This window comes from Ptychodera flava, chromosome 14 (genome assembly GCF_041260155.1).
Source record: "Ptychodera flava strain L36383 chromosome 14, AS_Pfla_20210202, whole genome shotgun sequence".
NCBI lineage: Eukaryota > Metazoa > Hemichordata > Enteropneusta > Ptychoderidae > Ptychodera > Ptychodera flava.
Window position 1 is genome coordinate 11,360,864 of NC_091941.1, and position 144,179 is coordinate 11,505,042.

The 144,179-nt window shown below is 38.8% G+C and overlaps 1 protein-coding gene and 1 long non-coding RNA gene across 2 annotated transcripts; one reads left to right on the top strand and one right to left on the bottom strand.

Moving 5' to 3' along the window:
• Window positions 1–27,318: 27,318 nt before the first annotated feature.
• On the bottom strand, window positions 27,319–38,948 carry LOC139149350 (uncharacterized). Its single transcript, XR_011556105.1, has 2 exons — window positions 38,846–38,948; window positions 27,319–32,063 (listed from the first exon to the last, which is right to left on the bottom strand). It is a non-coding gene; the product is annotated as an uncharacterized lncRNA (long non-coding RNA).
• Window positions 38,949–49,765: 10,817 nt separating this feature from the next.
• LOC139149351 (uncharacterized) lies at window positions 49,766–107,823 on the top strand. The gene is made up of 12 exons (XM_070721069.1): window positions 49,766–49,776; window positions 51,915–51,997; window positions 70,284–70,462; window positions 81,591–81,735; window positions 82,631–82,734; window positions 84,196–84,364; window positions 85,503–85,607; window positions 88,949–90,978; window positions 94,312–94,414; window positions 96,401–96,655; window positions 99,631–99,711; window positions 101,178–107,823. Exons 2-12 carry the CDS (start codon window positions 51,937–51,939, stop codon window positions 101,327–101,329), a joined length of 3,384 nt encoding a protein of 1,127 aa, XP_070577170.1. The 5' UTR covers window positions 49,766–49,776; window positions 51,915–51,936; the 3' UTR covers window positions 101,330–107,823.
• Window positions 107,824–144,179: the final 36,356 nt, after the last annotated feature.

The window sequence follows — 144,179 nt, forward strand, 5'->3', positions numbered from 1 at the left end:
TGAACGCGTTTTGAGTTTGTTAGGGGAGGCATTTGAAAAAAAATCAGAGAACATTTTTGGATTCTCCCAACCCCCCTCCCCTTCCAGAGGTGTTTGTGAATGCAGCGTTATCGCCAACTTGTTGACATCGCACTATGTTGTTGAGATTATGTATCCTGACTAAGAATGAATTTCATTCTTTTCTATAATACATATTTGCAATCAAACGAGTTTCATCTCAATCATAAATACGACATTTCTCGATTAATCAAAATTAAAAAAGTTTAACCACACTCAGGGTGAACCGTTGTGTAAGTTGCTCAATTCTCTTCTTCCCTTCATCCGCTGTGTAAAACTAATAATTATCACAAACATTTTGTACTTTCCTGAGATACTTAGCTACTTCGTCTAATTTTGACTAAATTGGTGTCTTACCTTATTTCAATTTCCATAATGGTGTGTAGTTTTGGCAAAAGTTTTTCTGAATATGAAGTTTTTTCTTCATGATACTAATTGTATCACGTTCATTTCCAACAGCGCCGCCTACGATGGCTACAGTACCCTGTCCCCATATGTAGGCGAACGTCTGACCGACTGCCCGACTTTTCAAAAATATAAGTCACTACAGGTTTACAGATTGACAGATTTACTGGTTTCTCATATCAAAAATATATCAGGTTTGAATAAAAAAAACCAACTTTAAACGCCATGGCTAGTTTTCCATGCAATGAAGCTTCTACAAGATGGAATCTCTTAACCATCAACAATGTGACACCGGTGGTGCTCGTACGAAGAAAAACACGGAATCAGTATATCTTGATATTGCAATTAGCAATGTGTTTCTGAAATCGGCCATATGACATCTATCGCTAATCTATCTCATTTACGCCGTTCAAAAGTTCAAACTGCATAGTTAATTTTTTCACTAGGGATCAACTCTAGTCGTCGCCTAGCAAGTCAATAAAGAGGGACGTGGCGGTCATGCAGTCCAAACGAGGTAAGTCTCTGTGGCGCAATTAATAACGGTAATATAAACGTCACTCTGAAATATTCTCGTGTCTAAAGTATTGTACATGATCTTGAAACATACGATGGAGAATGCCTCGGGTGAGACAATTTCGAACTGAGAAAATCCATATTTGCGCACGCTATCAAACACTTCAGCGTGTCGTAATTCATGTTACTGATAAGCAGAGAATAGGGCTAGGGGTGCAGATTTTCGCCGGGTTCCATACATCTTGTTCAAAAAGGTTCCTATACACAGAAAAAAGGAACATTGTATCTTTGTACCAACCACCATGGGCTTAAACCTCTCTGCGGTGAGAGGGACCGGCTGAACATGATTCTAAATGACGTGTACGTAACCACAACCTAATTTGTCTTGTTCGCAAAAGCCACGACATCTGTATGATGAAGCATAACTCTGGTTTATTCCTCGAGCGAAAATAATCATAAGAAATAAAGTCTTATGATCTTCTTTTTTCCAAACACTCAACAACATGGCAACAGTAAATCCCCATACAAGGGGGTCTCCCCTTTCGAGATGTATATCTATGAGTGTCCCAGAAAAATTAAACACAGATGTGCACATAGCTTCTTTAATCTGTGTTTGTTTTGCCATGGCTGTTGTTACAAGACATCTAATCCTGCTTGTCTTCAATAAGTACGACCCCCTTTTTTGAACCATTAAAAAAAACATGTCATTTAATCATGATATGCGTCAGCATCTAAATAAGATACTACTCATGTATTTATTTATTTATGTATTTATTTATTTATGTTTATTTATTTATTCACATATTTACTCATGATCATTGTGTATATTTAGAAAAATTTAAGAAATTTATGTTGCAATCATGCGGTCTCGCCTAGCCCCTACCCAAACTCATTTTCCTAGATAGGTCTTGCACTGCTGTTGCAATTGGGTGAAGCAACCTTTGATGCCACGAAGGGCAAGGTTGTATGCCCAACGCCCATGCCCCGTAATGGGTTGAGTTGACTGTTGAATCATCGATGGCCCTATGCCTATCTCATCCCGTGAATATAGATTTGATAGAACCCGATCATTAAAGTCTCTTAGCAACGACAACAACAAAATCTACATACATACCATGATCTCGAGTCGAAAGATCTCCCCAAACAATTCTCGATGTGCTTCCCGGGAATCTTAACAGCTATATTTACTTGTTTTTTATTCAAACCGACATATACCACTACGTATACTCGCAAAGCAGATCAGTGCACGATATTAAACTTTCTGTTAGAAATAGAAGCATGCAGTTGCGCGTAATCATATGAAGCGAATGTAGTAACGCCGCCATTTTCTTTTAGATTTTGTTCAAGGGTATACCGAGCATCGGCGGAATCGACCTACCATATGATCAATACATGTCTTACTGGACAGTTTATTCACCAAGGACAGCACTGTATAGAGATGGCAGTCGTTCAGTAATTGATGATAATTTTACACTAGGTAAAAAAGAGACGAGCATATTCATGAGTCAACCAGTCGGTTGAAACTTAATTAACTTTTTTCCCCTGGTAGTCCCATATTGGGCTACCATTTTCTGAAGTTGGTAGTCCAGTGACAAGGTCTGGTAGCCCATGCATGAGTGAAGAGGGGTTTTTGGTAAAGGATATCTTTATTTTTATCTAGACATTGAACGATTTATTTTGCATGATTCTATCCAGTAAGTGAATTTTCTAGTCATTTGACATCAATACCTGCAGATCATAACCTTAGGAGAACGGTATAGCATGTGCAGTGGACAACGGTGACGCCTCAAAGATCGACGACCTATTCACATACGCAGAGCTTACATGCAAATTTTGATGTTCGCAATGACAACGACTTTTTACTCAGCATGTGTAAACATAACATAGCTAAAATGATTGGCTATGAATTTCAGGATGACAACTTGGTACAGTATTGTTCCTAATACTTTCGTGGCAATTTTGTTTCCCTACCATATCATACGATGATCTCGTACACTTCGGAAAGCGTAATGTGTGGATGGCCCGACAGCTTTTTCTTTGCAGTTTGAATAATTTTGTGTTTAATTGTGATTGATAAATTGTGATTAAATAACTATGAAAATGAAATTCATAGGCCATCATTTCCCAAGCCTGTTATCCAAGTACATAAGTTCAGATAATGATATTTTATTGAAAGTTTGTCGCAACAAAGTCGACATGTCCTTTCTGTGTCCAGCTTGGTTGACTGTATGAGCGTCGGTCATCTCACAGCGATCAACATCATGTCGTCCACTAAGTAATTTCATGTCCCAGGCTTTGGTAGTCCGTGTGGGCTACCATTTCATTCGTTTTGGTAGCCCCAGGGAAAAGTTGGTAGTCCGTGGACGCGGGACTACCGCTAAATTCGAGCCATGCTTAATAAAACCAAGATTTTTGTGAGAATCTGCGTATTAATTTATGCAGACAGGATCGACCTGATTGCTGGATTGCTGGAGTTAAGAAGTGGCGTGACGTTGTTTTTATCAATAAATTAGATTGCCTCGTTCAACAGATGAGAGTTTTTTGTTGTGATGTTGAATCACCCAGCCTCGAAGCCATATTGGATCTCTAGGCAAAGAAGTCTTGCAACAGTTCATACAGCTTTCACTTGAAGCACAGCGTGCAGCAGTGTGTACACTAACAAAAAACCCAGAGTGACACGAAAGGGGTGACAAATAAATTCTGGTGAACCTTTCAAGACAATTTGTGGAGAAACTGATTCACCATTGTATTAGCTTTGTCAGATGAGGGTTGGGCGTTTTAAATTGACCAATTATGCGGTAAATATTGTATCATGTCAGTCGGGCTTTCATTGAATCATTTGAATGGTGCCAAGTCTTGAAGTCGCCGTGGGCGTTCCTCTTTTGATTATGGCCTTTCTTTGCCGTCCAAAATTTAGTGCGACAGATGATCGTGAAACAGAGATTGCTTTATTTTAGTTTACTGCTCAATTGATCAGTTGCGACACGGTGTAACAGCGCCGTCCTCACCAGTGGCTACGTTTCCCAGAGAGTTGTTGCCACGTCATTTTCTCCCGCTGTGTATACATCTTTGGATGCCTGAAGTGCAGTAAATATGTCCTGCTCTGATCGGTTTCGTTTCATCTGAAGGATAATGTAAGACGTTTTGCAGTTTTATATCCGTTCGGCAAGAACACCGTTCGACAAGCACCTGGTGTAGGAACCATAAATACATCTGACCCTCAGCTTTCATCTTGGAAGTCTAATGTCTATCGTCCAATATAACGAAGGGCGTTTCTTTAAAAATAAAAGAGGCGGTTCTTTCTACACCTAAAATCATTTGCTTGCACTTCAATTTTCGCTATTTTGCTGTTTTATGCACGTTTTCGTTCAATCTGTGCAATGTCTGTTGGACCATATGAAATATCATATCTGTCTGTGTGTCTGTTTGTGTCTGTCTGTCTGTCTGTCTGTCTGTCTGTCTGTCTGTCTGTCTGTCTGTCTGTCTGTATGTATGTATGTATGTATGAATGTATGTATGTATGTATGTGTACGCATGTGTTTTTATGTTTTGTATGGCGAATGCATGTGAATATTGAAAAAGACAAATAGAAAATACACAACACAACAAGTTACAAATGACATATATTTACAATACACTTAATGAGAGAACGACAAACGGATAACAACTGAAGATATGGCAAGCATGACGTGAGAACTTGTTGGAAGTGGCTTTGGGGTGAGTGCTTTGGTTCGAGGTAGTCTTAGGCCGTGGAGATTCGGTACGAAGTGGTGTGGGACGAGGAAATGTGGGGCGAAGTTGTTTCGGTGCGAAGAGACCGTATATCCAAGGGAGCAAACTTGTTCCCTTTTCGCATTGTTCGTCCGACATGGGAAATCATTGATGTTATTATTTCAGCTGAAACATGACGTGTGGCCAGTTACAGAGATGAACCTGACTTTGATTATATTACCCCATGTACCTGGAGATGAGTACAAACATGGAGTCTGTGTGCTACCTCCATGGTGCAATCAATTTCGTCATTAAAATACTGACATTTCACGTTAAGAAATATCACCTCAAACATGAAAGTTTATATACACTGTTGATCGTATTTTACTCGAAGAAACTTTAAACTCTTTCCTTTCATGAATAACATGAATAAAAATCAGGGAGGTTATCGTGCTAAATTTTGGATAAGAGAAGAGAGAAGAAAAAACTGTCAAATTTAATCATACCTGAAATAAAAAAACGATCGCGATTTTCTTTGTTAACTCTGGTCTATATTAAATGTTTCATTCGTTAACAAGCAAACAAGACCATTTTCCTTGAGGTAAAAATCTGAAAACCAGAGAAGAATTGTCATTGCACCATAAGAACACTTGACCCCTCATGAAAACAACCGCGTTTTCTTGGGTGCCATCGGATGCTTCTATGAAGCAATATAGAGTCCATAGGATCACAAGTACGGCATTCTACAGTCTTGCCGAGTTGTAAGATCTGTAGTCGTATAGTTTGTTGTACAGTTGTATACATAGCGATACGTCGATGCGCCTCGGGGACTGATGTTTAGGCTCTTAAACTTTTACAAGTCTTTTCTGATCAACCAGTTGTGGTGGGGGACTCATTTTAAAGCAATTGGTGTAGAAAAAATTTCAGTCTTACTTTTTTGAAAATCTAAAATTTCATTTTTCTCTATAGAGTTAACACAGGGATGGCGGCCATTTTGAATTTGAAAGTATCGGTATAAAATCTAGGGTAATTTGTTTTCTCCAGTACCAAAATTTGCACGATGACCCCGATTTTTATTCTTGATTTTGAAAGAATGGTTGAAAGATTCCTTGAGGAAAGTTTGAGCAAAAGTTGAAGTCTTTCACTTGTCAACTCTGTATTCTGTCTATAGGTCTACTATTAGGGTGGCCAAAGTTAAGCTAAAATGTTGCGACATTATACGCAACTCACGCACACTGAAAGTGAAATTTGATTTTCGTGAAATTTTAAACGCCATTTTTTCTGAAAATAAGTAGCTCAGTTACTGAAAAAATAGATATTTCTAATTAAAATCGATGTATGAGGCAGGTTTCATTAAAAAACTGAAGAAAAAACGATAGAAAAATAGTGTTTTTCCTCTCCAAAAATGCCACTTTGTACTGACCGGCCACAGCGCTCGAGCGGTCGCCGCTCATGGCACGCACTTCTGAATCCAGTCAATACCTATTTCGCAACGGAACTGCTTTCGGGCCCTGTGCGCGCTGTCATAGAACTGTGAAACTTGGCCAGGAAGTGGCAGACCATCCCATTTACATGTAGTGGTGAGTTTTTGTTATATTCTGGGAATTTTAGCCAGCAAACACGAGGTAAAGTGAGTACGGTGAATTCGGTGTAGATTTTTCCCATTTAGATACATATTTTTGCCATAAAACTTGTAGCATGCTCTTTTTAAACATCATTCCAACATTTCTGTGAAATATGACGAAAATCTGTCCACGAGCACAAGTACGAATCATAAAAACAAAATCATGTTCATTCATAGACCTCAGTACAGTGTAACTCAAGATGGCGGCGGAAGGCAGTCACACTGACACACCATTGACAGCCTGCCTGAGGCTGAAGTTAGGGACAGCTATTTCTTACAATTTCATGGCTGAAAATGAACTGCATTAAAAGACAATTGGCAGTTTAAATTGATTTGTTAGAATTGAGTGTTATTAAATAACATTGTGACAAAATCTCATTGTATTGTGAGCTCTAGTTTTTAAGTTATGTGAATTCAAAATTCATAAAAACATAAAAATCCATCCATTTTTCGATGGTACGGTGCCGCCGCAATTTTGACTAAGTCAAACAAAATATTTTCATTTTCAACACTCACAGTTTCATAATCCAAGACTGTGCATCAGTTAAATCTTGATTTTTCCGTAATATTTGGTAAATCTGTGCACAAGACACATAGTTTAATGATTCCATGTGAAGTAAATAAAAAATTATGGGTTGCCAAACTTGAAGGAATCGGCATTCATTGAAATAATTTTAAAATTTGCCGAAAATTGTCCGCGAAAAAATGGCATTTTTTTTGCTTTAAAACTTCATAACTTTTGATTGGATACAGCTATTTGCATAATTTTTTTTTATTTTTCTTCTTTTACCCCATTCTTGCTAAAAATCCATTTAAACTGTGTGTATAAACAAGAGAAAAAAATGGCTTGGCCACCCTACTACTATAACAAAATCCTGCCGATGTCTCGTCTGAAAGTTGAAGGCTCGCATGACTGCTGTTAACAATAACAGTAATAACAAACAGCGAGCATGGCAATCAATATAAATGAGTTGTACTTCACGTGGCGGATCATAACCATACCGTTTCGATGACTGCGACCAGGTAACTCAGGCTGCGGGCGAAAGACCACTCAACGCGGTTGCCACGGGAAACTTTCCCGTCGACAGATTTCGGGTGACAGTTTGCCTCTGATGGGATTACAAAACAAATGAATTAATCGAATTTGCATAATGACTGAGGAATGGCTGGCACGCCGTAAGGGGAAACGCAGCTGTAGCTCGAATTCAGTGAGGTATGCAAGAGAGGACAGCACCGATGCATATGCCCTGCTCGAAATTACTTGTGAGAAAACTAGTGTTGTATGACTTTATTAATAACTCTGAGATATGCACACTACTCCGGTAAAAATATATCAGTGACATATGAACCTGAAATCCAGAAATCTTGAAAGTACGATCGACGAACGTGTATTAGACCCGGTCGCATAAATTTACAAGTTGGTAAACCCAAGGCAGACAAGGGGAGATATCACTACGTATCTGGTATTGTACATGAAAGGCCCGTTAGAAGAGTAGAGATCGACCAGAGGATGGATGGAGACCGTTATTCTTCAGGAACGCTGTGTTGATTCCCCTATCTTCGCCTGTGCCTAATCAAGGAAGGCAGCAATATCTCTTGAAAACACGATTGGAACTAATTTGGGAAAATGGGATGAGAGTAATTGTTAGAAAAATGTAACGAAATCGAAATTTTTACGGCTCAAATTTTACAAAATGATAGAATAGTGTAAAATTTGAAATATTGTTCTCATCGAACAAAACAACGAAAACACAACGATTATTGCATACCTCTTTCATCGGATTCATTTTCATGGAAAAAAGTTCATTTTTGTGGAAATGTACTGAAGAAATGAGACAAAATGGTTAAAATTTCTCCACTTAACGACTTTTGAGTCAGGGCACTTTTGAAATGCCCCTGACTTTTTCGTGCATTTAAGTCTTCATAAACATTAAATTCAGTCAGGGCACATTTTAAATGACCCTGACTGACTTAACTGTAAATCAATCGAAAGTCTTCATTTTGGTCGATAAAAAGTGACAAACTGAGATTATTACTACTGTTTCAGTAATGAAGATACTACAGACAAACTCTCATATTTTCATTCAAATATGAATATTGTTCAAATGTTTTGAACAATATTGCATTAGATAATATCATGCACTGATTCTTACTCATAACAATTCAACAGCATCGTAAATTTTGAATAAAATTTTAAAGATGCTAAGAAAATGTAGTGTAATATTAGACAAATTTCTAAACTTCTTGAGAAATGTTGCCAATCCAATTATCCCAAATTAGTTCCAATCGTGTTTGAATAAAACTGTCAATCCGGGGAAAAAATTTACATTATTTTGCTCAGTGCGCTATTCGCGATGGAACTAGTCAAAGGGACACCCAGTTTAAGACATTGTCAAATTGAAGAGACGTTTGGCAATTGGCCGTTTAGAGGGCGCGGTAGCCCAAGTAGCGGTGCATGATATTCGAGCGGAGTGAGCACATCCTGCCCAACATGCGACAAACAATCAGACATCCAATCACGGTCCCTCCACAAATTATGGAGGACCGTGATATAATGATAAGATTGCGTTTTAAAGGTAAACCATTTTCGTAGTGTCGTTCACTAAACGTCGCAGTTGACAAGACAATGTGACCTAAAACTGCAACAAATGTTGACAATACTTGAAGGCATAGGCAATATCCTGACTCAGTCTTGTGAAAATAAGATGTTATTCCTTAACATTTTCGTCGTTCAGCGAAGAAAATACGAGTGACATAAAAGACCGAGACACAGTCATTGCGTCACGAGTATTTTACGAGTTGAATGAAGAAAAATATGAGGGAACAATATACTTATCACATGAACAAGCCAAGAATTCGTTATTTTTGTAGAAATAAGGTCTTTTCCTGAACTATTCTATTCTAAACTTACGAATTACGTTTGTTTGTTGTTGTCAATCATTTCTAGTCACAGGAATTAATGCCAGACGATCGTTCAATCTACACGTAAGCTTACCTTCCGCTAAGTTATACACGATTTCAAATATTGCAGAGGCATAGAAATATGCGTCGGAGAAAGTTAGGCTATTTTCGAGAACAAAAATTGACTGAATCTGAAAGGCGCGGACATTTAAGTCTGTCAAGCCGACCGAGCCTGACCCAAAACAGTTGCAATGCTCACGGAGCCCACGGTAATGAGACCAGCTTCGAGTTCGTTGTTTCCAAAAATTATTTATGTAATCCCCTTCGAATATACAGGCCTTATGTTGTTCGGATTATTGTTGTCATACTCTACGAAAAGATTGATTACACGGCAGGACTTTTGAAAGCCGAGCTAGGGCCTGGACCTGGAAGCACTCGACCCTCGCTGTTGTAATTGAAACTGTATACGTCAGCGACACGAAAGTACTCTGGTTCGTCGAAAGTTTAGGAGACTGTCGCTTCCAGATATACAAATACGAACCTACATATTGGCGACAAAACTAAAGACTAAACTCAGAATTTTCCAAGTGGATTTTTTTTCAAATTGTAATAATTATGATAAAATTTTCACATAAGACACAAATTTCGATTGCGGGAGAAAATACTGGCAACCATGTTGTTTGTTTACGTTGACGAGCACATCGAAGATCTACGCAAAAAGTTCCGACGCACAAAAATTGATGACATAGAAGCAAGTCGTCGTGACGTAAACGATCTCTGCAAAGCAAATGGTCTATGGATTCAAAGCGCTGATGGCGCATGTAGACTTGTTATGAAATTTAGCCTTACATGTATGACACCACTGGTCAGTGCCAGTAGAAATCAGGACATATTTTGTCCTTCTACGTCATGTTTTCTTGAGGCAGCTTGAGATTTTTTATACTTCCACACAGTTCCTTGCAACAAAGTAAAACCATATAGCCATTCATGTACGGGTAAAATCTTGCCAAATATTTCGGACAAATATTGTTTTGGATAAAAATGACGGAAATGTTACGTCATCGGGAATGAACTGTCTGTGATTGGTCCTATACGACAGGCTCTAACAGTTTAGTTACTAGCCTTCTACATGATCACATATTACAAAAGTACGACGGATTTTTCATCTAACCAAAAAAAAAACAGCTTAAAAGGAACGATGAAAAAGAGAGTTTACGCATCAAATAGATTTGTTGACCTTCAGAGCAAACCGCTCACTCGCAATGACGGAAGTGCAAGTAGTTGATTTTTCGTGTAAAATAATCAGATCGATGCAGTGATTACGGGTTTAAGAGTCTGGTCAGCTTGGTCACGTACACGGCATAGCAGTTTACAAAACTGCAGCATTTACATGGACCAGTGTAACACCCATCATACCCCAGCAACTCACATAGAGATGAAAGTCATGAGTCGAGTTCGCAGGCGTGCCCTCGCACCGCCTTGATTCAAGACTGTTTACGTTCACAAAATGGGACTGCTTATTTTGCACATGACCGTCGACACGGGCCCCATCTCAGAGCACGCAGGCTTCAAACTTTTCTATCTCAAATCAAAATTAATACTTGCTAAGTCATTTTAATTGAATTGAATTGAATTGAATTGAATTTACTCGCCTTACTTATATAGAAAGCAATGTTCCACAAGAATGGACTTGTCTCTGCCTTCCTGTGATGAAATGATACAGACCGACGGTAGACACTAACACATGCACGTATACTTGACTTTGCGGTCGACCTATTAATTGAGTCTTATAAAGAATAACAATAATGCACGTCACTCTGTAGGTTTAATTTTTGTCACCTGCTACTACACTTTCGGCATAACCATAAAGTGGAGGTTTTCGAAAGTCCGTGGTTTCGTCTAGCAAGCTTTAGTTCATTAAATTTATTTTTCAAAGTTGAAAGTTTTAATGTTATAAGTTTAGGTAAAATAGTCTTAGTCGCAAGCGTTACTCATGGTATGAGTACCTAACCTATTAAAGCTATCTCTTGATTGGCCGAAAAACGGTCACGTGACACGTGAAATATGACATTGTATGTCTGTCTTTGAAGTTTCTCTCGAGTGTATGGATTCAATAGAAATGGGCGGTCGTCTAAACTATCTAGTTATAGTACGTGCTGGGCGCAACAGGAACTCTCATTCTCCTTGAGATTAAATTCAATCAACGTGATGATCCTCGAAAACACACACTATATAAGCTAGAAGTTGCTCATCATGATTTTTATAATTATTCAACTATTCAATCCTTTAATACAGAGTTCGCGATTGACAAGAAAAATTATACACGGAGGTGCAGTTTGACGTAACTTTGTGGGCTACAGTTGTTGCACATACAATGCTAAACATTTCAATGGCATTCTGGGAACTTTGCTCGGGGTTATTGAACTGTTGGATTGTAATCAAAAGTACTACATCGCATAATGTCTGCATTGCTCCAGCATTCTACAGGCATCTCAATTTCTCTTGTATTCATAAGATAAAAATATTCTGTTGTCGTCAAATCTGATAGTAGTTCATGGTGCTTACTGAACCTTGATTCCCGTTTTGGCTGAACCAGCGCAGTGAGGATAATCATCTAATATTTAGGGCATAGATGTAAAATTACCCTCCCAACTATAGTATGGCTAGTGCTGTTACTTAATTACCAAAATGGAGGAGATGCATCATACCAATAATGACAAATGGCGGTTACAGCATACAAACATACATCTATTTAACCCAGCTGTTGTTACTGCTTATACTCTTAACATAACTGTATTCTTGTATAAAACATCGGATCTAAGGACACAAAAGTGATGTAACTAATAGGTTAAAAATATATATATATATTTAAAAAATAAATAAAAATATTTAAAAAATAGATTGAAACGCGAAAAATGAAACCGGATTTGATACTATGTTCTGGAATGTTGAATTTAAATTAAATTTAAATCTAAATTAAATTTGTGTAAAAATAAGGTCGACATCGATAATCATATGCTCCGTTTTGATTTGTCTTCAAACTTCTTTCATTTTTCCGTCCTTTGTAATGGCGACATGGTGAACGACAATGTAGGCCAGGATGTATGAATGATATGTGCCATTTTTCAGGGTTCTTGTGAGTCAGAACAAGAAACTGCATTTCACAGGCAGAAAACACCTCTAAGGTTACACTTATTGGAGTCTCAAGCATAAACGAACCAAACGTTACATATCGACACACAAGTATTTATCAAGTCAAACGGTAATCCATGCCTGTCATGAGAGTCAAGAAAGGGTAGCATCCTATTGCTGATGTATTTGTGAATACTACATAAAATGCAGAAAAATTATATAAATTTATGCTTTCAAAAAAATATTTAGAACTATTTCAAAAACAGCAGCACAGTGTACCCTATTACCTGGTCATGAGGGATGTAGCATCCGTTAATTACCTCAAGGAGCTGTGTATTAGCCTACCAGAAGTACACCGCTAGATATCCGAATGGCACACGCCGAGGGAAATAGACAGGTGTCACTTGGAATGCACGGCCACGAGGGGTTATAAACCGCCGCTCTCGTCCGAATAAAGACCAGGTACGTGTTCTATAACACTTCTCGTGCAATTGCTGTTCCGTTTTATGATTTAAAGTGCTTCAATGTAGGTCTATATACTGTAACAATACATGAAGACAAGTTTACCTGGCCTGGTGCACGGTTACTCTATTTGGAGTAGAGTGACCATGTCTGGTGAGTTCTCCACTGCAGTCATAGTTGTGGCAGTTTCTTCACAAAAAGAAACCAAAATATCTATAGTACGCCAAATGACGTCATTGGTTGCACTTTAGTCTCGGTTGTCAATGAACTCTTCAGGTTGCTGCGCTGTTGGAATAGAAAATCTTGCTTTCCTTTGTCAGAGACTCGTCGTTCGCGCGCTGAACCGCCCGCCATTGTTTCAAAGCTGCAGACGACACTTTGAGCGTGGTCACGTGACCGGGCAATTTTTCCAGAAAATAATTTTTGAAAAATGTCCTCTGACGTCACCTTTTTGAGCCAATGGGCACCAGACCTATAATTCGTTTTCTCGGTACGTGACTTGCTCTGACGAATAGCGACACAGAATGACCATGACGTGTGTTATGTTTTTTCATTCATTCATTTATTTATTTTATATACTAGTATTTACTTGTTGCAACCCTTTTAATACAGGGTTTACCAAAGGTATTAGGAGCGAAATAAATACATAAAGCACTGAAAATGAAATTAAAATCACAACTGTTGAATTAACAAGTAAACTTACTATTACTAATGCATCTAATAGTACTACAGCGTAAGTGAATGCTAAAAAAGTAAACAATTTGTTCAAAAATTCTTTTCTAATTTCTACCTCGTCAATTAGAAACTGTTTGAAGAATTTGTCAATTTCTTTCCAAAGTTCATTCCTATAATTCGCAGTAGAGTCATATAGGATGACTTATCGCTGCTGTTCTATCACTGAAATTCTTGTGCAAGTTCAGTTTATTATTTTGCGGCAGAGCCAAAGTCTCTGTCATTATATGGCGTGTAGCTGTAAATGTTGATGATTTTTCACTATTTTTGTTTTATATGTCAACTACAGTTTCTTATTCTATTCTCCGAAGCGTGTTGATGTACACAGTATTGAGCTTGTCAACTCAGCCTGTACTCTTGTAGACTGCATTGTTATCATTGACAGGTGAATTCTGGTCCGGACTACAATAATGTAAACAATAACAGTGCGTTTTACATGTATAGACTTTGGGGCGACAAGCTATAGCTGATGTTTACACATGCATTAGGGAGTTGAAAAAGAACCCGCGATCGACAAAACAAAACAAAAATAGTGAAAAAATAATATCCAAAATTAAAGCTACTGGCCCTTCAATTTTTGTCTTTGAGAATTTTTCAAATACAAAAAAGAAAACATTAGGCCTAATATCCCAATGTCTCTTCTGCATTACCACAGCATGGGCAGATACAACCACTTTCATCATTTTTGCGCACCCTTCATATCCTTAACCCGAGAGTATATGATCTTGCTTTGAACTTTAATTGAGCAATGTTGAAATCACTGGTGGATTTAGCACAACACAATTTTCACATAGTTTTTTGTTTTAAATATTGATGATTAACTATGGCGGATTTTTCGCAAACATTATCTCTCAGTATGTCTCTCATTATTTTCTCTTATCATTATCCGAAACGATTTGTTGAACATTTCTTTCAGAAAGCTGCTGAAATGTTCATCATATTTAAATTTGGCCTTATATCATTGGCAGATTTTGTTCAATTCTCAGACGCCATTTTGAATTTTGATCTTTCCCATCCTAATAGTACCCAACCGATTTAAAATTTGTTCTGTCTTTGTTTGTGTTATTGTAACTACATCGTCACAACGAGACCAAAGAACTGCGACTGCGCAGTTCGCGTGTACCATACTGCCTAGCAACAGCATTTACAGGGTAGTTATGGTGTATATTAAAATGACAGTGTGTTAATTTGAGATGACACGGTGTCGCTAATGTATAAGGTCCTATTTCATATAATGTAACAGTGGCTTTTATTCCGTCACTCATGGATGCTGAGAACACACTTTGCAGACATGAGTCCATCGGGTGAGAGTGTCGATGCCTCTGTCATATGTCAGTGCTGATGGAAACCGTGATCAGAGCGTGATAAACGGACGCCATCCCCAGTAACATAAACACGACCTCACTTGAATTTGAAACATGTATCTGAAGCCAAGAATACGATTCCGGTTCGGGACAAATCATGGATAAACATCGGAATAATAACCGCCAATTAGTCAAATTACATATTGATATTACTTGTTCCCCTCTGGGGCATGGGGCTCAAATTCTTCTTCATGTTGGTGATTATTATACTAATTATTTAATTAATTAGGGAAATTTCCACATGAAAGGAATCTTTCATCAAGAAAACGCCGTGAAAAAGACTAACAATGTACAATGTAGGTAACACTTCAAAAGACCAAATTCACGCGTAGTTCATAAGTGGTGAGGTTTTGTTTGGGGTAAAATATTTCATACTAACAGGGAAAATCGATTCTAGCTATCTTTCCGCTGAATCACTTTTCATTCCTTACAGCCTGGACTTTTTTCTTGATGCCAAAGGTCAAATATAGCATCCAGCCCTTTTCTAATGGTGAAATATAAACTTTGCGACCAGCGTTTCTTATGTGGAAATTCTCTATCGCGATGAAATTGATCGTCTCAGGAAACCATTTCAAGGGCGTGTCCGTTTTAGAAGTTAATACTACTTAAACTTATTTATACATTCAAAAAGTATAACAGCGGCTGTAGGCCTACTTGGAGTTATAAACATATTTTCAACAGCCATAAATTTTGGCGTGTTTAAATATTTTTGTATATATGTATATATATATATATATATATATATATATATATATATATATATATATATATATATATATATAGGCCCTATATATATATGTGTGTGTGTGTGTGTGTGTGTGTCTGTGTGTGTCTGTGTGTATGTGTGTCTGAGTGTCTGTGTGTGTGTCTGTGTGTGTCTGTGTGTGTGTTTGTGTATGTCTGTGTCTGTGTCTGTGTGTTATATATGTGTGTGTACACATATCTAGACATACATGTATATATATGTGTGTGTGTTTATATACATACATATGTGTATATATATATATGTGTGTGTGTGTGTGTGTGTGTGTTTGTGTGTGTGTGTGTATGTATGTATGTATGTATGTATGTATGTATGTATGTATGTATGTATGTATGTATGTATGTATGTATGTATGTATGTATGTATGTATGTATACCGCAGTGCAATGCAAGGCAACTGCACTGATGCAATGCAATGTGTATGTCATTATGCGCATATCATTTTACCGTCGCTGCACAGTTTAACGCATGCTAGTCATCTTTTATCCCAAAATATTATATGCATACGAAATTGTTTCGCTTTTCAAGAAAGTTGCTAGTTTTCTCAGTTTAGAAATTCAACAAACCGTATGCATACCAAGGGGTTTGTAACTCTCTACCAGTATGGCTATGTCGCAACACAGTCCCTCCACTGTGGTCGCAAGCAGTACTTCTCTTCATATAGACCGTGACACACTGTTACACATCTTGTCAGCCGATTCATGGGAATCTTGAACATAGTAATTATGAATATTATTTACAAATTATCTTTATTCATTGCATCTTCTTTGTGATTTAATCCACGTCTCGAGAAAAGTTGAGTACGAATAAATGTCGATTTGAATTGAAACAAACATTGGTCGAATCGTCGATTGGTAATGACACGCTGCCACTGACGGTAGTCAGACAGAATAGCAAAATTAGGGTTAAACCTTTCGTAGAAAACCTATTTGAAGAGTTAAGAAATTAGAAACCCGGATGTGCAGACTGAAAAGATTGTAAATTGTTGTTGGCGACGGAAAAAGCGTGACGTCATAAGTTAATTTTCTGACGTAGTGGAGTAAACAAACAGACAAACAAACAGTCACAGAATGCAGGTTTTTGTACTTACTGGCAATATAGTATGGATTGTGATTTTACGACCGTTAAAATTTACAACTATTGACATGGCTAATGACATGAGGTAGGAATTAAGTGACGACGAAGGCTACGGTCGATCGTAAACATGATTGCTGTAGGTTAGCTCTTCTCAATTTGAATCATGGAAAGATTAGATTTAAAATAAAATCAAGGCGGGTGTGTAAAATGGTTCGTTACACGCATTTTATTTCCGATTGAAGCAGAAATTTGCTCCTTGGAATGGCTCATCAGTGGTGAGCCCGGTGTAGAGCCAATCGCCGCGCGGCTATTGCTATTCGTGTTGATAATGTGTCGGCCATCTTTGTTTTTGCCCAATCCGTAGAGCTCGATATGGCAGTATTTAATATTTAATGGAGAACTGTCTATTTGTATTCAATCCGACGATAAATTGGCATTATTCGTCGCGTCTCGTCGATAAGTATTCCCAAAAGTCGGGTCGCTAAAAGTTCAATGCCGCAATGTCAATATATCGTCTGAGGCATAGCCTTGGATGTACCAGCTTGGCCATGCTCAGAATACCTGAGTCACAGTATTTGTATCTTGCAATCATCACTTTCAAATATTAGATATTTTGAAAGCTCCAGATTATCAATTTACGAAGCCAGTGACATGTTCACCTCAAACAATATTTTATCTGCGGTCATGTTTCGCGGGTTATGGTCTATCTCTGAATGAAATCATATCGGAAGGAGAAAAATAAGCATACTTATCTACTGCTAGTACTGGCAGGGCAGGTGATAACTGACCTACTACTTTGCACTTAAAAACAACAAGAGCAAGTACGTCTTTGTCGAAATGGGCGCACTAAACATGTCTCTCGTACTATGACCTGGCCAGTGTCGGTACACGACAGACGTAAAAATCCGTCAGAAGTCCACATCATAGTGACTAGTTCCTCTCCTGTCAACCTGGTGGTAGGGAACATTTCGGCTACCCAAACCCTTCCTTTATTTTTGACCGAGTCTTTCCCCATTCTCCTTTGTGAAACGAGCCTTCGGCCGACAGCCTGAGAATTTCATTTTCACTTAAATGATACTCGTCTACTACAGATGATACCCGGATACTGCTCTGAGGTGTTTGAGAATATGCCGTATTGCTCGAGTCGCTTCTGCGTCGTAAACAGAGTGTGTTATCCGGAGACAGAAAACGAGAAGTTGCCGCATATTACTTGACAGGAGCCCCTCGTTTCGCGAGCGCCGCCTTCGTTAGAACGTCTCACTGGATTTTCACATGTGACTGAAACCTGCAGGCTAAATTTTAGGCAAGTCGGAGTGGGAAAGAGAGTGTTGGAGAGAAATGGCGGGTAAGTGATTTTCTGGTGATCGTTACCACGTTCCCATGGCAGGGCCCATCTATTTCTTTGTTGTGGTTGTTTGCTGACGGGGTCGCTTCCGCGCTCAAAATATCTAATTTTGCCAAATACAACACATATCTTGCGTGTGTACGGGATTACCAAATGGATTCACTTGGCGATATGACGTATACAGTTTAAAGGCCACTGTGCAATGGTTTAGAGGTCAACGGTCGAACCATCTGTGCAGCCTTTGCACTCAACCGACATCTGAGATCTCTTCACATTGCGCTACACCGAGCCTACAGATAGCGTTGTTGTGGTGTATCGGAGTTTGAAGAAACTACACAGGAGAATATCGGATAGGGTGTAGGTAATTTTGTCTCATATGTAAAATATTGTCAAACATTTGTGTTGCCCGCCCTTTTGAGATAATGCTGGCCAACCATTGGGTGGCATAGATGACTGCAGAAACGGAAAGACTACAGCTATTGTCAACAATTTGCTTGGAGTGTCTTGGGGTATGACTTTTTTTTTTTTATTTGCACAAGTATTAAGTACTCGACCGATCCAAAAATTGCACGAGTGTTTTTGGTATTGGTAATGTGCGTGTGTTATGTTTGTTTGTTTGTGTCATCTTCGTGCGCGTGCGTGCACGGTGGTGTGGTACAAAAGACATGCACAGTCCAAGAAGCCATTTGTAGTGCCATTACATGGTTTCTATTTTGAAAAAAAAAAGCGTACGCACTGATAACATGATTGAACATTTAGCTGTCAGATACTATCAGCAAACAACGAAACAGGTCGATAATGAATCCGGGTAAACAAAAATAAAACAAACTTGTGTATTTTGATGTTAACCCAACAAAGCAGCAAGTCGCATTCGAAGCTGTGGTACTAGAAAGTGATCATGCAGGGTGAAAACGTTTACAAATTAAGAGTAGCCCAATCGTAAATTGCAACTGGGACTCAAAACCCGATGAGGTTAATTTTTTAATTGATGTTGAAACTGTACTTGGTGTTTGAATGCGCGTCGTCTTCAGTACCGATAATTCATCACGTTAATAATTCATTGGTTGCAATCTATGCAGTAGCTTCATAAACACTGCGGCGATGTTGTGTGGACGCTCTCCGCTGAACTTCTCCCTCATCCTGAAAAATATAGTGTATTTTTTATCGGTATCACCAATGTCAGATGCCGAGCGACAGTGCAAATCCTGGACGTGGATGCGCATTGCCCTTCATTGGTCCGATTTCCGATAACGGGCTTGCATGTATCACACACCATTCACATCGCGATGAAAAACCATCGCAAACAACGCCTGCGCGACGTACAATGGTATTCGAGAGGGGACGAAGAGGGCCTGCCCTTTGGGGAAGGCCAAAAAGGCAAACACGTTTTTTGCGCTTCCAACTGAATAAACGACCTGCGATTGGTCCCTACAAAGGGATGCTGAATGTTTCTCGCTCCAAAACAGTGCCATGTATAATTTGGTTTGCCGACAACAGGCTTAGAATCTACGGCACTATCTCCATGATGAATATTCATAACACATTTGTCATCTTCCGCACAACATCATCATCATCATCATCATCATTTTGTCGAAATCGGGCTAAGATCTGTCTGGACTCATCCTCACAAATAATACAGCGTGAATAAAACCGACATCGGGGGCTTTGTTTCTGGCGTTTGAAGACCTGAAATTGCGCAGTATTTATGGGTTGACCGATGAGACTTCCAAGGCGAAAAGCGCGGCATCAAAACACACAGTCAACGCTTAGTACCATGCGCTTGTACCGACGACAATGCCGTTATCCCCGTGTTTCTCGTTAACGGAGCACTCTAGAAGGCTTCTTTTACCGTGGTCACTTTTGTCAGAAGTTCCTGTGTTACATAATATCGGTCAATGCAAGCCGATAGTTACCGGTAGTTTCAACACAGGGAAAGGGTATTAGTGCTGCGGAAGGGTACAGAACTCGTTTTTAGGGCACGGTTTTAGCGCCGTTTTCCGTTGCATCTGTTGATGAACGGTAGATTCAACTGCGTCAGTCAGAGAACATTTTCAGCCGCTGATAAGCGGCGGGAAATTGCGAGCTGTAACGCACCATCATTGATTGGCCATCTTTTTGGATAGTAGAGTTTTAAGAGGACCCAAAACCTCCGTAAAGTTATCTATTCGATGTCATAAAGGGCTTAGTCCCTTGAATTTCAACTAATGTGAAACCTCGAAGCTGCTATTTCCAAAGGGAGCCGAATTAACAAGATTTTCCCTTTGCGCTTTGAACGCATTTTGAAACCTACATTTTTCATGTTGATATTTTTAGTTTGATTTATATCGTCTTTCAACGCGGACAAAAATCGAATTTTCCCGCAAAAATTCACCACAATGGGGACGATTTGTCACACATGAAGACTGGATCAATCGCGATCAAAACGCCGGGTCGTAAAATTTAACGACCGGGCCAGGACGTTACACGTGTAAATGGAAATAAAGAAACGCTGAACACGCCGGGTCAAAGCAAGGCGTGTTAGGCTCGCATCAGCAACAACTTACGTCGAAATGTGCTGTCGCGCCGAATCAGAATAAGTTGTGACCAGGGAATTTCTTATGTTAAGAAAGTTTTGTGCAAGGTAAATATCCCGGTGTCTGAGAGCTAACTAAATGTAAGTATGAAATATCAACGAATGAAAATACCGTATGACTCTGTTTAACGCTGAGATATTGTCGCGATTGTGTTAAGTCGGTAACAGACCAAATAGGTGTACAATCGTTGTAGCAGATACTTAATGGCTGTCTTGTCGCTCATTAAAGATTTTTTTGGAAAGAATGAAGTTGTGTCAGAGATTCAGTCTGTGATTCGGCAAAATAGCAAATCAGATGGCCAAGTGTGTTTTTCGAGTAATGCTTCTCAGTGGCTTGAACAAGTTCTGGGCCAATTTCCTCCCTCCCCCGAACTGTATTTGTCGATACCAAACTTTAGCATCGCCAGGCAAAAAAAAAAGTCTTCATGTGTACAGTGGTATTAATCAAACTGCCTTGCAACTGTTGCATTTAATCGGAAATTCTGTCTACTGTGAGAGTTATGACTGGCATTGACATTAGTTAATGTGCTTGGGATATACCACAATATGTTAAATGTATACCACTTTTTTAACAGCCAATATTTAAACCATGGAATCGTATCATAGTCATGACATCATTACAGGCGTAAATGGTATCACAACATATGAAGTGTCGTACATTATTTTTCTGGATTGCACGTGTACGAGATGCGAACGAGATGTGCCAATCTGCAGATGTCTTTTTCAAGCTTTCAGTGGCAGCATAGCCGTATCTTTCCATGGGGGACATGCGGTAGCGGAGTGATAATTCCAGACTTGTGGAAGGCTTTTCTCGCCCCGTCAAGTCGCAAAAGCACCCATCTCGAAGTTACTGTAAATCGCAATGATATTTTCGAGTGAAATAATGCGGACAGGGCGAAAAAAATACTCCGATATCTTCATTTTTATGAGTGATATACATTTTCCTTGTCTGATATTCCGAGCGTATCTGCGATGAAGCGACGCTTTGATTTGAAATGAATAACCAGATGCTGTGAATATGTAACTTATATTGTCAAACATCTCCTCCCGATGAAAACATAGATCTGTACATTCAGAAAACATTAATACGTACACAGAAAATCGTTACACATATTTTACTTAGACTCATAAATTTCGACGAGAAATAATCGAATTTTTGGGTCATGTACAATCCAATTCGGAGAGACATTTCTATATTTCATTGTGAATGGAGGTTCCAGCACATGGCCATCATCAACAGTACATAGTACAAAGGAGTACAAAATTATCACTAAATTGCCGATGTCACAGGTGAACCACAAACAAAGTTAGTTGTCTAAGTCACCGAATGTCAACAAATAAGATCAGAGTCTAACCCTGTGTTTGATTTCATGTTTTATGGGTAACTTCATCCGAAACCTATCCCTACTAATTAAATCGTGTTCGCTTACAGTCGAGTTTCCTACTTCTACATTCGGGGATCTCACTGCATAAGTTCCTTGTATATACAAATATACAACAGCAAACGAAGACACTTAATGTACCTTACATTTGATATTCCCAATTTAAACAAAGGCGAGAGGTTTAAGTAAATCTGATGTGTGGCTGCTGTACTTCACAAAGCGGGTCCAAAGAAATTTCCTACCGAGCAGGCCGCAAATTATTTTTAGGATTCGTGCCAGTATGATGTCGCAGAAGTCAACCCATATCTCTCTGTTGTGTGTGTTTGTCTTTATTATGATGTTTTATTGAAAGCCACTTGCTTTAGAAACTACAGAAATGTCCAATCGAGTTAATATTTGTCGAAGATACACTGGGGATAACTCTGGCCAATACTAGAACAGTTTGAAATGCAGGCGAAACGAGGCGGCATCGTGCTCGTAAAATGTACAATGCACGGAGACGTACCGGCTTATCATGCGGTGGAAATTTCCGACGTCCGTAGCAGTGCTCGGGGTGTGTTGCGAGAACAGACCGAGCGTAAGTTTATGAGAAAAAAAGCGTACAATATTCTCCGGACTCTGATTTGTGACCGTGTAGGTAATTTTGGGCAGAAAATCCTTGTACCTTAGCACAGTAATTGTAGGGGAAAACACGTTATTGTCGGAACCACTTTCTCTGGAGGTCTTGGGTAAAATAAATTTTAAATCGCAACACTGGTTTGTTCCTCAGTTCAGGTACAATGGCTAAACCAAACCCTAGAGCTAAACGACTGTTGGTAAGCTGCATGGGAAAACAGTGTACACTCGCATTGTGTGTTGTCCATGTCTTCCCTAAAGACCAAAATTTTATAAATCTTTTCGTCTTTTGGTTTTTTCCATTTTTTCTCTTGATTTTCACCTTTTTTACTTGCGGCAATACACTTAAAATGCTGTGTCATAGATATTGGTTTTTGAAGGTCACAATTCTGACTTGTCCGTTGGCTGTACTCCTCTATTATTCTACTTTTGACGGTTGAAGCAATAAAATGTACTCGATGTCGCAACTATGAAATTCTAAATATAAGACAAAAACGAAAGAAAGAGGTGTAGATGAAGAGTTGACTGAGAAAAACAAGGTAGAGGTTCAAAATAGGCGAACTGAACAGCGCTTATCAAAACCCAAATCCTTACATATCGTTTACAAAACTATTGCCATCGATTTTTCAAGGAGATTCGACAAATTTACGACAATAAGTGTTAAAATGAAGTATATTTTTGAACTGTTATCTGTTAGATATTGCCTGATAGTCTCATGCTACGCATTTCTCCAAAAGGGGGAATCTATTTACGTCGGAAAATGGATTTGGCGATCAGCAAAACCCCGTTGCTGTTAGCGTTTTCTCACTACACTTCTCTCAGGATTTGAAAATTCGAATTTTCAGTGCTAATTCTGTGAAACATGAGATGCAGCATCGACGCTCTTTTCGATCGCAGTGCTTTTTTTTTTGTGAGCCTGTGTGTTTTTGTTCTCTGACTCGACGTTGCCCTTGACATGTACTTTTCAGCAGTCGGATAGCCCTTCTGTCTTTTCGATTGTAATGCAGGAAACAGTCATTAAACCCCTAATAATACCATGAACTCAAATATGCACAATTAACAACGACAATTGAACATTGGGACGGCTTTCTATACCCTAAACGCGACCCTCTTCTCCTCGCAGTTCTGTAATTTGTTCAACTACACCCCTTGACTAGCTCATCACAGTCTAACATATTCATTTTTTTCTATCTTTTTGATTACCTTCAAGTGTTTTCCTGACGGAAAAAGGACAACATATCCTTTCTTAAAAAAATATCAATTCACTTAGGGTTCATGCCTCAGAATGTAACTTACAGTATTGTCCAAGGACTGCAGTTACATGCGAGTCCTCTTGTGTAATCTACTTTACAATGTCCAGATTTGTATTACAATTTTTTACCTCGCCTTTTTCACATCTTTCGTATTGGCATGAGCATAATTTTATCTCTGTATTGTCTTGTGATGAGCTTTAGTAAAAACGGTAAGTTAGTTGACAGCATCGACACCAAGTTCAACAGTAAGAAAATAATAATATCGACAGCAAACTAAGGCATTGGGCCAGAGTAAATATGACTTAGTGGGAATACAGTGATCAAATCAGGGACGTGTTTGAGCCTACTGCCGCAGTGGCTCATCCTTCGAAAGGATTCAAGTAGTTTTTGACAAATTTACGATTCCAGGGCACCCTTCTACGCAACACCTTTTCAATGCGGGACGCGTGCGGTGTGATTTGTTTTATGTCCAATAGTTAAAAATGTAAAGAAATAAAAAAGAAGATTACAGTCGACGCCACGTAAACTATTTCATTGACAGTTTTATTTGCCTTGTTCTGTTGAAAGGAGGACGACATTTTGCTCACGAGACTTTGCTATTACACACAATATAAGACAGATTAAATGGATATAATCTTCTTCCTCATAAAATCACGGAGCCGTTCCACGGGATAGCAACGCCTCAAGGGTCAAATTTGAAGGAAATTACCAATAGATATCTACGCATCAATCACGCAATATCGCATGCTTGCAGTGTGTAACCTCCACAAATGTAATAATCTCCACAAATGTAATATCAACCACAATTGTAATAAAATGCACCCATAAATGTAATATCGCCCATAAATGTAACAAAAATCAACCATAAATGTAATAAAAACACCAACCACAAATGTAATAAATGGTAACCATAAATGTAATAAAAAAAATCACCCATAAATGTAATACTTGTCAACCATAAATGTAATAAATCTATTTTGTCGTCGCAATTGAGGAATTAGCCCTTAAATATTGATCTATGTAATAAGGAAAGCAACTCCACACATTATTCGTTTCTTAATTGTTTGCGTTTAGTGTGTTTTGCATATTTGAAAGTGTGTTTTACGTTTCCCTGTTTTGTGTACAGAACTGATTGGCCATGGCTAGACACAGCTGTAATCTGAACGTCAGTGCAGTCTCTACTCCAGAGTGGGGAAGACTGTATAACACTACGATCCTTTAACGCCGTTTTTTCGAAAATTGCCATACTTCCTTAATCAATCGCCTCAAATTCGTCTTCAGTGGATAAATTGTGTGGAATAATCGATAGATTTTCTGTATTCCTATTTTGTCCCACTTGAACTTTGTTCCTTCACTAGGGATGCCAGGATGTCTAATTTTGTTCTACTGTGTTCAAGGTAGTGTTCGTATTGTTTTTTTACTAGATTGAAATATATGTTCTCGTCAACATGTTTTGTGTCGTAAGTTTCTGTTATAAGGTTTTATATTTCTCTGTTATTTGTTCTGAGTCATCTGTCATAAACTTTGTGTGGTATCACTGGTTGATGAGTTATTTTGATGCTTCCTTTTTATGTAATTATCAGTGTCTAGAGCTGCTGTTCCACTTCCATTATCTAACGATTTGATCAGTACCTCCGTTTTCTATTCCGTGTTTCGAAAAGGAAACCTAGTTTCAGGAAAGTATGCAATAACATTACACTAGTCTTATTTATTATTTACTCAGGGCATTGATAAACAAATAAACAAATGATCACATATGCAAGTTCAAGTTTATTACATTTATGGTTGAGTTTTATTACATTTATGGTTAATTTGTTTATTACATTTGTGGTTGCGGGTTGTTACATTAATGGTTGACTATTTTATTACATTTGTGGTTGATTTTATTACAATTGTGGTTGATATTACATTTGTGGAGATTATTACATTTGTGGAGGTTACAGCAGTGTTTCAAGGCATATTTGAGATAGCGTATGCGACAAAATCTTTGAGTGCAGAAAACAAAACACACAGAATGTCTTGGCAAATAACGGGCGCCATTTTGGAACAACCCGAAGAAGAAAACTATATAAACTTATCAGCAGCTCAACACTCAATGTCTTCACTGAGAAAATAGCTTTCCGCGGTTCTTGTGGAAAAAACTGCCACGTTATGTCGTCGTCACGCATACTTTTACACTCCTCTATCGTCGTTTTGTCAAATCTTACATTTTAATTGTGCTCCTAAGAACTGCAAAACAACGCGTTGGAATCTGGAATATCTATGAGCGCAAAAAAGTTGAAGAAAATATTTAAAAAGTTGATATCAGAGTTGAGAGAAAAATGATGAAATATTTTAGTTTTCGACAAATATTTTTGGTAATGTTCTTCCCTTTCATAAATTTTACATCTCATAAAAAAACGCGGAATATGGCAACAAAACAAGTCATGTGCATATCCGTTCATTTCTTTACTTTCGAAAGATTAACATTTTTCCCCTCGTCATAAAATGTCGAAGAAATTGAACAAACAGAAACTTAACATACCCCTTTTCTTATCTTATAAACTCATCTTTCAAAAATAGTTGTAAAGTTTGCCTGCTCGTGCCGATATAAACATAATTTTGAGTGATCAATATAGCGTAGATGACAGAATTTACGTCACCGTTCGATGGAATAATTGCAGTCCTTGTATTTGTCTTCAGTGTTTGCCATCTTCATTACTCTTTACATTTGAATTCCACGTTTCAAAAGTGTCCTGTCATTATTTTCTCTAGCGTGTCCCTTTTGTCAACAAGAGCGCGGAAAATTACGACCCACGTGAATGCTGCGTGTTCGGGAATAATCCTTTTCACCATGGGATGCGCGTGATCGACACATCACGGGTTGTAACAGACCTGGAAAGCGCCACCAATATGACTGTGGAATGTGGCTCTCCACTTGTCTCTCATCTAGACTTGCGGTTGCCATAAAAATATTAGATTCGTAAAAGCACCATACTAAGACTGAAATAAACAAAAACAAGAGACCAATATGTGGGAAAAATAACTGCTTTGTATGATCCTAAACTAAACTTTGCATTCGTTCAGTTTTTCAATGATAATTTCCAACTACAAATTTGGCGGGAAGAATGACGGCGTTTCATGTCGAGTCAAATGCAATATCGAACGCCCCTGCCCTTTTTACATGTGCCAATGAAATGAGTTGGTATTTTTCGAATAACTGTACACAAGGGTATCACTGTATCGTATAATTATATGCACCTACCATGCGTACATTTGAAACCACTTTATGTTTGCTGTTCTGTCTCTGATAAGTTAGCTGACGAATAAAACACTACATTTTATTTTCTGTTGAATACTTGGGAATTTTGTATGCCTACAAGTAAACTAACAAGACGAAAAGATCGAGCGAATGTGTTTCACTGTGAGGGATATTTATTTATTTATTTATTTATTTACTTATTTATTTATTTATTTATTTATTTATTTACATTTTAGAGTAACACACTTACGGACACCCATTTGGTAAAGGCTAACCAAAAGGGCCGTATAGAAGGTTCATGAAAATACTGTACAAATCACATTAAAACTAAAACTGACTTGAACAATACACAAGCCGAAAATAACAGCACTCTCTTAAAAACTAATTGCCATTTGTTTTGGCTGCGATGAAGTAACTTTTCGTTTGACTTACTTGAACAATAGCGAGGTGACCTTCCTGTTTTCGGGCAGTCAACCTCGAAGAAAAGACTCAAATTGCAGGCACCTTTACAATTTACACACTGCTTCCAGGTGCCACAAATTCAATCGTCGGCTAATCATCGATATGACAACCGTAGAGGTATACAAGTAATATGGACGCCCTTTTCGTTTGGAAAACCATATTGAGCTCGTACAGCTGTGGGTACTTCCTTATAACTCTTGGAGCTGTCCTTCTAAATGACTTTGATGACTTTGTGGTATTGATTTTGCGCCATGTTCAATCTATCCGTCACTTCTGACGAGCAGTATCAGTATTAATCGGGACTTGTCCTTCCTCACTTGAGGCCTCTTTTACAGGTTTCTGTGGAATAGGAGATGCTATCCTATTTGCTTTGCTACCACGGGCCACGATATGTATGGTCATGCGCAATAGCGTGGAAGGGGGCTACTTCATAGCTAGAAGTGAGCTGGGACCACACCAGAACACCGGTACGACGCCGGTAATATCTAACAAGGGTGTTTGTCATATATCAATGACACCAGCGCACAATACTTATCATATCAAAGCAAGCGTTAAAGTCATATCGCAATCCACATACGACGCTGAAATACAGGACAAAACTTGGCACTAGAACACAGTAGGATAAATAAAAAAATGATGATGGTGGTGGTGATAGTGTTGGTGATGAAAACGACAAAAACACCATCGTCATCAGATTACAAAAGGTGTAAGTTCGTGAACCGAAATCATGGAATGTTCAATTCGACTACGAAAATGCAGCAAGTATGCTGATAATAAGAATCACTGACAACAACAATCACATCTGCCTCAGTTCCTCACGTAGTTTGGCTTAACATTGTCTGTACTGGGATGGTTGTCACCCATCCAGTGGGTGTGATACCGAACGTTGTTTTGATATCTAGGTATATGTCCTATGGAAACGGTGCCCTTTGGGTTGCGTCAATTATCAATCAATCTATTTTTGGGCACAGATATAGGTACATAATAGTAAATATGGGTACACTGTACAAGATATGGGGACATTTTGTTCTGGATACGTGTACACGTTACCAGATATAGGTTAGATCACTCCAGATAACCTTTAAACTGATCCATTGATGTAAGTGCATCGGTCACTCATGGCTTTCACACTTTGCATACAATATGTTTTACGTCTTCTATGTGAACTAATCTCATTAAGTATCAATGGCGGGTTTCCCTTTTTCTTCCATCATACCCGATACTTTTCCGAAACTAAGCCACAAAACATACAAGACCCCACGGCGCGGCCATGAGGTATCACTTTGGCCCGAAAACAAACAGTAAAGAACACGCTATACCTGGAGTACATGGAACTTCTGTTAATGCGGCTTTCACTGCAATATAACTTAATAAGTCAGGCGAAATGCATACGCATGTCCATACAGACGAGACCCAAGTTTTGAGGACATGACATTGCGCGGCAGTCACTGAGCTGATGTTGATTAAATGTTATACGAGAGCACATTTGTAGAGGATCGCAAGTCGTCGATTAAATGCTCGTTATTACAAAATTCCAAGTTTGTACCGGTCGCGATGCCATCTTGTAAGATAAAACCCACATATCAATTCTCATCATACTGCAATCATCTACCATAATCCTTTACTTCATCCACCAACAATCCTACCCACGTGACAGGTCGCGACACCAATGATAAACCAATTCGACAAAGAGCAAAAAAACACGCCAATGCGGATACACCCTAAATATTTCTAGACATTTCTTTCGCAGGTCATGCATCATAAATGCATCTGAAAATTGTGTCCTTTTTTATTTAAAGTTCCATCCCTCATTGATTAGAACACAGAATCGAGTATGGACGCATGATTGCATCATGCAGAACTCACAGTCTGTGAGATGATGTACAGTTCACAGATGTCCTCGTTATGAGAAACAGGCTTGCATTCAACAAGGGTTTAGACATGAAGAACTCGCCAGCAACATCTGAACTATTGCGTCGACCAACTGATGTAAATCAGTGTGAAATATCTCCAGGTCTACGTACTACTTGTAGATATCGATTTCCCAAGTGCCAGCCAGGTCGCTTCGACGGGCCAGAGCGGCTACTCCTAACCACAAAGGGAAACTTGTTTTATTGTACAAACTTTAAAAAATGTGATTCTTGTCATTGTGAAAGCATCGCATCCCGTTTTCTGAAATGCATGACGAATGGTTAAAGCCTTTGCCTTAATTGCTGTTGGGAAATAACGTATATGCGTTTATCGTGATATTGTTGAACCCCATCGCGTGACTGGTGACATTTTCAGAAACGTATGCTTGACACTATGTTCTTTTCAAAAGGTGCCATGCCCAAAGATTTCTCATCCGGGGCAAACGGCATTCCGAATCTAAAAGGCCCATTATCAGCCTTCCCCTGAGCCCACAATTCTGTGCTCAGCTTTCTGGGCAGCAATGTTCACATTACGCGCCTTGTCATGACGAAACGCCCGGCAACGGGTGAGGAACCGGGGTAGCCCGTTGAATCCATCACGGTCAGAACCAGTTATTAAAAGGCACTGAGTAAACCGTCTGAAGGTAGCATTACCGAGATAAATCCATATTTCGTCCCCTGAATACACAGCTGGTATGCAATCTATCTTTTCTATGCCAATTAATAAAGCAAATTTATAGTATTTGGAAGCTAGCGTACATTGTCAGATAAACAAACCAAAAGAGGAGACCCAGGCGTCTGATTGTTGTCGATTCACGTTTAGTGAGCGCTTTCGATACAAATCGCGATAGCCAAATCTGTGACGTATGACGAAAACGCGTATTTTCGCGCTCATATTGTATTTAACGAGACTTTTTCGCTTCAGGGGCAAATCATCGCCCAATAATGGGGGCTCCGAAGCCTTCGTGGCCGTAGTTAACCCAGACGCGTATGTCATTCCATGTGATATACGATACAGTACTTGTTGTTGTCATCCATTGAATTACAACCTTTGAGCAGATGTAAAGAGAGCGCCTTTTGTAGTCGTCTCCAACAATGCCCGGCAAAATGGCGGAGAAATCTCGTATATTTTCACGTCTGCGAAAATTTACGCGCTAACCCGACATGGCCCGACACTCGTAGAACAGAAGAAATCAAAACCAAATGCACGAAATGTATAGCCCGACAATCAATTACGGAGTTGGTTTACTTAAGGACTACAACGGACTAGACGAACTAAATCGAACGTTTTACGATCTGTTGAATCGAATACAGACCACAGTGACAGTTAGCATTCTAACATCTCCGTATTATTTATGTGGAGGGCGATCGCCTTAATTTGCGGGGAAAGAAAGTGTTACGAGTAGAAAGTGACTGCCCGTGTGTCCAGTCCAGCTCCATGGAGAATTCAACACGCCTGAGGTAAAAAGCCCAGCAGGGCGTCAAGCAACCAAGAACCATTCATACGTCCCGTCATTTCTAAAACACAATATCTTATTGTTGTTGTCCACGAGATTCTCCTCATAATATACATTTTCGCCAGGAAGATCCTCAAGGATTCTACAATATTATTTCATGATGACTGCAACCTACACATGTAAATGTGTGCGTTTCTTATTTGAGTTTTGGGATGGTCGGGATTTGGAAGTTGTTTGATAACTAAGGCATATCCCTTCATCACGATTTCGCGCTCATATGTCTAGAAATGCGAGTTTGGGAAATGGGCGCCAATTTGTCCGTCTTAGCTGAAGGAGTAAGTCGGTACACTTTTGAGCACTGAAGTGAACGCATCGATGCTCAAACCCAACAAGCTTTAGTCTCTTGTATGGAGGCAATGAAGGAAGACAAATTCACCGGTTTCCTTCAGATCACTGTCGAAATGATCCGACAAACCATAAAATACCAAGAGGAATCACGGGAACATAATTGTTTATAGCTTCAGCTATGGCCGATAGTTTATGAATTACAAAATATTCCTGAGCTGATCAAGGGAAGAAACTATTTTGTTATTTTCCGAATTTGTTTCTTGATTTTGGAACTCTGCTGAAAACAACAATGCACATTCGTGTATTACTAGTTCAATAGTTTAGTCGAAGTTCTTGTCTTCTGGCAGCTTTGTGTGAGGTGCAATTTTCAACAAAAATGTCGTACGCTTTGAACAGATTGTTTCTCGATGAGAGTGATTTCAATCAATTCGAAAAAATAATTTTCTCCTTATAAGGTATTGTGAACTTGTAACTGCATCGCTGACATGTCCGTGCCGGGGCTTCTTCTTTCCATGAAAGGCCAATATATTTGCCATACTGGTGCGATTGCAAAGTACTTCACAGCATGGTCAAAAGTAACGCCGATATTGTACCACGATAAGCAGCAAAATAGTGCATTTAAAACTTCAAATTTCTCTCGTCCAAGGAAATGTGTCCCAAGGAAGGGAGGTTGCTTCATAAAAACACGATGAACGTCACCACGGTTACCGATTCTTTCATCCAAACCTTGAATGAAGCCTGTAGAAAAGAGACGAAACAAGATCTTTATCACATCTCAAAGTGGAGAATTAATCACTCTTATCAATAGCAATAATTTGACAGGATACTTAGGTCATTTGGATTTACAAATAAAAGTAAATTTCTCCCACGTTGATTCCTTGTTAAAGTGCTTGATATGGTTTTCTCTCATTTCCGACGTATGTCTTATGTACAAATAATAATTCTTTGGCATTTGCTATCTCTGTGTATTTGTTTTTTGCGTAATTTGCCGGTCACACAGTGGCATGATGATTAAAAACAACTTGAAGTCGTGCCCCCGCTAAGAGAACAGGTGTTGGGTGCACAGGTACGGCGAAAAAAAAACAACTTAAAGAAGTCTGCCTTCCAGGAAAATATTGCCAGGTTAAAGTGAGCAGGGTCACATGATCACATTTTGTTCTCTTATCGTCTTTATCAGTAGATAAGCCCACATTCTCTATTTTATTAACATGGGATGCCGTATATGCGAGAACTATGAGCAAACTGTCACCTGGAGTCCTGTGATGAATAATCTTTTATAATCTGACATAATCTAGTCTGAAAGAGTCAATAAAACCCTTCTTGGTTTACCAACGCTGGCTTCTACATCTCTCCGCTCAGTTGGCCGTCAGCTCAGTTGCGCGCGACATTCTAACCGAGGCTTTCTATTGGCTGTGGCTGTTTGTACCCGGATTCTACCCCACAAAATCTCTCTCGATGAAATAGACCTTCAGTTCAAATAAAAATAAAATAAAGCATAACGGATAATGCCCGTACACACATACACTTGCAAACTTCTGTAGCAGTTTACGGTCCTACACATTCACGGTCCTACAATTTTGGCGATGATTTTCGTGGTATCTCGCACGGGCGATTTTCAAATTCGTCATTTAAAAGAAACATGATTCTCAGAAAATAAAATTATGACTTTTTTTACTGTTGCCGGGACGAATTTGGAGTAAGTACCTTTGGTTATAGGTGAACAAAGCCACTCCATAGAAACACCTGCAAATAATCAACATTGACGTCACTTCCTAGTATATCCTCGTCCGTTTGAGGCAAGACATGAATATGCATATAGGCAGCTTAGACCATATTTTACCACAAAGAAACCCGTCTCGGTTGGTCTAGAACAAATGTTTCTCGCTTGAGAAAATAGATTACATGAACACGCAGATTTATAGGTATAAATTGTAACTCTGTTCAAACAAACTACTTCGACAGCCGGTCGTAGATCTATGGTTACCGAGCTAAAATTCATAATTGTGAAGAGTTTTGGTTCCAAGAGTGACTGAAAGGGCAGGGGGCCTCAACCTGGTCATAACTGATTTCGTTGTAAGCTTGTGCAGCTCATTTAATCAATCATTGGTTATCATTTTCGTCAAGGTGTGCCTTCCTTACTAAACGTGAAGTAAAAAAAGAAGTATCACGCCGACTTCTTCGTTTTAGGAGAATGGGGACAGGGTAGCACAAAGACCATCACTAAGTGAATAGCCAGTCCCGCCCATGTCCCAAGACGAACAAAAGGGTTTGCAGAACGCGACACAGAGCAAATTAACGTCACCAAAAGTCTCATAACTCGATAAATGTAAAAATACTGATCTTTATTTTGCCAGCACTGAAACAATTAAAGTTAGACTTCGGATAATGAGTGGTGTGAAATCTCGACGCGGCACATACCAGAGATTGGATGCGCAGACTCTTCTGCGCTAACGATCAAGGAATTCTTGATTTACAGCGTCCCTACGTAGGCTCATTTGATGGATAGTTGCACAGTGGCATTGTTGACTTAAGCGGCTAAAGCTCATATTTTGTGGGTCATAAAATTTTCAGGAATCCTATGAAAGAACTTGTTGAAAGTTCTCTCGTTGAGCGTGAAATTATGTAGCAGTGCACGGGTTACCGGTGTTTCTTCTGGTTCACAGGAGCGGCTATCCTGACTGTACGGTTTACAATTGCGATACACAATTTACGAGGTGTATAATTTTATCTCAAACCGAAATTGTAAAATGTTATTAGTAGAAAACAAAACGCAAATGAATGGGGTGATTTTCTCCGTGTCAAAGAAAGCTCAATTTGCTAAATAGATGCTTACGTATTATGAACGTCACATGTCCTGACTCAATTCCGTAGGTCAAGTGACCTTCTTGCGCAATGATCAGAGGACGGACTTTCAACCTTGGCGTTCAAACATTTCGCGTCAGAGGTCGAATTTCTGGTTTCTCTTTCTTCAATATTTTAAGACCAGGAAAAGTCATATGATGCCAATGACGTCACACTTGATTTGTCGGCGGCAGTGCTACCCAGGTTATAGTTGCCAAGGAAACGTGACTTGACGCAAACAAGTTGAGGCTTCAATTTCCAATCCCTTGCCGCATAACTTATAAGTAGATGTGAGCAGAGTTGGTGCACACCCTTACAATGCTCATAGCCCTCCGCCGATATTTCAGGGGCAATCTGTCCTTTGAAAATAAAATCTGATCAAAAACCAAGCCTGTCAAAATCTAAATGGTAAAATTTGTACAGACAAAAGAGAAATAAGAGGAGAAAGACTGACAGAAAGTAAGACATAGATTGTGTACCTTAGTGAAAAAGGAACACGACGAGAGTGACAGACAGGCAGGCTTGAATTGGCCAATGGGCGAACACCCTCATTGGCTCGGTAGTAGTTGCTCATGACAAGATTTTTCAAGATGAAAAATGCATTTTACCTGGACCAAATTAATATTTAAAAGCTTAAATCCATCTCTCCTTGTGCAGGACGCCAAAGTAGGCGATAAAACATCACTGACGATAATGTTGTGTCAAATTAATTCTGGAACCCGGCATAAGGGTGAAATGAAAAGAGCAGGGCAAATTACAGGTGAATAATTACCCATTTGCCGCATGTGACGAAGTGATATGTGTGTTTTGCGCCAAACATGGACCAGGCCAACTTCAAAACTGTGATCTCTTCATGCTTTAGCGGCGGTAAACCTGCGTCGTGCAGTCTCATGATTTTGGTGAGGTATATACCGGGAGACGGGGAAAGTTGAGAAGGAAATTTATTCTGTTGGCCCAGTGTTCTTTTGGACACTCATTGTACGACATTACTTGTAAACATTTGATCTCCTGTCTCTCATCCACTATCGTCATATCCTGTCACTGAATGGCGTACATTCGTATAATAAAAGTGTCTATGTCTTGTTCACCTTTCACATCTAGTTGACATTTTACAGCGAACGGAAGGTAAAAAAGTTCAATTTAATGAGTCACTTTTCTTTGCGAAGGAAGTGGCGCTGGAACATTGCCAAATGAATAGCATCGCTCTTCACATGGAACCCGAGAATCGTCTCTACAATTAAGACCGTCTTCGGCGCAACTTTGGAAAAAATATCCCCGAAACCATCCGATTAGGTGCTTCGTAAAACATTTTAAATCGGCAGACATAGTTGCAGAGACGATAACTCCTAGGATATGTTTAAACTCTCTGTGTTTCGCAGTGTCAAAATTTCCTATATTGCATAAAGACAAAAAAAAGCAGGACGGATAAATTTACATAATTGTGTGGGCTCTTGCAGGAGAATTTATTCGACCTGGCAAGTATATCTGCCGGTGTTTTTGCATCTGTAATAAATGGGAGTAATTTACCTCCCGTGTATGCGTTGAAATTACCAGCTAGTACCCGGCAGGGTGTGTTTTATCTATTTTTTCATATTAGAGATAATGACTTGTTTATCTCCCTGTCACGTGATAAGAATTGCTAACCACTTTCCATAAGGTGGTAAGCGAAAATTACATAAAAAAGTGAAGTTTGATTTGGTCGATTGGGGCCGTAGTCAAAGCTGCATGTTGACTTGTTGCCATTCCTCGGAGTACACCTGTTGGTCGCACAGACCAGAAAGAGCAGTAGAGACGTTCGTACAGTAATAAGTAATTTAATTCAACCAACATTTCCTTTTCAGTTTAAGTCACTAACAATATGGTTTGGTTGATAATAATGGCTCATTTTCTGTAGTAGATTTTTACAGCTAGCTCTTCTGTAACTTTTTATTTGCATTTCCACTGCCCACTGTAATTTGCTGCTCCTGTTGTTTTCAGTGAATCCCTGCTTTAAAAGGGCTGCAACAAATAAATAAAATAAATAAAAGTATACTGAGAATCCATCAGAAAAGCAGAGGAATACCCGACAACTTCAGACAGAGGGATATGGTCTTCTAATGCATATCGAGGTCGATGACGTGTACAGAGTTTATTGGGGAAACTGAGCCAAGGAAACACGTGAGACCAAATTCGTGCCGAGTAGACTGAAATCGATAAATAATGGGAAAGCACTATCAGCCTGTTCCCCTTGCAAATATCATGTTTTTCCTGCCCGAATGACTCCAGATAAACTGGATTTGCAGACTAACCTCTGTACAGCGTTAGTCTTCAGGAAGTGTCACAAAAAGTGTAATAATAAATGTATTTTTCGACCTTTTGGCTCTTATCGATCGAATTGCCCCTTTCGGAAATTATCTCATGATTTCGCCTCTACGTTGAATTTTGGAGCACACTGCGAATGTGTCCCGAGAAAATGAGTCCCAGAAACCATCTTCTACCGACTGTATTCCCATTTTTGGTAACGCCACTGCTGACTCTATCAAGAACCTGTCCACTTTCGACGTTTTCCAATCGTAAAACGGAGTTTGAAACGATACTCACTCCGACCTCCGTCTACTTCTTATCATTTTTCACTCAGGGAAGCTCTCTACCCGGGTAGTCTCGTTGGACAGGGTCGTTGAAGGCATTTACAGCTTGGATAACCTTATGACAAATTTATGTTTCAAGGAAACCGCGATAGTAAATTTTAAAGTAAATAGATATCCAATATAAGTTCACGAAGGAGAAAATTAGAGCCTACAAAATACAAAAAGCCACTTGTAAATTACGACCATAAAAGAGCATATTGGGTGAACTTAAGTGTGCATTGACACGCTATGTTCGCTTACGAGAATGGCCGCTGTTAATAGAAATACTAGTGCTTGACACATTACGAGGTCGTTTAAACCTAAGTAAAACTGAAGTGTTGAACCTCCAGTCTTAATTTCAACGGGAAATAATGAATTAGACATCGTAAATTAGAATACCTGAAGCAGTCACGAACGATGTGGTGGAATGGGAGAAATAAAGCTTACTTACATAGGGCAGGTGACTTGAATTCTCATAAAAAATCATTCAAAAGTCAAAAAGCGTTCATGTTGATTATTTAATGTTATGAAGATAACCACAAGCCTAGTATGAATTTTGGAACGCCACCTGTCTCTAAGGTTTGTATTTTTCTCGCGAAACGTGTGAAAAGTTTAGGGGAGGGCTGCAGTAAGCTGAACAGATTTGACCGTGCAACAAATTGCAGAAGTGTATATATCCCATCAGGTAAAGAAATCTACGAGTCCTCAAATGTAAAAATAATCCAACAGAATGGCTTTAGACTACATGCTAAGTTATCGAACGAAGGAGACAATGTAAATTACAATGTTAAATATCATTCCTGATGATGTCAGATTATACAGGGTGTGAATACACTGACAATTCATGACCGACGACCTTCCCCTTATACGTTCGCCATTTTGAGTTGTTGTGCCAAGTCATCTGGCATAATGCATTTACCATATGCCCAACGTTTCCAGTACTTCCAAATACGTCACCTACCTAGTAGCGATGTGAATATTGGTATAAAAGAGGGATATTTAGCATAAAAAAGTTAACCAAGGGGACAGACGATAACATTTGCGGGATGTTCCGTGCTATTTTTGTTTTGAAAAAAAAAACGGTCGCCGTCCAACGAAGCACTTCAATATTCCGAACTAAGGCGATCCAAAACAGTTACGATGGTACATAGGCCACTGTCTTCAGAAATTGGTCACATGTTATGAACAGAGCGTAACAGTGGATAATAAATGGGTTTTTATACCTATTCTTCGTTAAGAAATTAGATTATACACTGTGAATGAAGGGCAGGATTGGTGGATAAGCCGAGCCGCAAATCTGTTTTTGACAGGAATGAGATGCGACTGGTCAGTCAATATTTAACTGTGATCCATAATGCTCTCCATGCCACATTCTACAAAAATTAACAACGTCCAAAGCCGCCATGGATGTGGATGCACATAGCAATGATACAAAAGTGATACTTTATAAAGCTATACACCGGACTGTGATCACTAAGTTAAAAAATTCGGCCTTGATTGATAGCAAGGTAGCTCGTGTCTTGATTTGATAACGCAGTCAATTTGAGTTGTACATACCTGATTAAAATATTGGAAATTCTCTTCTCTGTTTGCTTGTTGTTTTGGTTTGTTATGTAACATTAAGCGTTTCCCTTTCTAATCAATTTTTGTCGGCGTCGCAAATAAAAAACGGTGACTAAGCTGTCAGGGAAACGGTGAAAAAGTATTATTTTGCAGGGAATAAGTGACGAACCGATGTGTCATTTTCATGTTAAAATTACTTTGGGGGATAGTGTTTCTTACGAGGAGGAATATCACCGTCAATTTTTGATTGAACCGGGGATATTGTTGTCATTTAGGGATATATATCTGAAGGTCATACAGCTGACGGTGGAGCTTGTGAAGTGAGCACAACCTTCAATGTCTATTGGTTCGAGGTTTCCAGAACATGGAGAAAATTCAATGTGTTTCGACCTTTCACAATACCACAAACACTATTTGATCAGCTAAGGTATGGCGTTGTCGTCTTTAGGATGTAGAGAAAAAATGAACACATCGTGCTCAGGCCGACATTTTACAAGTTTGAACACTTACACAAGTGATGAAGACAATTTTCTTCAGAAAACCCACGTTGGATATCCTCCTGGAAAACGACATATGGGGAGCCAGCGACTTTCATAAAACAACTACGGCATAAGCTATAGGTCGTCTGATCAATCAGGCGCTGGTTTTGGTGTAAATTTTTTACAGAAGATGTGTTAATTATTTTATCAATGATTGACAGTGAAGATCTTACTTAAAGTTTTATCATTAATCTACGACCATATGCTGGCTAAATAACTGTGAGTGGGAATCTCGGGGAAATATTGTCTGTGAGCGGCAACCGTTGCTGTTGCTTGTCTTTCATAGATTATTAAGAATTACATGAGTAGAAACTGATCGTGTCGGTGACTAATTCTAAAATGTTCTTTAATGAAAGTCACAAATATAAAGAGAAATTAGGCTAAAAACCATCCTTTAATCTGTATGAGAAGTCATGAAAATTTAACATTTTTAAGGTCTGTATTCTTCTAGTCATCTCAACATTTCGAAATTTTCTAATTTAAAGATTCTCAGTTTCTTGAGATGTAATGTTCTCTCTATTGAGATAAATACGCCTGATAGTGACCTGTTTTGTGAAAAATTGTGGATATCCCCGAAATAGAAAATGCCATAAACAACACCGCTGTGAACTTGGTCAGAAGATCGGAGATGTTTCCACGCTTAACTTCATAAAGGGATCCTCGTACCGGTCCAGTTTAATGTGTCACTTTCTACAATTATTCGAGGTACTTAGATATAACTTTCGGGGGAACTACAAAAGGCTTCCTTCAGCGAAAGTATCTCATTTTGATGTAAATATCAGAAAATGTAGCTCTTTCATGCCTGAAAACCTTGAACTGTCACAGTTTCATATCAGTCCTTTGAACGCGCCTGATGAACTCACCGCCGCTGTAGTGGCAAAGACTATGGTGTCGAAAATAATTCGTCGTTCTTCTCTCTCCGCTCCGTCGTTGTTGGCAACACGAATTTGGAAACCCGACTTCGGAAATAGAACACGAGGCTAAAAAAGTTAATTTGAAGGAGGTCACAACATGTGAAAGAACGCTAGGATACGTCCTGCCTTTGACATGAACGGCGTTAGATGTAGAGTTTCAGGTAATTGTGTTCATTCAAGAGTTGCAGTGAATTTCACAGCGTAGGGTGTTGCGCATTCATAGGCTGGACTCAGTGCTTTTCCGATGACTTAGTCGAAGATATCTGTATTCAGGCCTGTTTTCATCGATACACTCGTCGAGTTGTCGATAATTCGTTGTACAGCACTGCGACTGGAGTAGTTGCCTACACTTCTGCCGACTTGTGACAACAGATCTCATCTCTTGATTTTGTTGCCGTCATGCTGTCGACGCGTTAGCAAGACTGCAAGCACTACTTAGTGTAATATTACGCAAAAGGTGATGAAGACAGCTTGACCTTTCTGTCTGACGTCTCTGAAATCCATTTACCCGTCACCTACATAATGAAATTGAGATATTTAAGGTTGTTACTTGTCTCACAAACTACAACCTCACATCATACAGCAAGAACAGTTTCGTTACCTCGTTTGTATTTCTTGGAGAGTTGAAAAGCTCGACCGAAAAAAACGGCGTTGTTTTTGCAGCCCATCCTTCCCTTGCGATATTCATCCCCGAATTCGAATAATTGCAAAAGGTGAGAGGTGTATCGGCAAAACCGGCCCCTGTGTATAGAATTGGTATCAATAAAACCATTCCGCATGGTGATTTTGGCAACATCTGTTGTGATCGAAGGAACGGCGGGAAAAGGACTTGAGCACGATTCAATTCAAAATGTCCTTCTGTCGATATAAGGACACTGGATTCTATATTTCCATTTGTAACTGCTTTCCAACAGTGATAAACTTTTGGAACGTTTCGGATGGGTTCTTTTCGCTACAAGGCTTAATAAGGCAACAAAAGGATTAAATACATAATTAATAAATTGAGTTGTTGTCATTCTCGTCGTAGCATGAAGTCGATAATACAGTGTCACAGACTATCACTGAATTAGATAAAAGTATTTCACTTAAACTTGAATTTCTCTCCGTAGCTTACACCAAAAGAATGCTTCTTTTTCACTTGATAGTCTTGTGGGATTTCCTTGTCGGTAATTTTTAAAGGATTTTGAAATCGATTGTGACCTCGTTTGGGTGTTTGTTTTCTTCTCGGCCTGTACATCCACGATCACTGGTCTATTTTAGCTCTCTAAAACACCATTCCAAGCTTACATAGTGACCATGACTTATGGGATCAAACATGCATTTAGTTATTGTTCGGTTGCCAGAGTTTTCTTTTTGTACATTGTCAGTGAAAAGAAAACTTGAAAATATTATTCAAATTCAAAATCTCAAAGTAATTTTATACAAAGAGATGGATGCAAAATGCATGGAGTTGCTTGACGACTACAGAAGTAGAAAGGATCCGGCTTTTCTTTTTAGAAGTATGTGGTCCAGAACTGTTTCTCTTGCAAAATTCGACATACATGGAACCAAAACACAAACTGTCAGCGGAAATGGTAAAGAAATGGTAAATTTTCCTTCGTCTGAGGAATAATTTTGGCCTGACGTTTTCATGTTTTCGATTGCTCTGTCATGGGTAGATTCCTCTGTACACAATGATTTCAACTGCATAATCACTGCTATGTTTAAACCCAGTATCAACCCCTCATCTTCCAGACTAGCTGTTACTGACTGTTGTGACAAGGAGAACGAGCCACCGCAACTGCGATACTCACGAAAACCGTCATCATTTTACTGGGGCACTGTCAATTTGAAAGAGAAAGCTGAAGTTATAGGACTGATCAACATTTCGAATTAAGAAAATTGCCTGCATACTGCCCAAGTAACGCCTTTGCTTTCGTTATCCATGGAGATGGTCAAGGAATCACAAGGACGTTTTCGGCCTTTCCCAGTGCCTTACAAAATGGCGATGGTGGAAATGTCTTGTCTTTGTACGTAATCTACCAAAATTTTTCCCATTTTTATATCCACTAGTTTCCCCTTGAATTCAGTTATCTAGAACTTGGACGGGATATGAAAGGTCAACGTATGGACATGTTTCAAAATGCCGTTTCGTTTCCCTTCAAGAAGCCTTTTTTCTTAAGATAATGGCACAAACAAACCATATCAATGTTTGCATGTATACATGCACTGTTATTCACCAAACCACGCCCATCGATATACATGTCTAGGGGTAGAGTTCCTTTGCAATGATGACTCCTCTTTCACAGTTGTACAATCTATGGCGATGTCTTTGTTCGATTCCCTAATGTTCTCAAATTGCTCTGAAACGTTGATAAAGCCCGCGTTTGTTACGGTGCCATATATCAAAGGTAGATACTGCTTCAAGAACTTTATAGTCCCTTCTCTTAAAAAATTCGCTATAACCATACCATTATAGAGGAGAATCATAGACCCGGGAGTATTTGAGAAAGCAATTTAAGTCCTGTTATTGCAATGATCTGTGTAGTCGCTCTCAGCGAACAAATGTTCTTGTTTCCAATAAGACTTGTGAAAAAGCGACCAATTCTCTTCCATTTGTATCAAGATATTATATCAAATGAAGGTTTTATCGATTTCAACGTAGCAACATTTTATTCGTGTCTTACTCTCTGTGTGTAATAACATCAGGGGCCTGTTAGGGGTGTCCTCTGCCGGGACGGTTTTTTCCCCCAAACAATTTACAAAACATATTTGGAGTAAACAAACAGTGTAAGTAAAAGTGGTGAAAATTCGTCTCTTGCCAAGGCATGTGTTCGACATCAATTTGTCTGTAATACAACCACATAACGAGCACAACCCGAAGGATATAAATCATACCCCAAATAAACCTATCAGACTTTCTATTAAAAAATGTGGGCGGTTACATGGCTGGGCGGTGTCCCAATGTTTAGGACCGCTTACAATTCCGGCCAGCGATTCGGTGACGGTGGACCTTGTCTCGGCTGCTGTCTGCATTATATAGTCGTAAGTCTACTCACTCGAATTTCAAAGCATCGATCTCAGAATCGAACTTTTTGTGCAGTCTTCTGGGTTTTTTTGGATTAGTTGAAGTCCATAGTCACTAAGACAACCAGGATTGGAACCTGTTATCGATTATCTTTTAATACTCATTGAATATTGTTCTGTCATCTGAACTCTAATTTAGTTAAAATCCCTTCTCGAGATTTTGACAAGAATTTATTTTCAAGCTCCTCACACCATTAATCCTTCGTCAGTTTTTTCGCATCATTATCGTAGTATCTTATCGCTTAGTATCTGACATTTTGTCCTTTCGTCTGGCTTATTTTATGGATCGCTTTCTCTCTCTTCAGACTGTAAGAATCCGTGTCTTTATAGTTGGTAGCGCTCAAATTCATTTTTGACGCCGATAACTTGGTCGCGTATATTGTCGTACTTGCATGGCGCTCTTCCGTACAAGGTTTCGTCAAATACAAAATAGTGAATTCGGGATGAGGCCGTTGCCTGATTGCGTCATCTTATCGAAAGTTGTGCATAAACCCGTACATGTTAACGGGTCAGCCAAGCTCTTTGCTCTCCGCCATTGCACGTTGAAAAGTCCCTCAAATAGTTTCCCAGAGACTTAAATTGCAAATATGAGACAAGTACAAGTTTGTCTTTACGTTTATAACTCATCATTCTCTCATTGAGAGATTTTCTTTGGTAACTCGAGGACACAAATCAAGTTTAGCGTTGGCTGTTACGTGGCACTAGGAGACGTGTAAAAGGCGCCTGATCGAACACTATACAGACGAAGCCTATCTCCGATGTTTATCATTCCACGTTTGTCTCCATGTCTTGGATTTCGCCAGACGGAAGAATTTCATGAAATTCTGTGATGGGCACATGCAGCCAAAAGAGCACAGCCAACCAGGGCAGAAACAGATGCAACGCGAAGATGGCAAAGGGGAATAGCGCCGGAGTTGATACACCTGCGCGTATTCATCAAATGTCCTCACGTAGAAAAAAAAAACATGAATCATTCGTTTTCTCTCTTCTCTACCTCTTTCCTTGTAAAAATTCAAAACTTCAAGATTTTGTCATTCAGAAACATATCACCTGTAAATTCATACATTTTGATTTCAAGTTGTTTTTCGCAAACATATGCTGATAGGAGAGCCATCCTCTGTTTCTGAAACTTCATACTTGGAAGTATTAGCAAGTAACTTGGGAGGCATATTAGCATGAAAATGATAGCTAATCTTTGAATTTCTCGATAGGCATAATGGAATTATGAAGATGAATGTTTGACTAAGTCGACCTATATAATCATAGTATTCAACGATAAATTCACCAGGGGGTTGGGTCGTATGCCACAGTGCATTTTCTAAATATAACCTTTTGTTGGGAAATATCATAACCCTTGAGTTTGTGTGTCTGAAGAAGCGTTGGGTTAAAGGATCTCCGACGCCTTCTGTCTGTTGGGTTTGTACAGGTTTTCTTGCTCTGTCTGTGATGGGTTTCATGGGCAAAAGGCAGTCTTACGTAGTCATGCACGGTTGTGTCGGAATAGGACTCCGATCAGGCGACCATCGATTACTCGTTATTGCACGTAACCGTTAATTATTAATCAAACATCAGTCATTGTCACTTGTAACATCAGTCTTCTGGATAATTTGAAATTAATTTGGCCTTTACTTCATGTTTCGTGAGTCATGAAAGTTCACCGGCGCAAAACAATAACCCAGTCCTGCCGTAATTTTCATTGGTGGAAATATCACAAGCTAATCATAAACATTGTACCCTGCCTGTTTATTGTTTTGATGACCCCGATAGTGGGGAAGAATTGCGCGAGTGTTGGACTATCAGCAACGAAGAACGATAGACCCACAGTAATTTATTTATTTTTATCTTTATTACCCAAAATGCCACATCGCACAATCGACAAATGCCATAGTCACTGTTTTGTAATCGCAACATGCCCTACGTGTACAGTCATTTAGCACCTATCACACTGACCATCGTTGATAAATTTGATTTTGGTTGTTTTTGTTCTGATTATTTTGTCATTGTGACGGTTGAAGTATTCGGTTGCGATCTTTATCGGGCCTTCTATGGTGACGTTTCGGCTTTTATGGGTTCTGGAATGGGTGATCCAAATATCACAGGGGAATCTGCTATCGTTTGTTAAGCCATTTAGACACACGCACGTATTGTAGTTGCATAGTCAGCTTGCGTGTGTGATGCGTTTCTCACCTCAAATACTGTGCTGAGACAGTATACCTATTAGAAATTCAACCTGCTGGCTAGTAACTCAGAGCAATTTTTATGTTTGTGAACGAATCATTTTTCCCCCATCAGTGTTGCTCGTCACAATCCACTTTCGAAACCAAATGACGAAAATATCAGAATTGTTATTTGAGTCTCTGTAACTGTGATCAGAAGATGTTGAAAGTTGCACATTTTCTTAAAATGCTACGAACATTTCCCGAATATCAAAATTATTGTTTTGATTTCAAATACTCAGCCGTTAGAAAATGGAACGGAGCCGAAGACATGGCAATTTTACATATAAGCAAGTGAAATATCGTTCTTTGAAGTTAAGGTGGACGTACGTGACTTGACAATATTCATTAAAGCGACTACCATTTCAATATTCACCAATTGCTCTCAACATGATGGTGCTCATTTCGTAACACAAAGCACGGTTGTCATGTTTGAAAAGACAAATGGATTCTGGGATCATGGATGAAGACAAACCAGTTCTGTTTCTAGAAACGAAGTTCGTTGAACTTTCTTGGGCAGGCAGAAGACTCCTTTCATGCTGTGAATGAAACGCCAAAAATTCAGAGCCTGAATGTCATACATGGCCGAACAGGGTTGTGCGCATTTTAGGATAGTGTGCTTATTCGCAAATCCGGACCTCGTTCTTCCATTTTTTTTTTGGCCGTATTGTTTATCCAGAATACGAAATTGAACTAAGCCCTTTCCCTTGTCGTCATGCCCATGCCCTGCTATATTTACTGTAAGACGAAAACTCAACCTGCTTAAGGTCAGGCGGTAGCAGGAATAAATATATCATGGTGTTTGAGGTTTGTGACTTTGCGTTTAGAAACAGAGACAGTGATACGACATTTAACCCTTCGAGTGCTGCAATTTTTCCAACCAAAACTTTAGTGTAACATGTATCAATTTTTACGATTTTTCTGTAATTTTTTTAAAATTATTTTTGACCAAATGGACATCACATTTCATTGGGTACAGTTTATTATCAAAACTTTGCCAAAAATCTGAAAAAAATGACTGGGTTATATTTTACGAGCGCGGCAAAAATTGACTTTGGAGCTCAAAGGCTTTAATAATTCATTGTCAGGGTAGCTCTGCCAAGATTTTTTGTTTCACTTCAACCTTTTTGAAAAAACATTTCCATGACTAATTTCAGTACTTTTTTGTGTTGCCTGCATTTTTTGATTCCCATCGCCATTTTTCGTGCAAACGGATTGCTGATACTGCACAAGGCGGAGACGCAATACCCTACTTCCCTCACGCGCGATGACGTACATTTCGCGCCAATTGCGCGTTGTCGCCGATAGTCTAAATTAAAATAAGGTATCCTTGGAGATCTCGAGTGAATTGAATTGCTTTCCATCTGCATGACCGAGTACTTTAAATGGATAAACTACCACTTTAGCGATTCTTTATGGCTGGCTTGGAAACCTCGTCCATAAGGCCATGCAGGAAGTGGAATTATTGTCCCCAGCGATAAGTACTCATGTCGACAACTTCCCTTGGTCCGAAAAGTAGGGTACTAATCTGTGGTATTCATCAAGAGGCCCCTCGCACATATTTTGTCCAAAAATAATTCATTATCTTCCTCTAAGCTATGTTTGGTGCTTTAATTTGTATCGGCAATGCATACGGTGATGGTCAAAAAATCGAAAATTTTAGGCCTATACAACGGTACGACTTTTGCAACTTTGCTCAACAAATTGTTTCCGATTGGGTGTTCCTGTGAGAAAAAAAAAGAATAGAAAATAAAAAAAGTGACTTTTGTTGCGAGATGTATTATCAAGATGACTTAGACACTGATGTAATCAAGCAAACCACTTCACTTTGCACCAAACCATTCTACAACTATTTAATTGTTGATAACCAGGGCAGGCTATTTGTGATCATGTGACCACGCAGTCTCCCGTACGTGGCCACGCATGCTCTGCAGGCCGATTGTACCTGTCGTCATTGCAAGGCCCCGAGTCTCCGCCATGGTCACTTTCAACTCAGCGCGCAATACGCTATACACCATGCAATGGAGTTGAATTTTTTCCGGGCTGTATTCAATGGGTCCTGTTCTTCTTTAGCGTTTCTTGTCGTGTCTGTTTACTGTGTTTTCATTATCGAAACTTTTTTTCACAGTTAATATTGATGAAGTGTGTCAAAAACTACTAAAATATGAATGATATTAATCGCAGAACACAAAAGGAGAACGCAACCAAGAATATCTTGTTGGATAACGTACTGATTTCATGCAGTGCTCCGGTTAGAGACGGCAAATTAAAGCCAAAACATTACCATACGTATTACTCTTTGTCGCGTTCATCACAACGAGACCTTGTTCAAGATATCGCATCACTTTATACTCTAGATGTGTGGAGCTGTTGTCCCCTCATGGAAATAAAATGATGAAAAAGATGAGGGGAAGTAGTTTGCAGTAAGCAAAAGTTAAAAAATACGTGTTGCGTTAATGGTCAAAGCCGAAGTAGTCGGTGAAAAAAAAAAGAAAAAACCGCACCACCGCATCATTTTTTCCAATCAAATATCACAGACCAGAAAAGGTCGTTTTCCTCTCTTGTTAGTCTGTAGACTGACTCTTAATTAGGATTGCGTGCAGTTCGAATATTGACGATCAAACTGGGGGAAATGTACGTATGCAGCCAAAAAAGCGACAAAGGACACTTAAAACTTTGTCGTGCACCAAAGTGTTGAGTTGATGAAACAGACGTATCTCTTGCATGAGATTTAGAACGCCTTTCCTCCGGCATCTCTGTTTACGGATGGCAACTGCTCAAAATAATTACTAAAGTACACAAAATAAATAACTAGTCGGACGGTCCAAAGCGTTACCCTCGCGGGTGTTGGGCAGTTTCACCTCCGTTGCACACGCTTATATCAACCCTACGCCAGCTTCATAACCGACAGGCCATCTGCCTCCCTCGGCAGTCAAATTTGCACCATCTTTTCCAAATGTTAGGACTCACCGACGAAATGTGAGTGAGACGGCTACATCAAATTATCAATAACTTCTCCACATTAGAAAGAGATTCAAAAGAGGAGAGTGAAACACTGTTTTTTAATATGTCATATCACAACGGGAGGAAGGATGTTGACAAGATGGAGTAAACATGGCAGAGAAGATCAAGAGACTGGATAATATAAGCAAGTAAATGGCGAAAGTAACGTGGCGTATCGAATAACGGAAAATCCCCACCCACGGCATTTGCATACACCATCCTGATTCAGTTTACATCAACTTGCAGAACTTTGACATTTGCAAAGGATGCACGCATTAATATCAGTTTTCGATTACTTATCGATAAAAATGATATGATATACGCCTTGTATTTTGAGTTCCAATCTGATAAAGTAGTTTAGAGATCGGGTAAGAGCCAAGATATTGCCGTGCCCAAGCCACAGGTCACTCAAAACCATCGGCCAATGATAAATCGCCTACCTAAGACACTTTATGCATTTTCGAACAATTTTATTGGCCAGAATATTTTTTAAACAAGAAGAGAATTTTAAGGCTACAGGTGTGACTATGCGCTTTCAAGGGGTCAAGTGGCTTACGCAAGGGATGTAATACCCGTTTGTCGTTTATTCAATTACCCTTCACCTTCAAAAAGTCTCAATAACCTCCGTTAGTTAGGGGGAAGAGCCATGCCATTGTTTCTCGATAGAGATCGATAAGGTACAGTAACTTTTAAGAGAAAGGGGCATTGGTACCCCCTCCTTTTGTCTGAGTGACAAATTTCTCAATTAGGAACCTCCCCCTTTAAATCCCACTGGGGGAAAATACAAGGAGCTGTTCAATTTCGCTCGTGACGAAAAATATGGTTTTCACTGTGGTGTAATCTCACCTTGGAGAGCATGACAGTATTGCCATTGATTGCGCGCATCTAGCAAAATTCGTCATTCCAAGAGCAATTTCATACCAGGCGTCTTAATCTCAGTGATAGATGTACGACCAAGACTTGGTCATTTCCTCCGTCTGAGCTGTGTAAGTCCCAGGAATCAATAAGAACCTGGTGTTGTGCGTTTGTCCCAGTTGGAGGGGAGCACTCTATCCACAGTTTCTGACAATATTAAAAATAAATCAAAACTGATATATTTTTTATTAATTAGCAATAAAATATAGGAGGCAGGTTGTCTTGTCAAAGCGTTAGTTTTAGGATAGATCATGTGCGGTTTCTTTTTTGATTTATAGCAAATTTACCATATTTTCATATTTTTTTCGGTTAAGTTTGGTGTACATTGTTTTTAGGATTACCTTTACGAATATATTGATGGAACAATAAGCAACGCGATAAACATCAGCAAGTGACAGCAATGTTGAAAAAACCCAGAGAGTTAGAATTAGAACTTATTAAAATACAATTCTTAACATTGACTATGAGCTGTGATTCCGGGGGAATCGGGGAAAGTGATAAATGTGGGAGAAAAAAGAAGGAAAAGTATTTCGCAGCCTGAATGTGGCTTGTCTTTTCAGCGAATTGTGAATGCAGCGATGTGGAACTCTAATAAATCTCCGGTGATTATCAGATGGCTAAAAACATTGCAGTTCGAACTAGCAATAGTACGAAACAGATCGTACACCTCCAGGCATAATGATGTCAAAATATATCGATCATGTCATATGTTTAGAGCGACTCCGAGTCAGATTTCCCCTGTTCCTTCTGTACACGTGAGCATAGACGCCCAGTTGCTTCCAGCACAGGTAAGGAACGTAGCCAAAACGACGGCCTTGTTATATTGCTAGCGACGATTTTCCGTGCGCCCGGCCTTACGCTCATACAGACTACGGAAGATCTAGGATTCTACTCAGCGCGTTACCTTCATTCTTCACCAAGAAGTAGCGATGAGAGAAGCCGTCGAGGTTTTATACAGTACCTTTAGAGCTATGCATCGTTTTTCAAAATATAGAAATACCTTTTGAAGATTGTTTTATGCCGAGGAAACTGTTTAACTGTATGGAAGCACTTGGTAAGATTGCAATACGCTGGGTCGGTAAATCTACAGTGTTCGCTGCTTTGGAATTTTTACAATTGTCGTTTTGGGGGGAAATTTATTAAAATTCACGACGCGCTGCAAAAGCGAATGGTCCACTGTGGAAATCGTATGGTAATTTTGTTTTAGGTAATTAGGACGACAGACCGATTCCTGTCTATCAACGGTGCTGTACAACTAACAGCCAATTTACAGTATGTATACAGTCGATTCTTTGACTCAATGTAGAGGGATGAGTTGAACCCAAGTACACTGCCACTGTACCATCACCGCGAAGAATAGCGCCCATAAAAGCGGGCTCCAGCCCTTTGTAAGCCGAAGATCCGATCTTAATATCTTCGTTTCGGTTCAAGCGATGCCCGAGATCCCTCGTTCTCCGAACCGGTGGCCATCTGCCGATAAAAACAAAGAGGAAACATCTTGGGCGCTGTTTTACTAAATGAAAGCGTACGCCGGGTACGCCATTTATGATTTGTTGACAAAAAATCCATGACGCTGACACTGAACCGGTTATGATAACACAGAGATGCGCCGAAGACCTAACATATATGTACATAATCTATAAGTTGACGCCGTACCGCGTAAAAGCACTCCCACGAGTTCACACTTTAGGATAGCCGTCTGAGCAGCGAACATCAGAGGATCTCCGTCTGTAAAACATCAACTAGTCTACCATCCGTACGGCTTACGGCTTGTGTCGACGCGACGTAGCCTCGCAGTTAACTGCCTGGAAGAGTTATAGGCTCTTTCAATTGAACAGTATGTGTTTTGCTGTACGAACATAGATTTTACGACTTGCCGTAAAATTTTAATTGGATCATTTAGTCTATGAAGTCTTAATTACACCAACAGATAAAAGCCAAAGTGTTACCTAAACTGCCAACAGCGGTTGTGTGTACAAAAACAATGATTTACGAAGCCGGTACCGTGTGAGCTCGGCGTTATATGTATTTCATTGACGGTAAGTGTATTGCGCCGCTCTCAGACACAGCCGTTGTAATTCATGTACTTCTATGGAAGTGCGCCGACTGGCATACTGTAGGCACTGCTGAGGCGTCGCGGTTGTTCTTGGAAACGAATTCGGCAAAACATGAGCTCAAAGCCATGCCTTGACTGTGTTAAAAATTCACCACGGTGACGTTGAAGGAACAGTGGCGAATACAATGAGAGATGCACGTGCTTGCTGTTTTGACCATCAAAAAGTACACAGCAGGCCCTACTCTGAATAGGAAAATAGGCTTCAGCAAGTCGCCGATCGACCCTACATATCTCAGACTCGTACGACTGCCGTTGCAATGTCTTGAAAAACGAGAGAAAAAAAACCCAGCCGACCAGACAGGGTTTACATTTTGAACGCCTTTTTCGTTGAACGTTAAATTAAAATCACTGTTACGATTGGGACAACTTAAAGGTGGTAGAAATGGCGAGAGCTACTGGAAATGGGCCAGGTACACAAATCAATTGGTGTGATTCTATGTGGATACAGGCCTTTCCCCAGTAACCTTTCGTCAGATTGATGTAACACGACCAGGAGTGGGTCGTTTTGCCATCTAGTTCTTCCTGAACATTATAAAAAGTTGAACATATCATCGGTTACTCTTTCTGTCCATAGCGGCGAATCTGAGCGGCCGGTAGAACCCTGTAGCTGCGTTCATCATAGTACGCCGAGCAGCTTTGAACGTTAGAGAATGGTATCAACAGCTTGCGCGTCTGGTCCCTCTTGTGGGATCGGAGGTCACACCACCACGGCGTCACCAATATTTCCATATAAAACTATTTGTTGTTATTTCCATATCATGATTTTATATTGTTGTATGTTTGTCTGTTTTCTTTTGGTTATTGGACCAGACGCTTCGCACACTCTGGTGTGATGCCGCTGTCTACAAATGGGCGACCATTCATTCACAGGAAAAGAAAACTCATTGAACATAGTAAGTCCTCCTTATTTTTTTCAAAATCTGCTCATCTTGTGAAAAGTACGCAAGTCCAAGAGTACCTTAAAATTTGGCATGTAAGACATTCTTTGGACATTTGCACTTCATGAATTACTTACTCTAACTCTGTATGTTGCTGCAAGCCATAGATTTTGCTTATCTCCCACAGCATGGCTTCAGAATGCGTATTTTCTTCCATGTCTTTTTTATCAAAATATACAAGCAGCATTATTATAGAACATCATACATGTGTATTTATTGTCTGGACGTGGTTTCAATGTATATAGACGCTTCTTCTCAATTGTCTTTAATGTAGTACTTCGTTGATTAATTCATACACGCTGATAAGTGGTTAACTATCGTGTGGTTACGAGCACTGTAAACATGGCGTCCGTTTAATTGTCGTTATCGTCGAGTACGGCCAATTCCCTCTGTTGTCGTTATCGAGTGTAATGACTGAACTGCATGGACCAGAAAATCTTCCCTGTTTTGCATTTTTATTGCTTGACACCTAATTACCACTCTTCTGTCCGTAGCTGTTTTTGCTTGCTTTAAGTTATTTAACAATTTTTGAAGGGGGGTTTCGTCCCTCGTTATTTTCATTGCGGAGGACGGTTTAATCGGTGATCTTCACCGGCGCGATGATGTACCCAGCGCGATTTAGTTCCCAAACTCCTTGTTTCCCGCAAGCCAGAGTCTACATCACCGAGACAACGGGGTCTTTTAAAAGCCACTCGCTGCAGTTCAAGAACGCTGCGATCTGTGGTAAAATGAGAATTTTCGTTAGTCATCGTAAATTACCGAGTAACCCGTAATTGACGCTGATCGTGTCCAGCTTGCCCGAGTATGCCATGAAGCAAACCGATTCCTGGCCTCGGGCCTTTTACATAAGTTCAAGGACGTCTGTTTTGCCGGTGTGAATTCCCATTTCATATCTGCTGTATGGTAATAAAACCAACTAAAATTTTCGGTAAAAATGTGTAAAACAACCAAGACAATGTAATGTATAGACGAGAACAAGCACAAGCATATTATGATTAAACCACTTGACTGTACCCAGCCGTGTATTTTTAACCAGTAATCCGTTGGTACAAAGGTCTTTGGTTGATCAAATACTCCTAGTTTCATCCCGATCGACAAATTTCGCTAAGTGAGACATTTACCAATTATTTATACCCAGCACCTTTTGTGTGTAGTTTCTTGCAGTGCATAACATTTACGCGAATAAGATATCGAGCTGGGTACAGTACAGAAACTGCTCTCCTTAGAGTGCAAAATGATGTATTGCGTTCTCTTGATAGACGCAGAGATGTTGTTCTGATTTTACTTGATCTATCGGCTGCCTTCGACACAATTGACCATAACATTTTGCTTCACAGATTGCATTACAGATTTGGTATTTCAGGAACTGTATGGGATTGGTTCAAATCGTATTTGCGGGGTCGTACGCAATCGGTCTGTGTTGAGTCAATTGTGTCGGAGGCACAGTTCCTTGAATGCGGCGTCCCCCAGGGTTCGGTCCTTGGACCAATTCTTTTCAGCTTATACATTGCACCATTAGAGGATATCGTGACCAAGTATGGGCTTAATTGTATGATGTATGCAGATGACACCCAATCTTATATCACTTGTGAGGGCGATCGTGTCCCGATCGATGTTATCGAGTCTTGTGTGGAGAATATCCGAGGGTGGATGAGAGAAAATATGCTAGTTCTCAATGACGGGAAGACAGAGATTGTACATTTCTCATCTAAATTCAAAGGTGTCGGCCCGGTAACTCGCTGTGATGTACAGATTGGTGATGTCACCATACAGCCTTCGAACGCAGTTCGTAATCTTGGTGTTACCATGGATAGAGTCGGCAGTATGTCGGCCCATGTTGTTAATGTTTGTAGGTCAGCCTCCCATGCGTTATGGAAGATAGGGAAAATTCGTAACATCTTAGATCAGAGCACCACGGAGAAACTTGTTCACGCTTTCATCACGTCTCGCTTAGATTATTGTAACAGTTTGCTTTTTGGCCTGCCAGCTTATGAGATTCAAAAGCTGCAAACGATTCAGAACTCTGCAGCTCGTTTAATTACTAGAACAAGAAAAACAGATCATATCACACCTTGTCTTTACAGATTACATTGGCTTCCAGTTAAGCAAAGGATAGAATTCAAAATTCTTGGCATCACTTATAAGATACTCAATGGTCACGCTCCAAAGTATTTAGGTGAATTGCTTACAGTCCGTGACACTCAGCGCACACTTCGCTCTCACTCCAGTGTTGTAAATTTATATCAGCCAATAGGAAACACAGTGTATTACGGTGATAGGGCTTTCTCAATTTGTGCACCTCGCTTATGGAATTCTCTGCCATTACATATTCGAGCGGTTCAGTCATTCGATGTTTTTAAAAGTAAACTGAAAACTCACCTTTTTACGTCTTTTTATTCATAATTTTTGTAGTTTTTATGATGAATTTTTTATAACATGTTGCTAATTTTAACTTTGCTTTTTTACTGTCAGTTTATAACAATTTTTGTTTCATCCTTCTCTTAGTTGATTTTAAGTGTAAAGCGCATTGAGATTATTTTTAATGTAATGCGCTATATAAGAAATAAAGATTAAAGATTAAAGATTAAAGATTAATAAAAAGTCTCTCCAATGGTTTAATTTACGAGGACATCACTGGCGGTTGTAGAACATAAAGACATAAACTTTTACGTCGCCAGTGTAAAAGCAAGTCTCTAGATCTCTTAAAGTGCATTTTGATATTTTCTTTATTGATTGTTTTATGGTTATGTGATATCTTGAGGGATTTAATCCCATGTAAAGTCAGTTAAATGATCGGTAACGATTCAATCTTCGGGCATGTTGTGAGCTGCATTACCAGTTGACGTTACTCGAAAGAGTTTGTTGTGTTGATTATGTGTTTATCCCAATTTAAAAATATGTCAAGTTCTCCAAATTGATAGGCCTGGCGCAGGGCGCTTCAAAAACGAGCTTTTCTTTTTCAGGATATCTCCTGAGGGTAGCAGAATTCTCTAAATTGCCACAAGCGTGCAAGGTTATACTGCAAACCGTCTGCCGTCTAGTCGCCGGCTTGGTACACCATACTCCGTCGGCACTGACTGTTCTTTGTGTCCGTTCGAGGCGCAAGGCGTACCCGTCTTTGTGAAGTTAACCTAGCGAGATGAAAGGAGTTGGACATTTTCAATACGGAGAAAGGTGGCAATAACGTGATTTATGCGGTGTTTGTCATTGAATCAGCCCAATTTGCGGGCTTTTTTGTCATTTGGCTGCTGTTTCGGTAATTGTTGGCAGCTCCACCGTTTGGTTGTATGTTTTCCAAAGTGTTTACCGGCTGTACACTGTACCAGGACCCGCCACTCCTCGCCCGCCTTTGCCTTCTAACCTTCTATGTTGGAGCCAATGCATGTGGAAATGTACCCCTGTTGCCAAAAAGTGTTACTGACAGAGAGAATTTTGGCAAAATTTGACTACACGTATAAACTTGTTGCCTACACAGACTTACTCAAAGGCTGCGTGTAAGGATTTGTCAACCTTTCAAATTGATGCTGTAAATTTACCATTGAATTTACGACAGGTCGAGCTGTAATTATTGAAATCATTCCCAACCGTTTATTGCAAAGCTTACGTTTTTGTTACACAGGCTTTAAATTAAAAATCTTTCAGACAATAAATAGCCTCGAAAATCCAAAGATTTACGTAAAAGTGCCCGCGAGCCTGATGTCCATCACCCTACTAGAAATGACTGGGAACAGAGCAAACTGTCAGTTTCTGTCGTCGACGATAAATCCTTGTAAACAGCAGGTGAAAGTGCTGTAATGTTGTTGTTTTTTCCTATCGAGTACTGGCCACAGAAGCCTAGGAGCCTTGCGAGAATTGGAGAAAAAATGAGCTGTATACAAATGAGAGTGATTTGGCTCTGACTGCTAGGACGAACGGAGCTCATTTCGACAGAGAAGACATTACGGTTTCAAGTGGAAATGACATTTCTTTCCTTCGTTTTTTTTTTTCTCTTGTCATCACTGTAAGTTGGGCTCCGCATAAATGTTAACGCTCGTAATTAATCAGGATGTCCAAATACAGCGAGTTTTGTGGTTTACTCATTAATTGTTAACCAAACGATGACTTTACAGGCGACTGAAAGCTATTTTGTGCATTCAAAACTCACAGTCAAGTATTTAAGTTAGCAAGTACATAGGCTTACATGTGAATGTTACTGGCCTGGAACTGTTTTTCGGCATATCTAAGCTTACATGAAATATGGCAACCTACAGTGTCAAAAACAATTTAAAAAAAAAACACTGGAAAATGTAAGAAATACTGCACCGTCCATCTAAGGTATACCCGTAGGGTTTGATGTTGAATGGGCGTGGCACTTTATTCGTTTCCATGGTGACTGAGATGATGAAGTCTCATTTAGTTCAGGGCAATGTCATTTCAACGACATCGGCAAATGAAGACATGTGCCGTACATACCGTTTTACGGCTTCTGCGCTAGGCATGATGAACTCATTTTTAAGACGCACCGCGCAATATTCGAATACTGCATCATTTTGTTGAACAATAACTTTCTGGGTGTTTCTCGTGGATTGTGCCAAGCCAAGGGAAAGATTTTTGAAATTTTACAATTAGAATCCGGAGATCTTCGCTGTGTATCTTATTTTGTTTAACATAGACCTGAACCGACCAGGAGCATGTAGAAGAAAAGATGAACAAGAACGTTCCTAACCGTGACTGAAAATAAACAAAACGGATATACGAATAAATAAAATATCACAATGCTATGGTTTTTCAGAGATTTAGATTCTAATGTTTGTTTCTACATGGATCTAGAGTTTACTTTCGGTAAAATATCGTTTGAATATTTTTGTTGGATGAAGATGAATATTGATGGAGTCTTAAAGCACAGACAAACTGTGCTTAAAGCAAATCTAAGCTGCTATATTATTACAAATGAACCCCATTCTGATACAAGTGTTTCGACTACTTGACAACATTTACAGCAGTGTAAGTTTCCCATTGTAAAAAAAGTCAACAAAAAATTATGTTCTTTTACATTTCATTTCCGAAAAAAGAATCTAAACCTCATCCTGCCAGTCAATGAGTCCGAGATAACTCGCTTTTTTTTAGTCTTCTAGTAATTACGTTTCAGGTAGAAGCAGACGACAGCAATGGTCACTGGGCCATTCAATCAAATGACAGTCCCAGTTTTCGAAAAAAAAAAACGACCATAATTTTACTGTTTAATGGCTGTAAAATAAGGCTTTAGTTATTTGTTGGTTGAATTGATTTGCAAGACCTCAAAATATAGATTTCTTCTGGACACTGATTCATGACCCGACCTTCGCTCTTGTTGAATCGCCGTTTGTTTATAACAATTGCTCCAGCCCTGCATGCAAATGAGTAAGCGTTCCTGCTTGCTGGTGATAGAGTGACACAAGCTTCAGTCCAAGGAGAAGCCTGTAGCGCGCAGTTCACAGAATCGTCGCATGCTGCCTGGGCAAGAGTAGGAAAAAATACAGTTTCCAGCCTCGAGATAACCAAAATTACGTAAGTATAGGAGGGGGTTTTTTAATATGAAAGTCGATACGTCAGAACATCATCCTCGAATACAGGGGGCTTCAATTTCGATCGTCGACAGGCAAACACGCCGGGTATTAAGCATTTCTACTTTCATAGTGTCTGTCCTTCAGTCCAGGCCATAATACACTCCAATGTAATTCATGACTGGGTTAACCGTAATGGAGTCGATGATTGCCCCATAAAATGGCGCTCTCGTAGTAGACGAGAAAAACTAAATATTGGGGAATCTGAGATCTCAATGACGTCATTATTTTTATTTGACCAAAATCCAATGTTTTCGGGAAAAATAATTGCACAGAGTCTGGAATTCATAGAGGTTCGGCCATTGCGCTCTATAATGCTCGTCTATATGGCATAGTTCCACCATTCTTGTGCTAGACATGTGCCAGTGTTAACGCGCAGGCTGGCGGACTCGGAGGCTAGTCAGCCGAACATAATCACGATATGCACATCTAGTTTCCGTTGTAGTATCAAAACGGTAGGCCGTTATTGCCGTGGTAGATAATTGAACTTAACGGTCTACCTCATGTCCCGCTGAAATCCGTAGGCCTAGAGTTCTGCGAGGATATGGTTAAGCTTATAGGCCCCCTATTGTTATATTAAAAAAGGCGAAGGCATTGGACGAAATAATTTAATTTTACAGTTTAGTATCACGTTTATGGTGTGTAACCGTAAAACTAACACTACAAACTTAAAAATGAGCAGTAGAATCCAAGTTTCGTCGAGAAAAATCATTCTCAGCGGATGTGTATCGCCCGTGATGTTTATACTCGGGTTTACAGCGGTACGCCCACTTCTCTACGCGCCACAGTTTGGGATTGCTTTGTGCGGTGAATGTATTTTTGGACGGTATTGGAGCTTCTGCCATGCATTCCGTATGTTGTTGTCGCACTGCGATCCTTTCCATGGTGGGGATTTGATACCATTTAATTGGACATCAGAATTGTCAACGTATGATTGTGTGGAGGATGTTATCACTTGGCTAGCTTAGCATACATGTCCTACTAGAGTTGGGCCATGGGGTTATGTTGACTTTTTTGTAATGTCAAGCACGGACAATGCGAGCCTCGGACGCTGAGGTCGCTCATGAACTTTGGGGTCTCGCGATCTCGGAGTAACAAGCGCGCCCGCGCCCCTTTTTATCAGGTCATCTACACTGTCCTGCAGCTATCGTCATCGTACGACTGACCCGTACCGTCTGGTACGTGTGTACACACCATAGCCTGGTATTCTGTTGGGGAGTCAGATTTGTTCACCGTCTAACGCGACATTTACGCACATATGAATGAATCACCGGCCAAGACACAACCCCGGAAATCTGATCACTGACGACAGAATCTACGGTGGGACGTATTATTACTCGCAAGTGTTCTGATTGGGTCACTAAGGAGTGGATCGAATGTACAGGTGCTAAAGACCACAACACAAAACAACCACCGACTGAGAACGCTACGGACACTGCTGTATTGAGACGACCGGCTTGGTGTAGACCACTGCGTCGAGGAACTTCGGCGTCCAACGAAGTTTTGAGTCGAAATCTTGTGCCATTGGATATACCATGAGTAAGTTTTTTTCTGCAATCAAGGGTTGTTCACTGATTTAATTGTATTGCAAAACATCTACAGACCCAACAAAAATCGTTACAGGAAATGTGACGTCGGTGTTTTTCTTTCTCTGATTTATGCATTTTAAATGGCTTGTTGCAAGAGTTTGTAACTTAAGTTTGGACATGAGGTCGGAAGCGAGACTCGCTTCTATACCTCCATGGTTTGGAGTTTTGGCGTTTGAACCACAAATATAAAAGCAGCTTTTGGTCCAACAGTTAACCCGCTCTTTCTGTAAACCAAGGTGACAGCAGAAAGTCGAGAACAAGCCATAATCCCTGACCATGGGCAACGATCATTACTGCGATCCCGGTCGTGTCATGACCTCGCGTGAACTTCATCATGTTTATCTCTCTCTCTCTCTCTCTCTCTCCTCTCTCTCTCTCTCTCTCTCTCTCCCTTTCAAACGTTGCTGGTAAAGTGCTCTGACCATCACATTGGTTGTGTCAGTCCCTAACACTTTCATGTTTCGTGTGGTCGGAATCATTCTTGGGACAGTGGGATACCCAAACAATGCTGTTCACCTGGGAGAAAAGAGGCAAATGTTCAGGCTACACCGTGAGACTGTTTCAGGGGTATATGTAGCTGTGAAATGTGTAATGGGCTCGGGCATTCAGCTTCAATGAACCTACATAACTGGCAGCAAGAAGCAATACTAGTTATCTTGATGCATTCAGCAGAGTTATTGGACGGCCGCGGTGAGGATACAACGATTGTTGCGTACTTTACTGGCCAAATTGTAAGCCAACCTACACAGCACCCAACTCTTGACCACACAGCTCTGGGCCCTTGATGGCACCGCACTCTTTTCGGATCATTCATTGTACTCTTATCTTTCACAACAATGAACTGAACCAATGCAAAACTGACCCAGTAGCTGTGTTTCTGCATCAAAGTCATTCATAATTTGTAAATTGTTGTGTCTTGTTTACAGAAGTACAAATTCAACGAAGCGCTTTTTCTCAGATGCTTGGGCATTGTGACCTTTATTCACCGAACAACAGGACTTAAATGACTGATTAATAGGCAGTATTGACTTGTGAGGCCATCTATCAACCTGGGGGTCAAATCAAAGTCTATGTCAGTCATGGGGCTTGGCACGTAAAACACGCCCATGTGTTTCCATTTGTACTTGCATTGTAGCAAGAGTCATGATCACTGTCAAGGTTGTTAACTGTCAGTGAGGAATCTTTGATTTACAGCCCCTGCAGTATTTTAGCTGACTCCATGGGTATAGATACAGCCTTCACAGTGCTGTCTGTGTGTGCAAAGAATGACACTTTCCATAGGGTTGGTGATGCCTGGCCAAAAAAAGAAATGGAATCAGTTTGGTCTGATTGTTGAGCTAAGTTTCTGTACATCAGCCATGCTCACTGTTCATTGCTAACTTTAAATGATCATTGGATGGCTAGTTGAATTTTCAACTGCATCAGCTTTGAAATGCATCATGGCACCTTTGATTTATGACAGTTTTAAGTCAGATATTGGTCAAGGCACCCCTATGAAGTATTTGATGGAGATGCACATCTGAAGGGTTTGAAGCCCCTGCAGCTAGCTCTAAAACCACCAAATAATTGAACTAACGGTAAAGTTATACCACGATATAAATTTATCGCAAGTACACCATACTTGGGAAAGTCTTAATTAAACTTTAAACACATGGTGATAATGATACCAAATTAAGATTTCACAGAAAGTATCCTTTTTTATGGTCAACAAAACAATTATTAGCACCTTTGTTGACCAAATAGTGCAAATGATTCCAAATTTTATTCAAAATATAGCATATGATAAAATAATTTGCAGTATCACATTGGAAATCCTGTATCCAGTGCAGTGGTCAGTTAAATGTCATCTTTTGCATGCTAAATTAGCAACTTAATCCCAAAGATGGCTGAACCAAAAATGTCTGAATTCCATCGCAATGTTGTAAATGACTGTTTATGGAAACTGTTAAATACTTATTTCAATGAAAGAGAAGCGGATGCTTAGCTACTGTTGCAAAATTTGAAGTTGTGATGACTCAGCCGCCATCATTAGGATGTCGGTATAAGGTCCTTAGTATATATCGATAATGCCAAAGGGTGACCTTTGCGCACATCTTTGTAGAAGAAACTGGTTGGGACCAGCTTTTTCGCAATAGCAAACAATGATTTGGCAACATTTCTGCCATATCCGGTCACAGTGTCTGGTTGCATGTGCCTGCATGTACCTGAGTGATTTTTTTTTGTGTGCACATGAGTGTTTCCTTTTCGGTGCGGTGTGATGACGTATTTAAAGGTGAAATACGTTCATTACTAAACCCATCTTAGTTGGTAAACGGAAGTGCAAGGTTTTTACACTTTGTTGTTAAACATGTGGGTTTACACATAAACAAACACCGAATGACCAAACAATCCACCCATCTTTTTTTGTTTTTCCTCATTTTTTCCTTATCAGATTTTCTGTCCATGCGGTTCGATGTTTTATTACAATGTTGTTGAGTCATAGGTCAAAGGTCATGTGTAGTGTTTGGCATGTGAAATGCTGAGGACTATAATTGCTTATATCCCTGGTATTGTTGTAGCTGCCTAGATATGGTTGTCCCTCCATCCAATTGTAGAAGCCATTCTCTGTGGCAGAGATGTGTATCCATATTGTCACTTTGTTCAGGGAGCGCAGTCTTGTCTTGTGTGTCATATATGTGCTCACCGTCACTACAGTCGGGCAGCTTGCCCTATTAATATTTTTTTTTGTAAGCAAACAGTCTATCGGATACATAATATGTTTAATAATCGGTATCCTTGACAAGTAAGGGGTAACATAATGCATTTGATGCACTACATTTTGCCCAGCTTTGAAATATTTTTATTCAGTAATTTATAGCAGCATTTGACATATGAAATAATAAATCACAAATATGTTGTCCGGTTCACATATTTAAATTAATTTTTATTTTTAAATCCTTAGAACATATATGCTGAAGCCAGAGCAATTTGTTTGACCACCATTGTGAAGTGTTTTGGGAGGAAATTCTCTGTTTGACAAGTATTTGAATCATATTGTAGTGGATTACAGGTAAAACACAGAATTTTGCGCACTTGAATTTACCTGTATTACATCATGTAGATGTTTGGAAAAAATTTGAAATGAATAGTAGGTCATTTTCCATCAATAAAAATTTTCTTAGTGTGTGCGTGGTATGTGAAGTGACTTATGCCTGCACCTCAGAGCAATAATGAATTTCCCTAGCATGATAATTTATCCCAAAGTAATTATATCAAATATGTGATGACATTTATAAATTGACCAATTTGTGAAATTGGATGCTGAAAATATCAGTTGTGATTAATTACACTGTGTTTTCCATTTCAGCCTTTTTATGGAGGTCTGGCATTAAAACTTGGCATTTTTTAAAGTAACTTTTTTTATTTAATGGTTAATTTAGAATAACCTTTGGTACAACATTATTTCTTGTAAAGAATAAGCATATTAGAAACTATTGGGGTGTTTTTCTATCAATTGTAATTGTAAAATGTGTAAGTTCACATGCTTGGGAGGGAAAAATGGAAGAAACCCAATGTCAGAGTACACCAATCAAAGTACATGTCAGGAAACAGAGAGTTCCTCTGTCAGATCATTTTTATAATTGCCATCAGTAATTTAGGTAGAAATATCAGATGCACATGAAAATCAAAAGCACCTGAGGAACTTCTTTAATGTTCAATTTCATAAGTACACGTGTTCATTGATGCAAAGTGTATTAAATTAGCATTGTTTGCGTGTACAAATCAACAGATGTTGAACAATTGTCAATGGAAAGTATTCATAGGTCTAAAAGCTTCCTGCCAGCTACCTAAATCATCCACTTAAAGTTTTTAAGTAGATTTGGTTTGTCATCTTTTAATATTTTAATTAGCCATGTTTTTTTTTAATCATTATGTTAGGAAGTTAATATTCTGTTCATGTAGAGTGGGACCCCATGTTCAGAAAGTAGCTGCTGCAATGCAAGGTCAAAAGGTCAAATGGCATCCAATGGGATATTGGAGCTCAAGCTGGTCATAATTTGCATAGGTGTTGTACAGCATAAGGGGCCGTGGATAATTAAAACAAACACAGTAAATGCAATTTCAGCGTTTAGGGGAGGTGGTTTGGCTGCATTTCCATTACCCTGCGCAAAAATCGCACTACATGTTTTTATATCGCAATATCTCAATACATATTTTTATTAATCGCAAAATATTGCTACATTGTTTGGCGTTTACCAGACCAGTGCGGCACCGGTGCTATACCATCATTCTTTTAACCTACATGTGGTTGGGTGGGCGTGTAAAATAACGTAACAATCATTTTGGATACACTGTTTCTATTCATTTCATTATATTGGTTGTGTCATTGTCAAGTTTGTGCTGAACAAAGATTAATTTTAGACGGGGTATGTGGGGGGGGGGGGACTAGCATATGCATGATTGTGAAAGAAAGAAATATAGGAAAATAGCATTTTACCAACTGTAGGTATGCTGATACAGAATGAGGCTTGATTGGACTTTTGTACTTTAAACTTTCATTTAGGGGGAGGGGGGGGGAGGGAGGGTTTAAGGCCAAACACATCAGTTACATTTACCATGTGCATGTGTTTATTATCCATGGCCCCCTAAAAGAAGCACATAGATGATATATATTTACACCATCCCTCCCTGTGGAGGGACCATGATATTTAAAATTGCCCTAAAACTCCCTTGCAGTTGTAGGTGTGTTGATTGGATGGCGCCCTCGTTACTTGCTTAAAAACTAAACAGTGGATACTTTTCAAGATTATCAGTTTCACGAAGAATCTTCAAAGAGACAATAGCTGTTAACTTTTGATGACTTTTTCGCTTTTTTGTTTTTAATGTCAACTAACTTTCTTGTTCTACTCCCAAAACATGTTGATACATGAACTGTTTTAGTGTTTACTTTGTCAACACAGCGTCTATATGCTGAGATGCCCTGTTTATTGTTTATGTTTGAATTCTTGTCCAGACCAGAGTTCACCTGTCAACAATAATAATAAAGTTCTGTGCATGTACATGCTGTGTTGACAAGCTGTATTCTGTGTAACTTAACATGATTTGGTACATAGAGTGAGAATCTTGTTGCCTTTTAAGAACAAAAACTGAAAAAAAATCATCTAAATCTACAGCTAGTGGCCCTTTGTTTACTTGACTGTTTTCACACTTGGTTTATTCTGCTTCAACAATAGAAAGGAGTTGTGATAATCATTTTGTTTTATATGCCGAATGAACTTGAAACCGAAACTGGTCAGATTTAACTGCAAGATAATTGCTATAAATCATACCTGTAGGAAAGGAATTGAGAGGGTGGGGTGGTTAAATTACTCTTTGCTGTGATGGTTAAATGATAAAAGTTAATGAAAACTTTGCATTCATTGGTTCATATTAAATACAATATATCAAACAAGATAACTAAAACTGTCTGTTACAGGTTAATCTGTCAGGAATTCTTGAGTTGCAAGTGATATTTGCTCACTAATATGCACAGAGGAAAGACATGCTACCATATCGTTTTGTGAAAATTTTTGGAATGTTTTATGAAACTGCTGGCATTGATATCTGTAGTTTAGTTTTCCTAATTCTATAATGTCCCTAGGTTAGAATTATTCGTACATTAAATAAGACAAAAGGTCCATTTGCTGCATGTCTAAGAAAACATATACATTGTTAGCTTTGATGTATTGTCCCCCAAACTGATACACAAGCTAATTGCAGATGAATATTGTTCCCCGTCTTTATATAATAAAAGATTTGTTGCTCTCAATGTACATCACTTTCACTTTAACCAAGGTGCCATGGTGCAGCTCAAACATTTGTTGGGCCAATCATGTAGAGATTATTATAAGATTGCACGGCGTCAGACAGACCATTGTGTTAAGTCCGGGGAATATCGGTAAAATTGATTATGAAAACACTTGAGTCAAAATCACCGTTGATAGTTTATATTAATTAAGTATCCTCAAAGTGTATTTTTATTTCCAATCAAAAGAATAGATAGTGCGGTCAAAGATAGCACTCAGTTGCTCAGTTTGATTTTCCTAAGGTGTGTGTTTTGGCGGCCATTTTTAAACTACATGTAACATCAGGTACTGGGTACAGTGGTAGGCTTGCTCTGCGTCAAGGTAACCAAGACTAAATGTAGACGGTTTGCTATGTATTGTGAAATATTTGTTTCCATAATACTACCAGTGATAGTATTTCAAAAGTGTTGCACCATGACCTGCATTCCTGGGTGTCAATCTTAAGACACAAGTCTTAGTTCTCTTGCTCACTACGTATCCAGTTGAGTATTGGAGCTACATTGCCATTGGCACTATACAACTCTTCAGGTTCCGTCAGGACAGATAGGTCAAAAAATTACATACATGGGTTCTGAAGGTGCACCGAATGATACATGTAGGTCGGATTCCAAAGGTACATGATAAGTCTGTCAGATATGCATGTTTGGTGCTTTAAAACTGTCAAATTTGTTGTGAATGGCATATTTTTATTTCATTTGGATTTTGGACCTTTACTAATTGTAAAAGTTAAGTCCCCGTATAAATTATTTTTCTAGGCCATATCTCAGGATCTTGTAGGGTAGCTTTTGTATCTATAAAAAAATCACTGACAAGGTGTTTGGTAACCCTGTCATTTTACAATGGCGGATAGTAAATTAAGAAACAAAATCCTCCAATTTATCAGTGTTTCCCCAGCATTGTGGAGAGGTGAACTTTGGATGACCTGGCTGACAATCCCTAATGACCTTGTCCTTTCTTGTGACCCATCCCAAAGGACGACTGGGCCAGCTGGGCAGATTTTAGAGTTTGAAAATGTCGACGGCCAGATAATGCTGAGAAAATTCCATGATCAAGGCATTCAATATAACACTGAATTAGTTTGATCATACTAGGAAATAGCCAGTAAAAAAAGTGAAAAACTCATATGGAAGGCATTTCCTTTGTGTTGGCAACCTGACCATGACTATGACAGCAAACATTGCAGAGTGATCTGTGAAAGTCAAGATTTATTGATGTCACAGACGACTATGCATTTCTAATAATGGCAAGTTATGACAGCACTGCCAGGCTTGTTGATGGTTTTCCAGGAATTGTCATCAATTATTGTGAAATTTGCTTTTTAAAATTGATGTGATCGTGTTTATGCATGGGTCACAGACGTATGATTCACATGATAAGTGTTTTGCTCATTGAAATGAATTTAATTCATTTCAACAAGCGTGGAAAGAGCATGCTGTATTTGCGACGGAGCAAAAAGTTAGCTTTCAGAGACAAGGAAAATCCAAGACAATCAGTATTACACTGAGAATACAAAGGAAATGAAGAAATAGGGAGGGCTGATCCAAAGCACTGATTTTGATTTAGTTTGCTATCCATCTCGTTGTCCATCACGGCATTAGAAGTTTTATTTATCTATCGACTGAAACCATTTATAAACTGAGATATTGGAATCATTGTCACAATGAATATGGATTGTGCTCCCCTCGCAGCAACCGTCATCATAATTTTTCCAAGAGTAATATAGATCTATGGTAACCTGCCTTCCAACGCCACATCTAACGAGATTTCTTGCGGAATCTTTCCCCACTAGGAATTCCAGTTGCAATATAGCGGATTGTAATTTGGTGAGTTTTATGGACGTCATGTGTTACCCCCGGTGACAAGAGATCATATTTATCATTGAACTCGGTCGATGACTTATCACTGGGTTAGTCCCTCATATTGCAAGGTCAACATCTATCTCAGGAAGTGATGGATGGTCTCTTTTTCTGTGGACACTTGCAAATCCAATTTGTGGGCATGTGTCCTTGTATTTCAACCTGTGTTGACAACGGCATCCCTCAGATCAAATTTGCACTGGCCACAAACTGACTCACGTACACGCACACAGGTGAAGCTAAAGATAACTGTCATTATGTTGTAAATCAGATTATCCATCAAGTTTCTATATCCACAACAAACAGTAATTCAAGAACCATAAATTATTTTGGCCTGAATTTGCTTCTATTTCGTTGCTAATTTTTTTCACAAGCTCTATCTTAGACCAGCCCATAATGACACTTCTGAAAGCTCTGTTGCCCTGTTTTACATAACTGTATGTCTTTGTATCTGTATACTCAGCCACACTATATGAAAGTTCTGAACAAAAATAGAATCCATTGAAAGTGCAGGTATTTAGTTCTATTAGACTGAAACTTTCAGTTAAAAAGCAAAATGTCAATATTTAACATACTGCCACAGGTTAGTATGTCAAGTTTTGATGTGTCATATAGGACACTATTTTTTAGCCCATCAGTCCTCTCATCACCAAATTTCCGATTCAAAACAATGTTGCCAAACTTCTCAGTGGTATGTGTTAAGGTAAATAGTACCCGGTATGTTTGGAACAGAGATTCAAACTCTCAAACTTTTACAATATTTTTCTGGTCCACCACCAGTGGGGGCTCATTTTGGCTTAGTTTTGTGAAAATCAGGAATTTTATTTTCTCCCATAGAGATAACACAGAGATGGCGGCCATTTTGAATTTCAAATATTAGTAAAAATCAGGTAATTTTTTCCACGGTAACCCTCAATTTTTATTCTTGATTTTGAAAGAGAATGGGTGAAAGATCACTTGAGGAAAGTTTGTGCAAAAGTTGAGGTCTTTCATTTCTGAGGCTTGAACTACTTTTCAAGGAGTTAGTGTCTGCAGCAACAATGAATGAGGGAGGTTAAATTTCAAAATATTTCATACCTTGTCCTCTGCGTAGTTAAAATCTTTAATTAACATACTCCCACACTTTCTGTCTATTTTTAACTGTTAGATAAGTTGCATGTCAGTACAAACGCAACCTTTTTAAGTTAATTGTATTGTTTCGACTTTGTACCGTGGCACACATTAAACTGACCCTCAGTTAACTTTCTAAAAACTCATCTGTTATACCTGCAGTGGTCAGAATTATCACCTGAAGGAAACCACATTTCGATATTGCTGACCTTCGGCTTTATGTGGGACGGTATGCCCCACTTCCTGACCATCATCTCCAACCGACATATCATCACCATTGCCATCCTGTGAGGATTTATCAGTGTTCATCTGCCCTACATTTTGAGCAAGTCAGCATAAACAATAAGATTTGAAAACCATGACAAAAGGAAAAATTGTCTCATTTTTGACAGATCCTCTAATCATACATGTAGAATATTTGTGTTTTTCCAGTTTTAGTTTGTTCATTTGTATTTTTCTATTCGTTAATCAGCTGTTAATTGTCTCTTTATTCGCATCATTGGACTGACCTTGAGAAAAGAGCCTGACTTCAGAATTATCTAGATCATTTACCTCATAAATTCATTGCAAAAAAAAAGTGCAAATAGTATCTTCTCAAATAGCTGTGAAAAAAACACTGAATGAAATTTACCATGATGGAAAGCTTTGAGTACTTTGTCACAAATTCTGTGTGTCACGAGGTCCCAGTGATTGGGTTAAGTCATGCTTAAACGGCGTATGTCTGCGTTCCTGTGACTGGTCAATCGTTGCAATGACGCAGAAGTTGAACACACTGATTGTTTTTGGTCAGTAGTCAGTGGCCTAGATAGACCAACAAATCACTTCTACCAGTGGTGAGACACTTTTTGGTGTCATTTATTGTCATCATTTCTAACCATCTGATTTAAGTGGGACATAGTTCCAAGATGAGGTTGACAGGCCACATATATACACATCATGAGATATCTAGGGAGTATCTTTCCATCTTTACGGCACTTGTCGACAAAACTGAATATTTCAGGGGTGATACTATGAGACAACTGCAAGAACATCATTTTATCGTACTGCATCAGTGCATAGGAAGATTTCAGTCATGTGACCAGCCTCGGACATTGAGATGTCAGTGCAATAGTAAGACCTGGGGTCCTTTTTTGATTTGTTTTCCCTTTGTATGTAAATTGGCTTCTGCAACTTTTTGGCAAAAAATGAACATTTTCATCTATAGTGTGTTGTTTTTTCAGCAAAACAAGAAGTTTGATCAGATGCAATCTGAGCAGTGCCAAGTCAAGCACCAGCTCTGAGCTGTGCTATTGTAACTTTTAAACTTGGGACAGAATTACAATGACCCAATCACCAGCGAGTTAGGGGGTCTGAGAATAAACAACAGATAGGCCCTGCTCACCTTCCTGTGTCAACATTTGAAGATAGTCAGTCAGGCCAAGTGATTGTAGCAATATAGTGTTGGTATAGGGTAATCCAACTCAACATTGGGCACCCACTCTCGCATCTTGTGGTTGTATTGGGAGCTTTTTCATATATTTCAGTATTTCCCATGTGGTCAGTCTCTCCTGGAAAGTTCCAAAAGTTGAAAGTGTCTTCAAGAGTGGGCTTACAGCCTCTGTGGATGAAATTTCCCTGATTTCAGTTTATACAGGAAGGTTTGTTCAATGTGGACACTGTACCAACCCAGCCGGTATTCTTTGTGACAGTCGTACAGTTCTTACACATGTATAGCCCGAGTGTATTTGGAAGTTTATCTGCAACTCACATGATCAGCAGTATTACACATAATATTCATCGGTGGTTTTGTGAGTCTTCTACGAGGAAATCGGGTGATTTTTGAGAAAGGTAAATTGCAGTTACAGTGTACACTTACATCTGAAGTTAGAAGTTTGACCAGTGGTGGTGCATGTCACTCAGTACATATCAAGCAATTGATACACTTTTAGTGGATTTCATTTCAGTTGACACTGTGTGTTACAATTTTTTGCCTGCAGAATAAAATACGATGGGAATTTTACTTTTTGATGATTTTTTGCTGTTGTTATTAGTCAATTTCATAAGTTTCCTGCTATTTGCCAGCACTGATAGAATGCACAAATGCACAATATAGTTGTGATTTACACGACCTGTTTATCAGTTTAGCAGTAGTGTGTGTTTTTCAATTAATCACCCCTTGGTTTGTTTATATTTGCAGAATGACCGATGAATCCATGCTGATGCACTTCAAAAGGTCGTACAGTGCATGTATTTCTACACCCATTGAAAACGTTTTGCCGTATTTGTTGTTGAATTTTCAGGACAAGCCGATGATAAGGCAACTGCTCACTGCTTTGACATGGCTGCCGATCAGGAGAATGCTCCCAGTACTTGTGGTGGAGGAACTAAGAAATCTATAAGGGAGCGGGTCCTCTGTGCTGTTTGCAGCGACACAGCCAGTGGTCGATACTATGGAGCGATAATCTGTGAGGCCTGTAAGGTGAGTACAAACACGGGTTTGGAATATTTTACCAGGGTGTCCATGACAGTGGTACTGCCTGATACGGAACTGACAAGATGGTGTACAAGACAAGCCATTGGGGCAAATGTGAAAACATCTGGCCCATATTTTCCGACTCGAGTAAATGAAAGTGGCATATTTCAACTGCAATAGGTACAACAGCTGAATTGATTCACCACTGACTAGGATCATGGCTGCTCAATATTAAAACGCTGCCTTTTTTTATTGGCATTGTTTTGCAGTAATTTCCTTTTGTTTCACAAATTTGTATCGATGACATTATGGTTCTGTGCACTATCAGGAAGTGGACGTATTTTACAACAGTTCTGTGAAATCTAACGCGGTGCTCATGACCGACGAAAAACAGTGTTTATAACTGTTCATCGGCTTGGCAATTTAATTTCTAATTATTCATGCAGTGTCCAGGTTATTGATAATGTACAACAGATACTGGTAGGCAACTGGACTCTCTACTTTGTTATTGCTCCACAAAATGCATCCTGTTTTTTTTTTCACCATACTGCCATGAGTGAAAACCAGCAGTATCTGTAGAATTGTCTGCAGCCAAGACATTACAAATGATTTATTCTGTGAATTTGAAGTCATTAGTGTCAAATCATTGTACTTCTTTCAATACATGCCAAGCAGCCACAGGCTAATTAGCCAACGGAAGAACAGAAGACATTGTCTGTTTAATTGCAAAATATAAACAATGCACCATTAGACAGCATAATTTGTCATCTGTTATGGTCTCAGTAACCCATATCTTAAAATTTGACAATGGTCTGAAAAAAGTTGCAATTGTATGCCAATAAGGTAGATGTTGTTCTTGAAAACCTGTGTTTTTCCCTTTGCATGTATTTTTTTAAATTTTCCAATTGCTAATTGCAAGGATTAGACCCGACTGTGTAGCTTCAGTGCTCCAACAAGCTTTCAGAAAATGCTAATGTCTAGATGAAACAGCACTTGACACTTCTTCAGCATACCAGTATAATACGATCCCCATCTTCCACCTCCCTTCCTTTTTACTCAACTTTATGAAGACCCCATTTTTATATAGCCATTGCATCTGCCCTCTTTTTTTTCATAGCATTTTCGTGTTCTTCATTCTCCATACGCCACCACAATCAGAATATCACAGAATAAACAGTTGATGCATGAGACATTTATTGAGTTCAAATTCTACCACCGCATATATAATCAGAACCTGAAAAACGTACATAGAAGTACAGTATATCTGTACTCATCTGAAATTCCTCCCGAAAACCAAGGTGGCAAAACAACATCCCCAGAAATTTATACAGTCATTTTTATCCCCGTCATTCACTTCATGTATCTGTATCTGCTGTGAATTGCCTATTGTCTGTACTGTGCTCTGCCTCTGTTATGGTCATTAGAAATACATAGAATTGTCCTCTCTGTTTAGCAAATCACAGGACTGGTACTTTTTATATAAACAGCTCAATTTCAACATGCAACTACCTGTCTTGGTAGATATCTGAAATGATTTGGACTTTGATCATCAGACATATTGTGTACAGCCGTAGATGTCATAGGCCAACAAATACTAGCTACCTTTCACAGTCAATAGATTCAGACCACACATGCATGCATCTATACATTCTGAAATTTCACTTTCTAACCGTTTACAACAATAAAAGTGCATGTTTCTCTGATACTGCAAACACGTATAGAAATGTACATTTAACTTCTCCAAGGAAGGACAATAATCGTTACATGTTAGTAGCCTTCATTCAAATGCATGGCCGTGCATATTCAACGTTTACCAGTGCCACTCACACCCCAAACAAATTGCTGTGAAAGGGACATTTTTTTACAATGAGGGTACAACAATCTATAAATCTTAGTAGCTTTACTGTCAATGTGCTTGTTGTCGTTTACAAGAATATCATGCTGGCACTGACAATAATACAATGAAGTATTGAGTAAATTAAGGCCATAACTTCAGCAGAAGGCCCATGCATTCATGGTATTGCCAGAGAACTGTTCAGTGTATATGGGCTAGAATTTACAACAGCTCATAGGATAATGATGTGAGTGAAGTCCAGTTGGACAGAGTACATCTCGTGACAGGACGTCATTTGCTGATATTGTCGCCTGTCTTTGTGAGGATCTTTTCATGGTGATTGTCATAAATCAGACCTGTCCGATGATGAGGGGGCCGTACGGTCACGTACTTCTCATCATAAATTTGGTATGTTTGCAATGTGGCCAGCCAGGCATAAAACTCACAGACTTCCTGTAAGTGCCCTTTGTAATTTATACCAATTCACCGAGTATACCACCCCTCCAGGAATTTGAAGGCCCTGGCACAAACAGCAAACTTTTTTTTTCCTTTTCTCTTTCTTCTTTTCTTTTTTGCTTTATATGTGGATTGGGATCGTTTTTCTTTCTGCAGACATTTGTCTAGGTGTCAAGGACAAAATTTCAGTTTCATACCAATCTTTATCATAAATCAGAGTAAAACCTTAAGAGTCAAGGTGAAATGTTTGGCCGTGCACGTACGTTTCCACACAAGTCTCATGCAGCCAGTGGCTCAGAGAGTCTGTTTCATTCAGGGAGATACTTTTTATTCCGGACATATGAAAGTAACTCAACTCGGGAATGCATGTATACATCTGTACACCACTGAACACTAACTGTTACAGGATCCCGTATATAAATAAATGAATGAAACATCCGTTTCCTTCTTAAAAAGCGTCCATTAATTATAAACAACAGCCAAATGATGCATCTTATTAAATCTATATCTGTCACTCAGATGTTAATCAGGTAGATTTTTGCATCTCCTGTAAAGGAGAAAGGTTTTACTCAGGTTAGATGATACTGGTATACAATCTTGTTATCATCCTTTACAGACTTTCCACGGCACATAAATGTGACTTTCATTTCGCCAAAGATGGCCAGTTATTATGACACATTTAAACATGAAATTTAGAGAAGACATTGAAATTCTTGTTTGTAATGCTATGATTTAGCACCAACGTATAACGGTATCACGATGTATTTTGATCGTTAACCTGTTAGGGTACATATGTGCGTATTTTAACCACAGGAATTGTCCCCTTGTTATGGTGTTGAAGTTGCACAGTCATAGTGTACCGAGTTATACTTCTCAAGTTACTTACACGCTGCAGACGGGATGGGCATGAGGCCAAGCTTTCTGTCTGCTGTTGTGTAATAATCTCGTAATCGCGTGTCCCTAAAACTATGTCAGTGGGACAGAACGGGTAGAAGTTGAGTTGTTGCTGTGGAAATCAACAGTCTGACATCTGCAGCTATCTGAAATCTCTCATGGTACGTCTGTGTACAAGGTGTTGGCGCCATATTAAAACCATGTCAGTCCAAACGTTAAATATTGTTTGTATTCTGCCCGCTTTTAGAAAGTGAATTATAGAGAGAGAATGTTATCACTAACGTCGTACAACCTATTCCGTCTTATGTATCTCTTTATCTCGATATCGCAAAGTTAGATATTTGTTGTAGAAAATGAGAAGGAAAGGGAGTGGTATTCCAGCTTTTTGTTTATTTGGAAGTCAAATGTCTGCTTTCTCCATGTTGTTGTTAATTCCATTATACAGTGGCTACTAAACGCCATACGCTTTGACAAAGAACTGTACATTTTTTTTTACAAAATTTCTGCCACTTTGACTTTGTTATTAATAGGGTATTAGTAAACAATAGTTAGTTTTTCCGTATGACACTGAAAAAGTGCAAATATTTAATGAATGTCACTTACACTCAATGCCACTTCCATCAGCTTCTTGTTACTTTTTACTTTTGTCAGTATTAGATAAATGTGGTTGTTTTAAAAAACATTTGTTTTAAAAATCTTTTTAAAAGCCATTTGATGCCGTATGTTGTGGGTTCGAACCCGATTGAAAACTAGCCGTATTTCATCATTGAACTTCGTAAGGGATGATTGAAGGCAGTAAGATCTCAGATCTATATATTTTGCATTGACGACGATGACGTATTGCTGGGATGAAAACCAACAAATGACGGCCTTCATGTCGATCACCAGCTGCCTCTTGCCAATTTGCCTTGTCTATGTTTTCATTTCCTGAAAAAAATACCAGAGAAAGATTCTGTGAGATTGATAAGTTGGTTTTCATGATCATCACCCCTTTTTTTTTCATAATCATTATCACAACAGAGACAACTACCAGCAAATAACTGACTTTTGGAGAAAAATGTGTTTTTTTTGTGTTTTAAAAAATTTCAACATGTATCGATAACTTGCAAATTTTATAATTATATCTCGTGTCTAGAGCCTGTTTATAGGTGCCTATCAAAATCTACTATTACGTTTCATCAATTATCAACAAATGTTACTTGTATCTCACGTCTAACACCTGTTTTTAACTGTTGAGCAAAACTCATTTTCCCCCTTCTTTACTGGAATTATGCATATAGCATCAAGTCTGCCTGTGAGAAATTATTTATTGAAAAAACAATAAGAGAGTGGAAGCAGGGAAATTATGAATGGCTCCAAGCCCCTTGATTTGACAACTAGAGATGCTGAGAAGAACAACTTTAACCCATAGCCATAAAACATGGTTTACAAAAACAGCTGTAGGTCAATACATGACTCTGGCCATATCATTTAAAGATATCACAATTGATTAATTTCTTTTTTGAAGGAAAAGCAGTGAATATAGAAAAAAAAACGGAAATTTTTCAGATGTACAGGATGAAGCATTTTAAGAGATATGATATTACATGGCGTCTTTTGTGTATTTTGTAGTAAACGCTCTTTGCATTCAAAAGGCAACTGTGTAGACTTTCAGTCTTTACGTAATTCTCCAGTTTTTTGTAGCGTTCTTCTATTTTTTGTGATGTTTTAAAATTCTTGGCTTCAGACATTGTCAAAGTCTATTTCTTGTTGATTTTTTGCTGAGAAGCACTGGTAGCTTCAATCTAGGGTGGCGTGATGTTGTCACAAAATATGCAGGGTAGGGTAGCATGTTATTGTCGCGGATACTCTATCGTGAATTGTTTGTTACAGAAAAGATCACTTACACTTTTCAAAAGAAAATTCTGCTGGATGTTGATGACAGAATGCAACTCAGAGCACTTCATTTATGCCAATATAATCTTCTCCTTGGTTGCCACTTTGAAACAATTAGGAACAAAAGAGCAGAGGGTGTTCGGTATTTTTTTTCGAAAATTTCTCCCACTGACTGAAAGTGGAGTGAGGTGGCCATTTTGAATGTCAAATTTCATGTAGTCAATCCATGCTTGTCTGAGTGGTGTTCACACATTGTATTGATTGCAGAGGCCGCAACGGTCCCTGCACAAGGGCGTTGTAGTACTGCTCGCAGATCCAGGGAGGTGAAACTCACCTTACTCCCTGCTGTGTTTCTGACAGACTTAGTCATGTTGTTCACAAATTTGCATGGGGATCCTGACTTGCTGTTTTCTTTCAGAGAATTGTCAAGTGAACCATGAGCAAGTTTTGAGACTTTTGTTTGCAAGGTGTACATTACGGTACCTGAAAAGGCCTTTCCTGAAAAAAACATATGGCACTTTCCCTCCATTCAAGCAACAATATTTTGTGCAAGAGTTTGCTGAATTCACTGGAAGCCTCATTTTGTAGGTCATACTGAATACAACAGTAGATGAAGAAACACAAGGCTTTTTGTGGAAAAGTTCTATTCTTGAGTTGTATTTGGTCTTCATCTCAAATCTAAGTTTATATTCATCTGTTAAAAATGCCCCAGATAAGGGACACCAATACAGTATATCTAAACTTTTTTGCAGTTTTTTCCAACAGCTTTCAGATTGCCACTTTTTCACTTTGCACTATTGAAGCTTTGCTAATTTTGGACAAAAATATCACAAATCATGTAGACTCTCATACTTTCTAGAAAAATCTAATTTTCTTATAGTATGATTGAAACTAGGTGACATGGCTGTTTAATATAAGAAGTTCTTTATGAGAACTAGGCTTTATGAATACTGTTTTTAATTGGGGCTCGCTGCCCCTTTTTATGACTGCTATTAAAGTCTAAAGTACTAAGATCTTTGCCTGCTGAATTGCCTACCTGGTGGAAAACAACATGTTCAACTAAGCTTTTGTCACTATTTTTCTATGGGAAACCAACACATGGATGACCATAAGTGTACAGTGCCAAGAACATAAACAGACATCTATATTCATATATGCCGGTTGAATTATCCTCCATTCTTATTCAAGATACATATACACAAAACATTCTGGAGTGGTCCTTACTCAATAAAGCATACTCCACCGCGGAGAAGTGTTTTTGTACTAGTTTTGATTTATCCAAGCTTTATATGCATGGTGCCCGTCCATAAATTTTAAGCCAGTCTGTCAGCTGTCATTTGTTCGTAGGTCTCCCTAAGGACTCGTGGTACTTTTGCGAAGCTCAGTTGATTTACTGCTTACCCCTCGTTGGATTCGTTGACAGCTACAGCATGTTCAAATTTTCGCTACTGGCTGAAAGGGGAGGGCAGATATATTACAGAGGAGACTGCATGTGCTTCTGTGACCCTCCCTGACACCAGAGACCATTTCCCAATTTTCCCAAAGACTCACGAGGATGTTGGAATTTGGTGTAGATTGCTCTGTAGATGAGAGACATCCCATTTGAAGAGCTCCAAGTGTCAACTCTCTGATCTGAAGCAACAAATCAAATTTTTTGACAGCTTTCAGTCAGCAGCTCGACTGTATCACTTGGTACCAGCTGTCTCCAAGTACAGCAAGGGAGAGCGTCTGTTACCATCTTGGAAAGAAACATTCACTTTTTCCAGTGTAGCTTTCTAAGTGAATACTTGTTGTTTATGGAAACAGGGATATGTGACAGTCATGAAGTACACTACCTGTAGAGCTATTGGCTTCGATATGGCCATTCACTCATTCTGTTTTCCTACCGTAGTAGGGCTTGACAGTTCACAGTATGCAAATGAGGTCTTCAATGTGCACCCATTGTTTCACTATGTTGGATGAATTTCCACTGTCCTCTCTCAATAGCTGAAACAGAACGGCAAAAGATATGGAGAAAGAAAAGTTTAACTGACGAGGGAAGGATTGCCTTCTCTTGTAATGAAGGGACAAGTGAAAAAAGAACATGATTGACATCAGATACTGAGGATGATAAAGTGACTTCTGAATCCGAGGATCAAAAGTGTGTCACCCCATAGGGTAAAAGTCCCATTTATTCTTACCCCGTTGGTATTGCCTGTGCACAACAAGCTCTACCTCGGGCTATTTGGCAAAATGCATGCACACCCTTCCAGTGTCATGTCGTCAACATGACTACTTTCAGCTCTAAGAATTCAAACTATCATTGAAAGTGACAGGACAATTAGTAAGCTGTTTTATCCGTGTCAGTCATTGTTAGAATGTAACCCAAAGCCCGGACAGAGATTGATGAAGAAACAGTGAATGCCGGTCCTTTGCCACAAGTGGCTCCCTTAGTTTTCCTGTTTTTTCTCCTCATGTAATGGTAATGTCACTCCAAGTCTTGTCTCCCGGGATCAGAACAAAAGCTGGTCAGTTCTGAGATATGCAAAATTGGTGGACAAAGTGTGATGTCCAAGATGGGTCAACTTGTGATGTCCAAGATGGGTCAACTTGCTCTATCACACAGGGATCCTGCAATGATAGTATGCCAGAGCCTGCATCCCAGGCCCAAATACACTTTGCACAGTGCAATGAATACCAAATTGACAAAAACAAAGTTGTTGCATCAGTCGAAGTGCTGGTTTCACAATGCCAGATTCATGGTATGGCATGAATACAACAGTTACCCTGGAATGATGATGAGAGATCACTTATAGATAGGAAAAACTGTGATATGCAATCTACAGAGATAAAAAATCCAACTGGAAGTCCATGGGAGTGGAACTTCCACCAAGCAGTAAGTGTGATCAATTTGCATTGGATGACCTCTGTACAGACAGAAAGAGCAATGGCATTTGTGTGTGTGAAATACTGCCGGGCTGAGGCAGATAAAAATGAGAGAAGGGGTCTTTTATGTTGTGTATACTAGCTGCACACTCTCTATCCGACAAGGGACAATGTCCATACTTTTACCATTTGCTCATGAGCCTGTCAAAACTGATTGATCCTCGAGACATTCAGGTGAAACTGACAGTAATTTGTCCCCGCGGACGAAGTCCGGCGGGGACTTATAGATTGGGTCCCGTCTGTGCGTCCGTCCGTCCGTCCGTCCGTCCGTCCGTCCGTCCGTCATCAACAGTTTCTCAGACACTGCTGAACCAATTTCGTTCAAACTTGGCACAAAGGCATAGCACTATGACCTACAGATGCACGTCGATTTATTTTGTGATACGATCGAATTTGGCCGCAAGGCGGCCATTTTGTTGCGATTTTTCATGTCTTTGGACCACAACTCAGACATCCTTGAGCAGATTATGTTCAAACTTGGCACAAAGGCATAACACTATGGATGTCAAATAATTTTGCGATATAATCCAATATGGGCGCGAGGCGGCCATTTTGTTGCGATTTTTCGTGTCTTTGGACCATAACTCAGACATCCTTGAACAGATTCTGTTCAAACTTGGCACAAAGGCATAACACTATGGCCTACATGTGCATGTCAAATAAGTTTGCGATACGATCCAATATGGCCGCGAGGCGGCCATTTTGTTTGCGATTTTTCGTGTCTTTGAACCATAACTCAAACATCCTCAAACTGATTCTGTTCAAACTTGGCACTAAGGCATAACACTATGGCCTACACATGCATGTCAAATTATATTGCGATACGATCCAATATGGGCGTGAGGCGGCCATTTTGTTGCGATTTTTCATGTCTATGGACCATAACTCAGACATTCTTGAACCAATTCTGTTCAAATTTGGCACAAAAGCAAAATAGTATGCCCTTCATATGAACACCAATTGATTTTGTGAAATGATCCAATATGGCTGACAGGTGGCCATTTTGTTTGCGATTTTTTCATGTCTTTGAACCGTAACTCAAACATCCTTGAACCGATTTTGTTCAAACTTGGCACAAAGGCAAAGCACGTACTATGGCATGCATATGCATGTATCAATTAACCTTGCGATAGATCCAATATGGCTGCAGAACTGCCATTTTGTTGGAATTTTGCATGTCTTTGAAGCATAATTCAAAGGTCATTACACCCATTTTGTCCAAACTTGGCAAAAGATCAAGCACTATGGCATACATGTCAATTTACTTCGTGACATGTTCCAATATGGCTGCCAGATTGTAAATTTTTTCCAATATCTCTGCCCGATGGTCATTTTTGGATTTTTTCATGTCTTTGAGGCTTAATCATATGCAAATATTCCTTAACCAATGTTGTTGAGACTTGGTACAAAGATAAAGTACCATGGCATACATATGCATGTCTACTAATTTTGTGCTATGATCCATATGGTCAAGAGACAGCCATTTGATTTCAATTTTGGTGTGATTTTTTTATGTCTTTGAAACATAAACATAGGTCACTGTCCCTCGATGGACTGATTTTGTTCAAACGTGATACGAAGATAAAATACTATGGCTGCATTCTTGTGCACATTAAATTGTTTCATTATATGATCCGAAATGGCTGATGGCTGATTACAACAACATACCCAATCCCATAGCATTTCGAAAATTCCACCAAACCATGTGTATAGTATGTGCCGTCATGACACTAGAGGCAGTGAGGGCATCGGTATGTGTGATGTAATCAAAAGTTCCTTCAGTGGTCATTACCGGCAGAGATGAGTCATTTATTGAACGTTCCTCAGATTACTTCATTATGCAAGTCACAGGCCTGATGCACCCGTTGCATCAATGTCATTCCACAGCGACCTAGACCACAGCTACCTAGACACCAAAGATTATAACAAAATGGACAAGCGGGGACTGTGTCATCAATGATGACTTGTTTGTTGTGTGTTTTGCAAGTTTCTTCTAGAACTTTCTCCCCTTGAGTACAGAATGAAAGCAAGCGGTTCACACCTGCTATATGTTTAATACACACAAGACATTTACATGGAACCACAGCTGGTGAGGTATGCAGTGTGGTACTTAATCTCCCCAGAGACGCATTCAGTCTTTTAAGGTATCTGGCCTTCCTCCACAACTGCCCAATACATCATGACCAGTGCTCCAACAAGGATCAGGGGATAGTTGATATTTTTTTTTTAGTGGCCAACCATGCTGATCTGATGGATGCCCCCCCTCCCACAAATTTTGTATGATATATCTCGACTACTCCTCGGCATGTATGTGATCATGTCAGTCTCTGCCTGCTACTGCACTGCAGTTTCAGTAGCCAACACTGATCAACCAGTGGGCTGAAGATCACCAGGGAATTCAAATAAACTTGCACTGAACCTCATTTGGGGGAGAGGGGGCTAAACAGCACCTCTCATCATGATAAAATATGCACAAAATAAACCTGGGCAACCTTATAATGATTGCCAAGAAAACAGGACACTGTGATGGAGAATAATCACAATGGAGTCATTTATTTGCGTTGTGGGAGGAGAGAGAGATCAGAATCTTACAAAGAAAGTTGAATGTCTTGCTGACCTTGGGGCTAATTCCTCATAATTCCTGTACTAGACCTTATCACTGGACAAGTCATTGCTTTCTTCTTTAATGCTGCAGCTTTCTTTCATGTCAAGTGAGTGTAACTAATTACGGTGCTGACAGCAAAGGCTATTGCCCTCCAGCTGCAAACAGACACAAAGTCAGTTAAAGTTTCTGCAGAGAGGAAAGTTTTGAAAGTTCCATCATCGCGTTTTGCTCTGATATTTTTTATGATTATGTTCACATTAGGATCCAAGTGTAGCAACAGATAGCATCTCAACCCTTTTCAACTTTATTTACCCTCCTAGGGTCCAACTCTCCTTTAGAAAACTCAAAAATGTACCAAATGTAGGCAGAAAGTATGTTTAGGAAAGCAGTATTCCTTTGGGCTTCACAGGTGGCTGTGATCTCATTGGCTGAAAGTCAAGAACAAATTTGCATAAAGCTTGCATACATTGAGTAGCATGTACAAAGTGCATCTTATTGCAAGGAAGGTACAAGTTTGTTTGTTTGTTTGTTTTCTCTTTATTTAGATTTTCTTCATACGAAGCACAAGGAAGGGAGAACCGGAGTTTGTGTGTGCCAATGGACAAAGATGTGAAATCACGCCAACCACAAGACTCCTGTGTCAGTCTTGCAGATTCAGAAAATGCATTGCTGTGGGCATGTGCAGGAAAGGTGAGACACTTTTTGTATGCAAATGAAGACTGGACGATCCAGAAAACTTTATTTGAACTCTTGTATGCAGGTTATGTTGTAAACAATCAATATAAAAGTTAATACTGTGGAGTCAAAGGTGCAAGAGAAAAATCGTTTAGACTTGATTGAATGAGATTACTTATCAATCTTACATGCCTACTTTGGCCCTATAGCTAAGCCAGATACCAGAATTGTAGATAAGCCAACAAAAGATTGTTATCTCCTCTCTTTAGGTATCTGGTGCTTGTATTGTATGTTGTTTTTCTCATTTTCATGGTCCACCACTCTGACCACCTGTCATGCTCCATAGACTGACCTGTATTCTTGAAGTTGCTGGAATGTAAATTTTTTCTATTCAAGAATTTGCATTAGCGTTTTAGTCCTTTCACGGTGCCTGGAAACGTTGAATGTTTAGTGTACGTGACTTTTTATCGCAGTAGGCATCGTTTGGAGGCAGGGGTGATACCGTGGCGACAGTCCTTGTTTCATTTGTATCTGTAGCTTAAATTCAATGGACGTCAAAGATGCAATAAAACGTTTAAGAAAAAACAAACTTTTATTGGTGTGAAAGAGGTTAAAATCCAGAAATAACTGTGGTCTGTGAAACTGCAGAGTGATGTGTTGTATTCAGTGTGTGAGACTGTTTGTGCAACTTCTAAGTGTGACAAAGTGCAAAGCATTCAGACCACCGTAAAATCCAATATGTGGTACTCAAAGAAGTTGTTTCCCTTTGTCAGACTTGAACCGTTACAATTGAACACACATCTCTTAAAATGCTTGCTTATTTTATCAAAAACATTGATACTGCTTTCACTGAAGAGTCTTGCGAATGGGTGTGTCATTAATGGTTGAATTTCATTCTTTCCTCTGTTAGAAAAAACACCCAGACGACCGACACCTGATCAGATCCTGTGTCGAGTCTGTTGCGATGTGTCATCAGGGATACATTTTGGTGTGTACACCTGTGAAGGCTGCAAGGTAGGAACCAGGCCTTCAATGGCAGTGATTATGATTGTATCGTTACGAACATGTGACATTTAGCTACTGCCGACAGAAATTCTGACAAAGTTTGTCTTTGTGCATCCGTCTCTATTACAGTAGTCACATATCAGTCGGCATGTAATGTTAAGTTTCATTTAGATCTTCAGTGGGACGTATTAAGGTAGAATGCGCCTTTGCTACAGATATTCGGACTCTCTGATTTTTTTCAATGCTTTTCTGGTCTACCACCTATCACTGCTTATTCTTAAGGTGTCGGAGTAAGAAAGATTGTCATCATCTCAGTTTTTCAAAACCAAACATTTTATTTTTCCCCATAGAGTTAACATAGAAATGGCAGCCATTTTGAATTTCAAATATCGGGAAATGTTAGGTTGTTTGTTTCTCTGGTACCAAACTTCACATGGTGACCCCCCTAAGTTTTTATTGTCGATTTGGTAAGAGAATGATTGAAAGTTTCATTGAGGAAAGTCTGAGCAAAAGTTAAGTCTTTCATAATCAAGGTGCACACTACCTTAGAGTACAGTTTTCATGATTCTTGTAGTAAAGGTCAATTTCAAAAGTTCAGGCAAAGTCAGACAAATATTTATATTTGCATATGAATGATGAATCAGCACTGTCCAGAGATCTGAATACATTCAGCTGTGCTTGTTATCATCAGTTAGGGCAACTCGCCCTTAAGTATTATTTCAAATCCACGTTAATGATGTACCCAGGTGTGTGTAGGCAGATACAGACATTTTTGAGCATACGTGTATTTTGGAGTAGTACCAGTACCACGTTTTAAAGTGACAAGATGGGGAAACGATGTACAAATTCTCAGTGAGGGTTTTCATATGTCTCCCTGACAACTGATCAGAAAGGTGAAAAAAATCAAAATAAATGTGAGTGTACATTTGTTTTTCCCTGCCAACAAATCTGTTTATTCTGACAGCCTGTGCTGGTAGTTTGGGGATACTGCTCGTGCAAATCAGAATGTGTGAGGATCAAATAGTTGCATTTCCAGTGTAAACCGTACTGCCAGTTAGTAACCACATATACATATTTTTCACAGACAACTCTGATACATGAAAAGCCACTACCACTTGTTTGACATCATGATCAAACTCTTTTGGCAGCTTTGACAAGTTGTCCTCTAATGTTTGCAGAGAAATATGTGTTCTTTCCGCCACTGTGATTTTCAGTGGAATGTGACACCCTCACACATTTTATTGGTTTTTTGTCAAGAGGTTTTAAACCATCCCACTTGGAATCAAAATGACATGACTGAAAACATTTCATGACGTGCTTACATGCATAATACTATCAGCTAATGTTTTCACATCCGAGGGATTCTCGTTTCATTGCTTTGCTGACATAATGCTGTGCTCTTCAAATAATGACAGTTTGGTAAAAAAAATTCAGTTCGTTTGTGATCCCATCTATTTCTCTCCCCAACAGGGTTTCTTTCGCCGCAGTTCTAATTCCGGAGATCACGTGAATTATAAATGCCAGGGGAACAGAGACTGTGAAATAACGCCCACCACACGCAACCTCTGCCGCTACTGTCGATACAACAAATGCCTTAACGAAGGAATGTCTCGCGATAGTAAGACATCTAACTCTATGAGTAATTATTAATTTTTATTAGTTTGTCTTATTTCTGAACTTTCTTTCTGTATGCATGCTGATGTTATGCATTTTATTTGTAACATGTTTGCACTATAACACTGCATGTTACTAATAATTCTCGCCTGATCACAAAATGTACAAGTTTGATCTTTATCCCCCACCCTTTTTTCATCTGTAGTTCCTTCTACTTTACTGTTAGTCTGTATAGAGTTCTGCACCTATATAGTCTGTGGAAGGAGGACAAAACTCCCCATTTGGCTTACAAAACTGAAACTATAATGTATAATTGTGTAAACATTTTGAAAATAATAAACCATTATTTTCACTTTTATATTTTTCAAACGTCGAATTCATTGTGAGGTAATGTTTCTCAGGTTGTCGTGTCACTAAACTTAAATTCATTTTGTTGATTCATTGATTCAGCAATGATTAAGATCTTCAGTAAATCTTAAGTTCATCTCTGCACATGACTCCACTGAGTTGATATAATTTTGACCACAAATAAACAACTCTAGCAAGGTCAGGGGGTCATCTCATCTTATCTGAAATTGAAATACCCTAGTTTTCTCCACTCAATTTATATCATGTTTTGCAAACGAGGATATTCAAAGATGTGAATAGTTGTATGATTGAGGGCCTTTCTTAAATGAGGCAGTTGGATGTAGTGTTCTGATTTATCACCTTGTTATGCTAGTTTAAGCATTCGGAGTATCTCAGTCTTTTCATCTCATTGAATCACATATTCACCTAAAGCTTAATGACTCAGGCATAGTTGAAAAGTGCAAATATACTTGCTGTAGATTGTAATGACTGAAAAAGGTCCTGGCCGATTCTAAATATAAATTTAATATTATGATGGCGTCACTGGAAAACAATCAGAATTTGATAAATCTACCACCATTTGGTCAATTTTATCACAGAGTAAGCTGATGTTAAGCCACCTGGAAATGGAAAACAAAAAAATCCATTCCAAATTTTCTTTAACTTCCTACAAATTCAAATGGCTATTTGATGTTTTGTCCCTGCTTCCAGTGTTGTTTTGTTTATAAATATTAACTCACTAAACCAACTAACGTCTCTGAGTGTATTCCAGAAATAAGTCTTAAATTTTACTCTGTTTCATTCAATCCTTGTAGAAATTCAGCTTGGACGCCACCACAAAGATGGCAAAGATGAGAAGAATGATATAGCTGGCTACCACACTGGTGTTTCAACTTTGTCATCATCTGCAGAAAGTGACAGTAGGTTTTCACAATGTTGATCCAACAATGTTTTTTTTTCACCTCAATCATCATTCTCACAATTTACCAGGTCATCCTGTCTGTTACCTCAACATTACGTGAACAAACCCCAGTTAATGTTTGCATCACGAGTGGCTTTCTTTGCATGAGCTGTTCTGATCATTCAAAGGCTGGCATCTACAATGTACCTGGGATTACCCTTGTGCCCTCAATTCAGGTTTTAAAGAGTTTTTTTAAGACTGCAAACCCATAAATGCATTTAGACACTCATGGAACTTAACATAGATTGGACACACACATCATTAAGAGTCTGATTAAGTTTTTATAGGCCTTCAGAGCTTAAGTTTCCTGATGGTAGTCGAATTTAAACGGTGTAGTTCCAAAATGACACCAGTGGCACATAATACGTGGAATTACGAATATTCATATCACCTGACCCCTTGAAAGAATGTACAGCCATCCATGTGTGATGATAGTATGCTGGCACTGTATAGTAAACAGTCTCACTATGCGCATTCTAAACTGGAAAACAGGTGACTTATGGTAGAATGCCCCTTGGGGACAGATATTTAGACTCCTAAACTTTTCCGATTCTTTTCTGATCTACTGCTTGAGGGGATTCATTTCAAAGCTCTTGGTGTAAGAAAAATGTTTACTATCTTAGGTTTTCGAAAATCGAAAATTTTATTTTTCTCCATAGAGTTAACACAGGGATGGCAGCCATTTTGAATTTCAAATATCGGTAAATATTGGGTAATTTGTTTCTCAGTACTTAAATCTGCACGATGACCCCTGATTTTTATTTTTGATTTTGAAAGAGAATTGTTGAAAGATTCCTTGAGGAAAATTTGAGCAAAAGTTTAAGTTTTTCACTTTTAAGGCACATCTACCTTAAACAAATGTTCCATCTGAAGACCACAATTTTAGACCACACTTTTATTAATGACCTAATCTTTATAGTAACTTTATTTGAAAGGCATGTTGTATTTGTGGAGTCCGAGTTCCTCTATGTCATATAATTGGCACTACAAATGCAGTATCAGAAATGCAGAGATTTTCTTTCCAAGATATTCAACTATTAGGATCTTTTGTGACCTGGTGGACATCATATCATATTGCAGTGTCTGTTTTGCACATGAATAGACTCTTTATTCCAGTGATGATGCATATAAATGTATGTTTATCCATCTTGTTCAGGTGCCAGTCTTGTTTTAAGCAGGACACTGACTTATTAGTTGTATGTTAAATTAATCAAGTTGAGACCTGTCTGTGCCATATGTCTGTGGCTTTGTGAAGAAGACTTCGTTTTGATAACCGTGCTTTTAATTGACAATTTATCAAATGTGTAATCCGGCTCCGAAACAGAATGGCTAACTTTGCACGTCAAGGGTATTATTTGTCTAGTGGTGGTGTATAGGATGTAACACCTTACCTATGGGCTACACAGGCATGCTTTTCAATCAGGAGACGCCATTCTTCCATGAGCAAATACCGATAGTGCCATGGGGTGTATGGTATTGTGTTGATATGTCAGTTTCATTTCATTAACCATCTACTAGGTCGCCACGTCCGTACTTAAACCCTTTTACGCTATACCCACCAGAGCTTACGTTGCTTTTGTTACCCTGTAAGCCAACGTATGACGTAGTTCGTAAGAGAAGATGGCCCCATCCATATTTAAATGAGTGACCTTACCGGTAATGAGGAATGAAATGGACAGGATTAATGACATCTGGAAATCTTTCTTGAAAACTTAGTGAGTTATGTTCAGCAGAGGTATGGGCAGGAATATGTTTGAAAGTTATTTTACTGATGTTTCCAAATTTACTGAACTGTCATTCAGGGTGGTTGTCCAAAATGCAGCAAAGATATCATAGTTGTAGTGTCAAGTATATTCATTATCATGAGAGTGATCCCAAGTACCAGTGTGCCACAGAGGCATCATTAGATACCAACCTGACTTTTGTATACATGTAAACATTCGTTATAGCTGTTGTCTCTTAGTAAATAACTGTCCTAGTTCTAAATCTAGTTCTAAATTTGCTGAAAAATGATTGTTGTAAAATGTGCTGAACAGTTATCAGAATGGAAATCCCGATAGTTTACATGGTCATTATGGATAGATTCTCAACAGTGCTAAACACTTGGTATCAGATAATACACACAGGTACAGAGAAATCTGTCCCTCCACTTACCAGCCTGACAGCTCATGTTGATAACAGTGTTTGCCAAGGAAAATAATAGTTGACGCAGACAGTAAAGATGACGCGGATAGTAGCTATTTCATGAATCTATTTATTGATAGATGTATAAATCTGTCAATCGCTTGACGTCATTGGTTTGGGTGTTATCTATGTCTCTCTGTGTCTGATAACTGTATGTTCGTAAGGCGTCCGCATATAGCCAAAACTTGACCTGCCAGCCCCATCTGATACCCTGCAGCTCTGTGACCTGTCTGTCCTGTGTAAATGATGGGAGCATTGTTCTTGACTGCAGTTATATTTTTTGGTACATAGAATAAGTGGGTGAACAGTTCCGCCCATAGTAATTTATAAAATATATGTGTCCTTCTCATCGTGCAGGGTCAAACAGTATGAGATATGGTTTGCCTGCAATAGAATGACTCATCAGAAATCCAGTACCAGTGACCCAAATGCCAAACGATAACCATACATCAGGAAAAGGAGCTAGAGATTAGAGGAAGCTGTGATCATTTGTATTAGCAGCTGGTCAAACTTAAGCATTGACATTAAACACTCGCAGTCTGTATGTTTTAGACAGTCGAGGTGTAGATGAGGGCGTCTTTGTTTGAGTATCAGTCATGCTGTTATTAAAGGTGCATGTTGTAAGTGCCCAAAAATTGAAAGACTTCAACTTTCACCCAAACTTTTTGGAAAAGAAACTTTAAACCCTTCTGTTTGGAAAATAAAGAATAAAAATCAGGGTTCTCCATGCAAAATTTACTACAAGGAAAACAATTTACCGATACTTGAAGCTCAAAAGGCTGTCATCCTTGTGATAACTCTGGGGGAAAAATTGAATTTTCAATTTTCACAAACATAAGCCAATCCACCTCCAGTGGTAGACCAAAAAATGTATTGTGAAAGTTTGACAGTCAAAGTATCAGTCTTCTAGGCACAATCTCAGTAACCTTAATGTATATGAAACTTTTTGAAAAGCTGATCAAGTTGCACAAATCACACGCTTTTTTGCTAAATCCGAGCTTGCTTTCATGTCCAGCTCCATCCATCCCAATTTCTCTTGAAACAAGGAAGTATTAAATCAGTTTTAATAAGTATTACATTACTAACTCGGCTACTTCTACAATTTTATCTCCTAAGGCTCAAAGATGACCAACCTGCGCACTGGTGGGGTTTCTGTGAAAACGGAACAGTCTCCCACCAACAGATACCAATATCCAACAGCTCAGTATTGGGTGGGTCAAAAGGAAGGTTCTGCGGAGATTTCCTCTGTCTCAGCAAATTTCCAAGAGCTTGATATCAAGCAAGACAGTAGTCTGTCACCTCCACAGGAACCAAATGGTTACCCAGATTCCCACCATGATGTGGGCAGTGGTGTGGGATACAGTGATGGTGGTAAGTATTACCCAGGCGAACCCGGTGAACATCTGATCTCCCAGCAACCAGATCATCAGGATGACATGAACCAATACTATGAACAGATGCAAAATCTACCTCCTGAGATGGAAGTGAGTGGCTTCACAGGTGGCAGCAACTTGGTGGCGATCCAGAAGATTATAGACTCAGAAGACTATCCCACCGACTTAAATGTGACATCTCAACCCTTCACCAGCGGAAGCACCACAAACAAGCCACCATGCGCCCTGGATTTGCCAGGTTCCCCGTCATCAATGAACCAGGAGAATTACTACTCCGTTCACACTGGAAGCAAAACTAAAGTGCAGAAAAATGAAACTAAGTACCCAACCACTTCTGTGACTGACCAGCTGCCAAACCAATACAACACAGCTTATCTGGTGAACTTGGAGAAAGACTACCCACGAGATCAAGAAACCAAATATCAGCTGTCGCCGACCTGCATGATGCCCAGCCAACAGCAACAACATTCCACAAGTGAGTTGTATCATAACAGCAGTGCCAATAGCAATGCACAGGGTTATTCAGTACTAAAGGAAGAACTGTTTCCCGGCCAGAGGAGTGAGTGCCAGCTGCCAGGCAACCCTGCCAAAAGTCCCAGGCCCAACGTCATTAAATATGCTAATGAGCACCACCAACTGAAAGTAGAACCCAGTGGGTACCAGATGCCAGAGGTTTCCAGGCAAGATCCATACCTTCCTCCAGGTAGCAGCTGTTGCACAGTGCCAGCACATGCAAGACCCAAAAGCCAAGAGCAGTATTATCAGCCAACATCAATGGCAGCCCCAGTTACTTCTCATGTGACGCCACACAAAGCTCCAGAGCCTTATTACCACACTGCATATGAGTCCATACCAGAGATATCTCTAGGGGAAGATCTCCATCAGCATGTTCCTGAGGTATCAAAGCATGAAGGTGTTGACTGTTGGCCGTATTGCCCTACACATACTACACATGGTGAAACTAGCACTGTAAGTGTCACGTATCCAACATTCACAACAAGGCCAATCACTATCAGCAACAATCTCTTGGACTGTAAGAACAGCATTGTAGCTAACCCAAGACCATGCCAAAATGTAAAACCGGTGCACCATGTGTTTCCAGAACTTGAGCCATATGCCAAAGACGTGAAGGGTATAAACAATGTGGGCATGAGCATAAGCAAACACCCTCAAGAGAGAATAAAGAAAGACGCTATGTGTCCAAACAGGCACTCTAACTACATGGAATCTCAGGGGAATTCAAACCAAGCACCCAGGAATGTCCAGGATGAGTCAGGTCTTGAAGGATTCCAAGAGTTTTGGGAGAGGGTTGCAAAGGACCTTCTAGATGAACCTCAAAAGAGTTGTGAAAACGGCAGCAACTCCAAAGTGCAGCCGTCTAGCCACATCAGCTCCCCTATCCCTGTCAACGGCAACTTTGACGAAGTCAGACTTCCGAAACAAGATGCAATGTTGGCAGGCAAGTGCTCTGAGTCCTCTCACAAACACTTTTCAAAAAAGCAGCTTGAAAACACCGGAAGCGGGAAAGCTTTTCCACCATTCTCAGTGCCGATTATTACATACCCCAACGTCACTTCTAAATCGATGAAGAGAGAGCACCCAGATGACAACGCAAGAGCTACACAACCAGGCAAGACACTCAACGTTTCTCCGACAGAGATGAGGAGACACATCAAAGATGCTCTCAACTGTATGCATCAGGCAATGAATGCATACAGCAACTCAGAGGAACACTGCAAAGCTTCTGAAGAGGTAAGAATAAACTAATAAATTTTAAAAGTCATGTAGCATGATAATTTTTTCCATATGCATAACTGATATATCTTTTCAGCTGCACTTTATCTATCATTACCAGTCACCCTTGTCAGTCATGTATACTTCTTACAAACAACTGGACCAACTGCTTTGATATTTGGTTTTTGCATTTTAGGAATACCTTTTTTACATGCATTTTTGTATCATAAAATTTGCATGTTGATACTTTTTTTTCATCTTACAAATTGACATTTTCAAAAAGCACTTGTTCAGTAAGCTTCCAACTTGAATTTGAAGATGTTCACTTTCAGAATCATAGTTAATCATGACTGTTGATCTTATTCCATTGATGACCTCTTTTAATTCATGATGATGTTTGCATTTTTAAGTTTTTGCGCTTTTTTGCAATTTATGATCAAAAAATCTCGGATCATATGAAAGTACGAGTTTGTTGAAGTGTATGTTTAATTTGCTAAAATATGTAAATGAGCTTAAAGAAAATATTGTACAAGAGAATGCTCAGAAACTTCTGTTGAGATAACTTTGATATTTTATATGGACATTCATTGGAATGACCTTTCTGAGGTTTTTTCAAATGATCCTGAAATTTACATATTTGTATTTCTTCTTCACCAAAACTGCTTGTCCCAGTAGCTTTACAGTTTGGCTATTAGGTGCTTATGAATGACCACATTCAGCTTTGTTCAAATTGTTGTGATAAATGCATACGTGCATTTTTTTGACCAATTTTCACTTTTGATAATAGAATATTGCACTGAAACCATTTGTCCAATAGTTTGCTATTTGGTTTGTGGGTTCTCAGGGGTGAGTTCAGTCAGTTTTGTTTGAATGATCGTGAAAATGGCATAATTTTATTAGGATCTTCCTGTTGTATATTTGGTTAAAATCTGTAAAAATACTCATCTGCAGCTTAGTAGCATTCATTTTTGCTGTGTCGGCTCCTTGGAAATTGTTCAGATCCACATTTTGTACTTTTTTGTGCTACTTTTCTCATTTTTTTGTGAAAACATCTTCCCTTTAAGTGCTAGTGTGATGGCTTTCAAATTTGTACATTTCTACAGATGACTTTGCTTGACCTGGTGCAATAGCGATAATAATCAGTAACAGTTGTTTTGTTTTCTTTCTCCCTTAAAGGGCCAGTAGCTGAAACTTTTTGTGACTCTTTCACTTTTTGTTTTGTTTGTCAATTTTAAGTTCTTTTTTTACTACCCAGAGTGTGTTAAAACACCTACTATTTAGCTTGCCAGCTCTGTGTGTAGAATTGTTAGAATTATTGTTTATATTTGACTTAAGGTAGAATGCACCTCGGAGACAGATATAAGGACTCCCAAACTTTTACATTCTTTTCTGATCTACCACTTGAGAGGCTTTAAACTGTTGGAATTAGAGAAATGTTCACCATCTTAGTTTTTCAAAAAATTCAATTTTTCCCATAGAGTTAAAACAGAGACAGCAGCCATTTTGAATTTCAAATATCGGTAATTGTTAGGTAATTTGTTTCTCTACTACCAAACTGCATGTTGACCTCTGATTTGGATTTTGGATTTGATAAGAGAATGGTTGAAAGTTTTATCGAGGAAAGTTTGAGAAAAAAGTTTTAAGTCTTTCAGTTTCGAGGCGCATACTATCTTAAGTTTTGATCATGGATAACTTGTCAGCAATAACAATGTAGTTTACACATGAACAGGCTGAGTTGACAACCTAAATATTGTATATGTCAATATTATGCTTCAGAGAGAAACAAAAATGGAAATGTTCATAAAAATAATCAAAGGTTACAGCTATTGGCCCTTTAACCCATTCACCACCGTGGTTTGGCCCCATCCCATTGTTATCAATGGTGATTGTGGACCTGTTTACAGGGAATTGGGGGTGAACAGGTTAAGGCACAAGAACAACATTCTATGATAGACATTTTCATACCATTTTAATGAAATAATTCCAGTTGTGTACCATTCCTGCCAGGTTGCCATTTTTCCAAAATTTCTCTTAGTCTCTACAAATTTGCAGTTTTTATTTAACCAAGTTATTTCACCTTTTGCAACAGGACAATACATTATAGGCATGATATGATCCATAAAAGCCAGTTTGCACGTAGCATACAAATAATACATCTGACTTTAATATGTTTTTTCCATCCATATTGTACAAATATATTAATACATTACTTCAGGTCACTGATAGTATTGTTTCATATTCTGTCAAAGAAGATTGGTGCGTAATATATTAGAATTCTCCTTTGAATGTCAGTGACTTCAAATTGTCTGTTTGAAACCAAGAATTTTGCATCAAAATTACACCAAGCATATATCCTTGTAAGTCTAGATATTTTTTAAATGCTCGTGAAAAATTTTATGTCATTGTCATATGATTAAACATGGGATGACAATTTTTATGAACAAAGTGTGGTCGTGTTTCAGTTGTTTACCTTTGCGTTGGATTAATATTCCTATCATTCAGCAGTGGTTTAAGATAAGCTGGAATTAATTTCATCAAATGAGCAAGATAGAGTGATAATTCATGTGAGTGATTACTCTCATGATGTGCCCTATATCAGTGATTCAATATTTACTTGATGTTTGCCGTTAGGTAATTTATAGAGAATGACCATGCTTATTTTGATAACACCGAAAGATATAATATCTTTTATTTTTGAATATTCTGTCTGGACATGTCAGTTTGTTTAAATTCTTCAGTATATAATAGCTTTGATGCTTTGACAGTGGGTATCCTGCGAAATATTTTACGTATAGATGAAAGCTACCTATAATGTAGTCTTCTATTTATGGTTATTTTTGTGCTTCATGAAGCATCATTTAACCAAGTAAAATTTTGTGGTTACAAGCTTACCGGATACCAGCTTGTAATATGCCTGGGTCAGCACTGCCTATTTTGTTTACTTATGAAATTCACATGGCACAACCTGCCATGGTTTTCTCAGAAATTAATATGATTAATTAGTCTTCATCTGTCTTATCAAATGACCTCACCATGGATCATTACATCTTTTTGAATTAAATGTCAAAATGAGGAAAAGATAATTTGGATAATTTGACCTATATAGGTCGGTAATGCTCATATATTATCTATCTATGTGTGTGTGTGTGTGTGTGTGTGTGTGTGTGTGTGTGCTGTATACATACACGCACACATACATACATACATACATACATACATATGTAAAAAAGTGACTGTAACATAACCCTATTTAGATGTTATTGCTAAGAACTGTTGCTATTTTTGAGTTTTGAAATGTATCCGACTCTCGTATTGAAATGTTTCCTGTCTCTGCACCATTTCTGTCATCAGCTGAGCAGATCAGGTCAGCCGGTGGGACCAGCCTGGGAAAAGGTCAAAGAAAGGGTCATTTGTCAGGACTCGTCTGTTGTCAAGTTTATCAAGAAAGTACCAGGTATTGAACTTCAATTAACTCTATTAATGACCCTAGTTGTTTATCTTTCAGTAATACCAGGACACAACTGTGAGTAAACTCTTGAATATTAATAGTATTTTATCATATATGACCAACCCTTTCACCTTGGGGGGGGGGGGGGCGGTTCAAACAAATAAAATAGGGACATTAAACTTAAGAAAACTTGAAACTATTACATAGAATATTTTGTAAACTCTGGTTGAGGGTTCATGACACCCTCCCTTCATGCTGTGAAATTTAGCTAGCAAATGAGTGTTGATATTAATATGTCCCTGTAAGTCTTTTGGAAAATTTTGTTGCTTGTATTATGAAAAATGATTGTAACCCTTAAGACATTGGCTTTGTGGTTGTTAAAGGAGTCTTCCTTTGAAAACAAAAACAGTAAAATAATGTTCCCAATGTGTTTTCAAATATTACCTAAAAATGATTTTAAGTCAATATCAAATTAAATGTAGACTTTCAAATTGGCTTGGTATCAATTAAGACTTGTTTTGGGAGATATTTTGCTGATAAATTTTTCACTAATTTTTCCATTTCTACAAAAACTTTGACTTTCTTGGGAAAGTGTCCTTAGATATAAGGTCATACATGTTTAATTGGCAAATATTGATAAAAAAGGGATGGACATTACAATCTTGAAAAAAGTGAAAGGATTTGAGAGGCATCAAATTCATGTGTCCTTTACACTAAAAGTTCATATCAATTATATCATAAATAATCTGAAATCTATTTATAAAACTGAGGAAAACATCTTGTTTTTTTCATCGCTCTGGCTTTATGAAGGTCGTGTATAAAAAGAGTAAGTTTCATTTCATCTGTAGGACAGTGTGTCAGTAGGCCAGGTACTCTGTGGTGAACTGACCTTGAACTCCAGTCTGTCTACACTCTCCAACATTGATGAAATATTCATGCCAAACTGTAGAATTTATGAGAGTGAGCTATAAACTGTGCAATGATGGGATCTTGGCCATTGATCTCAGTCGTAAAATCAGTGTGATAACCATAAGTCACAACTCTTGAACAACGTAATAATTTTCACACGCAATATTTCAGCTGTAATAAACACAAAATATCAACAAAGAAGCTGTTTACTGCATTTGTAATCAATTATCTTTGCTTGAAGTTGAAGGCATATAAAATGTTTGGTATATTTTCAATAGACTTACTACTTCTGTCAGCATAATTGTTACAGTGGCGTAAAGTGCCAGAAAGGATAGTCTGCCTCACAAGTTTATTTTAACATCTTCAATCATGATTGAATCAGTTCTAATCCACTTTGATGAAGTATTATTGAGGATATGGACAAAGATGACAGTAGCGTGCATGAAAGCATTGCAGACAACTTAAATTGTTCCAGAAAATGTTGCATGCTGTCCTTGGGATTTAGCTGTTATTCCTAGCAAACATAAGCCCGAGTATTGTAGCTCTAAGAATAAAGCAGCTGTTTTGTAGAAACACAACGTGATGATGTGTGGTTCAAGGACAGTTCATTCAAGTGTACCTTGCCCGCCAAGTGTCAGAGTGCCCCACAGATTTATTTTTTTCAATGAATTACAACTTCCTATCCTAGTGAACGTCTCAAACTGCCAATGACATGCTTGGAATATTTCTAATTCCACTCTGAGGAGAACCCTATAGAAAAAGACTGGCAATGATATTCAGTAACAGGTTCTAGGAACAAGTTGTGACAATTAGACAATATTTTAAGTTGCCAAAATGCTGATTAATGAATATTGAAAATAACAGTTGATGGTTGACCAGTTCTAATATACTTTTTATCAAAAGAACTTTTAATTAGTTCTGTCATTTTTGGAAAAAAGATAAATCTGTTAATTTCATAATTGTGACTTCATTGTTATGAATCCTTGGCAAGCTTGTCCTTGACCAATATACAAAGTTATAGCTGACAAAAAATAATACATATTGATCAAACATATGTAAGAATATGTCTGTATTGTTTTGCAGGTTTTCGTGATCTTATCATGGGTGACCAGATCATGCTTGTAAAGTACAGTGCCTTTGCTGGTCAGGCTCCATATTTGTCGCATCACAACGACGTCTACGCATGGTTCGTCAAGACCGTCTTGGAGATGAAAGGGCTGAAGGCTGTGGTGGACTACTTTAAGGAAATCCTCCACAGCTTCATCATGGATTTCCAGAAGTTGTCTTTGAATCAAGAGCAGCTAGGTCTCTACACGGCATTGGTTGTAGCTAACCCAAGTGAGTCATTACACTGCATGGAAAGCGTGATTTCTTTTAATGCGCAAGCTAGCATAATACACTTCTACATATGTGGGGATACACACACACACACACACACACACACACACACACACACATATACAAAACTCTACAAAATTAAACATAGTGTCTCTGATCTTCCAATCAGTGAATTTCTCAGCAGCTGGGAGTTTCACATGTACATATCCACAAATGAAAGTGAGCAAACTGTACAGAGTTTGGCATTGCCTGGTTTCCCAACTTTGAAGCACTTGATAAATGAGGCCTTGAAAGACTCTATTAAGGCTGCACATTCACTGCACCCTGGCGGTACAAGGACGTATTTCCGTACTGGGACACAACTGTTTTCACTGAATCCAGTCAGGGTACGATATTAAAAGTAAAACGTGTATCCTTGAAATCGCCCCTCCCTGTTCCAATAATAACCACTTAGTATGCAAATCACTGGGAAATGTAAAAATTGATGTCAGTGAGCAAATACATTTTGTTTTGACAGGTCAAAATGTGTGCGGACAAACAAGCTGTTGTAACAATCTGTTGGAAAGTGAAGAAAAATACAAATACATTAGCACATTCAGCCATACAACATATTTTCAATTAGTGAACAACATTGAAAATCTTGTTAAAAACATTTATTTTTCCACATCTGCATGATTTCTGCGTTCAAATATACCAGTTCAGTATACCTTTGATCTTGAGATGTGTTCTACTTTTAGGTAGTATGTGCTTGAAAGTGAAAGACATCAACTTTTGCTCGAACTTTCCTCAAGAAAGCTCAAAACAATTTTCTTTCAAAACCAAGAATAAAAGTGAGGGGTCACCATGCAAATTTTGGTACTAGACAAAGAAATTACTGATACCTAGAATCCACTGATATTCAAAATTCAAAATGGCTGCTATCCCTATGTTAAGGTAGTATGCGCCTCGAAAGTGAAAGACTTAAACTTTCACTCAAATTTTCCTCAATGAAATTTTTAACCATTCTCTTACCAAATCAGGTATAAAAATCATGGGTCACCATGCAATGTTCAGTACTAGACAAATAAGTTACCTGACATTTACCGATATTTGAAATTCAAAATGGCTGCCATCCCTGTGTTAACTCTATGGGGAAATATAAAATTATTGATTTTCAAAAAACTAAGATGGTGAAAATATTTCTTACTCCAAGAACTTTAAAGTGAGTCCCCACAAGTGGTACATCAGAAAACAATTGTAAAAATTTGAGATTCCATGTATCTATCCTTGAGGCACATTCTTATAGAGAAAAATGAGCTTTTGGTTTTTGCAAAAAAAAGATTGTTAATACTTCATTATCTCTACAGGCTTTAAAATGAGTCCATACAAGCAGCATATCAGCAGAGTATTGTAAAAATTTGACACTCTGAATATCTGTCCCAGCATCTGAATATATGTCCTAGCATCTGAATATCTGTCACAACATCTGAATATCTGTCACAGCATCTGAATATCTGTCACAGCATCTGAATATCTGTCACAGCATCTGAATATCTGTCACAGCATCTGAATATCTGTCACAGCATCTGGATATCTGTCACAGCATTTGAATATATGTCCTAGCATCTGAATATCTGTCACAGCATCTGAATATCTGTCACAGCATTTGAATATATGTCCTAGCATCTGAATATCTCTCCCAGAGACTGAAATCTCTCCCAGAGTCTGAAATCTCTCCCAAAGTCTCATGCTACCATACTGTACAAGTACCAGTAGAGTAGTGAACACCATGTGGGTATTTCAGAACATTCTCTATCCTCACGAAGTGTCATCCAGGCTTTGTGATTTCTTTGCCAAGAAAAACCAGCCTATGATACAGGGCAAAATGGTACTGCCTGGTATCGTATTCCAAGAAAGGTCTAAGATGGAAAGTTGAACAAAAGGATTGCAGCAGGGCAGTTTGTTCTTAATTTTGTGATTCCACCCGACTATTTATTTTCACAGACAATCTGTAAACTCCAACGTCGGTTGTTACACTCCTATAAGTCTCACAGATGCTCGTCACCTGTGAGTTTCATACAAACTTTGCACGCAGAGTGAAGGGGTTTCCACAGCACTCGGCTCCATTCAACAGCGCTGTTTACAAAGACTCTATAAATAAGTCCTTTAGAAGTCATATACAACATGTGGCAGGGTTATCCAAGCACTCTTTTGTAAATTTTTAAAGCTTTGAAGTTTTTGTCAAAATGGCAAGAAATTGATTATTTCATCAACATTCTGTAATATAATGTTTATGTTGAGTAACATAAATTATGAAAGCAAGTAGTGAAGGGTCAATGGACCCAGTCTCGGTGCCGGCTAACAAATTATCAGCTGATTCTTTGTTCACTTCAAAATTTGGTAATTTTGACTCAACAATGTAGGTTAATGAAAATTGCAGTTTTGGTTTATAATCGACCTAGTAATTGTGTAGTTTAAAAGATGATGGCTGCAATTTGAATGTATTGATGTAATCAACTGACAATGACCTCTAAACGTCTTAACTTTTGAACTTCAAAGACTCACTACGTACTTCAGGAACAATTACTCAGACCTCATCTTGGCAATACTTTTCTGGTCTACCACCAGTTTGGTCGTTGGCTTATTTTATTATGAAGCTCATGGACTAAATGAAGTTATCAACATCCTCATTTTGCAAAAATCAAAAATTCAGTTTTTCCTCCATAGAATTAGCCCATAGCAACCATTTTGAATTTCAAGTGTTGGTAAATGTAAGGTAATTTGTTTCTCTAATAGCAAATTTGCAGTGGGACCCCGATTTTTATTCTTGATTTTGCAAGAGCATTGTTCAGTTTCCCTGAATAAAGTTTGAGTAAAGTTTGTCTTTGAAAAACATTGCTTGTATGCGTTCATTCACCTATCATATTCAGTTGTACCTCCACGTCAGTTTGAACGCCATGCTTTCATTTGTTTTTTTTTCCATTTCCTCAATACAGATGCACCACATTTAGTTGACAGGGAATCTGTAGCAAAGCTGAATCAGGTGATTAGTGAAGCCTTGAAATCTTCAATCAAAGGTATGTAGACTGATCTGAATGAGGACAAGGACGCTGATCATGTCTTAGTATTCAGAGTGGCATCTTAACACCATGGTAGCACCATTAACTCTAATATTGTGACAATATATTTGTTTCAAAGGCTAATGTCTTTTTTAAATTGGCATTCGTGAATGGTTTGTGCTATGTCTAGCATCTGTTTGTTTGCAGTTTCTTCCTAAAATACAACCTGTACTTGCTGAAAATATGACTGAAAAACAAATAGAGATGAAACAATTTTACTCTTTCAAGCCTAATGTGTCTTTGAGCAAGATTGTTTTAGTTTTCAGAGTCGTATCAACACTGCTATGCTTTTTCACAAATATTTTCCGTAAAGTTATTAGCTACATGCAATTCAATTTTTATGCCATGAATTACTGCTCATTTGATTCAAAAACATTTTTTCAGAGAACCTTCTTTTTATATGCTACAAATTATTAAATATTTAGAGCTGTGGTTCAGACACAAGGCTTTCATATTTCTGTTTACATCTTCAAACAGATTTTTGCCATTCTTAAAGCCTGCTCAGCATTTGTGCCAACGTATCTTACTGAATTTGATCGTCTATTTGAAAATTGTTGTGCAATCGAGATCTAGGTAATGTGAGTTGATGATAAAACGGGACACTTACCCACTCCCTTTGAGAGACTGACTGATTTATGACTATTCCATGCTGATTTCTGTCTTGAAAAAACTTCTACAATTATCTGGCGCTATAAAGATTTCAATCAGCATCGCTGTCATCAGATTCGGTACGAGTTGTGGCTATCCGGCCTCTCTAGATCCTGATGACAGAAAAATGTGAGAACAAAGCTGATATTAGCAAATTGTGATCTAAAAAGACCTCACATACCATACCAACAGAGAGACAACAAATTATAAAGCATTCTAGGTAAAATAAAACACAGCTGCAAGGATATAATTGGGGTATAATACAATAATACATATAATACATTTCAAAATAGATAGATACAGAAAAGAAAAATTAGCCTTCTCACATAACATTCAAAAGTGCCTTTCTAAAGTTTATGGATAACAGCCTAAGTCATTAAGTCAATATGGTTGCCTTTGTAGTAGTGATCCATCTTTTTACTATCCAACCAAACACCTTTCAGGGCCAATGGCAATCAGCCATTTCCGTGAAGAAAGACTGATAATGCAACTGTTTTTTGCTTTAATTCCCCCAAAAAACTGATATTTTGTGATTGGTTACTGGTACTGAAAGTTGAAAAAATCGAGGATATAACTTAGGATGGAGAATATAACCAAGTAAAAGTGAAGAAGATTTTCGATTTTTAGTTTTGTGTACTTTACTTCATTGAGTTATGTATCAAGCCTGTACTTTTACTGTTATTTACAAAATATTGTTTAATCCTTATCAAATCATGTTCATGTTTTTATTGCTAATTCATTTTTTAATCAGAATCCACGTCTTGCTTTCATTTCAGAGTCTGGAAGGAGTATGGAATTGTACAATACTCTTGTCGATTTCATGCCAGAACTTGTCCGAATGAACAAAGTCTTGAAGAATGGTTTCCGAACTGGTCAGCCCTCTGTGAACTTCGACTTACCTGCCCTGTCAGCAGAATTATATTATTAGGCTAGAATTTTGGTGGGGGGACAGAATTAAAACAAAAATAATAAATTCAGAATTTAAAAAAATCTCTACTACTTTTCAGAAATTAAATATTGCATAAAGTTATAAACGTGCTGACGAGATATATGTTTACTGTAATGACCAAGTCATGTGCTATTACTGTTTTGAATGTATCTACCCTTGAGACCTGTTGTAGATTTAGAGGTCATGGTCTGAAGTCAGGGTCAGTCAAGGTCATGGTATTTGATTTCCTCTTTGTTTTATAAAGTGAACAGTATCTATTTTTGTTATACATTTTAACTCTCAGAGACTCTCCACTTGTCATCTTTCTTGAATAGTGTTTATTGTGCTTGTTCAATAACAGTGTCACTTTTCTTATTTCGTTCAAATTTGACTTACAGGTCCTTTGTCAATTTTCAATGTAAAACACTGAAAATATGAATTTATTCTTTGAACTATCTCTGTAAATGTACATAAAGGGAGAAGGGTATACATCATGATTAATAGAATACATATTTCTTTATATTGTTATATCATTTTTATGTTTGTTTGTTTGTTTTTTTCTGTTATAACAAAACAGATACGTGGACTGTGTTTTTAAAATTGACTGATTATAGCTTACAGTAACACATAGGATCATGCTAAATTTCATATCAAAGACAGATACACCAATTTTTTTTAACACAGACAATTTAAAAGTACTCTGATATTTTTTCAATGTGGTCTGAAACGTCTTGCTTTCATATTACACCCTCTACAAATGAATCACAATGAGCTGTATGTTGACAAAATTATTTCAGAATTCCACGTTAAGTTGTTTCTCTTCAAAGAATGGCATCTTGTGATAAGATTCTGTTGCACATTGGTTCTTAGTGTTATCAGGTTGAGATAACTTAAATTATTTTTTTAACTTGTGACAAAGAAAACTTTTGAAATATGCTATAATTAACACTCTGAGCCAGCTTACATTGCTTCATTTTTCTTACAGTTTGCCCTGTTCTTCTGCAAGCCTGACACAAAAAAGTTGGAGAGGCAATTTTCAAACAGTTTTGCGCTTGGCAAACTCTGGCTAAGTGAAAATCACTATTTAAAGATTTCCCAAAATTAAATGAAAATGACCCTTTTTTTCATTTGTCAGCCTGTTTTAAAATTTTTTACCTGCAAACCTACGTTATTTTTTTTCCAGGGCATTTCAGTAGAATTAAAAAAGCCGAGTCATCATGGAGGTGGATTGTTTCCCAATTCACAGCCACGTCTTGATCTTTTCCCTCATTATCCTCAGCATTTATCCATTGGATGTCAAGATAACAAATAATTTTGATGACGGGATTGAAATCCAGCAGAGAATAATGTCAATTGAATGCTGTCCTTCCTATACATGATGGTAGGGCTACTATTTGTCAAGATAGATTTTCAAGGAAGTGTATTCAGCAATACTGAGTTGATGTTTTGCAGTCTGTCTGTCAGTCCTCATGGCCTGTGCCAGAATTATGGTGTGAGAAATCAAGGTTGCGTACAAACGCAATGTCCTGCAGCTTCTCCCTAGGGCCGGGGTGCTGTATACCCAGTTTATTTCAGTCAAAATCCAAGTTGGGCCATTGCAGAAATTTCACATTTTTACCATCAATTATTGTAAAAATGTCCTTTAGAGACTAACCCCGACACTGTTTATCTCATAATGTAGAACTTGAAACTGTCATCGTTAAAGGTCATCTTTTCCTTGACCTCATGCATATTTGAATCAGGTGACAAGACCTGTTTGCCATGTACGTTGCATATCAACTTTGAAAATATGTGGAAACTTGAGCCAGGTGATAGCTGAAGACTGTCTCATTAAGTTACACTACTTTCCTATGTTGTGGTCAGTGATTCATCGTCATGGTGTGTGGTGATAGGTGCCTATTTGTATGAAGGTCGATATTAATCCATCTCTGCAAGTTGGAGTTCACATCGTAGCATCTCAAATGAAAACCAAACCAAAATAGTGAATTTTTTTGTAAATTACACGCAGTCTGGTTTAAATTCAAAACCATCAATGAAACTTGCTATCCGGATTGTTGATTTCATGTTATCAAACACAGACCAGATCAGTGATAGCAATAGTGAATAAATGCCTGTGATTTCCACTTTTGTTTAACTCCATGACAACTTGAAGTATTTTCAGAAACTTACGCTGACTTCAAAAGGTATATATCATACACAGGGAACTTGAATCAGATAAGTATAACATACCAATGTCCGTCAGACAAGGAGCACTGATTGTCAATTATTTTGGCATTTTTCAGGAACCTGGAGATAAACTTGCATGAGAATTTATAGACTGCATGCAAATTCAAGAAAGTTTGAAGCACTGCATGCGTTTATTGCTGTGGCTGCTTGGCAGAAATATACCAGGGCAGGATTTTGATGCTACAATAGCCAATCATGATGTTGGTCAGTTCTGTAGAGCCAATACCATTTTGATGTCACAGTTCTGTCATTAATATGCAAAAGTAAATACCTGTTTATAAATATTTGATGAGACTTTTGAATTCTGCTATTGAGGGATGGTGAAACTGACACTGTGCTTAACCACCAATGTTATGATTGAAACTGTAAAATTTACATCCAGGGATCAGACTACATGCTGTAACAACAAACACAACAGCAGAAAAGATAAAATTTGTCTGAATTTCTATCAGCTGCAGCCAGTGCTACATGTAAGAGAAAACAAACAGTCATGATCAGTGCTAGTGGTCTGAGCATAGATTTGACAGGGGAGGTTGCAAATTCCCCAACATAGCTCTGACTTATACTATGGTGCAGAACTGTGGCGATCAGTGCATGTCACAGACGGATACATTGATGGAGTGTTATTGAAAGCCTTATATGCAATAGCTTTTATCTGTAGATTGTGCAATTTTAACCCACTTTCTTGCCATATCTAAAAAGTAAAATTCAAATCAAAATTTGCCAGGAAAAGATACCATCTTTTTACTATGACTAAATTCAGCAGGTTGTCGAGTTTCTGAAAGCTCTGTCAACCTCTTGAATCAAACAGAATGCAAACAAACGTAGCAGTTGTATCATAGAGTATGAATGCCCACACAGCAGTAAGGCATGGGGTAACCCCGACCCTTAACCTTTACCCTTTAACCTCAGTGTTCTGACATTTAATTTATTCTTATTCAATGAAAGTAAATGGTACTAGAGCAAAGAGCACTGGTGAAAGGGTGAAAAAACTGACTAGAAATTTTTCTTGTCTGTGTGACAGCACAGAGTTCTGAAATGTAAAGTGTTCTACATAACTTCCATGTTTTAGTGTTAGGTATGTGGTAATGAAATCCAGTATGCCCAAAGCATGTCTCTGGATCTAATATTAAAAATACGCATATGCTGCAAAATGTTTCAATGTCCGCCACACAAAGAAAACAAAACTTTAAAAGATACTTATTAACAACAAAAAAGTTTTATTTTTAAAGGAAAAAAGCAACAGCGGGGGAAGAAATCCTGAATTAACAGTAAAGGCAATGGAGAAATGCAGTACGATTTTCTCAGTCTCATTGCCAATTATTTTATATAACTTTCACTCAATTAAAGAAAATACACTTGCCAGTTTTGTGTGCCAAACTAGGTGTTCATCTCATGTAGTAATTTAAAATGTCCAGAGCTGAGAGAAGAATCATATCAAAGAATAGCCAATCTGTTCATAAACAATAACTAAGACATATAGGTTGAGAAGTTTCAATGAGGAGTATTGTGGAGGCAAAGGGAAGAAGTTGAGACATAAACTCATCTCAGACATATCATTTTAGAGTCACTTAGGGGGTCTCATAGTCATTTGTACTTCATGACCATCAGCCAATCAGATTGTGCAACCTGTAGGTCTTCAGCCAATGAGGTGATTCCTTCATTTGGTATCCCTCATGAGGGTTTGGTTAGATTTCTGTGCTATGGTAATGCATATCATAGGTGTACTTACATCAGTTAGGAAGACAAGATTGTCTCTCCCCTTCCCCAACGAGTATAGCAATGTAATATTGCAGGCAGATGTTTTTACAGTTTTGTAAACTTACTGACCCCATTGCAACTTTGTGCATTAGTTTGTCCATCTTTAAAAATTGCTGCATGAACAATGCTGAAATACACTCAACATAAATATATGCGACGGTATGTGTACCCAGTGAGAAGTGTACACAGTATATGTGTACTGTGCTCATTTATTGATTTCACTTCATTTCCATTTTAAGAAGTCAAGGTTTGCCATAGAGAATAGAGGTGCAGTACCAACAGCCAATGGTGAAATGGTTAACTTTCATTGCTTATGAAACGATAACTTTCTCAGTGAAACATCACAGGTGATGAAATTCCCTGCTTTAACACCTGCAAAAGTGTCAAATAATTATGTTTATTCTTTTTTTCTTGTGCTATTCTTTCAAATTCACAAATGCTTGGCAGGGATCTTAAGCTTTATACGATAACAGACAATCAAACCCTGCGTGACTTGTGAGATTTTGTATTCAGCTTTACGCACAAAACTCAATTGTCTTAGGTCCTTAGACTCTGTACAGCAGTGATATGTACACAGACAATAAACTTCAGTTCTGTATGTTTTTTTAAGAGAATGACTCTTGTTGATATATGTTCAAATAATCTCAGTCATGATAATCACCAGGACAATGACGCTAAGCTGTGTTCATACTGCTCTCAATTTCATTTTAAATACAACATTTACTGCAGTGCAGTTGTCTCGTTTGTCATAGGTCTGAAACAGAGAGACAAGTATGCAAGTCAGATAATTGTGTTGTGTTGCCGGTAGGACTGTCTACGGGTACCGGGTGTAGGTTGTCAGTTGAGCATTTGCAAGAGGTGTGCACAAGTATTCATCAACTGCACTGATACTAAGTCAAAAGCTAAAATCGGGTAACATGCCTTCAAAGATGTTTTCCTATACATTCATAGAACAAATGAGTTATTTCACGTTCAATCTAACAGACTACTGCAAGTAGCTCTATGTTGGATTAAATTCACGACCAAGTCGGTGCACCAGAGACAGTTGTAAACATAGCTCTTGTATGGGCACAAACTCCTGTGAAAGTTCCAACAACACGATTTTCCAACATTTTCGTCAATAGCAAGTAGAGTTCAGTTTTCATGAAGGTCAAAGGTCACCACCACTCTGACCCTGGGTAACACAGTTAAAGAGGTTATGGGTCAAATAAATGTTTGTAAACAGAAAACTTTGGACATGCACAACTGACAATGTACTCTCCTTTAAAGATCTTAGTGACCAAAATCATTGTTAAAAGAGTGGGAAAGATGTGTGTGTATGCTGTCATAGTTAAGTGTGCCAATATGTCACAGTTATCAAGTTTCAGCAGGGATGTGTCCCTATGAGCTCACTGTCATCTAAAAGGTCACTTTAAACAAGGTTATCTGTGTACACCAATTAATGAAACAACAAACAACACATAAAAGTACTGACAAAGAAATGCTTGACATTGAATCCCTTGGCTGAGACAAAATAAAAAAGCAGTTTGGACAAGATAGTTAAGAAATGAAATGAATTTCAGGTCGAGGAATCCTTTCATAGTATTATTTATTTCTCAGGACGTTTGTCAGTCAGGGTTTTTAGATCACATGATGATTTCATTTTAGTCATATAACGGTTTCTCAAAAAAGTTTAAGGTAGAATGCACCTCATGGACAGATATTGAGAATTGAATTTTTACAATACTTTTCTGATCTACCTCTCGCGTGGGCTCAATTTGAAGTTCTTGGAATAAAAAAATGTAAAAATCGATGTTTAATTATTCCCAACAGACTTAATGAATGGATGGTAGCCATTTTGAATTTCAAATATCCATAATTTTTTTTGTAATTTGTTTCTCTGGTACCAAAATTTTGAACCATGATCCCACATTTTTATTCCTGATTTTGAAAGAGAATGGTTGAAAGTTTCCTTAAGTTTAATTAAAATTTTGAGGCTTTCTCTTTGGAGGTGCTTACTATCTTAAACTTAGTAATTCAATCACAGACATTTATAAAGACAGCAAGATTAGAGAAACTTTTTTAGTCCTTCAATTTTTCTTTGTCAGATGGATCCTCTATAACATCATTTTGTTGAAAAAAATTCACCAGTGTTTGATAAATGTCAAAGAATATTATATGTCATGTAATTTCATTCAAATGATTCACTTTGGTGCTGACTTCAGAAGAAGCCATTGCTACAGAATAGGTCACTTCTCTGAAATGTCATTTTCAGAGGGGGTTAGGCAGTCAACCTTTGACCTTGACCTTCTCTCATGTTGAGATAAATTCTCTTTGTGGAGATGGCTGTGACCTTGTAGTCACAGCAAAAGAAAAGTGGCTGTTCCATGATAGTTCTTCTAAATAGATCTAAAAATGCTATCATTTGACTGTATGTACATTTTCATTGTTTCATGGATCTGCTGTCATCACTGTACTCCAGGCTAGTTATATGCCAAGTGCTAAGAGATAAAATGCCATGGAATATACTTGTTCTCCATTGAGAATCATATTTTTTCAGTCTTGCTGCTTTCTTTAATTCTTTCATTTTCCATAAATAAAAAAAAATGTCATACCCAGGTCAGCAAGCATCCTACATTTGGTCATACAAGACTGAAAATAAAACTGCTATTTTTACAAGCCTTTCTGTTAATGAGACTGGTTCAGACAGTAAGCATTGGAAACCATCCATTTTCAGAAATCCATTGTATATATATAACCATTTTTTTGTAAGTGTGTAACTTAATGATCTTGACAATAACACAGTTAATTGAAACTGGAAACAGAGTTCTGGTGAAGTGACAACCACGTACAAAAAAAAAGACAATTACATAACTTGCTTTATCAATTCGTTTTCTGCTTGAACTGAATTGAAAATTCAACTATTTGTCTACATATATAACGGCAAAAGAACTAATGAACCACCGTGTTTACGTCATGGTTTTGAACTTGCCAAACAAACAGAGTACAGGCAGCGAGGGGCTGTCAGGGTGAAATTAAGATCGCCGCCAAGCGGCCATTGGGAGAGAGGAGACGGTGTCAAAACCCTGCAGCCCTTGCATTTATTAACAGTATTCGTGATGTACATAGCTCTTAATGGTAACATGTTATAACTTTTCAAGTAGGAATAAACAGAAAGTAACAATGGATTTGCCGAGTACGTGGTATTGGCAGAATAGAGGGGAATTCGGGAGACATCTTGGAGTTTTGGAAAATTTAACGGGGTTAATTTGGATGTATATGTGTATGTACACTGATTGTAGACGTCATAATGTAATAAAAATAGTGAAAGGGAGCAACATGTGTACCTGTCATCATTCTAAACCTCAACAGATTTCCTTTAGATTTATGTTATTTGTATGATATTGCGTATGATATTATTTTCATTACGCTTGCAGTTATATTGTCCCAGTCCCTGAGACGTTTGAAGGTCATTGTCTGCCTTGAACGTCGTGATTCACTGTAAAGTATATGCCAAGTGTAGTTGAGCTTTCAGATGTCAAGCGTGTTTCACCCATTAGTTTAATTTCTATGCTGTCTGACCCAGATATCGTGACTGGAGCACCTTAATGTATCTGAGCGTCGACTGATAAAACACTTGGTTAGGTCTTCCATCGACCTGTTCCATTCACCTAGTCGATCAAGGTGGCCACTGTACCTGTACACTACAGAAAGATACAATGGGGATCAACCATTAAACGTTAGAATGGGGTGTTCAGAAATGCGTAACATACTCTTCAGAGGAAAAAAACGCTAATTTTATGTGGGTTTACTGTTTAAAAATGTTCTGATTACTGAAATATGCGAATATGAGGAATTAAAGGAAAAAGTATGCAAGCTCTAACAGCTCCTAAAATATGTCAAATCTTAGGCTGCGTTCACAAATAACGATTAGGGGGGCTGGAGGAATCTTGATTGAAATCTTACTTTTTTCAGATCCCCCTCTCAATACCCTAAAAAAATTTCAACCCCCCCTCTATATGATAATTTTTTTTCAAGTCCCTCCCAACTATCACAAGCCCGTATATCAGTAAAGGATGTGCTCGCAGAAGAAATAAACACGTATCGCGCCGTTTCGCTCGCAGATGTTAAACACTACCTGTTATTAGCAGTTTGTAAAGGCAAGTTCTTAAATTGATTAATTTTTAAACGCATCAGTGAACTTTTTGGATTTATCGGTCTAAGCCAACTTGAGTTAATCCAACTCTGGCCAGGTCAATTGCTTCTGCCGAAGGGCACACAAAATGATGATCATGAGTGAGTGGGCAAATTGTGAATTCTGGCTAATTGTCATATAGTAAAAAACTGAGCACAGTGACCTACCAAATATTTGTTTCAAAAGTACAAGACATATATGAATTAGATGCAACTCAAAATTGACAATACTGGAAGGTTAAAACATTCCATCAAATAAATGTATTCATCTCTGAAATTTGGGTGTAATAATGGCAAATTTGGTTAAAAAATAAATAATTCAATTTAGTCCCATATTTTTTCATTTAGTCTTTTCTGTTCAAAGTTTTGCTACTTGATTATTCTCATATGCCAGAATTCAAAAATCCCCATAAATTTTAAAGTCTCCTGGTCTTCCATGTGTTGCTCTCTGGCCTGATCTTGTGTACAAGTATGTTTCAATGTCATGAGCGTCATTTGACCCAAACTCTTCTTCAACTACCAAGTACGTCAGAGTCAGAGCTATCTCTGTCACTGCTCAGGTATGCAGTGACAGTGACACTGCAGTAGCAGGGCGGTACCTGATAGTGACACTGCCCGTAGGGAGTAGCTGTATTAACTTTGATAATTTTGACAATATTTTTGTTCAGTTTATACAACTGTGTTCTTGTTCTACTCCCTGCAGCATGTTGAACTGTCCAGTATTCAGCTTGCTAACACAGCCTGTGTATGTGTACCATGCATTTGTATCACTGACAACTGACTGTCAGTCTGGACTCTAATTAAATTATCACTTAATACATATTTGTATATACAGGCTTTGTCGACCAACTGAATATTGTGTTTGAGGATGTTGTAGGGAAACATCAGCAAGAAACTGTAGTTGATATATTGCACAGAAATATTGCAAAAATCATCAACAGTTGCAGCTTCTGCCCTGTTACTAGGCTCAAGTTTGTTTGTTTTTTGCGACAAATTATACATGTTCAGATTTTTTCAAGATAAAAGTCATGAAATGTGACAAAATGGTTCCAGAATTTGTTAAACTATTACAAACATTACAACAACTGGATGACATAAAAATGGTATTCATTTTTCATTGAATTACCTGTAGGACAAGAACTTAGAATCGGAAAATGCAAAACGTAAAGGGCAACCAAAAAATTTTCAAGTCAGTAGTAAAGAAAACGTGGTCAACTGGGATGAAGTAAGAATTTTACACCCCATTTTATTCATTTATCTACATGAAGCGAAGGAAAAATTAACCATCCATGTAACTAAAGTATAACCCTGACCTATATACGAACTCACGCACGCGCAGCAGTGCATTGTTCTGAACTAAGCGGGGAAATTCCCTGCTGAGCATGTTTATACACGTTCCGAAGGTGTACGGGAAATTCCGTGTGAGTCATCACCATCAAACTAGCCTATATAAAGGACCCCCGTTGTCAGTCCGGCCGGCCGGTCGCGGAGTCTAGCTGATGTTGAACACGAGAGTTCCTATCGGTGCGAACTTGTTCACCTGATAGATAAAATTTTAGTAATTTCCTCTGAACTTAAAATGTGACGGAAGACCATTACTTCAAATAATATGAGACGTTTCAGATGAATGGTACTGATATCTAAAGTGTTCACTCTTTTATCTCTACGTACAAATGTAGTTCCTAAGTCGTTCTCTATTCTATTCCCACCAACAAAACATTCAATACTCATTTCCCCTCCCCGATCTTTATCAATACTTATGATAATATCACAAGTTGTTCTGTTATCTGTTTTCATAGCATAATATCCAACCAAATCGTCAAATTCATCTCCAGTAGCTAACTTTACACATCTAATGAGAACTGTACCATGTTGAAGTATTTTCATATTATCAGTCATCTGTTGATTTACAGTCTGTAAAGTGAGAACAGCTGCCTCATCACCGACGCTTTTCAGACCCAGTTTCTTTAAAGTTGTGTCCCAAAATAATCTAACTGGAACTCCGCTAGCTGTATACGAGCAATAATTCTCCCCCTCGTTTATCCACCTTCTTAGTGTATTATCTGCCTTCATTATTGTATTAAGAGGACTAATTTTAAGATGAATCGGTATACCAAGAAGTGCAATGTATGGATTCGTAGGAGTAAGCCAACTATGAAAATCTAACAATTTATATTTGTTTACATTGCTATCAAAATAAATCACATTCGGAGTTCCTGTGGTTCAGCAACACCTCCTGCAATTTCACTATCCAATATATCTAAGATGTTACGCGGCACATTATAAGGCATGAATTTCTGACTATCCCCATCCCATGTCAGAGCAAAAGGAGTAGGATCATTCGAAGCCTTTGTGGCGTCAATTACAGTTTCATCAATGTCTTTAAGTTCGGAAAATTCTACAGCATGCTCGTGGGATTGCTCCGCGGCATTGGCTAAAACGAAATATTTTTCGCGGTCTTTATAACGAAGGACGTAATCCTTATTATGATTAGCAGCCATCTTAGTATTATTGTTAACTTTAACATCACTCAGATCTTCAAGCTCAAGATTTTGCATACGAATTGTCCTAGACCGAAGCCACTTGGATCAGACATACTCCGTAGGGACCTATATACAGTGAAAATTAAATAATACCTTGTAATATACATACACAGTCATGGCTTCAGCTATAGGAATGACAGTTCTCGGTGCTGTATTAAATGCAACGGCATTTACAGGAGGAAATATTATCGGACAAAAGCTTTCTGGTAATGGTGACGCTCTTATTGAAGAAAAGTCCGACATGATAAAGCATTAGAAAAATTTGAACATGATCGCAACGTCTGGTCAGAAAAAGATTACTACAGGCTGACTGGGAAAGAGAAATCAAGCAAAGGATGCGCATGCTGCGGCAGAATTAAGAGATACAGATGCAGAAATCCTGGAAGAAGCAGCGGCGCAAGCCAACTATGCATCAGGTCGTTCCGAAGGGCCAGTTCAATTCTCAGATTATTATCAACCCAGTCCTGAGCAAAAGAAATATGAAATGATATATATTGCTGGAGGATTGGTCGTGGGATGGTTTATCTTCCGATAGGGTTACACCGGCCCCGCTTCGGACTACAATAATTCAATACAAAAGCTAATTGGCCAGTTATTGAAATCGATCATGTTCCCATCCTGATCTGTTATCCAGATACGCATTGAATTCATGTAATCTCCCCCTTTTCTCAATGGCATAGAAATTGCTCCGTTTTTAAAATCGTAAGTAACCTTTTCACTTATTTCTCTCGTATCCCGGATGGGAAGTATTTGGTAAACAGTTCGATACTTTCCCCTGTATGTATCCTCCGGAGGCACCCGAACCAAATGAAACATAATTTCCAGTAACATCGACTACATCTGAATGAACTATATATTTAGTGACTGTTAAGAAATCCACTCTCTTCGGACTCATAGTACTTTTTATAACTGGGTTGTCCTCAGGTTTATCTGAAAAGCCGACGATGTTGGCGAAGCTACCTGTGGCATTAAAATAAACTTTAATATCTTTAGCCAAAGTTAGATAAACATGGTTTGTCGGCAGATGTTTTTCAAAATTAATTTTTTGCTTCAACCCGATTGCTTTGTTTAACGTATCGATATTGTAGTTACCTGGACGTATTGATTTAGTCTTCTTCGGTTGGTCACCTTCTTGATATTTTATTACATTATTCGTCGATGTTATGTTATGCCATGAATTATATAGTCCGCACTCTAGCAGTCTTATCTTCGTAAACTGTGTCGTGTCAATACAAGGGTAAAAATTAACAGTAACAGGTTCACCTGTTTGGCTTTCAATCCAAATGATCATTGTTGTACGTTGTATGTATATATTACTAAGTATAAATGTTCGATGAATATTATTATTACGAAGTATAAGGTTCTGCAGGAATAATATTTTTCTGTTCAAGGAGATCTTTGGTCGCAACCGCGGCAGCAGTCGCACCGCCTAATTTTGCCAAGCGAGTTAAATTTGGTCTACTTGGATCGCCAACCTCTATTTTCAGAAATTTGCTGGAGATCATAAGATATCCCATCGCAAGTCCTGCGATTACAATACCATCGTACATTGTGTTTACAACTGTTTTAATATCCATGATTGCTGACTAGTATATAAAATAAAAAATAAAAATAAAAAATATGGGGAGTTAATCCATCTCATACAATGTAGAGGAGCTGGAAACCTCTCCCTCCCCCTCTCCCTCCCCCTCCCCCTCCCCTGTCGGAACTGTTCCGGATGGAGCTGCTACGTGCTCTGTTTTTTTCGCTTTCTGTGGAGGATCTTTCCGGACGGAACAGGGGGTATGTCGAGCACGCCCCCAATATAGTCCTAATGCAGTCAATGAAACTCCCACAATTCCTAAAACAAGATAACATTTATTATACCAGCGTGAATTATTATCACACTGTTCTTTCATTGTAGGCGGTAGGTCTGCTACCGCATCATTCCCCTCCCCCCCTCTCCCCCCCTCCATTGCTTTTAGTTTCTTCTCCCTGTTTTGCCTGTTCCATTCCGCTAATTTCTTGCCCGCAGCAACTCTCCCTGGATGCTTCGGCGGTAACGTCACTTTCTCTATGTTGCGCTGTGTCGGAGTCGGCGGAGCCGTTTGCGGTGTGGGGGTCGTCGGCGGGGCTTCTGACGGAGTCCCTGGCGGAAGCGTTTGCTGAGTCGTTGAAGTTGAATCCATTTATTTCAGGTACTATATTAAACCCGATTTTTTTAAAATTTAAATGTTTACCCGTAATTAAACCGGTGGAAATTAGAGCAATCAGGGGCCCCCATGTGTACCCTATCCGTCCTGATAATCGTTTTATTTCACTGTTTAGAATAAAATCCTTTTTAAGATCAGTGGCATAGTTATCTCGATCATCGATTGGAACTACCTGACTGATTGCACGGGCTCCTAGATCTATGAAACTTTGAGTGATGGTATCACTTATAAGAGAACTGTATTTCGCTTCGTACATTTTGAAGGCTTTAACCACCGTTTCATCTTTCCATTTTTCTACGTCAGCAACTGAAATCTCCTTACCAAAAAATAACTTACTTTGACCACTTGCGATGACACAGAGTATTTTTTCACGTTTGTCTCTATTATGGATTGATTATTGTCCGAAGGAGTCGAAGGCGCCGAAGCCCCTTCGGAACCGTTCCGGTAGGGCGCTGTCATATTTGCCGCTGCCGATGACTTTATTAAATTCTCCATTGTTTGCAGTATGTTATCTATTCTTAGTAAAAAATAAAAAATTCGTTTAAACCTGAATCCGAAATAAAGTATTAACATAGTCTGGAATGTTAGTACCCCTAACAGAACCGTACCGATAGGGATTCCAACAGGGATTCCGGGAAAATTCTCCTCCATTTAAATCTATATGTATATAGAAACACGAATAATGAGTACAGACCATTCCCAGTGCTTTTCAATTGAATAAGACGAGCGTACCGACAGTACAGCATGCTGATTCCCCCCCTTCCAAACCGGACGGGGGAATAAAACCTATTCTCATGGACTTAGAAATATATGTAACGCCGACAGAAAAATTTACTTTTCATCCTCGGGATGTGTTCAAAGATAACGTAATCACTCATCGATCAGCTAAAGAAAGTAATGTCTGGCTGAGCGGTCCAAACATGAAATACTGGGACCAGCAATTAAATTTCGCCGTATGGTGCAGCACTACTGGTTGTGGTATATCATTCACCCCATCTCTTCGATAAGAAATTTCCGCCGCAAATACGATCATTCTGTCGTTTTCATGTATACTTTACAATACGTCGGATCCTTCACGAAATGGGCGTTGCACTTCCAGACGATACCCCCACCTTCAAAGCGGGCGACAATCCATACAATCTCGTCCAATATGAACTTCTATGTACAGAATTTGGAAATATAAGTCCAACGAAGTCCGACTTTCGTTATCGAAAAGGTCAAAATAAAGGTCTTGGTTATGGTTATGAATATTACACTAATCGTGGTCCCGTTCGACAGCCAAAAGCGATATACAACGGTCGGGACTTTTTCCTCTCCGCCGACGGAGGCGTTTTCTATACACATACCATTTTTGGAAAGAAAAAACATAAATTGTCCGACAAAGAACGACCGCACTACTATTTCTTCCGAAATGATGGATCGGAGGGACAATACAATAGTTTCATTCCTCTGACGGGAGACTCGGGACTAACAAAGGCCGGTCTCGCCCGCCTCAACGAAAGTCTTGAAGCCTACGTATATTGCATACTCGGCGCACAAGCAAATATTCGTAGTACCATTGTGGGCGATACTGGCAGTGCAGAGCAAGTCCGAAAAGAATTCGGCGTTCTCCTCGAAGATGAAATTCGTAATACCGACAAAGTAATCAGTTATCGGCGATATCAAGACACAATAATGAATACTGGTGTCAAACTTGATATGGCAGTCTCACCAAATTTACTTCTCTTGCCGTCTGAAATGGTCATTCTTTCGGGCCCGGCAATCTCGGGTTATAATAATGAATTACAATACGCAACAGAATCTATGGTCTTCGGAGTGAATGGTGATATAAACACGGAAGTTCGAGAAAGTGCTGTACATGAGATGGAAGGGGGGGATCCCGTGAAGTGGCAGGACGAGTCCGGAGAGTCACCTCACAATGACACGACTCGGGGGCCTCCCCTCCCCTCCCCAGAACGGGCAGCATCTACGACCAGCGTAGACCCTATTCACGAATATGGTAAAATTGGTTTGTTATCTTTAGCAATATTCATTACTATTGTAGGTACTGGAATAAAGTCACTAACTATATAGTTCATTCAGATGCTGTCGATGTGACTGGGTTTCATCTAACTCGAAACCAGTAACTTAAAAGAACTAGAAGAGATTCATTAATTTACAGTATATAGATCCAGAGGAAATGTCAATATACGTAACCCCACCATTCAACATGATTATAACTGGACCGACATATTCTGGCAAAACAGAATTTATGTTGGACCTCCTCACCGGTCCGTACTTAAGGAAATTCGAATATGTGATATTCATTTGCCCAACATTCATGAATAATAAAGCGTATAATAGAAGATTCATTTTCACCGATGATAATGTGTTTATATTTCCAGTCGGACTCGATGCAGTGGATGATACATTAACCTACGTGCATAAAGAATGGGCTGGAACGAACACTTTAATAATCCTCGATGACTGCGCCTCGTCCAAAGATATGAAGAAGCGCAGTAACGTTTTAGTCCAACTTGGTTTCAGCGCAAGACATGACGGATTATCTGTCTGGGTTCTGACTCAACAATATACTAGTATTAGTAAACCATTTAGGGAAAACATACAGATGTTAGTACTATTTTACACACCGAACAAGATAGACAACAAAACTATTATAAAAGAATATGGAATGGAGGTGTCAGAACGGGAAGCCGTGGGCCTAATCAAGCAATTGAAATCCAGGCCATTCAGTAAACTAGTATTTCGTTTACGGAATCCGTACGACATAAAATTATTCGTATAATATAACAATTATGGAAGCTGAAGCCGAAGGCACCCCCGAAGGAACTCTTAGAGAATTATATTACAACCCGAAAACTGGTTTTGGAGGTGTACAAAAATTGTATGACGCAGCACGGGCCAGCGGACTCCACGTCACTAAGAAAGAGGTGAAGGACTGGTTAAAAACTCAGCTAACTTATAATCTACATAAACCGTACCTCGTTCTCATGCTACGGGCGGCCGACGCGTTTTTGTAACATCGATAGACTCACAGTGGCAAGCACCTTGTGGAATTCCCTGCAGCATTCGCAAAAGAGAATCATAACATTCGATACATGCTAACAGTAATCGATGTACTCAGTAAATATGCCTGGGCTAGGCCAATACAGTCAAAAACGGCCGATGACACTCTGAAGGCACTACAAGATGTGATTAAGAAATCTGGGAGAAGACCCGACAAACTTCAGACAGATGAGGGGCGGGAATTACTAATCGAAAAATGCAGGGGTGGCTCCAGGAGTCAGGCATTCATTGGTTTCACACCTACAGTGACAAAAAAGCTAGCGTCGTTGAACGTTTTAATCGGACCCTCAAGACGATGATGTGGAAATACTTTACATACAGACAGACACGTGAATGGCTTTCTATTCTACCCCACCTTCTCGAGAATTACAATAACACCGTTCACGGAAGTATCAAAATGAAACCCAGGGACGTAACAGAGGAGAACGATTGGCAGGCATTTTATACACTATCGGTCCTGAGTTGGCAGCCGGGGGAGCCAACCCTGAATTCAAGCCGGGAGAACGTGTCCGAATTACAAAATACAAGACCACTTTTAAGAAAGGATATTTACCAAATTGGACAGAGGAGATTTTCGTAGTTTCAAAAGTTGTGTATGCGGCTGGACTAGGAACGCCACCAGTTTACAAAATAAAAGATCTGAATGGAGAGGAAATACTCGGCACTTTCTATTCCGATGAACTTCAGAGCGCACCTTCAGAACGTGGTGCTGACGAGCTGTACAGAGTAGAACGAATTTTGAAGACGAAAAAAATTAGAGGAAAGAAATATTATCTGATAAAATGGAAAGGTTATCCAAAAGTTTCAATAGTTGGGAGCCGGAGGAAAATGTTATTAGAACTTCGTAAGTTCCTGTCCATGGTACTACGTAAGTACTTCGTAAGTTCCTGTCCATGGTACTTGTCAAGTACTACGTAAGTACTAACGTAAGTATTTACGAAAGTTATTCAATAAGTACCATGGAAAAAGTCTTAATTTCTTGAAAGCCGAAAGTGTCAGTTTACCACCCACTTCCACCCCCCACCTGGCCAAGTATTTATCATGTACTGTCGTAAGTAATGTTCACTTACTGCATCTTTTTCGGCCGTATGTGGATGAGGTGGGGGCCCCTCAGTTCCTCCGGAGGCACATATTAAGTTTGCAAGATCTTCAAAACGACTTCTCATGTTACCACAGTCCGTTCTTTCGAGTCCCCCTTGTTCAGCTTTATCGATAAGTTCTGGTTGAAGTATAATGTACACAACTGACATAAGCCATAGACAAGTAACTTCAAAGTCCGGTGTTACAGAACCGTAGGGTTTCATAATGTCAAGTGCTCGTAGGTCAAACGAAGCATTATAAGCACACACAGATTCACAAGCGTTAAGAAGTTTGTGTAGGTTCTTTAGTGAGACTCGAGGTTGTTCTAGTTGTTCTTGACCAGGTGGGAAGTACGCTTTTTCAAGTTCCTCCTCCTTGAAACCGTCTATTAAAAATCCCTGGCTGCCGCCGCTCCATGCAATTCCAAAGTCAAAGCTCGTGGATATTCTACTGGTCCGACTGTCTCGGTATCAATTGTTGGATTAAGTATATTCTTGAGAACGAGGGGGTAAGAGCGTTTCCGAATTACCAAACATGGAAGTCTGTAGTCGTGGCAAATTTCTAAGAAAGTCTGTTTGAACTTATTGTGAATCTCTTCTAGTTCTTCTAAGGCGGCTATTTCGTACGACCTGGCTCGAGTCAACACATTCCGCCTGCAATAATCCCAAGGCATATCTTTGAATATGATAATGAAACTGCTGGTAAATGGTCAAATGCTCTAGAAACAATCTTTTTTTCTTCCGTTGCCACGGAAACGCCCCGGATTCGAGAAAAAGTCAGATGTTGAATTATGGAAGAGTCACAAATAATGTAGTGTTCTGAAGGGAGGGGGGAGGAGGAAACCTCCTCCCTCCTCCTCCCAGCCTGACATTGTAAACTAAGCGTATGTTCTATAAACTGGTTCTGAAAATCAGCAATCGAAACGTGGGTGACACGCCCATTATAAAAGTCGGCAATGTTGCTGGAAAAACTAGTGTCAAATTCTGGTACGTGATACGGATCCAATTTATTGCATCGTAACTCTTACCACTTCCAGTTGGTCCATTTATGAATATGTATGACATTTTAGGATACTATATCATAGAAAAAAATTTTTTAAAATTATTTTTTATTAAGATATATACGATAAGACAATGACAATCCTTTCTATTTCAACTGCAATAAAAATACTTGAAACCGGAGAAACATCAAAATTGATGATGGAGGCAAATTAGTATTTGGTGAATATGTAGATCCTTTCATATACGTAAGACAGTGAGCTAGAAGTAGTTTTCAACATCGGACCTAAATATGGTTCGGGAGGAGATCCAGCTACATGTGATGGGGTGTGTGTCAGTTGGCAACTGAGTCTTCAAAAGTTTACTGATTTAATAATATTCCGTACCCTAGGTGAAAGTTTCGATGCATCTACTGCTAAAAGTTATGCTCTAAGCCTGGCCGCTCACTCCAAGAATACTACTGGATTTTACAATCCATCTAAAGTGTATCAGAAGCGAGGGAGCGGGGCGCAGCCGGGCATGAGGTATTTTAAATTTCAGTTTAAAAGAGGGAGAAATCACGATTTCGCTACATGTATTGATATGGTTCAAGAAATTGACTGCGGTTTTAAAACAGTGAGTCCGTTACTACCAGTCCGAGAAAATCCTGCTATTGTACCTCGTAATATCCGAAAAGGTAGTAAGATAGAATTCTTAGCATTTAAACCGCGCTTAAGTAAGCGTGCTCTTTCTTTCACTGTTGAGAGATTAATATTTTGTGCTGCGCCTAATAAACCAGAAATTCAAGATGTGGAAGAACTAGTCGACTTAGAAAGATTAGGCGAGATATATAAACAAATAAATGCTGCCAAAAATATTATAGTGGATTTTGATGACCTATCATAGAATAATTATTTTTCATTTTAAAAATTTTTAGGATAGTATATATCATAAAGATTATTATGGCCCGTCGATTACATACAGCATTCAAGGGAGCAGTTTTACGAAAAGAATTTCCTGAAGTCAAGCGAGTCAAGGATATCGGGGAGCTGGTGGATATTGAAGGTATGGTCCATTCGGAACGAAAGATGTACTCTGTTTTTACCGAAATGGAAGTCAAATTATCGGATCCGAAAACTGGTAATACACAACCGCGTTCATTGTATGTTAAATTAAATGATACATACACAAAGATGTAAGAGGATCGGGATCGGATGTGGGGCAACAATTAATAGATCGCTACGATCGTATGCTTGATACAATTGAAAATGTTGAGGGTTCTGGTCTCGTTCTCGAGGAGATACTTAATTTTGAAGTAATTCTAGTAGAAGTTTTACTCGGGGCTGGGGCTGGCGCAGTCCAACTTCCCAGATGGTTTAAAAAATAAGCATTGTGTGAGCGATCTGGTGCTACCTTCGGGCAGCGAGAACTGTTTTCAATACGCCATCGTAGCAAGTTTAAAGTTGGCCGACCCCGAGTTTCGTGAAAAGAAATGTGGTCAGGTAAGGAGAAAATGGAATACGTACGCCCCATTTATGGCTGACTACTGTTGGGAAGGTATTCCCCGCCCACGCCCGCCGATCTGACTGTATTCAGGCGCTTCGAGCAGCAAAATCCAGGCATCAAACTTCAAGTATTTCAGATCTACGAAAATGATCCCGCTCCCCCGTCCGACATAACTGTGTTATATAGTGCCCCTGGCGGAGCCCCTGACGGAACGGAAGGTGAAGCCCGTTCCGAAGGTGATAGGAATCAAATAGCAAATATCTTACTGATAGTTGGCGAAGACGGCGGCCGTTCTCCACTTCGTACCAATTACTGCGGAAAATCGCCTTCGTAATTCTCGTACTAATCGAAAGAATGAGCGCAGACGGAAGTGTATTTGCCCGGTTTGTAAAAGAGGTTTTAAGTCAACAGAAGAATTAGAAAAACATCAGGTATACTGTGGAACAGACACTGCCCAGCCAGATTTTCCTAAGGAAGTGTGTCAATTGAAGGACATCGGAAGAAGGTTCCTTCTCCCTACGTCGTCTATGCAGATACTGAGGCAATTATTGAGAAGGGGACCGGCCGGCACATTCCAATTTGTCTTTCGTATGTTATGGTGGAACGGGGGTGGGGGGGACCTTCGGAACGAGGCTCGGGCCGACCCACTGTTTATGGTAAAAGAACATTCACAGGTCTCTCCTGTGTTACAGACTTTCTAAAGGATATGAAAGAACGGGCCGAGTATTATTCTAAATCGTATTATTGGAAAATAATACCGATGAGGGATCCTTCTAATTACCGGCGCGACGGATGTGATCCAGTCTGTATTGCATGTGGAGAGCCGGCAGGATACCGAGTAGTGAAGGAGGAGGCGACCTTCTATTGCGAAGGATGCCGGCCGTCGAGAACCATTCCTATCTACTTTCACAACCTCAAGGGATACGATGGTTCTTTTATTTTGAAAGAATTACATGAAATCGTTACCGAAGGAGATGATGGGGGTTCCGGACCAGAGCCTAAAATTATAGCTAAGACGAGCAATGGAGGAATTATGGGTCTCTCGAAAACATTTATTTTTCACGCCTCAATTGTTGTTGCCGGAGGAAGAGGGAGATAAAGAGACGTTTCTTTTCTATAAAGTTTATGGACAGTGCTCAGCTGATGATGGGGTCATTGGCGAAGTGGCAAAAACTGTGCCGGACCACGGATGGACGGCAGTACCACTTACGTACCCGGACATTCAAAGGGCGAAAGGTTTCTTCCCCTACGAATATTTAGACTCGGTTGACAGACTGGGAGGAGGAGCTCCCGGAGAGAGGGGAATTTTATAGCGAATTGACGGAAGAGGGGATTTCAGAGTCCGATTACGAACATGCTTTGCGAGTATGGGATGAAGTTGGATGTCGTACGATTAAAGATTATATGGAATTCTATTGTGAGACGGATGTTCTACTTCTTGCAAATATATTCGAAAATTTTCGCGACACATGTTTAGAAGCATATAAGTTAGATCCGGCCCATTACATGTCAGCGCCTGGCTTGACATGGGATGCTATGTTACTTTACACGGGTAATAAGTTTAAACTCATTCAAGATGCTGAGCAGATGACTTTCGTACAACGGGGAATTAGAGGTGGTATCAGCCAGTGTAATATTCATTATTTACAGACAAATCATCCTGCTTACGCTGGCCCCGCCGGCGGGAATTACGATCCGGAGAAGCCGGTGACCGAAATAAAATATCTCGATGCAAACAATCTCTACGGCTGGGCAATGAGTCAGGCAATGCCTACGGGCGGACTTCATTGGATGACGATGGAAGAGTGGGAGGAATGGGAAGAAGGGGGCGGAGCGGGGGGCGGAGCCGGCGGAGCGTGGGGACCCGGCGCCACCTTTCCACCAAGTTTTCTAGAAGTAGACTTAGAATACCCAGCCGAATTACATGAAGAACACAGCGATTTGCCATTAGCACCGCATCACTATGAATTTCCGAGGCAGGGCGGTCGACTGATTACAAGTGTGATGGATAGAGAGAGATACGTCTTACACTACAAGTTGCTGGAATTCTATCTTCGGATGGGAATGAGATTGAAAAAGATTTATCAGGTGCTTGCTTTCGATGAAGCTCCATGTCTCGCGAAATATATTGACTTTAACACTAAAATGAGGACAAAGGGGAGGACAGATTTCGAAAAGAATTTCTATAAGCTGATGAATAATGCAATGTTCGGTAAGACAATAGAAGATGTTCGAAAGTACAGAGACTTTAAATTTGTTTCGGACTGGAACGGCACGGATAGTGGACGTAAAAAGATTCAGAAGTATAATCCAAAGATGAAACATATAACTTTCATAACTTCCGAAGAGGATGGCGATTCCTGCGACAGTGCCCTACTGGAACTGAAAACGGATGAGCATAGATATGTAAAACCAGTTTTCATCGGCGCCGCAGTACTGGAACTTTCTAAGCTGCTTATGTATGAGACGCATTACAATTACTTTCGGGCCCAGTTCCCTGGAATACGATTAGCCTACATGGATACTGACAGTTTTGTTTACAGTGTGCCGATACCGAACGCCTCCCCGGACGTAACTTTCAATGATATAGTCCGAGAAGATGTTGAAAAGAATGGTGAGAAGTCTATATATGATACTAGTGGGATGAGTGGACCCAACTTTCCGAAGATTAATAAAAAAGTGATAGGTAAATTTAAAGATGAGTTGAATGGTGAACCTATTCTTGATTTTGTTGGCATACGCTCGAAAGTGTATGCTTTTCGAACTCCAACTTCGGAGAACGAAAAAAATAAAGGGGTGAAAGATGTTTGTGTTAGAAAACATTTGAACTTTGAAGATTATAAAGATCTGTTTGAAACTGGGAAGAAGCCGGAGCCGGCACAGTTTGTACAGTTTGTACGGAAAAAGGCTGGAGAAATCCGTAGTGAAAAGCGTAGTAAAATTATGATGGCGCCGAATGATATCAAACGTGTGCAGCTATATAATCCAGACACGGGCGAATGGTTGGCAGAAACATGGCCGATAGGACGGACGACGGGTTTAAAATTGTAAAGACATTAATCTACTATTTTCAACAGTGACCTGGGCATCACTGATAACATAAATGTGGGCAAATATATTATCATTGTGAGCGTCATCGCCAACCCACGCGGTATCTTTCTTCAGGATCTCAAGTTGAATTCCGTCCTTTGTGTTCATTACTTTAAACCATTTCCATGAAACTCAATATCTTAAAACTACGCAGATCGATAAACAACAGAATTTATTCTTCAAATAATCGGCCTCATCTATATCAATTTCACACCAATCTTTATCTTCAGCAAAATACCGTCGCACCTCTTGCCAAAATTGTCTTGGTATCATCTTCTGAGCGTATACTTTATTTGCAATGCCTTCGATTGATACAGACACAGATTCAATGGAGGGGTTAAAGAAAAGTTCACTGTTCAGTTCTGACTGATTCTGATTTTTAGTGAAGAGTATAGCGATACCTCTAATGCTACGTCGTGGTACATTTATATTTTCATTGATAACCGTGTCCGATTCTTTGAATGGGATTGTTCTAAAATAATGTATATGCTCGTAAAGGTAACTTTTTCCACCGTTGTAATAACCAGCAGTTGACCTCGCGAGATTGAGGTCAGAAATTGTCTCGTATTCCATTTGAATGTTTTTTAATTTATAATTGGTTGTAATAAACTGATTACTGACAAGTAATTGGGGGCGGGTGCCAACGTAATTTCCCATTCGATATGACTCCCTAACGCTGATGGATATGCAACTCCATGGCCTGTTATGAGGGGGTGAGTGAGACGAATAGCATATTTTGTTTTATATGTGTCGAAAAGTAACTTATCGCCCACGACGGCGGCATCTGCATCGGTCGAACCGCTTCTTAATTTTCTTAGATTTTCGTTCTGAATTCCATACAGTGTCATGTTCGTTCTCTCCTTTTTATGTTTGAAGAGATCGCGATAACATTCAATAAGGTTATATTTATTCAAATCGAAAAGTGTCTGGCCCTCAAATGTGAGTTTCATACGCTCCACCAAATTTTTTGCAACATTTTGTACTACACGGGTAGTTCCACCTCCCATTACTTCGAGATCAAAAACCAGGTCGAAAGTATCTGGAACTAAGAGTACTCCGCTTTCTAACTTGGACATTGTATGATAAGTGTCTGCCTGGATCTGCCTCACTTGGATTATGAGCAATCACGTGATGAGTTCTTTCTGACTTCGTTCCATTCGGTATTCGGTTGGTGAAAGTCGGTGATAATGTTCTATCGTACCCCATTTTTCGTGTAATGTATATAGTAGAAAAAAAAAGAAATTACAGTTGAAAAGAAAATTAATCACATCTTAAGTTTCACTTCGTGTATATAAATTACTTAGAAGAAAAAAATTCAAATCACATCTTTACGTAAATATTTCCGTCTGCCTGAAAGATAAATCGATTGCCTGTGTCGCGAATCAATCGAAGGACCCAATATTCTTGGAGATGATGAGCCTCTTGGTCATCCTCAGTATCCTGGAATACAGCTATGAATTCTAGTCGCTTAAAGAAGTTAGTCTTCTGACATTCCTTCACGAAAGCTAAAATGTTATGATATAGATTATCATCTTTGAGTCGGGCACCTGGATTTGCTCGAAGGATATGTCGATTTACCCGCCGGAGTTTGCACCATTCCATTCGACAGAGAAACCAAACAGGTCTTTATTTTTGGAAAGAAACTTTGCAATATTCTTTTCACCAAACATGTTGATGCCGTAGGGGTGTCATATATTAATACATAATTTTATTTATAATGACTAATGTTAAACCAGTTAAAAATATCCATAGCTGTTCTCCGACAAATCCGACAACCGATCCTGCTGTTTTTAATAGAAAACTGACGAGGAGCCGATTAAACCTGGTATTGCAGCAGCACTTTTTGCGGCCAAGGTTTTTAACCATTCGCCAAATTGCTTTACAATTTCTTTCGCTTTTGTATATACTTTGGGTGGACCTGAACCAGACCCGCCAGTTCCTCCTCCCCCTCCTCCTCTAGTCACAGCCAGGGCAATTGTTGATATTGTCATTCCAAGGGCAGTTAGTATTGCAGCGATTGTAATACCATTTCGTTTAAATAACTCTGTCAGCTTCAGTCTCAGTGACAATTCTGGATCGGAAATTACATCACGAAGAGACCTAGTCGACGCCAGTCTTTCACGTGCCCCACTGATCATATCAAGTTGTACTTCAATTCGATCATCAATTTTAGCTAGTCTTGTTCTGAGTTCGGGTGTAAGTTCTGTCTGCTCTAACAGATTTTCTCTTTCACTGTAAAGCTCATCAAGACGCATATTTGCCATCTTTAATTCATCAACAAAAGCTCTATATTCAGGGTTTAGATTGTTCCATTGGTCGATTTTATTTTCAAAAGCTTTTATTTTATCTGCATTACCAGAAGCATCTCGCCGTAACTCTGTCAGTTTATCTTTGTATATACCCATGTCTTCTGGCGTCATCTTCTCAGCCGGTATTTTATCGGTTATCACATCTTCAGAATGCAATTCACGACTCACATTTTCGGGCTCACTATAATTATATACTTTCCTTACAAATTCAGATCCTCCTTCTACTCTTTTTACTGTCTCGAGTGATCTAAATCCATGTCCTGTAGTTTTTGATAGCCTGAGGTTTTTATAATACAGCTTTCCATACCTAATCTTTGCATTCAAAAATAATTCGTTTCGTGCTGCTTCATCAGTAATATTATTCTCATTTAAGAATTTTTCAGCCATTTGTATTTCGATTGTTACTCTCTGTCTAGTCGAAGGATCTACCTGCGGGCTCTTCGCGCTTGAGCTATCCCGGTAAGATCGACTTCTGCAAGGGCATTATCATCGTCTATAAAGAATGTTTCAGCAGTAGCGTCATCATCATCATTTACATTTGCATCATCTAAACCCTGGAGTGGTATATCTTCTCCTCCTTCTGCCATATTGTATTTCTATATTACTACAATTATTTTTTATCATCCCTTACATATACAGTAAAAAAAAATGCACATCTCAGTTGTTGAAAGCGTTGAAACAGTTGGCTGATTACATAGAAAGAACAAGTGCTGCATATCGACGAAGTTATAAATTAATGGGTCGAATTGATATGGCTCTCAATATTACTAAGGGAATTCTTGTAAGTTCTGCTGTCATAGCGGCAATTCCGACAGTTCCGGTACTGTTAGCCTTAACTCCTATACCAGGTGTTGTTATTGATGTAATACAAGGGAAAACGGGTGTAGCAAAGAGACGAGAGAAATATAAACATTATTACGTTCAATATAAACAGCTGCTTACACAAATACAAGAAAAAGGTGCAACCCTTCGGAACGAGGAGGCCCCGGTGTCAGAACTTATTCAGGACATATTTCATCAGGCGCTAGAAATACAAAAACAAGAAGGATTTAGTCCACCGCTGGAGCGATATCTACGATATTATGGATTGAATGGATATGAAAGTTAGTTCGCACCGATAGGAACTTCATGTTCAACTTCAGCTAGACTCCGCGACCGGCCGGCCGGACTGACAACGGGGGTCCTTTATATAGGCTAGTTTGATGGTGATGACTCACACGGAATTTCCCGTACACCTTCGGAACGTGTATAAACATGCTCAGCAGGGAATTTCCCCGCTTAGTTCAGAACAATGCACTGCTGCGCGTGCGTGAGTTCGTATATAGGTCAGGGTTATACTTTAGTTACATGGATGGTTAATTTTTCCTTCGCTTCATGTAGATAAATGAATAAAATGGGGTGTAAAATTCTTACTTCATCCCAGTTGACCACGTTTTCTTTACTACTCAAGTCCCCCCTACAGGCAGAGCAAAATTTTCAAAACACCGTCTCTACTACCCCCAAAATTTTCGAATCCCCCTGAATTCCTCCAGCACCACTAACCATTTTTCGTGAACGCAGCCTTAGAACGTGCAAATACTGCACGTCCTCACTTATTCCAGCCTCCCTCCCAATATCTAATGATTCGTCCCTGTATCCGAATTCACGTGTACGAGTGCATAGACATACTGTTTCTATGTGCAAATACATACTGAGCGCTACAGGTATGTGTGAACATGATGTACAGTGTATTGCATGGTTGCTTGCCTTGTAATCTTCAAATAGACAAACGGCTTTGATGAGCACAATAGTAACACAGCAACTTCACTGAGCCCATATGAAAAAATCGTTTTGTTTGTTTGGTTTTGATGGGTAGTTGTTTGCTTTTGGTTTTGGTATGTTTTGGTTTGGTTTGGTCGTATTTGTGTATTATTAAGCCTATAAATGTCGTAAAATAAAGAAAAGATATTGACAAGAGGACTTGAGAAATCATAACTGAAATTCTGTCTCATGACATGAGAAATTCTTCACGTAGGACAGCCCTTGTGCTGGCGAACGTATAATAACAACTTGAAGCTGGCAACAGCTGTGTCAAACCACGGGGGAAACATAATGGCTAATTCCATTTCAGGAATATCTTGATCCTTATCTGTTATTGGATTCAGGAATAGCTCTTCGTACTTTCTAAAGATAAAATCAATAGTATTTGCCATCCTTAATTCTATTTATTACTATGATCCATACTTTTTCATCACCACTACTGTATGTCTTCAATACAGGACAGATTTTGTGGTTATCCGCCATGATGTTGAAATCATCTCCAGCGGAAATAGCCAGATCTATTTAGAGTTGTCATTTTATTCACTGTTAAACAGCAATTTGATTGATTAATCCCCGCGCCGTGACGGGTAACGAAATGATTTATGAAAATCGTTTCTTGTCGGTGGTGGCGCTATTCAGTATTCAGAGACCCGGGCGGTATTGTTTCATGGGTTATCCCCTCTTTCGGTATGCAGATACGGAAGAGTGACAGAGGAGCCGAGGAAAGGGAGAAATTCAACTCAGTAGAGAGTACAGTACGCAAACTGTAATCGGTTTATTTGTAAATGTTAACATAGTTGGTTTATTTGTAAATGTTAACATAGTTTTTATCTTTGGAGAATGTAATGCTGTCCTTGGCTCTATAAAGATCAGACCTAAATCATATATATATATATATATATATATATATATATATATATATATATATATATATATATATATATATATATATATATATATATATATATCTTCATATATTCCGTATAATCACAATTTTACTCGCTCATTCACTCTCCCTTTGTTGCCAAATTACTCATTCAATCACTCTCTCACTAATTTATTTATTTCTTTCTCAATTATTTACTTAATTACATATTAATTTACTAATATTTTTTATGTGCACATATTATAATCCTAAACCTTCTTATGTATTCATTGACAAATCCCGTACGAGATTAGGAAAAAAGTTAAGCTTTTGAACAGGTGTATGGTGAACTTTTGCTGAAGTAGTTGCTTTTAGAAAGAAAGCGGCTGTTGAAATTCCCCTGCCAAAGCTGTTTAAAATTCACTGCAGTTCAAACTCGTTAGAAAGTGTCTATGGAGTACACTGATAGTCTCCAAACGATTACTGCAACTTGCTTTACAGTTTTCAATATCAGAAAACATATCATTTTGGGAAATTGATTCATTTTGAGTAACAAAACCCTACCTACCCCACTTCTGAATGACATGCCACACACAGTGGTATTTCTGAAAACTAGCTCACAGCTTAGCTGGCCCCCAGGATTTTACACTTTGAATCTGGGAAAGAAAAATCATCGTTTTGGTTTTGTTTGACACTTTCCTGCTGTTTTCACCTCCCCTTTGAGAAACCGAGAACCTAAATATTGAATCATGGTGGCAGCCCAACGCTCCCTTACTTGGAAGACCAGACGTGAAGATAATGCAAAATGTGCATTCTATACTGATCACATGACGTCAATTCAAATCACAATGGACTGTTTATGTCTATATATTTATTGTAAATCTGATACTTTGGAATTAGTTATAAATGTATTAAGACCATTCATTGTCCCAGTAACTTTGCCTCTTTACAATTTTTTTCAAGATTTTGATTTCATATTTCCATCACAGTCGTCTACTCCCCGCAACATGCGAGAATGCCCAACGTTTGTCTTGTCAACCACGGTCCCTCCATTTTGTGGAGGGACCGTGTGTCAACACTGCATATTGTCATTGGTCATCATTATAACGTTGAATTTCAGTCCATTTATAAGTAATTCAATTGACAAAAATAACAAGGCATCTCAAACATGCGGTTTTGACAAGGTATTTCAACGCGCTTAATTTATGGAGCACGAGAAGAAAAGGGCTTGATGCACCGGACAAAATATATTGAAAACAATTCAGACCCGAAATTCTGAATAAGAAGTCGACAAAGCATTTTGAGTCAACATTCAGAGAGAGAAACTCAACAAAACAGTCATGGCATCCTCTACAATATGCTGACTGGGTGACGATTACTCTCACAGTCAAGTTCACCGGTACGTTTCTTGTACAAAATGTAGTGACAAGCAGGCACACTGACAAACATCCCTGAGAGAGTACAATGTTCGTTTACAAAATTTTACCTCAAACTAAAATCATGAAATGACAATTTCTCGATTTCAGAAACATGGTTTGTTACGTATGAGAAATAATGGCGCCATGAATAATATGGGAAAAGCGCGGTAAAAATGAAGACAGGCGTTGGATCTCGCTCTTTGAGCATTATTCACGATAATTGCGCCATCTAACGGTTGAAATAACAAACTTCGACATACAAGTCGTCGGTATGAAGGTTCTATGCAGAGTACCACACCATATGTCGACAGCATTGTATTCAATTTGCAAACCTCAGTTTTGATTAATGGTTGCTGCAAGAAAAGTAATTTCATGAAATGCAACGGAGGAAACGAAAGTCAATGAAATCGAAGCGTATACGTCTGTAATCATGTGTCCAATACTGCAGTACAAAGCAACAATAAAGTCACAAAAATACCTACCTTACAATCTTACCATTGGGGGAAAATATTTCATCTATTTCGAAATACGTCTTTCACCAGTCAAAGCGCGGGGGATAGGGGGCGCATGAACAATGCAATATAATGGCTAGTGATATATTAACACTACCAGTATTTGAAGACCTTATAAACCACAAACGGAAATATGGTAATAACACGGAAATACCGGCAACTGCCAGGCACAGTGATGAACAAACTATTCAACAAATTATTTACATAACCACCTAAGATCGGCGATTATTCTGTCGTCATAGATACAAATACGAGTATTGATCGAACATTTCTCTTTGACAAGAAGCCTTGGGGGTCTTTTTATCGACGTGAAGCCTTGGGGGTCTGTCGTCAATTTTTCAACAAGTAAAATCGAAACTTTGATATTTTCATCTCTATGTGAAATAAAATAGACTTCATCCTTTCATAGATTTACAGGGTAAAACCTGGACTTTGTGCCAGGCCCTGCCTTATTATTTTCAATCCGATTGTACCATCGAGTTTAATGGATCGGCGGGGCGTCTTCATTTTTTACGTAAACGCGTAAGATCTTAATGCCCTGCTTTGCAATCAACATCATTTGAATTACAAAACGTCGATAGACTTTATGAAAATGAAAACAAAACGTTACGTCATCGATCAAAATTATACTGGTAGGTCTTTATTAAATGCGATGGCTTTGCTTCCAGCTGCGTAGATTGTCTTCTACAAGCCCCCAGCTTCCCTCAGTTGTGTTTTTCTCGCCGTTGCCGTTTCAATTTTGTTTTTGTTTTGCTTTTGTTCGCGTGTACATCAGAAAAGTTATTTCCAGGTGAGGCAGATATGTACAACGAAACTGACACAAAGTCCAATCCATCCAAAGCGCGTTCTTTGTACGTAAGGAATTACACCAACTCCTAACCATGCCAGTTACAGACGTCATCACATAGCAATATTAGTCATACCACATTACAGTGATATCAAATTTGAGACAATTACCGGACATACCATGGTTGATGAATGTGGAAGGATTGTCTACCACGCAAGATAACATTGGTCAATTACATTTAATTAACTGCGGTCAGCGACTTTTCAGATTCTGAACGGCAGAAAGTGGGTTAGACGATGTACATTGTTTCATCATTTCACGGGGAGGAGTGACCGACCATCTTCTTTTTAATGACAAAACTGTCTTATTTAAACGGGAGCCAATCAGTGTGTTCTCGAGGGTGTGGGAACGACAACTTGTACGCGATTAAAAAGTAAAATAACACCGCTCTGGTCAAAAGTGATCCGGATTAGAACAAACCTAAGGATTAAGGTAATACCGCTGTAAGTAACGTAACCTACACGATATTAGCCCGAAGTAAATTCAGTCCATTACTGACCGCGCCTGGTTAGTTTTTGATTGGTAATCACACGGATCAATTCCAAAGCAAATGGAAGATATAATTTGAGGGAAAGGCCTATTTGATCTGTTTGATGATGCGGCCATTTCCTGGAAATGATGAGGAAATCTGCAGCAAGTCGATGGTTTATCCTAACTAAACAAACGAAGCACTAGTGTTTGGCTAGGTACAAACTGTAATTACAGATTCTACACGAAAAGCTATTGTGTTCATCTGGCTTCTTTCATCCTTTGACCATGATCCAAGTTAGCTTTTGTGTCATTGTTTAGGAGAGTAAGGAGGGAGAGAGGGAAGGGGCAAATGAGGAAGGAGGGAGCAAGAGAGAGGAGGAAAGGGAGAGAGAAACTGACTCTGTCTCACTCCAGGGTGTGTGCATTGTTAGTCCCCACGGACACCGTCCGGGGGGACTTATAGGTTTGGTCATGTCCGTGCGTGCGTGCGTGCGTCCGTTCACGCAGATATCTCAGAGATGCCTGGAGCGATTTCATTCAAACTTGGTACGAGGATTACTTCATATGTCATACAGATGCACATTGATTTGTTTCGTGATAAGATCCAATATGGCTGCCAGGCGGCCATTTTATTACGATTTTCTCATGTACAGAGCAATAACTCAGGCATGTTTCAACTGATTTTATTCAAAGTCGGTACAAGGACATTGACCAATGTCATAGATATGCACTTCAATTTTTTTGGTGATACGATCCAATATGGCCGCCGTGCGGCCATTTTGTTACGATTTATTCATGTACAGAGCCATAACTCAGGCATATCTCAACCGATTTTATTCAAACTTGGTACAAGGACATTGACTTATGTCATACATATGCACGTCAATTTGTTTTGTGATACGATCCAATATGGCCGCCAGGCGGCCATTTTATTACCATTTTTTCATGTACAGAGCCATTACTCAGGCATGTTTCAACAGATTTTATTCAAAGTTGGTACAAGGACATTCACCAACGTCATAGCCATGCACGTCAATTTGTTTTGTGATACGATCCAATATGGTCGCTGTGCGGCCATTTTGTTACGATTTATTCATGTGCAGAGCCAAAACTCAGGCATATCTCAACCGATTTTAATCAAACTTGGTACAAGGACATTGACCTATTTCATACACATGCACATTGATTTGTTTTGTAATACAATCCAATATGGCCGCCTTGTGGCCATTTTATTACGTTTTTTTCATGTCCAGAACCATAACTCAAACATGTATCAAGCGATTTTATTCAAAGTTGGTAGAAGGACATTGACCAATGTCATACATATGCACATAATTTGTTTTGTGATACGATCCAATATGGCTGCTGTGCGGCCATTTTGTTACGATTTTTTCATGTACAAAGCCATAACTCAGGCATATCTCAACCGATTTTAATCAAAGTTGGTACAAGGACATTGGCCTATTTCATACATATGCACATTGATTTGTTTTGTGATACGATCCAATTTTTCAATGTCCTGAACTACAACTCAGACATGTATCAAGCGAATTTATTCAAAAGTATCTTTATCACAGACCTAATGAAGAGGACTCTATCCTCTCTGAGGACCTGTAATCAAAGTATCCATTAACAAGTGGGGACTGTGTCATCAACGATGACTTGTTTACTGTAAAGTCGGTGTTGCAGTCACTAACGATTCATAGCGCTGGTGATTTCAAATCAAGCTTTGGTTAATAAAGTTCTCTAAACTTATCGTGCAGGTATCGTATCGGCCCATAAGAATCGTAGAACAAATTAAAACTAAGAAATCGGGCAATACCAACTTAAAAGACTGTAACAAAGATGTTTAAAGCCCAGAAGCCGAAGACTGTGCCAAGAATAACATTTCCAAGAGTGACGTCATACGTAAATGGTTCCACGAGGACAGTCATCGCTTTGATCGTACCACAAGTTTCGCAATGGAATAACTAATGCCAGTGCACTATCGAGTTGTCCCCGTCTGCACATCCCCCAATACGACCAAACACAGTAACACAGGGAAAAGTAAAAAGCAAGGCGGTAGAAACTGATCATTTTTGCGATAAAGCAAACAGGGCAGATACCAGATGCTAGATTTCGCTTTTTTTCACAAAAATAACAGTAACATGATCCGTCAAGACAAACTTTTGACATTTTTTGCAAATGTCAGAGGAGTGTAAGAGACAAAACTGTCTCATTTCACAGACAAAGCAATCTCATTCTTTATCTTGTGATTGACAAAGCATCGGTTCATTAATCCGGGTATCGACTTCACCCTACTAATTCACCAGTGTTGATCAAAATTGTAACCGCTTTCCCATGATCATGTTCCATGCATGTTTAGAGATCCACCTGTCAGTGAACCATGTGATACATCATACAAAAGGTCATTGCCCTGCGTACAGAAGCCGTGGCGCAGCAGTGTTCGTCAAGAAAGCTAGACTTTGGAGATTGTGAAATATCAACTGTATGTCTAGGGAAGATATTTGACGAGAATGCACAATCTTAAAGCAAAATTTAGCAAGCTTACACAACAAAATTCGATGCCACATCCGCTGTCAAGTTTGTTCGGTCTTTGCATTTTGTTTTAATTTGTGAACGATGCAAAAGACCAGGATTGTCAAGGAGCACTTTCGTATCCAAAAATTGACAATCCCAAAACTTGCTGTAAAATAGTAAAAACTTACTTGTTTGTTCACAGAGAGCTTAAGTTAAACTAAGGAGCCATCATGAAATACGACTACATCGCGCCAAACAAGGCAATGACTCTGTATGATGATTTAATACAATCAATACTGACCGGGGTTAATGCATTAACACATACTGTATACGGCATATATGCACACACTTTCACCGTTTCCAGTGCCGGCATTGTTGTCTGCTGAATCATCCAGGGATGCTTGAGACAAACGATCCATTCTGAAAGTCAGTTTATGTATTCATCTGTCACTATAGTCGGTGATCTTGATGGCTATTTTAATCAGAAACTCGTCATCAATACTGCATCTATAAGTTACTAATTTTGACGTCTGCAGCGAGATAGAGCCTGGCCAGAGTTTTCAGTTTGTCTGCTGGCCGCGTTATACAAATTCAATCTTCAATGGCCAGTAGCAAACATTTTTGAATATTTGCCTTGATCAAACCACGTGACGACATTGACGGGACACTTCTGATGACGATCACTTTATGCCAATGACCTCAGAGTCAATCTGTTGATAATCCTTTGTCAAAGCTTCAGGGGCGTCGTTGTAGCTGTCTATATGTACAAAACTTGTACATTCCCATACATTCTTTGCTTTTTAAGTTGTTCCATCGGTTAAATTATCGCAGTCTTTCACACGAACCTATTATTTTCTAGCTTAAAAGTGTCACGTGAGATACTGTAAGAGTGTCGTAAACATTTCTACTGAGGGCACACTCACCGAAAATAAATCAAACTAAAGCGCATTTTCATAAGTTGTTTTGCCTCTTAATCACATCATTAAAAATCATTAATAAAATGTTGTGTCTGGTATATGCTACTGTTTTGTCCATGGTTCAGGGAACACCATTATACCTTGCTCAGATTTGCAAGTACAGCACTTTTAGTAGTGAGACGATGGGGCTCGTCCAAAGACTGAAAGGAATAAGTTACTATTGACCTGCTAAATAAAGTTAATCAAGTACGAATGTTTCTTCAAAAGTTTATCAGAATACGAAACGGAGTGTCACGACCAAATGAAATCATGTACTTCAATAGACAGGAGACAATTTCGGAACAAAATATTCTATCGGTGAGAACAAGTTCGCAAGGGAGAGATTGTCTGGATAAAGTAATTAAAGACCAGCGTACCTGTGATTTTTTTCTCACAATTTCTGATTGTTATGTCAATTGCCCGTTCTTGTCTGAACCCAAAACATGCTGAAACAACCACTATTTAGCTCGTTAACACAGCGTCTATACGTGTAAACATAGACAGTAGAGGGGAACCTCTACCGTCTATGGTGTAAAATGCTCGCTTATTATTTACATATGAATTCTAGTCCGGACCAGGGTTCACTTGTCAACAATAACAATGCAGTCTATACATGTACAGGCTGAGTTGACAAGCTGAATACCGTGTATCTAAACATGCTTTTGTGAGTAGAAAAAGAGTCTGTGGTTGACATTAAAAACGAAAATAGTGTGGAAAAGATAATGAAACTGTACAGCTACTGACCCATTAATTATACTTCGTTGCATTATGATCGGTTTCCGTTGTACCCGATAATCAATTTGATCAACTGATACCGCCCTTATTTGAGGATGGATTGTTTCGTACAGGATACAAAAATAAGAAAAGATATGTCGATACCCTCCTTAATCGACTTCAAAAATGCAGACAGAGTAGAGAGTTACTTTTATCTAGGGTGATGAACCTGTAACTGAGAGACCAATTAATTTCGTCTTCACTTTTTACGTGCAGAAATGTGCATATGCGTTGTCCGTTACCTACATCCCTTGCACCCACCCAACGCGTTGACTTTACCGTCGCTGCAACTTTCCGATTCATTTCAGATTTAACTTTCCACCACTAAGTCTTACCTGTAACTTGGTAAAATGGGTATTTAACAACATTTATGAATTAATGAACGTGGCAGAGAATAAAACCTTCATCTACAAATTTTTTTCTGTTGTGTACACCGCCTGAGGGCAGGATAGCGTTATCATAGCAATTTCAATCATGACATTTGCAGCGTAGATTTCTCTGTGATTCGATATCGTGATAATTAGTTTTCCTTCAGTTGAAATAGTAGGCATTTCTGACAACTGTATCGGCATGTTGGTGAAGATTCCGCAACATCCTTGTAGCTTGTAGAATCAACTTTATCACAGCTCATCTTTCTAAATCATCTGCTCTCTGTCAAGCTTCATTATGTCAAGTCAGCCCTAAAATGTCCCAATCTTACGACGGGTCTTTCCATCAGCTGCATGTCATGTGGCTTAAGCTCTTTGCAACCAGAATGCACTGTTCTGACTGCCGTCAATCCGACAATACCCTACAACTGCAACAAGCATGTGAAACAAATATACCCCGAAAGTGAAGTTGTAAAAAATCGAATACGCTTCTTTTATTTTCATAAAAAATCAATCAGATCAATAAGCGAAGCATATAAAGTGATGTACATGCATGCACTTGTTTGGTCAATGACCAGCCTTGTCCTTTAACCTGTCTTTCTCCGAGCTCTCTGAAACTTAAACTGAGGGAGAGGATGGACTGGAGGCTGGAGAAAAGTTGAGACAAAAGGCGGCGTCGAGGAAATACTGTCATGATACTAGAACAGTTTCATGTTTACTGTATTAGGGAACAGTGTTATTGGATTGTACTGCCATTGATCTCGAATTCGTTGTGTACAAAATGTTGTGACAAACTTTCATATCATTTCACATACATAGACACTCAGCATGGGAGTGGATTCAATACAGTAAAAGTTAAGAAATGGTCGTGGAACAGTCGTGATAGCAATTTCCCGTCACTCAGAAGAGTATGAGTAACCGATGGTTATAATTATTACTTGATTTGTGTGATATCAATAAGGCTGGGATGTAATGGTTTGGCACTAACCCCGTCACTGTCACACAGAGTCTCCGTCTGTCAAAGAGTTACCCGATCAGCAACGTCTTTACATCGACTTTGCGAAGAAAGAAGTTGTTTAATTGGTTTTATTGACCGACCGAAGGTTTATTCACAAAGACGATGGTTCAACTACACGAAGGTATGGCGCACAGCTGAAATATTGTCCCCTGCGCCCTCTTCCACTCGTAAAAGATTGACACTTCAAATTTTAAATCTCTCTCTCTCTCTCTCTCTCTCTCTCTCTCTCTCTCTCTCTCTCTCTCTCTCTCTCTCACCACGCACTCTCTCTCTCTCTCTCTCTCTCTCTCTCTCTCTCTCTCTCTCTCTCTCTCTCTCTCTCTCTCTCTCTCTCTCTCTCTCTCTCTCTCTCTCTCGTATCAGCTAAATATGACAATCGGACGAAGCAGCTTTTGAAACTTATTGTCTTGTTAAAGTAAATACAAAAAGGGTTAGCTCTCCTTAATTTGGAAAGAAATTAATTTCTATGACTTCTAAAGCCAAAACAGCACATGTTTATGAAACCAGTCCAAAATACCATAATACCAATATACCCTATCCTTTATGCAGGTGGCCATAATTGGACTGAGAGAATTAAGCTGTTGTATGAAGAAAACAATCCACAGCACTACCAATCAGAGGCTATTAATCGCTCCTGTGAGCAAGTCCACTGCGTATAAAACGCTATCGAGCGCTCAAATGAGCAGGGCACGTATGTGTAAAGTACCGACATACTAGTTTACGATCAGTGGAGAAATATTGAATAAAGAATGGTAGAGTAATTTTACAAAATTTGCCATTGATGCACAGAAAAATTAAAGAGACAAAGTCGCTTGCATAAAGTCACCCAGTGTACAAAATGACTCCGATACATAACTGCAAAAGCGTTGCCTAATGAGAGTTGTGCACGGAACTTGATTTTATGTCAGTCTGTAAAAGTTTCACTGAATAATTAATATTGTCTGGCTGCAAGCAGAGTAGAAGTTGTGCACAAATAACCAGTATTTCAGCATGTCTCAGAAAGTCAAACAACACAAGCTACTTTTCATGTCAAACAAACTTCATGAACAAGCTCAAAAAAGTGCGACTTTGTCCGTAAGGACTTTTAACCAACACTCTGCCTGGTGATCTCATATCTTGACTTTTTATGAAAAGTGTTGATAGGGTTCTCTCCCTAGTCAATATTTAATCACAAGACACATGCATACTGGACTGTGAACGCATCTTATTTTAGGATTACAATCGCAATACAATTTTAAATACATACGGTTATGGTAGGAAAACAACAAATGAAAGTGTATTGTGTTCTTTCTATGTTATTTTTGCAAATTTCAGTCACTGCGCTAAACTCAAATTGCAGTAAGTAAGGTTGTACAAAGTTAATGTGCTCACTGAAAGATGTGTTTCTGCTGCGCGTGATGCATGTCCGAATTGAGAGATGGACTCTGTGATGACGTTCCAAGTTGTCATTTATTCTTGCACCAATGTGTATCCACAGTCATCCCCTCCATACACACATTCAAATATTTACTTTTTCAACACACTTTATAGAGTGACTCGGTACGGGAACACGTCTACACGATATCCTTCACATTTAAGTCTTGGCACAAAACTTAGAAAAATCATTCACAATTATGTTCTTAACATAATGACACAACTCACGGTTCAGTCAAATTCATGATGCACCTGAAATGAAGACCAAGAGTCGCTTATTCATCTTTTCTGTGTGAATATGGTAATCTTAAACAATGGACAGACACATTGAGAGTGATTATAGGCAGACAAACCCATCTTAGCTTACTGACTATTTGGACGCACCAAATATACACTAAATCTTACAGTGGTGATGAGAAAGGAAACGGAACACCGATGTTCAGAAAATGGATAAATATCTGCAAGCAATAGGCCAGTAAAGTATCATGATGAACCCCCCTAGACTGTAAAACTCTTCTTGAAATGCCTTTCTTATCGAGGCTCTCGTATGATGCTTTGTTATGAATGGCACGGCTAATACCTTACAAATAAGCCTATAACCAAGTGAAAAAAATCGCTGTTTCGTTAAAAAAACGCCACTCATAGCGTCAATAAGACATGCACATGAGTCCATTTATAAGATGAGTTCATCATCACAATGCATATCCCATGTATATATCATGTAAGGCCGCGTTCAAAAAAATGGTGAGGGGGGGGGAGGGGCTGGAGGAATCGCGATTGAAATCTTATTTTTTTTCAGATCCCCCCTTCAATACCCTCAAAAATGTTCAAGTCCCCCCTCAATACCCTCAAAAATTTCAAGTCCCCCCCAAATTACCATATAGCCGCATATTTATTAGGAATGCACGCAGAGTAAAAAAAATCATGTAATGTGTCGTTCTGCACGCAAATGTTCAACACTATACCTCTTATCAGCAGGTTGTAGAGCCATATACCTAAGGCAAGTTCTTAAATTGATTCATTTTTAAATGCATCAGTGAACTTTTTGGATTTCTCGGTCTAAGCCGACTTGAGTTTATCCAACTGGCCAGTTCAATGGCACCAGCTGAAAAGCACACAAAATTACAATCATGAGAGAGTATGAAAATTGTGTATTCCTAGCTACGTTTAACCAAATTGTGAAAAAATGAGCACAGTGACCTACCAAAATTTTTTTTTCAAAAGTACAAGACATATACAACTTAGATGCCACTTATAAAATGTTTTACAAAATTGACAATACTGGAAGGTTAAAATATTCCATGAAATTAATGTTTTAATCTCAGAAATTTTGGGTGTAATAATGGCAAATTTGATAAAAAATAAAAGATTCCATTTAGTCACACATTTTTCCATTTAAATAAGAGTCTTTACTGTTCAAAGTTTTACTTTTGTGTTATTGGTACAATGAGATGTGAAAATTTCATTCACTGCATGAACTTGAAATGAATGGTTTTATATATTGATTTTAAGTGATTTTAGAAAAACTGACTTTTCATCGTACATTTGTATAAGATCAAGTATGGTGACCCCATCTTTTTTCTCTAATATTTGATTGTTCTCATATGCCAGAATTCAAAAAATCCACGGTAACTGTTAGTCCCCTAGTCTTCTATGTGTTGCTCTCTGGCTGGATCTTGTGTACAAGTAGATGTACGTTTCACTGTCAATTGAGTGTCCTATGACCGAAACTCTTCTTAAACTACATCAGAGTCAGAGCTACATGTATCACTGTCACTGCCAGTATGTAGTAGCAGGGCAGTAGTTGTATTAACTTTTTATTTTGACAATAATTTTGTTCAGTTTATACAATTGTGTTCTTGTTCTATTCCCTACAGAATGTTGAGCTATCCATGCTTGCCAACACAGCCTACGTGTACCATACATTTGCATCATTCAATTATCACCAATATTTAGACAAACGGGCTTTGTTGACAAACTGAATATAACACGATTGGAACTAATTTAGGATAATTGGATTTTCGTATTTTTTAAAATTTCTCAAAAGTGTTAGGTGCCACATAGCTTAATGTTGCAATATTACAATTAGTCATAAAAAAAGTGTGTAACTTAAAAACAAAAGCAGATGAGCCTACATGCGAAGGTTAAAACGACCTTTCTTCGCCATCCAATTATCCCGAATTAGTTCGTGTTATATTATGTTTTTCAGCATTCTGTAGAGAGATACCAAGAAACTGTGTTTGATACATTGCATAGAAATATTGAAAAATTATCAACAGTTGTAGCTCCTGCCCCATTACAAGGCCAACTTGTTCTACGAAAATTTAATGGCATTCATACATTTTTAGACTTTTTCGAGATTAAAGACATAAAGTATGACAAAACGGTTGTAGAATTTGTTTCATTATTACTAACATTAGAACCATTGGACGACATCAAAATGTTGGGAGTCAAAATATTTTCAGGTCCCCCCTATAGGCAGAACAAAACTTTCAAGTCCCCTCCTCGACTACCCCAAAAATTTTCGAATTCCCACTGAATTCCTCCAGCCCCCCCCCCACCACTTTTTTTGAACGCGGCCTAAATGAGAGCAAAATCAATACCATTAAGTTTATAGTTGTCATCCATTTTATCATTAACTTCGGCACAGCGATTATCTTTTTCATAATCATTAATTATGCAAGACACATCCACTTACCACTAGATCCTAAACTTTTCTGTTTTACAGCCTTTCAATTTCGCGGAGACACTGCCAGTCAGTTAGATGTGGTCGTGGTGAAATAAGCTCCCTTCCCCTGTGGGGGACTTACACAGATGGAATCTACAAGTTTGTTGTAGCACTGATTTCATCGTGAGATACATTTTCAGCTTTCGGGACTTCTAGATTTCACATGTGCATGTGATACCCTCTTGAAAATGATGATACTGAAATAAACTCATGCCTTCAGCCAGGGGAATACATCCATCTCCAATCGCATTAATCCAACTCCCCCCCCCCCCCAATAAAAAGTATGGCTGCATTCACGAACACCTCGGGGGATACAAAAAAGTTCTCTGATTTTTTTTCAAATGCCTCCCCCAAAACCCTCAAAACGCGTTAAACTGCACCCTTCTTACGTGCTATACTTTTAAAGTAACCATTCAAAATAAAACTGGCCTGATTTTTGACAGATTTTTTCGGTGTGTGTGTGTTTTCTCTTGATGTTTTGACATGTTTTCTCTTAGGCCGCGTTCAAAAAAAGTAGAGAGGGGGCAGGAGGAATTCAGGGGGGATTCGAAAATTTTTGGGGTAGTCGAGGGGGGGGGACTTGAAAGTTTTGCTCTGCCTATAGGGGGGGACCTGAAAATATTTTGACTCCCAACATTTTGATGTCGTCCAATGGTTCTAATGTTAGTAATAATTAAACAAAATCTAGAACCGTTTTGTCATATTTTATGTCTTTAATCTCGAAAAAGTCTAAACATAGGGCCAAAGTCCCTGAAGCTACTATAGACATGGATACAAAATTAAGTATTTCCTGACTGTATGAAATTATCTCACTAAAGTCATCCTAGGGACTTGTAAACCAAATATTAAAGCTGTCTGACCAGCGGTTTTGAAAAAAAAAGCGACTCAACACTTGACAGAGCTCTGCTGCGTTAACCTTTTGTGACACATGTATTGATGAAGAAGGTGGATATCTTTGATAGCTCATTTCAGGATGGCCTCACCAAAAATGGAAAAAGAAATTCCGTAAAAATATAGATTTGCATATTTCATCACAATTTTAACAAATCTAAGTTTGGTTATCCCTAGGGACCTGTATACCAAATAACAAAAGCTGTCTGACCAGTGGTTATGAAGAAGAAGATTTTTTACCAAAAATGCCTTTTCTGGTGCTAATTTGCATATTTTCAACAATATCAAAAAATTAATAAAAACAGTTTCTCAAAATCATGTATTTTATCCACACAACAAATATCAAATCAGTAAGTACTGCAGTTGTCAAGATATTTGAGTGGACGGAAGCCTAACAAACAGACATACATACATACATACATACATACCGGTATATACATACATACAGACTGACGGTGTACGCCAGACGGATACCCATCACAATAGCTTTTATAGACTATATTAATCTATAGTAGCTAATAAACGAGAGTTAATTACATTCTAATTAAAGTAAACAAGACTTGCTTAAATCAAGATTTACGTCATAAAAAACAGCATATATGTATCTGTCAGGTTATAAAGAATCTTAAGCTGGTTATCTTTATCAGTATTTCCATCCTATTAACAAAGCACATTTTAACTTTCAAATTAACATTGTAAGTAAGTTCTGTTGAATAAGTTGAGCCTGTAGGTACTCAGAGAAAGCACACAGAAGAGACAAATGTTTGCAACTTAAGAAGTTCAAGGTCATCAAAAGCATTATAAGGAATCATGTAACACTTTCATTGCACTGTTTACACAGATTGCATAACTGCTATAAATAGCACATGAGGAATCTTGCAGCCCAGCTTTACCATAAAAACCCTATCACTTTGACCACTCTTTTAATTGACCACTCTATTTTTTCCCTCAAAAAGTAATTTTATTTTATCCTTACCAAGTCAACCATAAATGGAAATTAGAACTTTCTCTATCTCTATTTATTTGACCACCCTATCATGACAAACTATTATGAGCAATTTCTTTTAGATAACATACAGGGCACAATAAATGACGGTTCAGAATATGTCAAAGTTGGGATTCCGGAAAGTTGCCTTTACATGTTTTAATTCTCCAAGATGGTAGGCATTTCACTATGATTTGTCAAAAAAAGTTGAACTTTCTGATAACTCTACACTAAAATTATTTTGGCTTTGATGATTTCCCAATTAATTCAATTATTTATAATAATATTAATTATTTTTTTCTAGGTGAATTGATAGGGTTTATACAGTACAAGAATTACACACAATGTAAGTCAAATTTTG

Coding starts and splice junctions, on each gene's coding strand:
- LOC139149351 (XM_070721069.1), top strand. CDS start 51,937: ATGCCGCTGTCTACAAATGGGCGACCATTCATTCACAGGAAAAGAAAA. Junction 81,736..82,630: donor TGTGGGCATGTGCAGGAAAG/GTGAGACACTTT, acceptor TTCCTCTGTTAG/AAAAAACACCCAGACGACCG. Junction 99,712..101,177: donor CTTGAAATCTTCAATCAAAG/GTATGTAGACTG, acceptor CTTTCATTTCAG/AGTCTGGAAGGAGTATGGAA.